The 143,808-nt window shown below is 33.5% G+C and overlaps 13 protein-coding genes, 1 long non-coding RNA gene, 1 other non-coding gene and 1 pseudogene across 19 annotated transcripts; 14 read left to right on the plus strand and 2 right to left on the minus strand.

The window, feature by feature from the left end:
* Window positions 1-3,088: 3,088 nt before the first annotated feature.
* On the plus strand, window positions 3,089-5,775 carry LOC123888138. Of its 4 annotated transcripts, none has more exons than XM_045937100.1 (2): window positions 3,089-3,422; window positions 4,826-5,775. In XM_045937100.1, the coding sequence occupies exon 2, from the start codon at window positions 5,182-5,184 to the stop codon at window positions 5,554-5,556; it is 375 nt and encodes a 124-aa protein (XP_045793056.1). In that variant the 5' UTR covers window positions 3,089-3,422; window positions 4,826-5,181; the 3' UTR covers window positions 5,557-5,775. The 4 variants fall into 4 exon arrangements, with proteins under 4 accessions (XP_045793056.1, XP_045793055.1, XP_045793057.1 ...); XM_045937099.1 differs by having other exon boundaries at window positions 3,092-3,422; window positions 5,171-5,775; XM_045937101.1 differs by lacking the exon at window positions 3,089-3,422 and having other exon boundaries at window positions 4,507-5,079; window positions 5,171-5,775.
* Window positions 3,225-3,358, plus strand: LOC123893348. Its single transcript, XR_006803453.1, has one exon. It is a non-coding gene; the product is annotated as a U6atac minor spliceosomal RNA (small nuclear RNA).
* A 13,236-nt stretch (window positions 5,776-19,011) lies between the features above and the next one.
* On the plus strand, window positions 19,012-23,274 carry LOC123888140 (protein NUCLEAR FUSION DEFECTIVE 4-like). Its single transcript, XM_045937103.1, has 3 exons — window positions 19,012-19,643; window positions 21,181-22,094; window positions 22,660-23,274. Exons 1-3 carry the CDS (start codon window positions 19,335-19,337, stop codon window positions 23,156-23,158), a joined length of 1,722 nt encoding a protein of 573 aa, XP_045793059.1. The 5' UTR covers window positions 19,012-19,334; the 3' UTR covers window positions 23,159-23,274.
* An 11,415-nt stretch (window positions 23,275-34,689) lies between these two features.
* LOC123888141 (B3 domain-containing transcription factor FUS3-like) lies at window positions 34,690-38,580 on the plus strand. The gene is made up of 6 exons (XM_045937104.1): window positions 34,690-35,512; window positions 36,942-37,031; window positions 37,153-37,253; window positions 37,656-37,702; window positions 37,794-37,870; window positions 38,001-38,580. The coding sequence occupies exons 1-6, from the start codon at window positions 35,123-35,125 to the stop codon at window positions 38,283-38,285; spliced, it is 990 nt and encodes a 329-aa protein (XP_045793060.1). The 5' UTR covers window positions 34,690-35,122; the 3' UTR covers window positions 38,286-38,580.
* Window positions 38,581-43,767: 5,187 nt separating this feature from the next.
* LOC123888142 (V-type proton ATPase subunit C) lies at window positions 43,768-49,768 on the plus strand. Its single transcript, XM_045937106.1, has 11 exons — window positions 43,768-43,973; window positions 44,088-44,156; window positions 44,260-44,387; window positions 44,486-44,585; window positions 46,894-46,961; window positions 47,044-47,185; window positions 47,387-47,503; window positions 47,679-47,804; window positions 48,146-48,229; window positions 48,353-48,432; window positions 49,179-49,768. Exons 1-11 carry the CDS (start codon window positions 43,854-43,856, stop codon window positions 49,279-49,281), a joined length of 1,137 nt encoding a protein of 378 aa, XP_045793062.1. The 5' UTR covers window positions 43,768-43,853; the 3' UTR covers window positions 49,282-49,768.
* A 2,545-nt stretch (window positions 49,769-52,313) lies between these two features.
* LOC123888143 (FBD-associated F-box protein At5g56370-like) lies at window positions 52,314-55,861 on the plus strand. The gene is made up of 3 exons (XM_045937107.1): window positions 52,314-53,247; window positions 53,491-53,628; window positions 53,712-55,861. The coding sequence occupies exons 1-3, from the start codon at window positions 52,426-52,428 to the stop codon at window positions 53,985-53,987; spliced, it is 1,236 nt and encodes a 411-aa protein (XP_045793063.1). The 5' UTR covers window positions 52,314-52,425; the 3' UTR covers window positions 53,988-55,861.
* Window positions 55,862-57,802: 1,941 nt separating this feature from the next.
* LOC123888144 (FBD-associated F-box protein At5g56370-like) lies at window positions 57,803-59,590 on the plus strand. Its single transcript, XM_045937108.1, has 3 exons — window positions 57,803-58,733; window positions 58,903-59,040; window positions 59,124-59,590. Exons 1-3 carry the CDS (start codon window positions 57,888-57,890, stop codon window positions 59,409-59,411), a joined length of 1,272 nt encoding a protein of 423 aa, XP_045793064.1. The 5' UTR covers window positions 57,803-57,887; the 3' UTR covers window positions 59,412-59,590.
* Window positions 59,591-63,471: 3,881 nt separating this feature from the next.
* Window positions 63,472-65,639, plus strand: LOC123888145 (FBD-associated F-box protein At5g56370-like). The gene is made up of 3 exons (XM_045937110.1): window positions 63,472-64,478; window positions 64,973-65,101; window positions 65,185-65,639. Exons 1-3 carry the CDS (start codon window positions 63,648-63,650, stop codon window positions 65,461-65,463), a joined length of 1,239 nt encoding a protein of 412 aa, XP_045793066.1. The 5' UTR covers window positions 63,472-63,647; the 3' UTR covers window positions 65,464-65,639.
* A 13,451-nt stretch (window positions 65,640-79,090) lies between these two features.
* On the plus strand, window positions 79,091-85,376 carry LOC123891682. Its single transcript, XM_045941591.1, has 5 exons — window positions 79,091-79,149; window positions 83,275-83,591; window positions 83,684-83,816; window positions 83,913-84,317; window positions 84,441-85,376. The coding sequence occupies exons 2-5, from the start codon at window positions 83,275-83,277 to the stop codon at window positions 85,374-85,376; spliced, it is 1,791 nt and encodes a 596-aa protein (XP_045797547.1). The 5' UTR covers window positions 79,091-79,149.
* Window positions 79,870-82,194, plus strand: LOC123891681. The gene is made up of 3 exons (XM_045941590.1): window positions 79,870-80,503; window positions 80,609-81,220; window positions 81,338-82,194. Exons 1-3 carry the CDS (start codon window positions 79,870-79,872, stop codon window positions 82,192-82,194), a joined length of 2,103 nt encoding a protein of 700 aa, XP_045797546.1.
* A 1,245-nt stretch (window positions 85,377-86,621) lies between the features above and the next one.
* On the plus strand, window positions 86,622-88,394 carry LOC123891683 (F-box/FBD/LRR-repeat protein At4g26340-like). The gene is made up of 3 exons (XM_045941592.1): window positions 86,622-87,521; window positions 87,820-87,957; window positions 88,046-88,394. The coding sequence occupies exons 1-3, from the start codon at window positions 86,622-86,624 to the stop codon at window positions 88,322-88,324; spliced, it is 1,317 nt and encodes a 438-aa protein (XP_045797548.1). The 3' UTR covers window positions 88,325-88,394.
* Window positions 88,395-91,679: 3,285 nt separating this feature from the next.
* On the plus strand, window positions 91,680-93,346 carry LOC123888146 (FBD-associated F-box protein At5g56370-like). 2 transcript variants are annotated; one of them, XM_045937111.1, is made up of 3 exons: window positions 91,680-92,543; window positions 92,815-92,952; window positions 93,038-93,346. In XM_045937111.1, the coding sequence occupies exons 1-3, from the start codon at window positions 91,686-91,688 to the stop codon at window positions 93,320-93,322; spliced, it is 1,281 nt and encodes a 426-aa protein (XP_045793067.1). In that variant the 5' UTR covers window positions 91,680-91,685; the 3' UTR covers window positions 93,323-93,346. The 2 variants fall into 2 exon arrangements, with proteins under 2 accessions (XP_045793067.1, XP_045793068.1); XM_045937112.1 differs by having other exon boundaries at window positions 93,069-93,277.
* Window positions 93,347-94,244: 898 nt separating this feature from the next.
* LOC123891684 lies at window positions 94,245-98,362 on the plus strand (annotated as a pseudogene).
* Window positions 98,363-118,766: 20,404 nt separating this feature from the next.
* LOC123888147 lies at window positions 118,767-119,405 on the plus strand. The gene is made up of 2 exons (XR_006801987.1): window positions 118,767-119,101; window positions 119,190-119,405. It is a non-coding gene; the product is annotated as an uncharacterized LOC123888147 (long non-coding RNA).
* A 1,628-nt stretch (window positions 119,406-121,033) lies between these two features.
* On the minus strand, window positions 121,034-131,484 carry LOC123888148. The gene is made up of 13 exons (XM_045937113.1): window positions 130,632-131,484; window positions 130,273-130,479; window positions 129,854-130,165; window positions 128,837-128,961; window positions 127,508-128,656; window positions 126,477-126,618; window positions 126,203-126,362; window positions 125,864-126,027; window positions 125,130-125,215; window positions 124,626-124,725; window positions 123,427-123,488; window positions 122,203-122,362; window positions 121,034-121,781 (listed from the first exon to the last, which is right to left on the minus strand). Exons 1-13 carry the CDS (start codon window positions 131,400-131,402, stop codon window positions 121,614-121,616), a joined length of 3,606 nt encoding a protein of 1,201 aa, XP_045793069.1. The 5' UTR covers window positions 131,403-131,484; the 3' UTR covers window positions 121,034-121,613.
* A 2,389-nt stretch (window positions 131,485-133,873) lies between these two features.
* Window positions 133,874-137,456, minus strand: LOC123888150 (mitochondrial phosphate carrier protein 3, mitochondrial-like). Its single transcript, XM_045937114.1, has 6 exons — window positions 136,954-137,456; window positions 135,763-136,124; window positions 135,631-135,674; window positions 134,611-134,825; window positions 134,396-134,520; window positions 133,874-134,303 (listed from the first exon to the last, which is right to left on the minus strand). The coding sequence occupies exons 1-6, from the start codon at window positions 137,275-137,277 to the stop codon at window positions 134,240-134,242; spliced, it is 1,134 nt and encodes a 377-aa protein (XP_045793070.1). The 5' UTR covers window positions 137,278-137,456; the 3' UTR covers window positions 133,874-134,239.
* Between the last annotated feature and the right edge of the window lie 6,352 nt (window positions 137,457-143,808).

The following is a 143,808-nucleotide window of genomic DNA, read 5'->3' on the forward strand; positions in this document are numbered from 1 at the left end:
TCTCTTTTAATTACGGGGAATGAATTTTTGACAACATCAACAAGAAGGTAATTCGAGCTTCCAAGGATGGATGGAAAACTACTTTCATGATTACATGTTGGCTACTTTTGACGTAGATAAATAAATCAATTTTTGAGGACCATTTTCATCGGCCTCACGACCCTATTCGCGTCATTCAGAAATACTCTGTGGACATTGATGAGTGTACATTTCGACGTCTTCTTCAGATCCCTCAACGAAAGGAGACAATATATATTGGTTGGAGGAAACCTCCTAAATGATGGATCAAACTTAATAGTGATGGTGCTTGCAAGAGAAATAATGACATTTTTGGGTGTGGAGGCCTCTTTCGCAATTCAGATGGGAGATGGATTAAAGGTTATGCAAAGAAGATCGGACCGTGCGATTCTTTTTACGCAGAAATGTGGGTCTATATCTAGGCTTGGATATGGCTTGGAGAGATCATATTTCTCATCTCATTGTTGAGAGTGACTCAAAACTCTTGATTGACATGATTACGGGAAACTACACTATTGGAGGGGTGACTGCCATTTTGATTAGGCGTATTCGCAATCTTTTGGCTTTGGATTGGCAGGTCCAAGTTCGTCATACATGGCGGGAGGAAAACATAAGTGCTGACTAGCTTGCTAATTATAGCATTTCAATGAGTTCTTTTAGTTGTTCGATAGTGGAGTCTCATCCTATTGAACTCCGTAATTTGCTTTTTGATGATTTATCTGGGCTTGCATGCCTAGAAATGTTAAATTAGCTCTTTAGCTTTGTTTTTTGTTGGGCTTAGGCCCTCTTTTATACAAAAAAAAATGTTATGAAGATATTATAAAGAAAAAGAATATCATAAAAATAGGAACATATACGATAAAAGATTTGTGTGTTTAATTGATGTGCTTGGTTGATGAGTTTTAATTGATTCTTTTCGTGATAAACTTACTCGGTGCTCGGGTCTCGAACTGAGTTCCTCTAGATGAGTTTTAATTAATTCTTTTCGTGATAAACTTTGTAATTAATTAGAAGATGTTTTGAATTAAAAAGAGATTAGTAACAATTAACTAAGTTGCTTTCAAATGAAGAGTTATGTCGAGGTTTGTTGACGATGTCTAATTGATGATTTCTTATAGAAGAGTTTTAAATGAGTTTAAATTATGAGTTATGATGTTGTACTTGTTGGAGAGAGGATTGACGACTCTCTACCCCGTTGATCAATTTTCAACATGAATCATAAACTCCCCTTACCTCTAGGTTGATGAAGAACTTATATGAAAATTATAAATTATAAAATTACCCTTATGATAAAATTATATATATATATATATATATATATATATATATATATATATATAAATTAATTATTTTATTTTTAATTTAATATCAAATTATTTTATTATTTATAATTTATTAATTTTTATTTTAATATCAAATTATTTTATTATTTATAATTTATGAATTTTTATTTTAAAATATATTTTCTAGAATAAATGAGTAAATTATTTTCTTATCCTAGTTCAAATTTTCATATCAAAAGCAATTTGTTCTTTTAATGACGTGTCAACGCACCATAGGTAGATTGCATGGCTGGTCATATGCATGTGCAGCAGCAAATCGTGCCCCTATGTGATCCTTGTAGCGGCGCGAGAAAAACAGGGGCGAGAATCAGCTCAAATTTTTGAAATTTTTTTGAGTTATTTTTCTCCTTTGGTCTTTATCTTCAACTCTTTTAAGGTGTCAATTTCTTCCAATATTCTTCTCTTTGACCATGTAAAACTCCTTAAAACTAACTAAAAAACATTAAAATTACAATTAAAAATAACAAATGACCGAATGTCATCACGCACCAAACTGATAAGGTTAAAATGGGACGATCAATCCGGATCCTCAGCAGCCAAAAGTCCTGCGGCAGTCTGTGCTTCAAATATATTAACTGTTGGATTAATCCAACGGCTTTGATTTTAGAATTCATTTTCTCTATCATTGGAAGCTATATTTCTTTGTCGGTTAAGGGTGTGTTTGGTAACACAAATAAGCTAGCTTATAGCTTATAATATGATCTTATAAACTTGTTTCAAAAAATTAAAGGTGTTTGGTAACCAGCTTTTTTTACTAGCTTATAGCTTTTTTTCAGATGCTATTTCAAGTAGCGTTTGAGCTTATAGCTTATAGCTTTTTACACTTGATTCCATTTTTACCCTTTAATTTAATAACTACCGACATTAAAAAAGAAATACCCACTATCAATTATGTCATTTTATATTTCAATTAGCTATCTTTTCAGCTAATTTTACCACTTTAAAAGCTAATTTTACCAAACACTTTAATTTCAATTAGCTATCTTTTCAGCTATCAACTATAAGCTAGCTTATGGCTTATTTTTATCAAACAGACCCAAAATATCTCTCCATTTCCCACCTTGCTCAATCAACACTCTACACCATAAGGTAGTTTCTTCAAATCGTTTTCATCATTCCCTACTTTTTCCCCCCAAACCAAACACATATATTAACAGTTTTTTTTATAATTGCCCGGTAATGCTTCGATTGTATCATATCATGAACGAGGTGAAATACTAGCAGTGAGCTCAACTAGCCGTAAAAACGCAGGCGGAGTTGGTCCTCGAAACTCCTCCAGATTTTGCTTCCCCTCCAGGTATTGTGCTTGTATATTTTCGAATTCTTCAACAAACCCTGGTTTTTATTTTCCTGCTATTGCCTTTGCACACCTTGTGTTTGATTTATTGTCTATATAATAATATTATTGCCTTACCTTGTGTTTGATTTAATGTCTATATAATATATAGTTCTGCATTTAAAAAAAAAAAAAAGGATTTCAATTACTAGTGAAATTAGTCTCTAATATTGTTGCATTGCATGTGAGAAGACCCTTTAAGTGAATATATTTTCGAATTGCATTGCATTGTAATCTCGTTCTTGTATTACATATATGTATGTTATATCACCGGTAGTATCAGTAGATACATGTGAATACAAGAACCAAACCAAGACATGGAGTAGTCCTAAACCAACACGTCACATAACATAACATAACATAACATACTAACCCTCCAGAATATACAAGTTAATTATTAATAAACAGAGAAGAAGGGTTTGAGTATGCAATGTAATGAGAGCATTTAAGAGAAAAAAAATAGTCCCACATCGATTATTTACGTAAAGAATAAAGTGTTTATAAGCTAAGTAAAACAATCACAAGTTGTGTTCGTGAAAAGGAGAGATGGTTGGCATCTCCCCTGACAGGGATGGGAACAGCTTTCGGGCTTTCCTGTTACACACCTCGGTTAAGGCTATCCTTCCTCTGTAGAGGTTGGATCTATAACCCAATTTTTTTTTCCTCACTGCTTCTCTCATGTTTGTTCGTGTCTTCTTCAAATCATCTACACCAACCCTAACCAGGTAAACAAGCTTATTGAATGATTCAATCAATTCTCTCTTTTGTTATTATTATTTACCTATTCATTGATTGTATAGTGATTTATATTATGTATTCAATCAACTATACAAATGAAATTATACAACAACCATTTATATCACATATTGAAAGTTTTGTTGCTGTGATGGCGCAATTAGTGGTCGCATCATCTAGGATAAGTATGTGACACTCTTTGTAGGACAAGGTCTGTTAATCTTAATCTTATATTTAGGTCATGTTTTTGATAAACAACTTATGTATAGCCTATGACCCTGTCTGGATTTATTTATTTGAGCTTATGTGCTGGCATAATGAAAAAACTTATGACAATTTTCATAAGTCTTTTTTTTTCAGCTTTATTTCACAAGTTCTTCAATATTAGCTTATGAACACAACTCATAGCATATATTAAAACAATTTATCTTTATTTTATCTTTTGCTATAAAAATATAGCTCATATCATGATAAACTCCCTATGCTATAAGCTGCAAATAAGCTATTTATCCAACTATATTCAAAATTAGTCTCTAATATAGTTGCATTGCATTGCATTGTATATTTTCGAATTCTTCAACAATCCCTGTTTTTCATTTTCCTGCTATTGCCTTTGCACACCGCACCTTGTGTTTGATTTATTTTCTATATCATATTATTGCCTCGCACACCTTGTGTTTGATTTATTGTCTATATCATATTATTGCCTTGCACACCTTGTGTTTGATTTATTGTCTATATAATATATAGTTCTGCATTTAAAAAAAAAAAAGGATTTCAATTACTAGTGAAATTAGTCTCTAATATAGTTGCATTGCATGTGAGAAGACCCTTTATGTGAATAAATTCGGTCATTGATCATCAACTTGCTATCAGGACTTTTTATTATAATACCCTCATCAAATCACCATCCTCTATATCACTAGCCATCATCTTCCTATAATTTTATATCGTTCATGTTATGTAGTTTCACGATGATCTACCATGTTTTCATATCTTCCGAGTACCTGCGATGGTCACAAAGAATTTTCTGCCATGTGCAATAGCTTTTTCTGCTGCAAGTATTTAGTAATGGTTCTAATTTTTGGATTTGATTGATAATTATCTTCCATGTATTTCCACATTCTTCCTTATACATTATGTTAGTTTATATCTAATTTAGATGGCATGCATCAGCAGCACGAGTGTGCTCGTATCGTATATTTGTTACATGTTGGTTACTCTTCGATTGCTTCTTTTTCTGAAACAGTATGTGTAATTGTAGTCTTGTATTTCTACTTCATTTAGCGCCTGTATCTTGAAATTCAGATTTTATTCAGACTTGAATGGAGCATCTGTTTTTAACCTTAATGATAGTTTTTCTGTTAATTATCAATGTGATTCTTTTCAATAGATTAAGAGTCTGCTTGGTTTGGCGCTTGGAGGCTCAAGCGCACGCCCAATTTTGGTTTTGCCGTGGTTTCCTAGAAGCTACAGAACAGAGCTTCTGCGTAGACATCGAAAACTACCTTGGTTTCAGGCTAATGCATGTCCAGTTGATGCATAACCAAACATGTACTAAAAAAGAAAGACAGAAATCTTGAATGGACATTTTTTTTTAAACAATTAACCTCTCTCATCCAGTACCTGAATTCCTTTCCTTTTAATGTGTGACATTACCTATTTGCTCATTTTTGTTACTTTTTTCCTTTCCTTTTTGTAACTGATTTATGTGCTTGATTTTCAACCTGCTTATCAGATGATTGAAGAATGACTTTAACAAAACGGTATGTGCTGAGATTGTTCATATCAATAAAGTACATCACTGCAAATGTGATAGATCGAAACAGTGGGCGAATAGTAGCAACATCATCCACCGTGGAACATGACATTAAGCAGTCCCTTGAGTGTGGCCGGTCCTGCAATGCAAAAGCAGCTGCTGTTGTTGGGGAGGTATTGGCAAGGCGGCTCAAAGTTGAGGGACTTAATGAAGGAGAAGGAAGAGGTATTCATGTAAATGTAACTAAGGAAGTAGAAAAGAAAGGGTTTAAGAGCCAAACCAAGATTTGGGCTGTGGTAAATGCTCTTAAGTACAATGGAGTTAAGCTTGTCCTTGATGATGAAGATGGTGGCAGTAATCCTTGACCTCATTCATAAGATAGGAATGGTATCTTGTGCTGAAATAATAAAAATACTTAGAAATATGGATTAGTATAATTTCTTAGAAGTATCTTGAGTCAGATGTAACCTGAAAGACCACTAATTTAATTATTTCACACCATGACCATTGTAATGTTATACAGTACATTGTTGATATTCTCAAATTGAGATAAATTTTTTGGTTGGAGAGTGGAGATGTTTTTACCTTTGGCTCTGTTTTTGGTCTCTTCTATTACTAGCAGCTATCAAGATAACTAATTGAGGGTTGTGACTTCTGATAACAACTTAATTTTATTTAAACTTTAACAAATCTATAGCATTACTATAATCATTTCGTCAAAAAAAAAAAGAAAAAGCATTACTATAATCAAATGAGTGGCTTGACTTGGTTATTATAAACCAATGGATCAAACTCTTGGATCCCATCACTTCATACCCCTTGTAACGACCCATTTTTCGTATTCGTATATTTTATTAAATGATATTTTATTTATTGATTGGCTTTTACTATTTTAGTGAGCGACGAATAATTATTTAGCCGAACGTAAGTTATTAGGCGCGAGAACCATTGTTTTGGGCTTGATGGGCGTGAGAGGCATTGGGCCTAAGCCAAGTGGGCTTGGTTCATGACAATAGAAGTAGTATAAGTAGCAAGTCAAACACATGAATAGTATCACAATTCATTTTCTTTGAGCTTTGAGTGAGTAAGAGCAAGAGCAAAGCTAAGCTAGGGTTTTGGCTAGGAGAATCACGAGCAAGAGAGGAGAGGAAAGGCTTGGATCATCATCTTTGCTTAAGGTAAGAGATTAGAATTCATGATTCTTGAGTGGCAAGGAGAGGGGAGATTGTCTATGTCTCCATTCCCGAACTCTCCCACTCAATTTCTTTTAGACTTTTGATTAAGCTTTTGTATGTGAGTGTGATGTTCTTCATCATCACTTTGTATGTGTTAATCACTAGCTTGATTCCATGAAGAATATGTATGTGTTTGGATCATGTTGAAAAAGTTTATGAAAGTTACTTAAAACCCAAGAAATTGGCATGATTTTGATTATTTGAGGTATTTGGATGCTTGGAAGAGATGATTAATGTTCCTTGATACCATATATGTTTGGAATGGCTGTTTATAAGAATTTATAACATGTTTGGATGAATTTTTGAGTTGATTCAATGTTAAACCGCCTTAGAAAACTCAAGAACAGATTTTCTTTCTGGTGTAGTTCGCTAAGCGACCAGGAGTTCGCTACAGCGAACCTGTTCGCCACAAGCTCGCTACCTGTTCGCCATGTACCTGTAATCCTCTGATGTAGTTCGCTACAGCGAACTGAGCTTCGCTTAGCGAATAAGTTCGCTACCTGTTCGCCACAAGCTCGCTACCTGTTCGCCATGTACCTGTAATCCTCTGATGTAGTTCGCTACAGCGAACTGAGCTTCGCTTAGCGAATAAGTTCGCTACCTGTTCGCTACGGCTTCGCTTAGCGAATAGTACTGAACCTGCAACTTTTGTTATTGGTTGTAAGTGTATTTAGGCACTTGTAACATGTTTAAGGGTATCCTTACATGATTGTTGATACATGTTGATACTGTTAATGCTTATTGTTAATCGTTATATGATTGATAAACGTGTATGCAATAAGTTGTAGCTTAAAGTGAGCAATGTGATGTTTTGACATTAATTTGTAATGTTAAGTGAATGTGTTAGGATTGTGTTCCCGCATTCATAAAAGAGTAGCTTCGAGCTAGAGAATATCATATGGTTGATATGTGTATGCATACATGCATTCATGATTGTATGTGAACATTGGAAACTTGGGTTCCAATAACGAAAATGGATTATGTGTCCATAATGAAGCCGAGGATCGGATTAGATGAATCCATGAGTCCAGAGCTGCTATCCAACAGGATATAAAACTGTGTTGGCTTATCCAAGGGAGATAAGATGGTTCGGTAAGTTCCGACATATCCAGCATGATATAAAACTGTTCTTGGTCCACCGTTGGTGAGACACCTTGGTACCACATGCATTTAGTTATGTCTAGGGATGGCATGACAGTGAATTAATTGGCATTAGATACCTTAGGGTAAATGCGCATATATTTGATAAATGGTATGTGACATTATTTGGTTGAATTGTGTTGAACTTTATTAATTGATAATCGTTTAGTGCGATGTTTTGGCGTGAGTTAGAATATGTATGATGTAGTTCGAAAGTGTAAGACCTTTCTTATACTCGTATGATATGCGATTATGTTTTCTAACTCTCTGCTTTGTGTTATTTGCTGGACCTTTGGGGGTTCAGATATTCAGGCTGAGGACTGTGCCGACGTTTAGACTGCTGTTTTAGCTTGGTGTTGAAGTACCTTTTGGTGAGGAGACTTAGCATAGATTACTCCTCTTAGTACTAGCTTTTGGTTAGAGTTTGTAAATAGTAAATGCTCTGGTAATGTAACATCGAGTCGGGGATTACGCTTGGATTTCATCGTATATCGGTGTTACCTTTTGATATGCTAGTTCTTGTATAAGTGACATCCTTAGGGATGAATATGGCTTATGTATATATATATGTATATATATGCATGCTTGGTTTGATTGAATCCGCTGTTGTTTTTCATGTTAAACTTCATGACGCTCTGTGTGTGTATGCTTGTGTTTTAATTACCGCGTGACACTCTGCCTTTACACTTGTTAAAAAGTTTTTAAAATTACGTTTTTAAGGGTAGTATGGGTTAGGGTGTTACAATAGTGGTATCAGAGCAGGTCGGTTCGTGTGAACCAATTAGGACTTTTCTTTTCCCCGTATGAGCATGTGTAGGGAACACTGTTAGTACTTTCTAACGTCTAGTTGTGATTCGTTCAGGAATCATGGCTGCTGCGAGAACGAATGCTCAGATTGCGGAGGCTTTGGCCGCACTCACCAACATAGTGGTTAGAGATCATCAACCTGGAATAGAGGTAGAGATGAGGTTGGAACGGTTCATGAAGCAGAAACCGCCAACATTTACCGGAGGGTACAACCCGGATGGAGCTCACAAGTGGCTAGAGGAACTTGAAATAATCTTTGAAGCAATGGATTGTTCCGAGGAAGGGAAGACAACCCTTGGGACGTATGTGTTGCGTGAGGAAGCGAACGTGTGGTGGAAGAACGCCAAGTTGAGGCTAGGACCCGGTGGTATGGCTATACCATGGGCAAGGTTTAAAAGAGAATTTTTGGTTAAGTATTTTCCTGTGGATGTGAGGAATAAGAAAGTGGTGGAATTCATGGAGTTGAAACAGGGAAATATGACGGTAGCTGACTATGCCGTCAAGTTCGAGACTTTGTGTGCGTTTAGCCCGCATTACAACACTTTGGAAGCGGAGAACGACAAGTGCGTGAAGTTTGAAAGTGGTCTACGTCCAGACATTAAGCATATGATTGGATTTTCACAGATAAGGGATTTTGCGACCCTTGTGAACAAGAGTAGGATCTGTGATGAAGATGGTAGGGCTAAGGTGAACTACTACAAAGCTGCGAATGACCGAAAAGGGAAAGGGCAAGAGCGCGGAAAACCTTATGATAACCGCGGTAGGGGTAATACAAGTGGTGGTAAGAAGCCGGTGAATGGGAATTGTTACAACTGTGGAGAAAGGGGTCATATGTCTTATGATTGCCCGAAGAAAGGGGATAGGTGTAAGAATTGTGGAAAGCTGGGCCACAAGACCGAAGTGTGTAGGACAAAAGTGGTGTGTTTCAATTGTGGTGAAGAAGGCCACAAGAGTCCGACTTGTAAGAAGCCCAAGAAGGTGATGGGCAAGGTGTTTGCTTTGAGTGGAGAGGATGCTAGCCTTGAGGACAATCTCATTAGAGGTACGTGTTTCATCTATGACACTCCTTTAATTGCGATTATAGATACGGGAGCGACGCATTCTTTTATTTCTTTGGATTGTGCGAAGCGTCTTAGTATTCCTTTAACGGATATGATGGGTAGGATGGAAATAGAAACTCCTACTAATGGTTCAGTGATTACCCGACAAGTATGTCGTAACTGCCCCGTAACCATTTTTGATAGGCACTTTGGTATGGATTTAGTGTGTATTCCACTTAGTGGTATGGATGTAATTTTTGGTATGAATTGGTTAATCTTCAACCGAATTCATATCAACTGTCGTGAGAAGGCCGTTGTTTTTCCGAAGCCGGAGGAGAACTTGCATTTGATGAGCGGGAAGGAAGTATCGGAAGCGTTGAAAGAACATGCCGAGATGTTCATGATGTTTGCATCATTGAAACTCGACGGAGGAGTTAAGATAGAAGAGTTACCGATCGTTTGTGAATTCCCAGATGTGTTTCCGGATGATATATCTGATGTGCCTCCAAAGCGAGAGGTAGAGTTTTCTATCGACCTAGTACCTGGAACTAGCCCGATATCGATGGCGCCGTATCGAATGTCAGCGTCAGAGTTGAATGAGTTGAAGAAGCAACTTGAAGAGCTGCTTGAGAAGAGGTTTGTTCGGCCGAGTGTTTCGCCATGGGGAGCGCCGGTATTGCTTGTAAAGAAGAAAGATGGAAGCATGAGATTATGTATAGACTATCGTCAGTTGAACAAAGTGACGATCAAGAATAAATATCCACTCCCGAGGATAGATGATTTGATGGATCAACTAGTTGGAGCTTGTGTGTTTAGTAAGATCGATTTGAGATCTGGATACCATCAGATTAGAGTGAAGACGGAAGACATACCTAAGACTGCATTTAGGACGAGGTATGGGCACTACGAGTATTCAGTTATGCCGTTTGGTGTGACCAATGCACCTGGAGTTTTCATGGAGTATATGAACCGAATTTTCCATTCATTTTTGGATAGATTCGTGGTGGTGTTCATTGACTACATTTTGATTTACTCAAAATCCGAGGAAGAGCACGAAGAGCACTTGAGAATTGTTTTGCAAGTCTTGAAGGAGAAGAAGTTGTATGCCAAGTTGTCAAAGTGTGAATTTTGGATGAAAGAGGTGAGTTTCCTGGGGCATATAATTTCAAGTGGAGGAATCGCGGTAGATCCTGCGAAGGTTGAAGCTGTGTCACAGTGGGGAACGCCGGAATCTGTTTCAGAGATTAGAAGTTTCCTTGGTTTAGCCGGTTATTATAGAAGGTTCATCGAAGGTTTTTCGAAGTTGGCTTTACCGTTAACCAAGTTGACGAGGAAAGATCAAGCGTTTGTTTGGGATGGTATTTGTGAGAAGAGTTTCCAAGAGCTCAAGAGAAGATTGACTACTGCACCCGTGTTGATTTTACCTGATGCCAAAGAGTCGTTCGTCGTGTATTGCGATGCTTCGAAGTTAGGACTTGGTGGAGTGCTTATGCAAGGGGGTAATGTGGTAGCATATGTTTCAAGACAACTGAAGGTTCACGAGAGGAACTATCCAACGCATGATTTGGAGTTAGCCGCAGTGGTGTTTGCTTTGAAAGTGTGGAGACACTACTTGTATGGATCGAGGTTTGAAGTGTTTAGTGATCACAAGAGTCTGAAATACTTATTCGACCAGAAGGAGTTGAATATGAGGCAACGAAGATGACTCGAATTCTTAAAGGACTACGATTTTGAATTGAGTTATCACCCCGGAAAAGCCAATGTAGTGGCCGATGCATTAAGTAGGAAAACTTTGCATATGTCATCATTGATGGTGAGAGAGTTAGAGTTGATTGAAGAATTCCGAGACTTGAGTCTTGTGTGTGAGGTTACTTCTTCAAGTGTGAAGCTTGGAATGTTAAAATTGACGAATCCTTTTCTTGAAGATATTAAAGAACGTCAGAAATCGGATAAGAAATTGATGGAGAAGATGGTACTCATCAATGAAGGCAAGGAGACCAATATCAAGATTGACGAAGGTGGAGTCATGAGATTTCACGGAAGAGTTTGTGTACCGGATGTACCCGAATTAAAGAGAATGATCATGGAAGAAGGTCACAGAAGTGGTTTGAGTATTCATCCTGGAGTAACCAAGATGTATCAGGATTTGAGGAAGTTATTTTGGTGGCCGGGAATGAAGAGGCAAATTTCTGAATTTGTTTATTCATGCTTAACTTGTCAGAAATCGAAGATTGAACATCAGAAGCCGTTTGGTTTGTTGCAACCGATGTTTATACCCGAATGGAAATGGGATAGCATTGCAATGGATTTTGTGGGAGGTTTACCGAAGACCAAGAAAAGTAACGAGGTGATTTGGGTAGTGGTAGATCGTCTGACGAAGTGTGCTCACTTCATTGCTATCAGGAAAGGTACTTTGGTGCCTAAGTTGGCCGAGATTTATGTGGAGCAGATTGTGAAGCTACATGGTATTCCAACAAGTATTATTTCGGATAGAGATCCGAGATTTACTTCTAGATTTTGGGAAAGCTTGCAAGAAGCTTTAGGAACGAAGTTGAGGTTGAGTTCAGCTTATCATCCTCAGACAGATGGTCAGTCGGAGAGGACGATACAATCCTTAGAGGATTTGTTGAGAGCTTGTGTTTTGGAGCAAAACGTAAATTGGGATTCTTGTTTGCCGTTGGTAGAGTTTACATACAACAACAGTTACCATTCTAGTATCGGAATGGCACCGTTTGAGGCTTTGTATGGGAGAAGGTGTAGGACACCTCTGTGTTGGTATGAAACTGGAGAAGGTGCAATTCTTGGACCAGAGATTGTACAAGAAACAACAGAGAAGATTCGGATGATTCGTGAGAAGATGAAAGCGTCTCAGAGTCGACAGAAGAGTTATCATGATAAGAGGAGGAAGGACATTGAATTCCAAGAGGGGGATCATGTATTCCTACGAGTTACATCAACTACTGGAGTAGGACGTGCGTTGAAGTCAAGGAAGTTGACGTCGAGGTTTATTGGGCCGTTTGAGATTTTGAAGCGAGTTGGGAAAGTTGCATATAGGATTGCATTACCGCCATCATTGGCGAATTTGCACGATGTTTTCCATGTATCACAGTTGCGCAAGTATGTGTCTGATCCGACACACGTGATTGAATCGGACGATGTTCAAGTGAGGGATGACTTGACCATCGAGACTGTGCCTTTGAGAATCGAAGGAAGAGAAGTGAAGAGGTTGAGAAACAAAGAGATTGCATCCGTGAAAGTCGTGTGGGGAGGACCGGCTGGTGAGAATGCAACGTGGGAGTTGGAAAGCAAGATGAGAGATTCTTATCCCGATCTGTTTCTAGGTAATTTCGAGGGCGAAATTCTTTTAAGGGGGGTAGGATTGTAACGACCCATTTTTCGTATTCGTATATTTTATTAAATGATATTTTATTTATTGATTGGCTTTTACTATTTTAGTGAGCGACGAATAATTATTTAGCCGAACGTAAGTTATTAGGCGCGAGAACCATTGTTTTGGGCTTGATGGGCGTGAGAGGCATTGGGCCTAAGCCAAGTGGGCTTGGTTCATGACAATAGAAGTAGTATAAGTAGCAAGTCAAACACATGAATAGTATCACAATTCATTTTCCTTGAGCTTTGAGTGAGTAAGAGCAAGAGCAAAGCTAAGCTAGGGTTTTGGCTAGGAGAATCACGAGCAAGAGAGGAGAGGAAAGGCTTGGATCATCATCTTTGCTTAAGGTAAGAGATTAGAATTCATGATTCTTGAGTGGCAAGGAGAGGGGAGATTGTCTATGTCTCCATTCCCGAACTCTCCCACTCAATTTCTTTTAGACTTTTGATTAAGCTTTTGTATGTGAGTGTGATGTTCTTCATCATCACTTTGTATGTGTTAATCACTAGCTTGATTCCATGAAGAATATGTATGTGTTTGGATCATGTTGAAAAAGTTTATGAAAGTTACTTAAAACCCAAGAAATTGGCATGATTTTGATTATTTGAGGTATTTGGATGCTTGGAAGAGATGATTAATGTTCCTTGATACCATATATGTTTGGAATGGCTGTTTATAAGAATTTATAACATGTTTGGATGAATTTTTGAGTTGATTCAATGTTAAACCGCCTTAGAAAACTCAAGAACAGATTTTCTTTCTGGTGTAGTTCGCTAAGCGACCAGGAGTTCGCTACAGCGAACCTGTTCGCCACAAGCTCGCTACCTGTTCGCCATGTACCTGTAATCCTCTGATGTAGTTCGCTACAGCGAACTGAGCTTCGCTTAGCGAATAAGTTCGCTACCTGTTCGCCACAAGCTCGCTACCTGTTCGCCATGTACCTGTAATCCTCTGATGTAGTTCGCTACAGCGAACTGAGCTTCGCTTAGCGAATAAGTTCGCTACCTGTTCGCTACGGCTTCGCTTAGCGAATAGTACTGAACCTGCAACTTTTGTTATTGGTTGTAAGTGTATTTAGGCACTTGTAACATGTTTAAGGGTATCCTTACATGATTGTTGATACATGTTGATACTGTTAATGCTTATTGTTAATCGTTATATGATTGATAAACGTGTATGCAATAAGTTGTAGCTTAAAGTGAGCAATGTGATGTTTTGACATTAATTTGTAATGTTAAGTGAATGTGTTAGGATTGTGTTCCCGCATTCATAAAAGAGTAGCTTCGAGCTAGAGAATATCATATGGTTGATATGTGTATGCATACATGCATTCATGATTGTATGTGAACATTGGAAACTTGGGTTCCAATAACGAAAATGGATTATGTGTCCATAATGAAGCCGAGGATCGGATTAGATGAATCCATGAGTCCAGAGCTGCTATCCAACAGGATATAAAACTGTGTTGGCTTATCCAAGGGAGATAAGATGGTTCGGTAAGTTCCGACATATCCAGCATGATATAAAACTGTTCTTGGTCCACCGTTGGTGAGACACCTTGGTACCACATGCATTTAGTTATGTCTAGGGATGGCATGACAGTGAATTAATTGGCATTAGATACCTTAGGGTAAATGCGCATATATTTGATAAATGGTATGTGACATTATTTGGTTGAATTGTGTTGAACTTTATTAATTGATAATCGTTTAGTGCGATGTTTTGGCGTGAGTTAGAATATGTATGATGTAGTTCGAAAGTGTAAGACCTTTATTATACTCGTATGATATGCGATTATGTTTTCTAACTCTCTGCTTTGTGTTATTTGCTGGACCTTTGGGGGTTCAGATATTCAGGCTGAGGACTGTGCCGACGTTTAGACTGCTGTTTTAGCTTGGTGTTGAAGTACCTTTTGGTGAGGAGACTTAGCATAGATTACTCCTCTTAGTACTAGCTTTTGGTTAGAGTTTGTAAATAGTAAATGCTCTGGTAATGTAACATCGAGTCGGGGATTACGCTTGGATTTCATCGTATATCGGTGTTACCTTTTGATATGCTAGTTCTTGTATAAGTGACATCCTTAGGGATGAATATGGCTTATGTATATATATATGTATATATATGCATGCTTGGTTTGATTGAATCCGCTGTTGTTTTTCATGTTAAACTTCATGACGCTCTGTGTGTGTATGCTTGTGTTTTAATTACCGCGTGGCACTCTGCCTTTACACTTGTTAAAAAGTTTTTAAAATTACGTTTTTAAGGGTAGTATGGGTTAGGGTGTTACACCCCTCAAAAACGAAATGTTCTCATCCCACCCACTCACTTTCTCCCATACCCCCTAGCAATTCGGAAAACGTTTTTCGAATTTTTTATAGTGTAAATTTTACACTAGAAAAACAGTTCGGAAAGTATTTTCCGAATTTTTTTGCACGCTAGGGGAGTAGGCGAAAAAGTGAGTGGGTGGGATGAGAAAATTTTATCAAAAACAAACCTTGTCCCCGAGGCCAGGGCCGGCCCAACATATCTCGGGGCCTAAAGCAAAATTTTACGGGAGGCCTTTTACAATTAATAATAATCTTTTAGAAAAGCCTTACCCACTATTTGTTATATATATATTTTAAAATAATACTTTTTAAATGTAATTCTTAAAAGTGATAATTTTTATGCTTAATATATAAAATGTTTTAGACTAATACTCTTTAGTTTAAATTTGTTTTGTTAATATTTTTCTTAGGTTTGGTTTATATTCTCCCATACTTCTATGATATTTTTTAATTTACAATCGGCTTATTTTAAAAGAAAAATGCCAACTAATGTCTTGGAGCACCGGTTAAGGAAAATCAATATCGTAAAACTATATTACAACATGTGTAGTTAATGTTGTAAAATATAAAATGTTTTTTTTTATAAATAAAATATGTTGTTTTTAATGTAAAATTTATACTTTTTTTTTTTTTGCTTTTACCATCAGTTTAAAATTAAAAAATTACACACATGACATCTTATTCAGCTGAGTGAGTTGCCACCTAAGCATTGAATTGGTCAAAATTGAGATTTTGCAAAGGAGGTTAAAGTTAGGGGGGCAAAACTGCTATTTTTAAAGTTAAGAGACTAAAATCGCAAGTTTGTGAAAGTTAAGGGACCAAAAATGCATTTTAGCCTAAAAGAAAATACACTTTGTTAGATTTTAAATAATTTATTTAATTATTAGATAAGTGACTAATATAAAAAAAATAAAATAAAAAAATAATAATTTATTTAATTGTTTAAAAAAAAACTAATTTATTTAATTGTATTTAGCAATAAACATATACGTAGTACAGTAAATCAGTAAAATATATTATTGTCGAGAAGGCATTTAATGTAATGCAATATGGTAGTGATTGGGATTTGGTAGTTCAAAACTTTAAAAATGAATGGCATTATCAATCTGCTTTTATTTTCATTCATTTATTTATGTCAACAAAATAAAATATATGAAAAACGAAACATGGGAATCCATCCCATGACCTCTGGTCTGGATACTATGCAGTTTAATACAACAACTACTAGACTACATGGCATACATGATGCATTTTTGCGGCCTTCAATATATAATATAAATAAAAATATGGGGCTTAAATTTAAGCCAAAATGGTCTTAAAAATTGGAGGCCTAAACCCAAGCTTTGTTAGCTTCAGGTTCAGGGTATGGCCGGCCCTACCCGAGACTGAATGGAGCAAATTAGCTCTTCAAGAAAGTTTGATTTCATATTAAAGATATAGCGTGTGTTTGGTTCTGTGGCGGAGAGAATTGATTTTGGCAGAATTGATTTTGTAAAATTGATTCTGGCTAAAATTGATTTTAAGCTGAAGTGGTTTATGTTTGGATATATTCATGAAAAAGTGAGTTGAACAAAAAATTTGAGTGTAAAAATCAATTCTAGAATCAGAAGCTACGATTTCTAGCTTCAAGTAGAATCAATTCTGGAGGCAGAATCAATTCTACTTTTGAGAAACCAAACAAGTCAGAATCAATTCTACACGTCCAGAATCAATTCTGGATGCTCCAGAATTGAAACCAAACATACACATAGTTTTTTTTTGACAAAATGTTAGAGATATAACGGCTAAACTCACGCATATTAAATACAAAGAAATGAGAAATTGTGTGTTTAAATATACACCCGAACATATCAAATCTTCATGTAGCTTTTTTACTATATGAGCATATTATTATTATTATTATTATTATTATTAATTATGATGATGATGATGATGATGATGATGATGATGATGATGACCATAGGAATGTTAGTATGCTGAAAATAAGTACCAGGCAGGTATTTATAATTGAAAAGCATGCACATGCCAATTCTCTTATCCAATTAAAATGATGTAGCTTTCACAATATGTGGCACAATGAGAACCGCAAATTTACACCAATCCAAGAAAGAGTATTTATATTTACAATACTTTCACCAATTCTATTATAAGAGAAAATTTATTTTTTAAATTTATTAAAAATTTAATATATTTGGACATAATAACCTTTAGATATATTAGATTCTTAATGAATTTAAAAAATAAATTCTCTCTTATATATAGGACCGGAGCGAGTAATACATAATAATTTTTTTTGACTAACAATACATAATAAATTTTATTGGCCTTATTTTTGCACATTTATTCCATGAAATATTACTACCACCCTCCGGTCATAGTCTATGACTGATAAACAAGAAGGACCTTCAACAAATTTATCCTTTCTCTTTTTTGTATATTTTGTCTTGCTTCTCAATTTTCCTTCCTCTAAGCAACCCAACCCAATAGGAAAATATAGGAAAAAAAATACATTAAAAAAGAAACATAATACTCTCTCATCTTTAATTATAAGCAAAAATCAAATTTTCAGATTCATTGAATAAATTGGGGTCCGTTTGGCCAAGCTTTTTTAAGAACTTATGCAAACAGTTTATACAATATAAATTAAGTTTTATGTTATTTTATAAGTTCACACTAGTGAAAATTGTAATTTTATAAACTATTTTATCATAAACTACCTTGACAAACTTATAATAATATATATAAATCGCATAAACTGTTTGCATAAAGCTCTAAAAAAGATGAGATAAACGAGCCATATGTATCTGGCCTATATTATAGACTAGATACATCATTTTTTTAAATGAATCTAAAAAGTACTCCCTCTATCCTTAATTATAACAAAAATCAAATTTTCATATTCATTGAATAATTAATGTATCTGACCTATATTATAGACCAGATACATCAGTTTTTGAATGAATCTAAAAAGTACTCCATCCATCCTTAATTATAAATAAAAGTCAATTTTTCAGATTTATTGAATAATTAATGTATCTGGCCTATATATAGACCAGATACAACAGTTTTTGAATGAATCTAAAAAGTATTGACTTCATCCTTAATTATAAGCAAAAGTCAATTTTTCAGATTCATTGAATAATTAATGTATCTGACCTATATTATAAATCAGATACATCAATTTTTGAAAACTCTCTCCATCCTTAATTATAAGCAAAAGTCAATTTTTCAGATTCATTGAATAATTAATATATCTGGTCTATATTGGTTTATATTATAGACCAGATACATCAGTTTTTGAATGAATCTAAAAAGTACTCCATCCATCCTTAATTATAAACAAAAGTCAATTTTTCAGATTCATTGAATAATTAATGCATCTGGCCTATATATAGACCAGATACAACAATTTTTGAATGAATCTAAAAAGTACTGACTCCATATTTAATTATAAGCAAAAGTCAATTTTTCAGATTCATTGAATAATTAATGTATCTGACTTTATAGATCAGATACATCAATTTTTGAAAACTCTCTCCATCCTTAATTATAAGCAAAGGTCAATTTTTCAGATTCATTGAATAATTAATATATCTAGTCTATATTATAGACCAGATACATTAGTTTTTGAATGAATCTAAAAAGTACTCCATCCATCCTTAATTATAAACAAAAGTCAATTTTTTAGATTTATTGAATAATTAATATATTTGATCTATTATAGACCATATACATCAGTTTTTGAATGAATCTAAAAAGTACTCCATCCAATCTTATTTATAAGCTAAAATACATTAATTTTTTAATGAATCTAAAAAATAACTTTTACCTATAAATAAGGCCACATGGAGTACATTTTTGCTTATAACCAAGGATGTCGTAGTATTTTGACAACTATTTTTGAATAATTTTTTTATTTGTCTTGATTTCCGTGTCAATAACCGCATTGCTCTCTACCGTCAAAAAAAAGAAAAGAAAACGGCATTGCTCTCTATAATTTAGTTGTCTCATAGGTTGTAAAAAAAAAATTAGATGTTAAAATAACACACCTCTTGAAAAAAAAAAAAAACAACCAACCAATCCCATTAAACAAGTCATCACCAAATTCAGCTTGAACAGGAGAGAAAAGAAAAGCTGATATTATACATCTCCTGTTTTCTTGGTGTTAAGGAAGGGAAAATCTTTCAAGAGGGAAGAAGAAAAATGGCTGGGGAATCAAGAAAATGGGTGGTGCTAATAGCAACAATTTGGATACAAGCATTCACTGGAACAAATTTTGATTTTTCATCATATTCATCTGAGCTGAAATCAGTTCTTGATATAACTCAACTTCAGCTGAATTATCTTTCAGTTGCATCAGATATGGGGAAGGCATTTGGTTGGTGTTGTGGTGTTTCACTCATGTATTTTCCATTATGGGTGGTTTTGTTCATGGCTGCTTTCATGGGGATTCTTGGTTATGGCCTCCAATGGCTTGTCATTCAAAGACTCATCACTTTGCCTTATTTTCTGGTCAGTTTTCATCACTCCTAACTATTCCCTCTTTAGTTGTTTGTTATTGGAAATTTTGCTTCTTTGATTTCTGAATTTGTGGTAGATTTTTGTTTTGTTGGTATTAATCCTCTGGTTCTCAGAGGAGGAATGGGTCCCAGTAATTAAGAGTTCGGTCACAAGATAAGAAAACCTGACTAAAAATTGTTCCCACCAGAAATCGAACTCATGTTCTCCTGAACTATCCGTTCTAGGGAGAGCTCATTAACCACTTGAGCCAAATGTTTTGGTTTTGTGGTAGAAATTTTGTTAACTGTGTTATGAATTTTGGGCAACTAGCAACAACTAATTTTGGGGTTTGTTAACATTGAAACAATTTCTTACAGCACAAAATATAAATGTTACATTTTTTTGGAGCCAGTTTTCTAGCTTGATGCAAAGAACATCGGCAAAGTACATAAATTCTGCCATAGAGAATCCAAAATTATTGTTGGCATAACTTTATAATAAAGGTTGCTAGAGTCCATATAACTTGCAAGTTGTTGTAACAACTCAACAACATAAAGAGTCATGTTGTGCTTCTATTTCCTCTCTTCACCTAACTTATACGTAATTTAGGAAAACATAATTTTTAACCAATATTTAAGGCTCTTGATTTTGGTAGCCATATCAGAAAAAGAGTAATTTGAAACTCAGGTCCACCAGGGTAATCAACAAAATGGTCTTCCTAACAAAATTCTTTGTCATCCTGTTCTTTAAATCCAACTTAATAACTATCACCTTAGTTAGTCTTAGCTCAATTGTCCAATGAGTAACATGTAAAAGGTTTAGGGATTCCATTTCAAACAATGAGAGTATATGAGAGTGACTACAAGATTTAGCTAGGCAAATAATTATCCACTACTTTATTTGATAGAATTAAAATTGTAAAAGAATGATTACAAAAACAAAGGTGGGGTGTTGCAAAACATCACATGTTAACCGTGGGGTATTGCATTTATATCAAAAGAAAATTGACAAGAATTTGTCCTTTTTATTATAAAATGATTACAAAAGAAAACATGAAAAACATGTCAACAAAAATTGTCTTTTTTCATCTTGTCTAAAATAAAATATGATACATGTCCCAATGAGCTTAACTTAGTTGGCAGAGACATAACATTTTGTATGCAAGAGCTGGAGTTGGAACCTCGGGACACTCCACTTATTCACCTTAAGTGTGGAATTCTAGTCACGATTAGACTACTTGACAAAAAAAAATGATATCTATGTCCCAACTTGTCACGTTGTGTGGAATTCAAGTACACAACTTGATTAGTCATGAGAGCCTCATATTCTCCCTAACCCAAGTTCAAACCTTGAAAGCAACAAAACTTATTTTTTTAATTTTATTTTTACAAACTGTGTTAATTTTTAAAAAGGTCTTACTATAAAATTTGCTTTAGACCTGTAAGCAATTAAAATACTGTGAATGTTCAAATTGATTTTACATGTTTATGATATTTTTAGGAAAAGATTAAAAATTGATTACAATATTGTTGACTACATTGAACTGCAGGTATTTTTTCTATGCTTGATTGCAGGCTGCAGCATCTGCTGGTTCAACACCATCTGCTATATATTATGTATAAAAAATTTCACATCTAACCGTTCACTTGCGTTATCTTTAAGCATTAGTTTCAATGGTGTAAGTGCAGCTTTATACACTCTCATTGCAAATGCAATAATCTCAAACAATGACACTCTCTATCTCTTCCTCAATGCCATTGTTCCTCTCCTCATTTCAGCATTAGTACTCATTCCAATTCTCCAACAACCACAACCTCAGCAACAACATTCCGCTGACACACTTCATCGTAGCGATCATGATTCCTTAATTTTTCTTTGCCTCAACATCCTTGCCCTTGTCACAGGTCTCTACCTTCTCTGCCTATATTCTCTTTCGTCGTCCCCAACTGTAGCTCGTGTTATCCTTGTCGGCGCAATTTTTCTCTTATCAATGCTTTTATTTTTGCCAAGCATTGTGTATTCAAAACAATGGTCTTGTTTTACTCTTCCGACAAGCTTTTCGTTATATGAATCAAGTTTCGCTGTTATTGAAAATAATGATGATAATCATGAGCTTGACAAGGAACTAATTAGTATAGAGGATCATGATGCAAGGGATAATGTAAGTGATCAAAGCATGACGATTGAGAAGAGTTTATGTTTTGTGAATGTGTTGGAGAAAGAGAAGATTATAATGCTTGGTGAAGAGCATACAACTAAGATGTTGATTCGTAGGTGGGATTTTTGGTTATATTTCATTGCTTATTTCTGTGGTGGAACAATTGGATTGGTTTATAGTAATAATTTGGGCCAAATATCTCAATCACTAGGACATAATTCTTTGACAAGTTCTCTTGTGACACTTTACTCCACATGTTCCTTTTTTGGTCGACTTCTTGCAGCTGCACCTGATTTACTCAGCAGGTATGTTCAAATTTTCAAGAATAATTTATATATGGATCAATGTTTATATCATAAGTGCTTATCATATAAGTTCTTATGTATAAGTTATTTCTATAATAAAAGGTAAAATAAAGTCAAACACTTTCATTTTAAAAAATTTAAGTCAAACAATTTTCATACAAACTTTAACTTGTTTTCATATCATAAGTATTTCCATAGCTACTCAAACAGTCTGACAAGTGCTTATACTAGTGGATCAGCTCAAATAAGCCAATCCATTCAGATATGTCAACCCACTTAAGGAGGCCAAGGCATCCCTAGACCCTTTGAAATAGTATTCTCATAATTAAATGAATGACATGTTTGCTTTTTTTTTTTTTTTTTTGGGTATTAACCCTCTGGTTCCCAGGGGAAGGGGGCGCCCTGGTAATCCAGAGTTCGGCCGCGAGGTTGTTAGATGCTTCTTTAATGGATGAATGGTCTCTATCATATTATCTTTTCTAACAGTTATGAATCTAGTTCAATGTTTATCGACTATTGTATGATTCTTGAAAAACTATAACAAAAAGTTTTTATTCATTTGCAGCAAGATACACTTTGCAAGAACTGGATGGTTTGCAGCAGCATTGATACCAACACCAATTGCATTCATTTTGCTAGCCATATCCGGCACCAAAACCGCATTGCAATTAGGCACAAGCTTAATTGGATTAAGTTCCGGCTTTGTATTTTCTGCAGCAGTATCTATAACATCAGAACTATTTGGTCCAAACAGTGTAGGGGTAAACCACAATATCCTCATCACAAACATTCCAATAGGGTCATGTCTTTATGGCCTTCTTGCTGCATTGGTTTATGACTCTAATGCCAAAAGCTCAAGACAATCAATATGGCTTCGCGAGATGTCGTTGTGTATGGGAAGGAAATGCTATATGCAGACATTTATATGGTGGAGTTGCATTTCAATTGTTGGATTAGTTTCAAGCTTCTTGCTTTTCTTAAGGACTAAGCAAGCTTATGATAGTTTTGAAAGAAATAAAAATCAAAATAGAAGCAAATTAGCTTTTGATACAGAACTGTTCTGATGAACATTGTACCATATGATGCAATGTATAAAATTATTATAAGGAATGAAATACAAATATTATTTTTTGTGCTCATTGAGCAGAAGATATCTAAAAGTGAGAATTGTTTTTTTATTTATTTTATTTATTTTTTATTTTATATTCATGAGGGTGTAAGCCCGAAACAAACAGAACTACACTGAAATTACAAGAGGGGTAGTTTTCCCCAATAAATCAAAAGCAACAAGTTACTTAAACTACTAGAGAAACATCAAAGTAAATAATTCCAGTATCCATCGAGCACCCATAGTTAGCTAAAGCATTTGCGCATTGATTTGCTTCACGGTAGGAGTGATGAATAACAACTTCCCAATCTAAAGCAAGTAAACTATGAATCTTCTCAACACAAGACCTCCCTTTCCAACTCTCATTCCCATGCAACTTGATAGCTTTCACAACAAGAGAATCAATATGCAACTCTATGTATCGAAATTGTAATCTTCTAGCATACATGAGTCCTTCCAACACTCCCCATAAATCCGTCAAATAAGCACTTCCTATGCCAATATACTTAGCAAAGCCTCCTAAACACTCACCATCACTTCCTCTTATGGTTTTTAAAGGGAAGAAATCAATAGCAATTGAATTCCATTATTTCCATAATCCCACACTAATGGAAGGTAACTCAAACATCAATTATTGATTGGTAAGAAAGGTGTTATTTGCAAGAATTGAGTTCACCTTTAGTGAGGTCACACAGTATATTATGTCTAAGAAGTGAATTGCTCTTAAATTTAGTGGACTTTGTGAGACCCTCACTGCAATAAAATATTTACATGATAATTAAAGTCTTTTAATAAATTTACCTTCGGTTACTCGTAGTGCCTTAAAAAAATTGCTTAGATCTTTTTAGAGAATGTGATATATTTATAGGGTGGTTCAAATGTAATTTGGATTTTGGACGAGGGTTTGTACAAGGAACCCAGGCCAGTATTACTTTATCTAGTTGTTGTCTGTCAATGGTGAGTTTGTGCTCAAACAAATTGGAGAATCGCAAAGATGTCTACTATTGAAGGTGAAGCGGTTGCATTACAATGTATATCATATAATCAATTTGACTTCGTATTTCAGAGATCAATTTATGCTGTGTCATCCTTGGTTCATAGAATAAATGGTACTATTTGGCTTGATCAAAAAAGAGAATGAATGATACTATTTCTAAATTAATTTTTTCAGCTTTAGAATTCATCCATATTTACTTGTATTATTTGGACTATATATAGTTTAAATATGTGTTTATAAAGTAGATCGAATATTCACCTTATAAGCCGATTTTGTAGTGTTGTGTTAGGTCAAATTCTCAATTCTAAGATGATATTAGAACCTCCACGATCAGCTAAGCTGCATGTTATTAATTTCTGATCGGTTTTATGAAGTATAATATTGATGGTTCGTTTTCTTCTCATATTAATAGAGTGGGAATTGGAAAATTCGTAAGAGATGAGTTCAATGTTTTTGTCTTGGCTAGATACTATCATTTTTCTCCTTATGTGTGATGTACATATAGGTGAAACTCTTGGTTTACTCTCGGCTCTTGATTGAGTTCATTAACTTAATTTGGATTCGATTGATTTTAAGCTTGATTTAAAGAAGGCGGTGAAACCGCCACTATAATCTCAATATTTTTTTAAAAAAAAATCAGTAAAAAAGAAAAATCATGAAATTCTTCGTAAAAACTGCGAAACCAACAACTCTATTAAAAAGTCGAATTATGCAAACTACCGTACCGGTTATTCCGGTGGTTACCAACCGCTGTGACTTTCCAGTTTTGTTGTAGTGACCTACTCATCTAAGGATGTTTTGCATGTGTTATTCTCTTAATACACATGAATACATCAATGATATTCTCCTAAGGATTCAACCACTAGATACAGAAAAAGGCAATCTTCATGATTCCTTTTAGGAATTAAAAAGCTGAGAACATATGATCTAAGAATCAATTTCATATCTTCTCAAATTGAGAGTTATTTAGATCACATCGATCAAGTTATCTTTGGTACACTTGAATTGATATACGATTATGGTAAATCTTCTCTTTGACGGTTAGAAGCCTAGAACCACAACTATATCCTAATGGTATTAATTATTAAAGTAACTCTAATATGGTATTTTGACCGCTTTAATTAATATGGTGTTAAGACCATTTTTAAATTGTAGGAACTACTGTATGATATTATAACCATTCTTAACTGACGAGATAATGTTATTATAATTATTTTTAAAATAAAGGGACAATGATATTATGACTACTCTTAAATCGAAGAGATATATGGTGCTATGATCACTCTTAAAGCAAAGAGGCAAAAAGAAAGAAAGAAAGAAGCTGCTCAAAAGTGCATCAGGCAAAAAAAAAGATAAGATAGAAAAAAAAAATTCATAAATACTTCGAGTTTTAGTTTATTTTTCTCAAATGACTTAGCTCTTTATATAGAGTTTAGATATGCTCCATTTAGCCTACCTCCATTTATCCCAGTCCAATTGCTAGATGTGTGACATGTGGAGAAAAAAATCCCAATGGCTGAGATTAAAAGTTGATATTAACTATTATATTTAATTAAAATATAAAAGAAAGAAACAACCGCTTCCGCTGCTTCTCCCTCTTCTCTCGCCACCGCCTCCACCGTTCGCTGCTTGTCTTCCCTAAACTCTTCTCCACACATGTTCTCCCTCGCCTTTCCAATGGCATCATGAATGAATCTCACCGTCCCGTCATCGCCGCTGTCATGAACCCAGTGATACAACAGATTACAGTTACAATAAGACTACAACTAGAGCTATCAATTTAGGGGGCCAAGTAAATTTGGGCTCGGCCCCAATATGATAAACATAAATAGGCCCCAAAAAGACTAAGCTCCCTCAGATAAAATATAGGCCCCAAGTATCAATTTATTTTTTTATTCAAAAAAATTTGAGAATTAAGTTCCGATATTTTTTCGGAAAAAAGGTTTCCGGAATTTTTATCGGAAAAAAGTTTCGATTTTAGATAAAAACAATTTCGAAGTTTTTTTCAGAAAAAAGATCCGATATTTTATCGGAAAAAAGTTTCAGATTTTTCCGGAAATTATTTTCGATTTTTTCTCCGAAAAAAGTTCTTGAATTTTTCGGGGAAATAATTTTACGATCTTTTTTCGGAAAAAGGTTTCTGATTTTTTCGGAAAAAAAGTTTCCGATCTTTTTTCGGGAAAAAGTTCCGATTTTTTCTCGGAAAAAAGTTTTTGATTTTTTCTCGGAAAAAAGTTTCTGATTTTTTTGGGGAAAAAAATTTCGATTTTAGATAAAAACAATTATGGAGTTTTTTTCAGAAAAAGTTCCGATATTTTTATCGGAAAAAAGGTTTCAGATTTTTCCGAAACAAAAGTTTCCGGTCTTTTTTCGGAAATTATTTTCGGGGAAAAAGTTTCCGATCTTTTTTCGGAAAAAAGTTTCTGATTTTTTCGGAAAAAAGTTCCGATTTTTTCTCGAAAAATAGTTTCTGATTTTTTCGGGGAAAAAATTTGATTTTAGATAAAAACAATTTCGATTTTTTTTTCGGAAAAAGTTCCGATATTTTATTGAGATAAAAGGTTTCCAATTTTTTTGGAAAAAAGTTTCTCGTTTTTTGAAAAAAAATTTGGAAATATTTTTTTGGGAAAAATTTTCGATTTTTTCTTTGAAAAAAGTTTCGATTTCAGATAAAAACAATTCCTAAATTTTTTCCGGAAAAAGTTTCCAATTTTTTTTCGGTAAAAAAATGTAGATTTTTTTTTTTCAACAAAAAAATTCCCGATTTTGTCGGGGAATAAAGTTTCGATTTTAGATAAAAGCAATTTCGAAGTTTTTTTCGAAAAAAAGTTTTCGATCTTTTTTCGGGAAAAAAGTTTCAGATTTTTCCTGGGAAAAAAGTTACGATATTTTTGTCGGTGACTTTGACGCCATCGGGAGAGGCAGTGATGAGGGAACAGCATCGTTGCCGGACAGACAGAGAGGAGGGCGGCGGTGGAGAGAGATGAAGGGAGCCATGACATGAATGAAGAAGATGGAACACTCAGTAGAAAAGCCAGAAAGGGACTTGTTTTTTTCCTTTTTATTTTAATTAATCACAGCCATTGAGATTTTTTTATCCACATGTCACACATCTAGCGATTGGACTGGGTTAAATGGAGGTAGGCTAGCTATGCAATGTGTGTACTGTAAACTAACCATTGTAAGACTCACGATTTTTTTCCAAATACATTAGTATGCTCTACTATCCATGTGAGACTATAGAGTTTTATTCAATGTGACGACTTAACTAGTATCATGCTCTATCACCTCTATGTTCAAATAATACTACATTCATCCATAAATATATACGTTAAAAAAAAAATCCATAAATATATGACCTTTTAAAAAAAAGAATTGTTCCATTTTTTTCTTTTTGGTTTAGAGTGAGCTAGGAATCAAACCCAGGACCTATTACATACTATCCAAACTTCTCACCACTAGACCAAACCTAGTAACTTAAAAATTGTCTTTTTTAATAAAGGCAAATGCTAACATGTGCCCCAAGGGCATATTTTAAGGTGCATTTAATTAACTAATATCCCATTTAATTTACTTCAAAAATAGTAATAATTAACTTTATTAATTAAAAGATATAGTCCACTATATTTATTATCTATTTAAGAGAATTGGAAAGACAAAATATGATATGCTGCCAAATTTGATTTATGATCACGTGATTGGTAATACGACCATAATTATATGCATCCAATTTTTTTTTTGATCTGTTAACAATCAGACTTATAGTACTCCTGGTAATACTTGATTTATGCCAACTTGTGATTTTTTTTTTCGGTGAACAAGACTGAGTATTATAGTATTATGTTGTAATGGTAACGATTGTTAGTACTATTTTAGCTTTTGAATTGCTAATATGTTTTAGAATTTTATAATACTTACTATAATTTAATTTTTTTTATCTTAAAAAAAAGTTTGAAAAAAAAGAAGCTTTGTAGCAAAAAAAATTTGACGAATCGCGTGATCATAGATCAAGTATTTGGCAAGTATCATATTTTTCCTATGCAATTTTTTTAAATTGATAATAAATATAGTGAACCATATCTTTTAATGAATTAAGTTGATTATTGCTATTTTTAAAGTAAATTAAATGAAATATTGATTAATTAAATGCAACTTAAAATGTGCCCTTAGGACACATGTTAGCAGAATCCTTTAATAAAACTATTTTTGAATTTTCAATCACATTAATTATTTTTTTACCAATATACCTTAATTATTATGCGTTTTTTTCCTACACTTTACAAATTACAATAAATCTCATGATAATAATAACATAAACAATCGCTTTTAGAGATGGCAACGGGCGCCCATGGGTGCGGGTTTGATAGGGATGGCAACGGACCAAACCCACACCCGAAATCATCACCCAAACGCAAACCCAAACCCAAAGGCTGTTCGGGTGGCAAAACAACACCCACGCCCACACCCATTGGGTTCGGGTTTTTTCCACCCAAACCCAAACCCGTAGCACATTTGAAAATAATTTGCAAATTTAAGAAATTAAATTCCAACATACACTTTGAATTAAATTATAACTAAAATTAAGGTCTTCCAAGGAAATTCAAACATAGACTTTCAAGAAATTACATCATAGACTTTCAAGAAATTAAATTACAACTAAAATTTAAGGTCTTCCAAGAAAATTGAGGGAGACTATGGGGGTAATTAGGTAATTATAAAACATTTCGGGTGGGTGTACGGGTTTCGGGTGTGAGTTTGACTGATACCAAACCCACACCCATATTATCGGGTGTCACCCGAACCCAAACCCAAACCCAGTCAAATCGGGTTTCGCCCGTTGACTTGGGTTTGGGTTCGGGTGGGTCTCTCGGGTTTGGGTATTTTTGCCATCCCTAGGGTTTGACACTTACCAAACCCACACCCGAAATCATCACCCAAACCCAAACCCAAACCCAAAAGATGTTCGGGTGACAAAATAACATCCACGCCCACACCCATTGGGTTCGGGGTTTTTTCACCCAAACCCAAACCCGTAGCACATTTGAAAATAATTTGCAAATTTAAGAAATTAAATTCCAACATAGATTTTAAATTAAATTAAAACTAAAATTAAGGTCTTCAAAGGAAATTCAAACATAGACTTTCAAGAAGAAATTACAACATAGACTTTCAAGAAATTAAATTATAACTAAATTTTAAGGTCTTCCAAGGAAATTGAGGGAGACTATGGGGGTAATTAGGTAATTATAAAATATTTCGGGTGGGTGTATGGGTTTCGGGTGTGGGTTTGACTGATACCAAACCCACACCCATATTATCGGGTGTCACCCGAACCCAAACCCAGTCAAATCGGGTTTCGCCCGTTGACTTGGGTTTGGGTTCGGGTGGGTCTCTCGGGTTTGAGTGTTTTTGTCATCCCTAATCGCTTTCTCATAAGTGATAAATTTATAAAAACAATATCCACTATTAATAAATGTATTTACTACTACCAATTTTGTTAATTTCGATTCAGTGATTTTTTTTGTCAAGTAGTCTGGTAGCTATAAATTCCACCTTAAAGATGAATAAGTGGAGTGTCCGGTATTCGAATCCCGGTTCCTGCACATAAATTGTGATGTCCCTACCAACTGAGCTAAGCTCACGGGGACTAATTCCAGTGATTTAGTCAACGATAATACTTACTCCCTCGGTCCCATTTTATCAGACCCCATTTGAATAAATGTCTAAATGCACTATTCATATGTCTTGTTTTGGCCGTATTTTTCTAAAAATATATAAATGTAAATATTATCATATAAGATCTTGTTTGATTTGTTTCGACGAGTATTTTCAAAATATCAAATTTCTATAATTTTTACTAATGAACAATTAAAAATATTCGTAATTAGAGTTATGTATTGGTGTACGTATAGTGATCAATTGATTCTTATATTTTGGGACGGAGGGAGTATATATTTAGGGACGAGTGTAGTTATAAATATCAAATTAAACTTCCATTGGGACTATGCCTCATTTTGAAAAAAAAAAAAAAAAAGACAATTAATGAAAGATATTTTTGGAACATTCATATTAAATAGAGTTGAATTCTATAACTTTATATTTATGGTCAAAATATTATGTTGACTTTTATTTATAGGAGTCGATTTGAATTTAGCTTATTTTTGAGTTTATCCAAATAAATAAACTTTTATGTTAATTCATAAGTTTTTATTAATAAAAATTACATCTTTAATAAGATGTATTTTCATAAATTATCTTGAAAAACCTATAATTATACATAAAAAAAACTTATTTATTTGCATAAACTCAAAAATAAGTCAATCTAAATTGGCCCTAAAGCACACAGAGTACTTTTATATGTGTAAAAAGTTAGGCTTAAATGCACTTTTGATCCCCCTATTTTCAAAAAAATGAAGTTTTGGTCCCTCTATTTTAAAAATCAGTTTTTTAGTCCCCCTATTTTCAATTTTTTTGAGTTTTGATCCCTCATCCCATTTTGTGGTTAATTTTGTTGATGTAGCCTTGTAACTAATGATGTGACAACATTCAAGCGGACAAATTTAATATCCATGTCATTATTATATATTTTTAAATTCAATAAAACTTTATTTATAAAATATTTTAATTATTAGAATTATATATTCAACTGAAATAATAATTGTTAAATCTTATAAAATATGAAATTTGAAACCCTAATTATCAAACCTTCAACTACTAGAATTTTATTCACCATCAGAGAGAATGCTTCCTTATGGATTTCACCAATCCTATGGTTTCCGTTCAAACTTAACAATTTCTGGATTTTTAAAAACGAAAAGAAATTAGAGATGATTTTGTGATTCAATAGAAATTATTCATACTCTTTAAACTATCTATGACTTTGGATAAGTTTGAATGAAAACCCAGAAATTGTTTTAAGTTTGAAGTTGAATTCTAGATATTAAATTTGTCCACGTGGACGCTGATATGCATTAATGGCAATGTCACATCAACAAAATTAGCCCTAAAATGGGATGGGGGATCAAAACTCAAAAAAAGTTAAAATTGGGGGACTAAAAAGTTGGTTTTTAAAATAGGGGGACCAAAACTTCATTTTTTTTGAAAATAGGGGGACCAAAAGTGCATTTAAGCCAAAAAGTTATTAAGAAAATAAAAGAAGAAAAAGGAATAGAGTGCTCCATAAGTTTCCACTCAATTGACAATACTAATATTAAATTTAACGCATTCATCCAAATTCAAACTCATAATCTCACGATTGTACTTCTCTCGTAACAAAAATATAAACAAAAATAAGTTAGAAAAAAATTAATATGTTTGTTCTAAATTTACACCAAACTCATCAAATTTTATTGACCAATTTAGCTCAATTGGAAGAGATATCTATATAATATAAAAAAGTTTATTGTTCTCGTAAACTCCAAATTGCCCTTACTTAAGATGCTGTCATGTGTCCAAAGTAAGAACAATTGATGTCCACAAATTTGGCAACTAAACTGAAAGTACACAAGTAACCGACACTACTAGAAATTCGCGAATTAGTGAGGGAATTTAGGGAGGGAAACAAATCCCTCACAAATTAGAAAATATTCCCTCATTAATCAGTGATGGAAATAAAATTGGTCTAAGATCCCTCATTAATCAGTGACGGAAAAATTGGTCTATGATTCCCTCATTAATCAGTGACGGAAATAAAATTGGTCATGTTTGTAATTTAGTGACGGAATTTAACTTTAGTAGCGGATATATTCCGTACCAGTTTGTGACGGAATTGAAATTCCCTCGCTAATAATTTGCGACGTTGAAATTGTTTACGGATTTAGGGCCGCAACAAATTCCGTCATTAAATTGCTTTGTGACGGAAATTTAGTGTTTAGTGATGGAATACTTCCCTCACTAATTAGAATTTTTCTAGTAGTGCAAGTAATCTAAGTCATATTCAATTTTATGAGTGCAAATGTTACTTTATTGAAAGACATGGTTGCATTTTAACTAAACCACAAGCCACTTAGTTACTTTTGAAAATAAATGCATGTGACAATGTCCTTTATTTTGCAAGTTGTCATGAGTTGTCATGAGTTATCTTTTGGAGGCAAACTATGATATTCAAATTTCAAATGAAACATATTTTTATATGAGTCTTGCTAATGTGTGTCATAAGGGCACATGTTAAGGAACCCAAAAATAGAATTGTTGTATTGGAAAATACAACACTTTAACTTTTGAAAAGTGAAAGATACAACTTTTATGAACAATCTTTCTATATTAAGTTTCTTATCATTTGCCCTTATGGCACATTTTAGCTTTTACCTTTTTATATTACTCAATCTCTCACCCAACATCATCGCTTACTTCTTATTTCCTCTTCTCTCCTCTTTTACACGGGGTAAATTCTAACTGATATATAAATTTTAACTATCATATACAGGATAAATTATCACCGATAAAAAATTCAAAATAATTATCATATGTGAGACAAATTCTTACTAATAAAAATTTCCAAAAAAACTATTTTACACGGGATAAATTCTAATAGATATATAAATTCTAACTATCATATATGAGATAAATTATCACTGATAAAAATTCAAAATAATTATCATATGTGAGACAAGTTCTAACTAATAAAAATTTCAAAAAAACTATTTTATCCCGGGTAAATTCTAACTGATATATAAATATGTTCTATATATAATTGTTTCTTTCAATTTAAATATTTATAATTGCAACAAATTTTGATTACCAAACTATAAATTAAAAAAATATCAACGTAACGTTACGACCCGTGCGATAGCACGAGTCTTGTACTAGTTGCATTATATATGTAGGAGTTGAGATCGAACATCGGTCATCCGACTTTGGTCCGTTTGGTTATATGGAAAGAAAGTGGGAAATTACACAAAACAATGCATGAACTTGGACTAATCCGAGTTAGTCTAACTTCATTCATTGTTTTGCGTAATTTTCTTTCCTCTCACTTTATTTTTATAGAATCAAACGGATCATGTAATTTCTAACAACTAAATTCCTTAAAAAGTACTATTTAATAGTGTTCGTCATTTGTTGAAAGAAAAAACAGAGGAGCAGCAATTAATTGGTTTAATTGACTTAGTATTTTAATTATTTCAATGATGTAATCTACCTCAAGACCAGATTTATTTTTATTTTTTGACTCAAGCAGACTTTGTGCATCTATTTGAAGTTACTCCATTAATTGACAAATAAAAGTACCTGTGCATGTTATCCAGGTGTAGTGGCAACAAAGTATAGGAATCCACATATGACTTCACAAATCTACCAACTGTATAAATCAATATCAACAAAAAAAAAACCAGCAATTATACTACCCTACTCCACTCCTCACAGAGGAACAAAACAATCACGTGGCTTATAGTCCATCCATCATATCAAAATCTCCCACGATTCCAATCAAATCACCATGTGCTCACTTAACACCACCTGACGTGGCAATCTCTCCTTAAACTAATATATATACCCACCATGCAAAAACAACAACACTCTCAACTCATATCAAAATCAATATCAATCACCCTCTAAAACCACTATCATTAGCTCTTTTACTTTAATTTTGTTTAGAATGCTCGTATTTTAGAAGATTACATGAATATATATTTGTAAAATAGAGATAACTTTTATCTTATAAATCAGTTTTATAAGGTTGAGTTAGATCAAACTCTCAACTTTAAGATAATATCCGAGTTTCCTTCACGATTGGTAGAACCGTCTACTTTTAGATTTTTGATCGGACTATCCACGACTATCCACCATTTATATTCGCATCCCAAATTCAATAGTGTGCTAACCACGATAGACCATGTTAAAAAACATGACATTAATTGCAAGATGACCTAAATATATACTTATAAAATAGTCTTCCATTATGCACACTAGTTTTCAAAACTCAATTTCAAACACAACAAAATAAAACACTCCTTCTTTTAATATGCTTAATAATTTTATACCCTCTTTCCTATCTATAACAGAAAAGTTTAGTCAAATAAAATTAATGTATTTAGTCTAAATTATAAACCAGATACAGTCAAATTTTTCTTATATATAAAATCGGAAGAGGAAATACTCTAATAATTTAAAAGGAAAGAAAGAGAGAGAAAGCATTAGTAGTTTGTTAGTGAGTGAAGTATAGTAGTAGTAGTAGTAGAAATGCAAATTAAAACAAGGCCATTGAATTCTGGTGCAAGTTACAGAACTTTAGCAACACCTGGATACAAAAATGAAGCAACAAGTTTCATCTATGTTCACAAACCATCCGTCAAACATTGTTTGGTCATACTCTAACCACCACCATCACCACCACACTAACCCCAATGCAAAACTCAACTCATTTCAACTTAACTCTGGTTTACTCACTCCCCATTCACATACAGCCACATTCATCATAATCATACACATCACTAACTCTACCCACATTATCATTAATTTCAAAACAAAAATCCAAAATTAAAGAGAACCAATGAATCAAGACATAACATTTGGTACATATACAACAAAATTCATACATATATAGCTTTAAGATCATATAAACCCATTACCCATAACCCATTTACAGCTAAGAACCTGTCAAGAAAAATGGAGTAGTAAAAGTAAAAGACAGCAAAGGGAGAGGATGAGATAGGAGTGAATGCAATTTGCACAAATGTCATAAAAATCTTTACACAAAAAACCTTGTTACATTGTTGCTAAAAATAGAACCCAAAAAAAAAAAAAATCTACTTTTTTTTCTTCACTATATACACTACCACTCAACTAGCTCCACCATTGATCTGTGTTCTGTTTTAACACCAAAATCAAAACCCATTTCGTGATTGCCGAGCGTCGTTCATTTTTCATATCTTCTGCACAAACACTCAGAAAACAGAGAGAGAGAGAGAGAAAGTATCTATAGTAATGATGATGGATGAGGGAGAAGGAAAGAAGAAAGTGGTGGTGAAAACCGAGGCGTGTGATATGATGGCAGGTGTTGAAGATGATGAAGTTGGATTTGTCAACGTGAAAGGAGACAATAACAACAACAACAACAACAACAAGAAGAACAAGAAGATGATGATGATTAATGGGTCGGGTCAACGGATCCGAAATGATTATGGTTTTGTTACTGCTGCATTTGGAACTGTTCAAAGGAAGAAAAGGATGGCTAGACAAAGAAGATCTTCATCTTCTACAATTACCATTCATCTCAAGAATCTTCCTTCTACTGCTTCTACTACTACTACTACTACTACCAGCTCGCACGTGCCAATTTCAACAATTCCTCCTCTTTTTCGCTATCTCCCTCCCGTACGTGTGAGTTTTTTATTTTTATTTTATTTATTTATTTTCATTTTTTAGTCTAATATTTTAGATCTGTATTTTGCATCACCTGTCCTACCTGGATTTGCAAACTTGTTATCTTTTTGTTTATTTTTTTATTTTTTAACTAATTAAATTCACAGACAACTGTGAGATCCTGTGTTTGAATATGAGGAAGACGTTCAATTAAAAATATTGATATTGTCAGTTGAGCTAAATTATATGGACGGTAAACTTGTTTTCTTTACAATTTAATACTCGATCTGTTTTAAATTATAAGTAAAAGTTCCCAAAAATAGATCAAAGAAAACTAATATAGTTGGTTCAAAATTTAAACAAAACACATCAACTTTCTTGACAAATTTTGTCTTATAATTTGGATCGGAGAGAGAGTATGTGTTTTTAAAAATCTTCGGAAGAAGAACAAGATTTTCATGGTCGCGTGACCGTATAGACACAATTGAATTTGTAACAATAATTAAAAAATGGGAGGTGAAGGTATTGGGATGGGGTATTATTTTTCTTTTGTAACATTTTTCTTTTGTTATTACTCAATTGTGTAGTAAACAAAGTTGTTGAACACAAGTCAAAACATTTTGATTTTCAAGCTTGTGTATGTCTTTGTATTGTACTTGTAATATAGTGGAGCTTTGTGTGTCAGATATTAAACATGTATAAAAATGGAAAAAAGTAGAGGCTTTTAACTCATTGCTAGATGGAGCAGAATCTATGTCGGTACGGAATTTACCTCGTGGATCCGTGGGCAATGACCAAAACAATGTTCCTTCATTCATAGTAACGTTTATTTTTGGTAACAGTACTAATATAATAATGTTAGTTAGTACTATTCATAGGTGTTTGTACGATGCATATGTAGAAGTAGTAATGTTTATAGACTTTCTTTGTAACCTTGTCTTTTTGGTTTGACTAGATCATGTTTCTGTTACTTGTTGAATTATAAAAGTCGATTTTATACATTTAACAATCACTACAAAATGTGATCTCGATCGTTGATATAGATCAGACAAATGTGATTTCGAATTCTCATTTTGTAAACAATCGAATGTGAGTTGTTTGATCTTTATCCGTTAACTTCGATCAAACAGACTGAGTGATCACAAGAGCTATTGACTATACTATTACATTTATGTTAGTCAATGTCTAGTCCTTGGAACATGAAAATTTCTACTTTTGGTTCCCTAAATCTTTGGTGGTAAATTGGGCTTTACATTTGGGAATTTGTGTATTTCAAGATAGCCATAACATAAGGCATGCTAGACAAAGCTTTGGACACTCTGCCTTCATAAGTCTTACTTACTGTATTAGTTAGACAAAAATTGTACTATGTTTGACATATTTTATATTAGTTTGTCCTAACTTTTTGAGGCACGGCCTTACAATTTTCATTCTGTTTTAGGAAATTGATCATAGGAGGTTGAGATTCCTTTTCCAAAAGGAGTTGAAGAACAGTGATGTTAGCTCCCTTAGGAGAATGGTATTGCCAAAGGTTTGTTTGGTCTTTGCTTAAAGACTTAATTCCTATGTAGCTTCATCTATAAAATATTGTCTCAATGATTAACTAGATTTATAAAACATCATAATCCAATAATAAATTTATTATAATGCAGAAAGCAGCAGAGGCTTTCCTTCCTGCCCTCGAGTCGAAGGAAGGAATTCTTATCAGCATGGATGATATAGATGGTCTTCATGTATGGAGTTTCAAGTACAGGTCTGCTATCTCTATACATTGTTGTTGGTTAATTGTCATGGCCAAAAAATAAAATCAAAATGAAATTGAATACGATTATGGTAGTTTGCAATTACATTCGGAACTATATTCCCTATACAGTCACACCCTTAGAATTCGCATATCTTACCCATGTAGATAAAGAATGATTGACTCATATTTGAAATTGTATTTAAAGTCAATTTGACAAATTACGAGTCATCTGATCTTTATCTAAATACTGAGATTCTGTGACACGTTTTTCTCCTTATTGCGTTACAATCTTTTAAGATGAGAAAGATTGATATTGGTTGAATATATTTTTCAAATTTTAGATTATTTTAAATTGACTTGTACTAACGATTCAAATTTATAGGTGATTACATTTTTATTTGAATAATGCAGGTTTTGGCCTAACAATAATAGTCGGATGTATGTACTTGAAAACACCGGTATGTTAAATTTACTTAAACTACTTATCTAATTTCCATTCTGAGAGTTAAATTTTGCTTAAAAAATATATTAGTTCGTTAAATATTTCAGGAGACTTTGTTAGCACACACGGTCTACGATTTGGAGATTCCATCATGGTTTACCAAGATAATCAAACTCACAATTATGTATGTGCATAACAAGTTAAATTTCTTTCGCGTCAAAAAAAAAAAAAGTTAAATTTCTTTCTCAATTCTAAAATCTCATTAAGCTGTTTTTTAACCATGTTTTTGTTTTATGCCCTATGCATTACTAAAGGTAATTCAAGCAAAGAAAGCTTGTGATCAAGATGAGTATATGGAAGGAACTAGTGATACAATGAATGACATCTTCATTGATGATTATGAGGTGAACCAGAGTTGCTTTGATGTAGCTTATCCTACAATGAATGATACAACAAGCATGTCATTTATATATGACACAACAATCTCAAATGACTCACCACTTGATTTTTTGGGTGGATCAATGACAAATTACTCAAGGATTGGATCAGTTGAAACCTTTGGCTCTGTTGAGAATTTGTCACTTGATGACTTCTATTGAGAGGTCATTGCTATATGTGAAGGGCACTAACATTGTACCAAAACTCTAGGAAGGTGGGTTTGTCCATTTTGGTACTAAAGAAACATCAAAGTGGTGTGTGTGTATGTCTGTTTTTTTTTTTTTTTTGTTCTTTTTGTGTTTGTCATGACAATGAGAGGATCTGTGTAAAATAAAAGAGTAGTCAGTGGACATGTTTTTGTGTTCCTCTCTCTTGAACAAAGTTGGGACTGCTCTACGATGTATTGTTTATAATTTTTGGTGGATAACATCTACATAAATTATTTTGAATGTTCCATTATAGATCGTTTAATTAATATCATATGCAAAGTAAATTGTGTATATAGAAAGGAATAACACTAAAATTATACTCCCTCCATCTTTTTATATTATTACATACGAAGAAAATGTAGATGAACAACAAGTTACGCTGCTAAATCTTTTTATATTTAAAGACAATTTTCTTTTGAAAAGGTTCCCATAATTAGGGACGGAGGGAGTATTCGATAAGAAAAATGATGTTTGGACAATAAAATTTTATCGTCAAATTTGTTTTTTGAGGTAAATTGAATTTTTTTTTTTGTGTGCGTAATTTTAAAATATGTATAAGTGTTAAAAAAAACAAAGTACGAAAGAGATAGAGACAAAAATATACATTGTCAAATATGTTAGTTTTTCCATATAAAAAAAAAATGTTAGTTTTTTTTTTTTTTTTATGTTCAAATTGTCTCGCCGTATCATACTTTTGCAAATGAGATTCATAAAATTCGGCAACTCATAGGCAGGGGTGTCTCCGGATTTTAGGAGGCTCTGTGCAAAATATAAAAGTGGTCCTTAGTATAAAAAAGTTTAATTTTAAAAAAAAACCGTCGATTTAAATTGCGTATAATATAAAAAAATCATTTTTATTCTTGTAAACATATAGATTATCAATATTAAACCAATTGCATTAAATCAAATGGGATAAGAAATACAAAATAATTATTTTTGTATATAATGTCAAAAAGGAACCTCCTAATCTAAGGTTTAATTTTATGTAAAGATTAAAATGGATTAAAACTATATTTACGAGTAAAGATAACTAATCCATTGATACTCATATGATATTACATGAACATTAACAATACATAACTATTAGTTTAGGGCCTAAAAATTAATCTATTAATATACATCTGATATTTTACAGGTAAAAATAATATATAAGTAATATTATAAGACCTCAAATTTTGAGTTGGGACCCTCAAAATTTTGAGGCCCGATGCCGTCGCACACCTCGCACATGTGTGCAAGCCGCCACTGCTCATAGGTAGTGCTTGGAATGTGTCGATTGATCACACTCTTCGGGAGGGAAATACATCTCCTAAGTTCTTGGTCAAGTTGGGAACTTCGTCAAAGTCTTCTCTCGTGATATTTGAAGCTCCACCTTCTGACATGTCTAGCTTACTCAATGTTGATGTTGGGGGCGTGATGTTTGTTAAGGACTAGTGTTTGTTTTGTTTTCTCCTCTTTTTGTTTTTTTCTTCTTCTTTTCTTTCTCTCTTGAAAATAATTTTGTATCTGCATTTATTTCAATACCTTAATTATCACCTTTATGGATATGATTCATTGATTTGTCTTTAAGATCTCTATTATTATGACAGTAGTTATCAATATAATTCACTAATGTAATGTATGTTTTATATCACAATGGATAGGTTAGAATCACGATGATCCCACTGTGGTTTTGACAAATCCACCATGATGCTAAACATAAGCGTAATCAAATTGCAACTTCATACAAATTATAATCGTCAATGGGGGACTAAGTTGTCCATATTTCTCAATTAGATCTCCCTACATCTTATCTAGAATTAAACGTTCAATCACAAATCTTTGTTTCCATCTCAGTCAAGTCGCAAAACTCATACACAAACTATTTTTCTTTCATATATCAAAGCTAATGGTAAAAAATGTCTCCTTTCTCTATATTTTGTGATTGTTACCAAGCATAGGTGTAATCAAGTTGCAACTTCGTACAGATTATAATCGTCAATAGGGGGACTAAGTTGTACCTAATTCTCAATTAGATCTTCCTACATCTTATTTATAATTAAACATTCAACCACAAATTTTTATTTCCAACTTCGTCAAGTGATTAAACTCTTTTTTTTTTTATAATATATATCAAACTTAATGGTCAAATGTCTCATTTCTTTATATTTTGTGATTAGGGTGCTTTTATCTTTGATCTTCTAAAATTTATGTCAAAAATTGTGTTGTTTTACTTACAATAAACACTTATTTTGTTTTAGTGAAAAAAATGAGTGTTTGTGAATTTAAATATCCCTCAAAGATTAATCATTGCTAACAGTACTGAAATTTTTTATATAAATATCATGATAACAAAAAAAAATCTTCAATTTTTATCTCTGAAATATAACTCGATTGATACGTAGTTACATATTATTGAAGGAGCGACTAAACTACTTGATACAAAAATATTCCTCAATTTTTTACCATCTCAACAACACTCATATCTAATCCCGTGATTTTTTTTATCATCTTAGCCACACACTACAAGAAAATCCCCATTTTCTGACCGCTTTTGGCCCCGCAAAGTAGGAAAAAGGCCACAAAGTTAAAAATGTGACGAATTTACCGACGGCCATGATCGGTCGCAAAAATGTTCGCTGGTAACACTTACCGGCGGCCTGGACCGCCACAAAGTAAAGACGTAGTCTGACACGCCTTTTGAACACTTACTGATGGTCATGGGCGCCGCAAAGTAAAGAGACAATCTGACACGCTTTTTGACGAAATGATACTATGGTATCGTTTGGCCCGACTTTATTTCCTCTTATTTAGAGCTTATGCACACAACTTATGCAATTTTTATATATTATTATAAGTTTGTCAAGGTAGTTTATGATAAAATAGCTTATAAAATTACAATTTTCACTAGTGTGAACTTATAAAATAATATAAAACTTAATTTATATTGCATAAGCTAAAAAAAAACTAGGCCAAACGAACCCTATGTTATTTTTCCCACAATGTTGGACTACTTTTTAATTGACTAGTCCGAAATTGAACTCGGTTCTTTTACATGGGTGGGGGGGTGGGGGGAGGGGTGGGGAGTAGTGTCACTTTGGTTTTCTTTTTTGTTATGACGAAAGTAGTGTCACTTTGGTGTAGTCTGACTATCCCATTTTTAAAAAATTATCTAATCTTTTTATTATGATAGTGTATTTTTATAGGAAATAATATTTAACTACTCTGATAAAGTAGATTTTGATGCCCCAGCCCAAACAAGTCAATTTGTGAAAAATTAGTAAAAATAAAAAAGACAAAAAATTATTACTTGATAAATAAATTTATTCTTCTTGTTTTGATGTTTTCAATTTCATTCTCTAGTAACTACTCAAATAACTTTGTCAACAACAAAAATTGTCAAGACAAAATTCATAAGAGTTTATTTTAATTTATTTTTTTAATATTTAGCCCTCTCATAAGATTTAGGCTATCTTTTTTTATATTTTGCTTTTATTGTGGATCACATCAATAACACGTTGGATGGTTGGAAGACTAATCTTCTCAATCGTGCAGAAAGGGTTACTTTGGCTCAATCAGTTGTATCTGCTCTTTTCAATATGTGGATCCTTCGAGGGATGTGCGATAAAATTGATGCTTCTATGACACAATTCATTTGGGGAAGGAAGCACTGTCATTGGGTGAATTGGAAGACCGTTGCTCAACCAAAGTCTAGAGGAGCCCTCGATATTCGAACTGCTCGAGCTTTAAACAGTTCTATTCTTGGAAAACATGTTTGGGAATTGCTCCACGATCCTAATAAATCTTTGGTCAATCTCTTATCCTTAAAGTACCTCAATGAGATTTCTATTTTGGAGGCTTCTTAATCTCCTGGTTTGTACATCTTGTGTTTGGAAGGCTATCACCAAGATGGTTGATGCTATAAAAGAGGATTATCTTTGTAATTTTGTTCCTTATGTCTACATTAGTGAATCTAATTTGCGGTTGAAGGATATTTATTCTCAAGGTTGTTAGTATTTTTCTCACTTTACAACTCAGATACCTCTCAATATTCAACTCCATATCCAAAGCATCTTCATTGACGAATCATGTTAGGATATCAAGAGTTAGCCTCTTTCATCCTCAAGTATTTATTCTACTAAAAGTGGGTGTCGATGGTTGACTTCATATAATTTTCATTTTGCGGGTACAACTAATCATGAGACTTGGCAATGAATGTAGAATATTAAACTTTAAGCACTTTATCTGGTTGTTTATGCATGATAGTCTTCCTACTAATGTTCTTCGGGTTTCTAGACATTTATCTTTAGACTCTTCTTGCAAAAGATGTGGAGCTAGTCACAAAACGTTGCTCCACACCTTTAGAGATTAACCCGGACTCTCTGGTGATTTGGGATATGCTTTAATGTTCAACAAGGATGCTACCTTCAATTGTCTTGATCTCCCTTTTTGGTTCAAATATCATGCTCTGACTCCTAATGGTATTATCTTCATTATAGCCTGATGGATCTTATGGAAGTCTCGAAATGATAAAGTTTTCAATGGTAATGATTGGTTGAATTGGAATTGCCTTTAGCAATATTTTCTCTTCACTATGATGTGTTGCATCTCCTCTATCCTTTCTAAGAAAAACATTTACAAACCTAGCAGACACGTAACTTAGCCTCCTTCTTTAGATAGTATCATCAAAGTCAATGTTGATGACAACTCTCTATCTAACCCAGGGAGATCATGTTTTGGTGGTCTTATGATGAATAATAATGGAGTGGTCATTGGGTTTTCTGGTTTCCGTGGTATCACTACTTGTTTGGTTGACAAAATTATATGTCATTCATCATGGCCTTCGTATGACTTACAATGTTGGTCACAAGAATATTATTATCGAGTCAGATTCTCTGGAGTTTCTTAATTTAATCATGTTAGAGGCTCAACCCACTTCATCCTTATGCTATGTTGATTAGTTGGATTTCTCAACTTCGTCGTCAAAATTGGTTGTTTCTCTCGTACAATGAATTCCTTATTGCCTAGCTAAGCACGATGTCTCATACGAGGATGCTCTCAAAGGTATGAACGGTGTGCCCCTCTCAACTACATCTTGTGTGACCTATTAACAAAGTGGCTAATCAATATGCGCCAAGTGTCTTGTGTGGACCCCTTCTAAGGCATTCCAAAACAATTGTCTAGTTTTATGATTGCTAGTTTATGCAAATAGCTGGTTTATGCAAATAATTGGCTGCATGTGTTGCTTCCAATGATATCATTCCATGTGTAACATGTGGATGCCAATTGAGTTGCTCGCTTAATTTATTTATTTTTCCTTTTTTCTCCTTGATTTTTTTTTTTGTATTTTTCAAAAAAATATAATATTATTTTTTTTTTGTAGAAAATGGATATTTGGTTGGAAAAAGAAAAAACGAAATAAAAAATGTGATGTGATACATGTTACATGTAAACTACTATTATCCGAAGTTGGGGCATTGAGGTGTATTATGTAGTGTGATAATAATCATCATTTCAGAGAGAAACAGAGAGAAAGGTAAAATGGCAAACAAGTACTGGGTGGTGTCTCTTCCCGTCCAGAACAACAACTCTTCTTCTTCGATATGGAATCAATTGCAGCAAAACATCTCCAAGCATTCCTTCGATACTCCTCTTTACAGAGTCAGTAACTAATTTTCTTTCTTTTTAACTAACCAACCATTTTTCACTCTCTATCATCATTCTAATTCAATTCAATTCAATTCATCGATCTTCTTCTTATTCTTCTCATCACAGTTCAACATTCCCAATCTCCGCGTCGGAACCCTAGATTCACTCCTCTCCCTCAGCGATGATCTCACCAAGGTTATTATTTTCCGTTTTCATTTTTACGATTTCATTAATCTCCGATTATCAATCAAAATCGTCTAATTCTCTTCCGATTTGATCGATCAATGTTTTTATGCAGTCTAATGCTTTCGTGGAAGGAGTTTCTCACAAGATCAGGCGCCAGATTGAAGAACTCGAGCGAGTTTCAGGCGTAAACACTGCTGGCCTTACCGTTGATGGAGTTCCTGTTGATTCCTACTTGACTAGGTTTTCTCTCGTTTTCACCTTCGATCTATTTATCTATCTATTAATCGATACTGTGTTTTTTGTTTTGGCTGAATTTTTGTTATTTGTATTGGATCTAGATTTGTTTGGGATGATGCCAAGTATCCGACTATGTCGCCTTTGAAGGAGATTGTTGATGGCATTCATGCTCAAGTGGCTAAGATTGAAGATGATCTCAAGGTTTTCATTTTCTTCCCACTCTTTAGTTTTTGTTCGATCTATCTGTTTGATTTTAGCTATGAAGCACATACACCGGACATGACACACGCACTTACACGTCTGACACCGATTATAGTTTGAGAAAACAACATAGTTCAATGTAATCATCTGAAGAGTGTATGTGCTTCATAGGATTTCAGAGATGTGATAGGTAGTAAGTAATAAAAAAATTATATGCATTTGTTATTCGTTCAGGAATTTATATTATTATAATTTTGGGCTGCTAATATATAATAATGAGAAAGATTGTAATCTTAGCTGGTGCTCCCAATATGATGGAAGATTGTAATTAAGTGCTATAGAGTTGATACCTCAGTTTGTGGAGCCTTGCTCTTTTTAATTTTGGGTTTGTAGTTAGTTTCAAGAGGAACAGACTTGGCTTCTCTAAAGCCAAGAGGATCACAGATTACTTATTCACTTTAGAGGAACAAATGGAGGATCTCAACATTGATATTAAATTTGGGTGTTGTTAGTTATTATGATAAACATATATCCACATTTGTCACAAACTATTGATTTCCATCGAATATTTCCTTCTAAAGTTAGCCTTATGCTTTAGATGATTAAAATCCAAGGGAGTGGAGTATTGAATTTGGATCAATGAACTCTTTATTTCTGGTTGATAAAAATATGCAAGTTTTTCTACTTTGATCCATGTGCTTTAGGCTCAATTGAAAGTAAATATCTCAATGTTCAGGTAACCTTTTCTGTGATGCCACTATTGTTTATTGCTCAACCAGTCCAGGGATAGTTTTTTAGTCATAAGCTTATCTCCCAAGGATGAGAAAAATAATAAGATAAGACTACCTGACAATCCACACCTTTCTCTCTCCACTTTACCTTCAGAGTCACAGATGGGTCGACATTATTCTCGTTCTAGTAACACGCTCTTTGGTGGCCTCTATTAGAGTTACAGACATTTCTATTTTGTGTAACTTATGGTTAGGAGACCTCAGTTTGTCCGAGATGGTCTAGAAGTCATTGAGAAAATAATGTAGAAGATACGGGCAATTTTCTTTTTGTCCCCAATGTCTGGGCTGATTTATCCTATGGATTTTACTCTCTGTTGTTGCGGTCCTCAATCCTCATCTGTGATATTGGTTTCAGCCCGTCTCTCATTTTTAAAACAATTTCATTTTACTTCCTGAAGTGACATAGGAATTTTCGGTCATCCACCTTAGCCATGAATGCGAGAGACTGCAGATGTAATAGTGATGTAGCATGCTGCTATCTTAAAACAATATCTTCAATGCCAATAAACTCGGGATATTGAAATTTGATAGTTACTCCCTCCGTACCACAATATATGTCGTTTTGACCATATTACACAAATTAATAAATGTAATTATTGTTGTATGGAAAAGAGAAATTCCGAGTTAGGGTATAAGAAAGAAATTTTGACCATATTACACAAATTATTGACCATATTACATTAATGGTATGAGAAAGATAAATTGAAGAATTGAAAAAAGAAAGAGTAATAAATAGTTAAGGGTATAAGAGGAAAAATAGCATTATATGCTTCATTGGTAATGTAAAGTGTCTTATAATTTGGTACAAATTTTTTTCTCAAAGTGACATAATTTGGTACGGAGGGAGTAATACCTAACAGACAGACTATCTTGGAATTGTTATGCAAAATGACACGTTTAGAAAGAGACGGGTGGAGTTGAAAATAAAAATGAAAATCCTAAGTATATGGATTAACTGGATTTAGAGGTGTTAAGAAATAAAATACATAATTCCACTATAAAAGTTGAAATTATAAGAATAAATGTACCCTTAATGATATAAAAACACACTTTATTGATTGAAGGGGAGTGCATCCTCTCATGAGTTGAGGAGTTGGGATTTATTTAGTTCTGTTACTGTTAACTAGATGCTTTTGCATTTTTCCAAAACTTGATCAGGAGGATACATTTGGTTGACCCTGAGTACTGGGAAATAAGGGTTATATAATACATGTCACATTATTTTTATTTATTCACCTAGGTTTCTTTTCCTCCTCCTCCTCCCTAATTATTCATAATGTCTTTCTTTTCTGCAAATGGTTGGGGAGAGGGAGGGGTTTTAAAATGTCTATTCACGTGGCAAGAAAAAATCATTTTGAACGGACATTTCAGAAAGGTCTTACAAGCTCAAATTGTTTTCCCTTCAGATAATTTTTTTTCTGACAAATATTACAACGAACATCCCTTGTCCCTACTTATTTTGCATTATGTGGATTGATATTTCTACTTGAGCCTTGAAAATTTGTCTTCTATGCCAGGTTCGTGTTTCTGAGTATAATAATATCCGAAGTCAGCTCAATGCTATAAACCGAAAGCAAACTGGAAGGTTTGGATGTTTTACAAATTATGTAGTTTTCAAATTTAGTGTGCTATTTTTCTTAGCTGACCGACCTGCTTTACTATTTCAGCTTAGCAGTTCGTGATCTTTCTAACTTGGTAAAACCCGAGGACATTGTAAGTTCAGAACATTTAACTACCCTCCTTGCTGTTGTTTCCAAGTATTCACAGAAGGATTGGCTCGCAAGCTACGAAACATTGACTAGCTATGTGGTAAGATATATCATATTCACTAGAAAATATGAATATTACTTCCTTGTGGTTTTTGTAAATGGGTTACTATTAAGAAACCTCTGTAATTCATTTAAACAGTCCAATACTGTTTTTTTTCACACATTTGAATAATTCTGAGTATGCTTTTGTTTTTCATTGCTTTATTCCTTATTCTTATTCTAATTAGGTTAAATATTTCAGGTCCCAAGGTCTTCTAAGAAGTTGTATGAGGATAACGAATATGCGCTTTATACTGTAACACTCTTCAATCGTGTGGCAGACAATTTTAGAACTAGTGCACGGGAAAAAGGTTTCCAAGTAAGTATTTCTTTTTATTAATTTTACATATATTATCTTCAATCTGTTAGTGTTGGCAATATCTATGATTCTATATAGTGGAATTTGTGAGACACAGTGCTGAGTGTTTCAGTATTGAATATAATTCATAAGTTGGTGCGAGGTGTTTAATGGAATTTTATGTCTTCGTATTCAGATTCGTGATTTTGAATACAGCGCAGAAACACATGAGGGCCGAAAGCAGGAGTTGGATAAATTGGTGCAAGATCAGGAAAGTTTGAGGGGTTCTCTGTTGCAATGGTGCTATACTAGTTATGGAGAGGTATTATTCACTTGCTCATTACTTCATTTGATTTTGTAGAAATATCCAAAGAATATATCATGGCTGAATTTGCAGATAGCATTAGAAAAACCAAAGTGGTTATGGGAAACGTATGCCAAGTTAAATGACTATTTTCAAGCTGGACTTCTTATACCTTGATGTGTTTGTTTTTGGACTAGCCTCTCAAGCTGAGGCTGACATTATGGAGTGACTTAGCTTCTCTGTTAAAATCTAGTAGTGTTTATTAACCATAAAATTTCTCCCACCTTCGCTTACTGCCTTGTTATCCTAAAATGCCACGATTCTTCTCGCTAACAACTTGTACTTTATACTTTCTGAAGGTTTTCAGCTCCTGGATGCACTTTTGTGCTGTGCGCTTATTTTCTGAAAGCATTCTGAGATATGGATTGCCGCCGTCTTTCTTGGTACTATACACTTCTAGAACAGAAGTTCAGCCTCATCACCCCCCCCCCCCACCCCCCCCCCCCCCCCCAAAAAAAACAATATTATTTATCCCTGACCATTATTGGGTCTTGCATTAATTGCAGGCATGCGTCTTAGCTCCATCTGTAAAAGCTGAAAAGAAAGTACGTTCAATCCTTGAAGGGTTGAGTGATAGCTCAAACAGGCAAGTAGCTGATTAATCTCTATGTTGTCTCATTTATAATATATGATTTTCATTGCTTTTAGACACCACCAAGCCTAATTAACATGCCGGACAACAACTGGTGAATTTAAGCTCCTACGTTACCTTTTTCTTTTCTGGGTGTGTGTGTGTTGTTGTTCACATGTTTTTGCAGTATATAGCCATATTTGATAATACTTCAACTGAGAATTTCACGAAACCTCTTCATGCAGTTCTTTAAAAGGCTGAAACTCCAAACTGGTGTTGACGAATACTCTAATTTAAATTCATATTAGATTTACATTACACTAAAGAGTAGTGAAAGTAAAAAAAAAATTGCATTTGTTTGCGTTTTGCTTGATGTATACATCTATTTTATTCAAATCACAAAACATGGCACTGGTCTCTTTGTTGTGACCAATATACAGAACTTCAGAAAATAAATTATGGTTAGTGGATAGTTATTTGAAAGTTTAAACTCCTCTTCTCTTGATTAATAATTTGATTGAGATGCTAGAAAAACAGTTGGGATTCACTCCCTGTTTGTGTAAATGTGATATTTTGCTGACTCTGCTCAAAAACTCAATTTGAGTACTCCATCCCCTATATCATGCTTCAGCAGATCTTGCTTCCCTCTAATGTTTTGATACATACAGACAATATTTCTGTGTCTTTGTTTTTATTATTTTTGTCTCTTAATTTGATAGACTTACATGATAACATTGTACCTTCAATAAATTTGTTTGCAGTGCATACTGGAAAACGGACGAAGATGTTGGTGCTGGAATGGCTGGCCTAGCAGGTGACGCCGATACTCACCCATATGTTTCCTTCACTATCAATCTTCTTTGAGTGCGACTGGAGACAAGTCCTATTTCTTAATTTAGATCTGCTAAGGGTTCTCTTGGAATGCCAATGCCAGGCAGGATTTGAAGATTTTGTACATTGCTATCATATTTCATTATTTGTTATTATTTATATATAATTGGAGCAGTTGAAGTTTCAACGGGGTCTAATGAATTTCAAGGGCAGAGTCCGTTGCCAGGATCACTGCCCACTTGTATTGTTTCATGTAAGTTTTCATGTTTGCGATATTGGGACTCAGGAGAATTGATGCTCAGTAGCTCATTTCTTCAGAAAATAAAACAACCATGCGTGGGAATACTTACGTCGTGCCATAAGTAAAATAATAAATCTCACTTGTACGCCATAAACTTGATATTGTTGTGGGGGATACTTATGTTACACCACTTCTTATATTGACATAGTCAAAACTTTAACCAATAGGTTTAAATTTATTTCTGCTATTCAATAAATTTATTGGTTAAAATTAGGAGCATATCTGCACCACATCTTTGTGTTGTACTTTGTGGATTTATCAAATATTTAAGATGGTTTGTTAACTCCAACGGTTTGGAGCATGATATAACTTGTGTCAGTCACGTTTGTTTAAATCTTCACTATTCTTTTTGGGACGTGGTAAATGTAATTTTCATTGCAACAAGACTTGTATCCAACTTGTTGCTTGTTTAAATACTCACTAATATCCGTAAGACTTGTATCCATATTGCAAGGAAGTGCCTAAGGTTCATCAGGTAACTGGTGTTGGTTGTAAATATGGGTTGATTAATTGTGAGGTGGTGTGAGGTTCTAGTAGGGATTCTACCTGGTGGAGGGATATTCATTCAACATTTGGATAATGGTTTTGGTGAGGTTGGGGGAAACTGGTTTCCTGAGAGGTTGTTCCAAAATGTGGATAATGGTAATGACACTGTTTTTCGTTATTATCCAATGTTTCTTTATAGGTTAATAGGTTAATACGGAAGATTATTTAAATTTGATTTTAATTTTGATCAATTGTTGGAAGCCGCCAAGTTATTTCTTTGGTTGTGGCTCAAATATAATGATGGAAGTTTTGGTTATGGAATAAATCATCTTTTGCTTCTTGAAATTGTACGTGTTCGTTTTCTTTCCAAAAATTTATAATGGTAAATAAAAAATCTCGGATTTTAAATCATGTCACGTTTATGATAATTTGTATATAGTTTAAACAACTGTGCATTCACACGGGTTCATCGACTTTAATTTCATGTTTATGTTTATCATTATATTAAGGGTTGAATATCTTTTTAGTCCATACATTTTGTTATATAGTCAAAAATAATACATACATTTTTTTTATAGTTAAAAAAAATCTTACACTTTTTTCAGTTATCAAAATTGATCCCTGCCGTTAATTTTTTTTTAACAGAATGCGGATGTGGTGCAACTGGCCAATAACATGGTGACACATATCTTTTTCCACGAGGTTATTGTGCACTCTTTTACACCAAATCTTTTTGGTGTATTTGCATTTATTCGTAAACACTTAGATTAGGAAATGCAAATACAAATAAAAGATGATTTCGTGGGAAAATGTGCACAATAACTCTTGTGGAAAAGACATGTATCATCATGTTATTGGCCAGTTGCGCCACATCTGCATGCTGTTAAAAAAAAAATTAACGGTAGGGACCAATTTTAATAACGGAAAAAAGTGTAGGATTGTTTTTAACCATAAAAAAAATGTAGGGACTATTCTTGACTATAGAGCAAAATGTAAGGACTAAAAACATATTTAACCCTTATATTAATCTAGAAAAATTATTTTTAGAATAAAATATTTAAATTTGTTAAAAAATATTGTTAAAAATAAGTAAAACTATTGTGTTATTTTTTATAAAACTTATTTATCCAACTTTTTTATGTTTTAGTGACAAATAATGGTGCCATATGTATTTTTTTAATCGAAAATTAGAATGTTTTTTAGAAATATCTAGGGTAATTTAGTAAATTTGATAGCAATTAAATTTATTTTATTATTATTAATAGTTAGTAGTAAACTTGTTAGTAATATTTTTTATTTTATTTTATTTTTTACATTAATATTTTTTATTCTTTCAAAATAACAGGAAATTAGATAAAATTTAACATAAGGACATTGATCAATGTATTTAATTTTTTTTTTATTTGCAAATTTCAATAGGTAAATGCCCAACATTTAAAGTTTTTTTTTTTTGAAGCATTTTTATTTTTGGTAGAACCAACATTTAAAGTTTTATTTGAAATTTTTGAATAGCAAAACTCAATCTTTGAAAAACTACGTTCATCGATCTAGACAACACAACATTATTATGTATGACCGTTTAAACTCTGTTTAAAAGATTTACCGCCTCTCGTGCTTGAAAGCCAAAAGTATTTGAATTAGGACAAAACTTATATGCATTTCTTTAGATGCTGTTTTTCCTGTTCCTCTCACAAAAAGATAGTTATTTATATTTTTTAATTAAAACAAGAAAAAAAATGTTTTTAGATAAAAAAAATTTCCCCATATATCTAGCACAGTAAAAACTGTATAGGCTTAACTATACATTTGGTCCCTTAGTTTATTTTAGGTTTCAATTTGGTCCCTTACGTTTAAAAAGTATCAATTTGGTCCCTTACGTTTATTTTAGGTTTCAAGTTAGTCTTTTCCGTCAATTTTGTCACATGTGGCAGTCAATTTGCATATGTGGACTGACACGTGGCACTTGGACACGCTGACACGTGTACTGTTCAAACGGTGTTAGTGACAAAACTAACGGAAAGGACTAACTTGAAACATAAAATAAATGTAAGGGACCAAATTGATACTTTTTAAACGTAAGGGACCAAATTGAAACCTAAAATAAACGTAAGGGACCAAATATGTCGTTAAGCCAAACTGTATATATAGAACTATACATAAGTTTGGTCTTTGAATTATTATAAAAAAAGTTTTTATTTTTTACTTTTTATTTTTTTATTTTTTTATAAGCATTGTTTTTACTCTTTGGTTACGAGTCTTACGACTTCAATCAGGAGTTAAGCCAAAAATTCATTTACCCATTTACCCTCTTCTGTTGACAGTATTATCGACCTTTGCGCATAGAACCCTAGTTGAAGGTTACATAACAGTCCAATTGTGCCGAAGAAGAAATGCAGCAACCGAGAAATTCCAAAGCAGCACTGGCAGTGGATAAAATCAGCAGTTTACCGGACGCTATTCTGAGTCGCATTCTATCTCTTCTCTCCATCAAAGATGCAGTTGCAACAAGTGTTCTGTCAAAGAGATGGATTCATCTATGGCACTATGTTGACAGTATCGACTTCTCCGACATCATCACAGTGAATAGCATTCTATCTAATAGCAATTTTAACAACTTTATGTACTCCGTTTTGCTCTCTCGATATGCCGCTGGCTCTCATTTCACCAACCGTTTCTGCCTCGTAATTGAATACGGTAACCCTAATCTTGCCTATAATTTAGGGTTTCCCAATGTCAACAAATGGGTTAACCTTATTGTTCAACCTGGACTCAAGTATCTTCGTCTCCATCTCTATGTGAATGACAATGCTGATGACCAAATACCCAAATTGCCGATAGGTATTCTCAACTGTAGAACACTTGTAAGTCTCGACCTTCGCCAATTCTGTGCGAAGGATTTTTCTTTTTCTTCCATTGGATTTGGATTTCCGTCGCTCAATGTGCTTCATTTGAGAGATATTTGCTTCCATGAAGTTCGAGATTTTATGTTGCTTCTAGCTGGATGTCCCATTCTCGAGGATCTACTAGCGATAGATATAAACTTCCATAACAAGGAAGATCCTCTTACTATTCAAGAGTTTAAAAGCTTAAGCTTACCCAAATTGATTAATGCACATATGGCTCAATGTTGGTGTTCATGTTTTCCGATGAAAGCTCTTTCTAATACGGAGTTTTTATGTGTTGAGACGTTCATGTTATGCACAAAAGAACAGGTCCGTTTTATTTCGAATACCACCCCTTGCTACATCAATCTATACAATACCATTTAATTACATCCAATAATTCTATTTTCTCAAATTATTACTTTCAGAGACATGTTGGGTCAATTGGATATCATACATTGATGGAGTTGGATGTAAAAGTACAAAGCAAAAATGTGATTCATCTGCATTTTTTTTTTTTTGTGTGTGGGAATGTTGCCCCAATTTGATAGTGTGTCTTTCTATATAATTCAGGTGAATCCGCCACAATGCCCTTACTATGATATTCCTATATTTCATAATTTAACCCAATTGGAGCTCCATGATAGGTTGGAATTGGTAGCACAAGTGCTCCAATACTTCCCTAAGCTTCAAAAACTCGAACTTAACCAGGTTTGTTAAGTCTAAGAACCTTATTCAATTTATCTTTAAACAAACCTGTATGTTTAGTTTTATTTTACATGTACTTTTAATAGGAGTCATATGAGACAGCGGGGAATGAAGAAGATGGTCAGCAAAATTGGGCGGAACCAGAAGTTGTCCCACAATGTCTTTCATCACACCTTAGAACTTGCAGTATTCATAACTTTTTAGGCTTACAAAGTGAGCTTATGTTAGCAAAATATATTTTGAAGAATGCAAGAAATTTACAAATCATGGAAATCGGGTACCTAAGATGTTATCCTGAAATGCAGATAAAATTGTCTGCGTGCCCAAAGGCCTCTGCAACATGTCAACTTTTATATTATTGATAACATATGGACTGTGTAAATTGTAGTTTCTCTATCCTGCTTTTTGTTTCATTGGCTTCTACTATGCAACTGTTGGATTTGGTGGTTTAAACTTTGAACTATGAGCTATTAATTATGAAGGTCGTGACTTTATCTCCCTGCATAAATGATGGGAAAATTATCTTTAAATGATTTAGTTAGTACTTATCTACCCTACCTATTTATTTATATATATTTGTTGAGCTGTTTAGGTTCAATTAGATAAAGTCTTATCCATTTTATGGGCAGTTGGGCACCTATATGTTAAAGTCAGATTTGATGCACATAAGTAGTTATCTTCTCACTGGCAAAAACACATTTATATAGAAATATGTCTTCTTATCTTCCCACTGATAACAAACCCATATATATATATAGAGAGAGAGAGAGAGAGTTCCCAATTTCATTATTTTCTAATGTTATGCTATATTTTGATCTTACTGGTTACATACATTTGATAACATGATTGGTGTCCTCGTAACTAAGAGGCTTTGAGATACTAAAAGCAATATATAGATCTTGAACTAATTCCCTTAGACTTGGCGAGAGATCTAATAACTCCAATTTTCACAACTTTAACAGTTAGGAATGCACAAATTTAGTGATGAAAAGTGCCAATTTAAATTCATTTTGGATTTCATATGTTGACATTACATTAAAGAGTAGTGAAACTAAAAACAAACTTGTTTGTGCTTTGCTTAATATCTGCTTCTGTACTACTATTCATATCACAAAACGTGTTACTGGTTTTTATGTTGTGAGTTGTGACCGATATACAGAACTTATTCTAGAAAATAAGAAGTTATGGTTAGTGGATAGTTTATTTACTTGAAAATTTAAAACTACTCTACTCTCTTGATTCTCTAAATAAAATAGTTGATTCATATGCTAGAAAAACAGTGAGGATTACTCCCTGTTTGTGTAAATGTGATGGTATTCTACTTTATGTTTGCTGACGTTGCTCAAAAACTCAATTTGAGAACTCCATCCACTATACCATGCTTCAGAACAACTTGCTTCTTTCATATTATGATACATACCGACAATATTATTTGTCTTTATTTTTGTAATTTTTGTTTGTTAATTTGATTGCCTTTTCTTAATTGTAATTTGTACCTTCAATAAATTTGTGGTCAATGGAATGTATACTGGAAAACCAAAGAAGAGGTAGGTGCTGGAATGGCTGGCCTAGCAGGTGATTCTGGTAGCAGGGTCTGCTGATTCTGCACTATGGAAAGCTATCTCCAGGCTCTGGCCAAAGTTTAAATATAATCATATTTGAGTTGTTGCCTTGTTGGTGATGGGAAGGATATTCGATTCTGGTATGATAAAAGGTGGGACAAGCTGATGCTGGATATTTGAGTGGATATGATTGAGATAATTCCAGAGTTGGGTGCAAGCTGGAAACTTAGTCATGTTGTGACAAAAAATGGTAGCTCCAATTTCAATAAGTTTTCTGAGTATGTACTGAATGAATTTTTACAAAGGATTTAAGCAATTCTTCCTCCACAAGCGTATCAAGGTACAAATGTACAGCTCTGGCCAGGGGGGAGAAGTGGCCAGTATAGTGGCTGGTGCTTACTCAAAGATTGGAGGTATTACTGAGACTGGGGTGGCTAGAAAATGGAAGCAGGTGTGGAAGATAGGCAACTGAGAGGGTGTGTATTGCATGTCACACGCTATATAATAATTTATTAACCAATATTAGAGATATAGTTAGTTGCTCTAGTTACGAGTTAGTTAGTCTAGTTAGTTAGCCTATAAATAAGCTTTACACTAGTCATTTGTACCTAACTTTCTTATCATTGTATTTCTACTCATTACCATCAATACAAGTCTTCTAATCTTTCTCTCTACTTTTCCATGGATGCTATGTTTCTTAACAACCAATGCCATGTTGACTAAATGGCACGTGGAAGAGTCGTTTTGTGATCATTGCGGACAAATGAAATGAAACTCTTCGTTATGTGTTACGAGATTGTCTGTTTGCATTGATAGTGTGGAGACATCTTATTGAATCAAAATTCTGGAGTCAATTCTTTCTTGCTACTAGAGATCAATGGTTTGAGCTTAATCTAAACATTCATATTGGACAACATAAAGAGTTTGGTTGGGATGCAACTTGTGCCACAACTTGTCATTATTTGTGGAATCAAAGAGTGCACAATCCAACTTACCAAAGTTTTTTCTATAAATAATTGTTTTTTTTTTTTTTACTCAAAATATTTTTCTTCTTCTTATCTTTATGTCTCAAACAATATTAAAAATTGGGTCTTAATTACAATTAATACAAAAATGCAGGAATTTGAACCTGCAAACACACATCATTTCACACAAATGACTCAACCATTAGGCAGGTTGTTGGCTACATTGTTTTATACTATTTCACAGTTTATCCTTGACAAAACTCTTCAATTCTTCTTGTTGCTGTTGCTAGTGTAATTAAGCACATCTACAAAAGCACTCAATAATGCCCCAAGTCTGCTTCTAAATTTTTTAACTAATCATCTTGGTGACTTGGTCATAATCTACTTTATTCACAATCATCGTCTCATCAGTCATCATCCTCTTCCAAATTTTTAACTTCTCATCTTTTAGTTTAGTAAAAAAAAAAACTCATCTTTTAGTTTTTTTGTCATAATCTACTTTATTCACAATGTCACTTAAAGAATTTGATTTAGAGGACCTAAACTTGTTTTCAAATTTAGGTCAACCAGGGATGTGCTCCCGATAAAAAAAGAAAATAGTCAATGTTTAAAGTTCTTCAAAGAAAAAAAAACTCTATCAACGAAATTTGGTTAACAAATAATTTAATAATTGGATTTAAGTGGTCAATGAATCTCTTTGTTCGATAGAACCTGAGTTAAATTTTTGACTAAACTCACGGTCGAACTCCAGATCATAGGGGTGTTCGCGGTGCGGTTTGGTTCGGTTTTGAGCATAAAAGTCATCCTAACCGCGAGATAAAAATGCATGCGGTTCGGTTTGGTTCGGTTGGTTTTTAAAAAGTCATCCAAACCAAACTAATGCGGTTAGAGTTGGTTCGGTTTATGCGGTTTGTCACGATATAAAAAATATGACGATATTTTCAACTTATTACAAAATAAACATACGAAATTTTAATTTAATTTATTGTTTAAGAAATTGCATATACATAATAACTTATTTTTAATACCAACAATATAGTTATGGATCGCGTGAAATGTTATGTTTTGACGGCCTATTGTTTTATGAACTCAATCTGGGTTGATTGAAATAGTTGATAGAACTAAGTTAAGTATTGTAGTTTGGTTTGGTTCGGTTTTCTGAAATTAAAACCGCAAACCAAACCAAACCGTGCGGTTTAGAAGAGAAATTATCCGTGCGGTTAAAATTAAATACAGTTTTTTGCGGTTTCGGTTTGGGTTGGTTCGATTTGCGATTTTACTTTTGGATTGGTTTGGATACGATCACCCCTATCAGATTATTACTCCCCTTTTTCAACCGTTGGATTGAAAGTTTATATCATATAGATCATCCATAGAAAAATTTAGAAAAATTGAATATCATTTGATATGTTATTGAGACACATCAAAATTAACGGTTTATTAAATAAAGTAAATCTTGATGAATCTCAATAACATATCAAATGATTTTCAAAAAAATTTAAAAATTTTATGGATGATTTATATGATATAAATTTTCAATCCAAAATTTCGTAAAATTCATATTCGGTAGATCATTTGTCCACGGTAGACCACTTTTAAAGGTGGTCCACCATAGCATTATAAAAGATACGTGCGCCCTAAAGAGAACGCATCTAATTCATTTACCCTCCTTATTTACAGCTTTAATTGTTGTTGAAGGGTTACGTAACAGTCCAAATTGTGCCAAGAAGAAGAAATGCAGCAACCGAGAAATTGTAAAGCAGCACCGGCGGTGGATACAATCAGTAGTTTACCGGATTCGATTCTGAGCCGCATACTCTCTCTTCTTCCCATCAAAGATGCAGTTGCCACAAGCATTCTGTCAAAGAGATGGATTCATATATGGCACTTTGTGGACAGTATCGACTTCGCTGACATCGTCATAGTGAATAGCATTGAATCTAATTTCAGTTTTAACCAGTTTATGTACTCCGTTTTGCTCTCTCGATACGCCGCTGACTCTCATTTCATCAAAAGTTTCAACCTCCAGATTGAATACAATAACCCTAATCTTGCCTATAATTTAGGGTTTCCCAATGTCAACAAATGGATTAACCTTATTGTTAAAGGTGGACTCAAGTATCTTCGTCTCCATCTCAATGTAGGTGACGTTGATGTTGGTGATAGTGATGATGACAAATTACCTAAATTGCCAATAGGTATTCTTACTTGCAGAACACTAGTAAGTCTCGACCTGCTTCGATTCCGTGTGAAGGATTTCTCATTTTCTTCTATTGGATTTGGATTTCCATCACTCAATGTCCTTCAATTGACGGATATAGTATTTCATCAAGTTCGAGATTTTATGTTGCTTCTGGCCGGATGTCCGATTCTTAAGTATCTACAAGCGGAAGCTATATGCTTCTATCGCGAGGAAGAGGAAGATTCTCTTACCATTCAAGAGTTTAAAAGCTTAAGCTTACCCAAATTGGTTAATGCAGATATCACTCAATGTTGGTTTTCATGTTTTCCTGTGAATGCTCTTTCTAATTCGGAGATTTTGTGTATAGACACTTACATGTTATGCACAAAAGACCACGGGGTATGCATTGCTACCTCAATCTATACAATACCATTTGATTACATTCAATAATTCTATTTTCTCAACTTACTACTTTTGGACACATAACAAAGCAAAAATGTGATTCATCTGCATTTTTTTTTTAATGGGAATTTTTCCCAATTTGATAGTGTTTTTCTACATAAATCAGGTGAATCAGCAGCTATGCCCTTGCAATGATATTCCTATCTTTCATAATTTGACCAAATTGGAGCTCCATGATAGGTTGGAATTGGTACTGCTAGTGCTCCAACACTGTCCTAAGCTTCAAAAACTTGAACTTAAACAGGTTTGTTAAGTCTAAGAACCTTATTTGATTTATCTTTTAACAAACCATTATGTTTAGTTTTATCTTATGTGTACTATTAATAGGAGATATATGATCTAGCGGGGAATGAAGATGGTCAGCAAAATTGGGTTGAACCAGAATTTGTCCCACAATGCCTTTCATCATACCTTAGAACTTGCAGTATTCATATCATTTTAAGCTTACCAAGTGTTGACTTACTACAAAGTGAGCTTATGTTAGCAAAATATATTTTGAAGAATGCAAGAAATTTACAAACCATGAAAATCTGGAACATTCATCCTGAAATAGAAAGAAAATTGTCCACATGCCCAAAGGCCTCTGCAACATGTCAACTTTTATTTTATCGATGATAATATATAGACTGTGTAAATTGTAGTTTCTCTATCCTGCTTGTTGTTTCATTAGCTTCTACTCTGCAACTGTTTGATTTGGTGATTTGAACTTTGAACGATGAGCTATTATGGAGGTCATGACTTTATCACTGGAGAAAATTATCTTTAAATGATTTAGTTAGTACTTATCTACCCTACCTGTTTATTTATATATATTTATTGAACCTGTTTATGTTCAATTAGATAATGTCTTATCCATTTTATGGGCACCTATATGCTAAATTCAGATTTGATGTATAGTCACAAGGAAGGAGGAGTGTACGAAGATTACATAAGTAGTTATCTTATAACTGACAAAACACATTTATATAGAAATATGTCCTGTTATCTACCCACTGATAACAAACACATGTGTATAGAATGCCCAATTTCATTATTTTCTAATGTTATGTTATACTTTGATCTTACTGGTTACATACATTTGTTAACATGATCGGTGTCCTCTTAACTAAGAGGCTTTGAGATACTAAAAGCAATATATAGATCTTGAACTAGTTCCCTTAGACTTGTTGAGAGATCTAATAACTCCAATTTTCACAACTTTGACAATTAGGAATGCACAAATTTGGTGTTGAAAAGTGCCAATTTAAATTCGTTTTGGATTTCATATGTTGACATTACATTAAAGAGTAATGAAACTAAAAACAAACTTGTTTGTGCTTTGCTTTATATCTGCTTCTGTACTACTATTCATATCACAAAACATGGTACTGGTTTCGCTGTTGTGACCGATATACAGAACTTACTCTAGAAAAATAAGAAGTTATGGTTAGTGGATAGTTTATTTATTTGGAAATTTATAACTACTCTACTCTATAGTTGATTGAGACTGTAGAAAAATAGTTAGGACTACTCCCTGTTTGTGTAAATGTGATGTTATTCTACTTTATGTTGGCTGACGCTGCTCAAAAACTCAACTTGAGAACTCCATCCACTATACCATGCTTAAGAAGAACTTGCCTCATATTTTTTTTTGGGTCAAGTAGCCTAGTGGATAGAAATTCCACCCTTAAGGTGGATAAGTGGGATGACTAGGGTTTGAACCCAAGCCCCCTCTCAAATTTTGATACATACTGACAATATTATTTGTCTATTTTTGTAATTTTTGTCTGTTAATTTGATTGCCTATTTTTTCTTAAAGGTAATTTGTACCTTCAATAAATTTGTGTGCAATGCATACTGGAAAACCAACAAAGATGTAGGTGCTGGAATAGCTGGTCTAGCAGATGACACCGATACTCACCCATATATGCAGGAACTTGAACCCACAAACACACATCAATTTCACACAAATGACTCAACCATTAGGCATGTTGTTGGCTACATTGTTTTATACTATTTTCACAATTTATCCTTGACAAAACTCTTCAATTGTTTTTGTTGGAAGTGTAATTAAGCACATCTACAAAAGCACTCAATGATGCCCCAAGTCTGCTTCCAAATTTTTTAACTTATCATCTTGGTCATAATCTACTTTATTAACAATCATCGTCGTCATCACCCTCTTCCAAATTTTTTAACTTCTCATCTTTTAGTTGTTTGTCATAATCTACTTTATTCACAATGTCATATAAAGAATTTGATTTACTTGAGGACCTAAAGTTGTTTTCAAATTTAGGTCTGCCAGGAATATGCTCCCAATTGAAAGGCGCAACAACAGGTTATGTTACCTGTTCTTGAGTCATGTCTGATTTGTAGTAGGGAAGTGCTTGTGCTGAATTCACTAGTAACATCTTTCTCTTTGATTTAGTTGAAAATGTTGACATACATAGAGCGCCTCACAGATATAAGAGGCACATTAATGTTCAATTTTCCGTCATTCATCATTATGTTCCGCCAAAATAGATGAGGTAAAAATCTTTCTATTGTATCAGGTATTTCTGAAAATTAACATGGAAGTATGCTATCATTAGACGTCACAACTTACAATATAAACAACATATTCTCCGTTTAGAATTCAAACCGACACTTCAAATCGAGTTCACGTCTAGTGTCCAATACAACCGGTGTCCGATCAGGCACTAACACATTGAATTATAATTAAATTACTTTTATTTTTAAAGTTATTATCGGTGTCAATGTGTCTGCGTCAAAAAATAATTCACGTGGAAGCTTATTTTCCCCTCTTCTAATGAGTCAACAAATACAAATCAAGCTAGTTATGTTGCTTCCAACCAAAAAAGAGGAGAGGAAAGTTACATTTGCCACTACTTATTATTAACGAAAACAGTTAGAACAGGAGCAGCTTCATGGATCATGCATGATCAACACAGAGAAATAAAAATAACAACAATACCAATTAAAGAGATATATTAAATGAATGCCAATGAAGAAAATGATATGGTTTTTTGTGTTTTTGTATTGCGGAATTTGGTGAGATATGAATTTAGGGAGAAAACTCTCCTCTAATATAGGGTTATATGAAGAATACTAAAATTCTTATTTGATTCATTATGCTTATGGCTCTATATATAGAGCTACATAAAAACAAATCATATATTTTAAAAAAAAGAAACTAATCCTATAATAAATTCTAAACAAATCTTAGATATTCTAACAGAAATATAAATCATAAACCCTAATATTATATTATTTCAAATATAAATCTAAACTATATTTAAATATAAAATCTTCCAAAAAAGATATTTAGGCATTATTCCCAACAGAAAAGACCACACCAATTTAATAAGAGCATGAATAATAAACATGGGAAATAGCTTCAGAAGCAGAATGTGATTCAATATCTAGCTTGTGTGTTTGTTTTTCTAACTATGGAATTGGCTACATAAAACTGCACTAAGGATATGAAGTAAGTAAAGTAACAAGTAAGGATAGTGTAGAGTCATCAAATCAGTACTAAATAAACAGAATAGGGACAAATATTCAACTCCAAATTAAAATGTTTTCCAATATTCAATACTCAATAGGCTTATTAATCTAAGAACATGCATTGTATGTTATATTAAGCAGCGTAAAATATGGATGGATCCAATAGTTATATAACTAGCTATTAAAATATGGATGTATCATTATCATGTATTCTTTCTTGAACTTATTGCTATGATAATATCTATTATGAGTAGCCAAGTCATTTATTGATTAGGTTCATTAGATGATCTTCCTTAGAACAAATTGGATCATGCAAACTTATGAGGATTTCAATATTCCAATTTTAATCTCAATATTATTCAGTTATATATGTGTTCAATGCTTTTTATGAATTACAACTTCATGAATTGTTCTTAGGAATCAATCGATTATTCACCCTAACCATTGAAACTTAAATCTGAGATAATTGTTCCGTTAATAATTACTTTAAACATATTAAATTATTGTACTGTGATAAAAAAGAATTAATGTGCTTTAAAACTTTCTATGATTTTGAATTCACCTAAGTCATAAAGTATTAGTAGAGGAATGATATTTTGACACAAATTTTCTTACACAATACATACAGGGGTAGTTTGGTAATATTTTCCCTCTTCATCTTCTTTTTTTTCCTTGTTTCTCTCCCGTGTGTGTGTATTGTGTAAGAAAATATGTGTCAAAATATCATTTCTTGTATTATTATTTTATAGAAATAGAAAAGGGTTTCAGTCTCTAACCAAAAAAAGAAAAAAAAAGAAAAGGGTTTCAGTCACTAACCATGGTTTGAACTACTATGTTAATTTATTGTTTGAGAAGCACAATAAGCTAGTTTATACTATCTTATAAGCTGAAAGCTCTGTTTGGTAACATTTTTTTAAAAAGAGCTTATAGCTTATTATACTACCTTATAGTTTATTTTTCAAATGTTATTTCAAATAGCTTATGAGTTTATAGCTTATAGCTTACCATTTTTTCTTCTAATATTACCCCTATCATCTTTATTGAAAAAAATTAAATATTAATTAAACATATCTTTTTATTTTATTTTATATTTTATAAAGTAGCTCAACAGTTGATTTTTGAATAGAGTCTAAGAGTGATATGATATGATAATGTGCTTATAAAAAAAATAAGAGTGATATTGTACTCTGAAACTGGGTTTACCAAATTGCGAAAAAGAAGGGTTTATTTGTTACCAAAAAAGGAAAAAAGAAATTGAAACAGAAATAAAATAAAATAATTGATATATGCTATATCAAGTTAATAAAGACCAGTTAAAACTTTACCTTGACCAAATTGCATTCAATCAATTTGTGCGAAGAAGAAATGCAGCGACGGAGAAAGTCTGATGCAGCACCAACGGTGGATCCAATCAGCAATCTACCGAACGTGATTTTGAGCGGCATTCTCTCTCTTCTCCCCACCAAAGAAGCAGTTGCCACAAGTATTTTGTCAAAGAGATGGATTCATCTATGCCACTCTATTGACAATATCGACTTCCCCAATATCATCAAATTGAATAGCATTCAATCTATCACCACTTTTACCAAGTTTATCGACTCCATCTTGGTCTCTCATTTCATCAACACTTTCCGCCTCAAAATTGAATACGGTAACTGTAATCTTGCCTCTAATTTAGGGTTTCCCAATGTCACCAAATGGGTTAACCTTGTTGTTCAATCTCGTGAGTTCAAGTATCTTCGTCTCCATCTCTATGTGGATGACAGTGATGATGATGATGATGTGATTGGTCAAACACCTATATTGCCCATAAGTATTTTCAGCTGCAAAACCCTTCTAAGTCTTGACCTTGCCCGATTCCGTGTGAAGGGTTTTACATTTTCTTCCATTGGATTTGGATTTCCATCACTCAAGGTACTTCATTTGGATTATATTGTCTTTCAAATGGTTCGAGATTTTATGTTGCTTCTAGCTGGATGTCCAAATCTTGAGGATCTACGAGCGACAAATATTTACTTCTATTATGGAAATTCGCTTACCATTCAAGAGTTTGAAAGTTTAAGCTTACCCAAATTGAATAGTGCAGTTATCACTCAATGCTGGTGTTTATGTTTTCCGATGAAAGCACTTTCTAATTCGGAGTATTTGTGCGTCGAGACATCCATGTTATGCACAAAAGAACATAAAGTATATGAGGTTTGTTTTATTTTTAATTTCATGCATTGAATGCATTGATACCTAAATTCAATCTATACAATACCATACCATGAACACACCAATAAATTTGATTACATTCAATAATTCTATTTTCTCAAATTATTACTAGTGTTGAAACGTTGGTCAATTGTATATCATACGATGATGGAATAAGATGTAAAACAAAGTAAAATTTGCTTCATCTGTGATAGAAACCAGATTTTTAGACACAATGTTGAGAATTATTTTTGAAATATTGGTGAATACAATGGAGGTAAAACAGAAAACGAACGAAATAACAAGAGTTCTATGAGCTCCGAGAACTTTACTCCTAACATATTCATAACAACTTTTTTTCCTCCTTTCGCTCACCCCTCTATCTTTTCTTTAATAACTAAAGGCTCACTAACTTAGTGTTTTATCAATCTGCAATCTGCATTGTGTGTGTGGAAATTTTGGCCCAATTTGATGGTGTGCCTTTCTACATGGATCAGCTGCCATGCCCTTGCTATGATATTCCTATCTTTCATAATTTGACCCACTTGGAGCTCCACGATAAATTGGAATTGGTACTACAAAAGCTCCAACACTGCCCCAAGCTTCAAAATCTCGAACTTCACCAGGTTTGTTAAGTCTAAGAACCATATTTGATTTATCTTTTAACACATCTTTATGTTCAGTTTCATTTTACGTGTCCTATTAACAGGCCTCATTTGAGATAGCGGGGCATGAAGAAGATTATCTGCAAAATAATTGGGTGGAACCAGAAGTTGTCCCACAATGCCTTTCATCATTCCTTAGGACTTGCACTATTCATAACTTTTTAGGCTTACAAAGTGAGCTTATGTTAATAAAATATATTTTGAAGAATGCAAGAAATTTACAATTCATGAGAATGCAGAACATATGGGATAATCCTGAAATAGAAACAGAACTGTCCACATGCCCAAAAGCCTCTGCAACATGTCGACTTTTATTTTATTGATTGATAATACATAGCCAGTGTAAATCGTAGTTTCTCTATCTTGCTTGTTTCATTAGTTTCTACTATTCAACTGTTGGATTTGGAGGTTTGAACTTTGAACTATGAGCTATTATGAAGGTCATGACTTTATCTTTAAGTGATTTTGTTAGTGCTTATCTACCCTACCTGTTTACTTATAGAATATGTCTTTGTTATCTTCCCAATTTCATTATTTCTAATATTATGCTATATTTTGATCTTATTGGCTACATTTGGTGGCATGATTGGTGTCCTCTTAAACTAAGGTTTTGAGATACTAAAAGCAATAAATTGAATTAGTATCATGATTCACAAATTTGTACCAAAATATGCCTGACTTTTGAGTTATCATAAAAGCAATACTCTTTAACAGATTCAATAAGATGTTGGAGTGCTTTACTAGCTAATTAAATAAAATGTTACTCTGATAGAGCAATAGTTTCAGGTTGTAGGGTTTTAAGGGATCATTTTGGCAAATTTTATTTCTGATTTTCCTCATTATGTAGGGAGTTTCTCAATAGTTGTTGCAAATTCAAATTGTGGCTTATATTCTAGTTGTTTAGATAGGATGTATGATATTACACCTCAGTTTAATACCTTTTCTTGGTTTACAGATTCTTGTGATGATGTTTCGTTTTGCACAAATAATTGTTAGGCTTTGCCAGCATTATTTTTTTAACCCAACACAAATTACTTTTCATTACATGTAGTCAAATTGTGGTTTTGTTTTGTCTAACGTGCACAAGTAAAATTGTCTTGCACTATGTATAAGTGTATTTTTTACCACTGAATCAATAAGTCACGTCATATCTCAGTTTATCTAATTCTGTGATTCATCGATTCAATGGTATAAATTAACTTATCCATGGTGCAAGATATGTCTCACCTATGCACCGTAGAATTAGCATATAACTAAATATACCAAAATCATGTTTGTTACGAGGAAAATAACTTTCCACACCTTCTAAAGTGAATCTTATCGGTTAATATGCAACGTACTTTGCAGAGCTTCTAAATATCATGATTTTGAAGGAACTTTATTTTAGATTTCAAATTCGTGTATACTAACATATTATGCATAAAATGAAAATTATATCAACAGTATAGTAATTTTCTATTCTTTTTCTTCCGATAATCTAGACTCATACATAATAAGTGTGGAGAATCCGGAATTCGGAACCGAACCCCTTAAATAGCATTTCTAATAGCTACTAGCTAAACTATTCGTACAACACAACAATTTTATGTTGCTATGAAACTACAATGTGCTAAGTTACACAGTAAATAGTAATTAACAAAGCTGACCAGTTAATAGTAATTAATAAAGTAGAGCTTACATTCACAGCAATGATTTCGTCAGACAACAAGAGTTTATTAGAAATTGAAGGTAAAAAACAAAATTTGACAACGAGTGAGAAAGGTATACTATCACATGCCATTTATTTAATAAACTATTGAATCAAGAAACAAGTGGAGTTTGACTCTTCTTTTTAGATAGTCTAATGGCTAGAAATTTCACCGAATAAGTGGAGTGTCCGGGGATCGAACCTTGGCTCCTGCATATAAAATGCGATGTCCCTATCAATGGAGCTAACCTCACGTAGACGGAGTTTGGCTCTCTATACGTGGTGTTTAAAATGTGAATCGGATCCTCTTATAACTTATTCCACCACTATACGTGGGATGCAATCAAAATGATAACTTACATAAATTTCAACCAATAAGAGGATGAACGTTTTGGACAACTGAAAAAAAGGTGAACGATTAAAATAGAGTGTCAAAAGGTGTTTTTCTTGTTGACCTAAGACTCTCGTCGCACACCCCTAAAAATCTAAAAATATTATACTCGAGTTTTAGGACTAGAAACTTGTTTCTGAGTTTTCGAATTTTAAAATTCAAATTGAGTCGGTGGCCGGTAGTGAAGGAGTCTTGCCCACAACCACAAAATAAGAAGGTACACATGTTTATTGGCAAAGCTAAATACATTTCAAATAAGAAGGTACACATGATGATCAATTCAGTCTTGCAAGCAATACTATCCTATATTATGAGTATCTAAGTTCTTCCGGATGCAATCGTAAATGATATTGAGAATGTTGAATGCCTTTTGGTGGGGAGGAGGTAATAACACCAAAGGAATTAAGTGGTTGGCATGGGAACGTATGGCGTGTTCCAAAGCAGAAGGTGGATGGGTTAGGCTTCCAAAATTTCCAAGCTTTCAATATGGGTATAGTAGCGAAACTATATTGGAATATCTCCTTCAAAGCTAGGAACTTTCCTCTCTCTTCCTTCTTTGAAGCTAGTTTGGGTAATAATCCGACTTTTGCATATCAGAGAATTTGGAAATCACGCCATGTCTTTGTGTAGATGGTGAATTGGAGATGGAAGTAAGGTACAAGTAATGACTGAATCATGGCTGAGAGCATCAGATGAGTTATGGGTGAGGGCGCCGCAAGTAAAAGGTGGGTATAGCCTAGCCTTTATGTGAAAAATTTAATGTTACACAGGGAGAAACAATGAGATGCTTATAAAATTTATAATTTGTTTCTTCCAGAAGGTGGCTGTCATGTATTGGATAATTTGGAAGAATAGAAACAATGACCTCTGAAACAATAACAAAATAAATGCACAGCAGCTAGGCACTCAAGCAAGGTTCATGTGGAATGACTGAAATGCAACACAATACTTGTGACAGTTAGGACAGTCTCAAGAGCTGCAGCAGTGATCTGTGATTTGGAATGCTCATAAATTAGCAAGAGCGGCTATATCTTGGACTAGTCGTTGTCTATTTGAGTCGCTTCTTCTTTGCATTGAGAACCATTTGAATAAAATGAGGCAAGTGTGCTTTGAAAAAAAATAAAATCTGATAGGAGATACTACTTTGATAATTTACTCCAAGGAAATGACATAATATAACTTGTAATATATTTTCCATGAGAAACAACAAAGAAACATGGCATAAGTTTTGTCCTCTTAAAGTTGTTTTTGGTAACTAGTGTTTCTGGTTAACAAAAAAGAAAAACTTTTATTAAAGGGGTAATTTTTTACACTTGTAGTCAAATTTTAAGATACTTTTATTATATTTAGGTATTTTAACTAATGTTTTAGGGACATAGATAACATTTTTTCTTGTTATAATTAATGAAAAGATAACACACGGATCAAATTTTACCTATCTTTCACTTCAGATTTCCTTCTCATAAAAATTGGAAGATTAAAATAAAAGGCACTGTTACTTTTATACCGGTCTCTGTTCGACTTGTGCAGAGACCTGGTTAATAATATATTTGTCGCAGGAATAGTAGTTAGCGTTTTCCAACTAAGGGTAGTTTGTTAATAGTGATTCTGATTTTGTGTTTGTTTATTATAATAAAATTCACTTTTTTTTTATTATTTTAAATAAAATAATAACTTTTTTTTTAATATATTTTTTTTCTACTCTAAAAAAAATTATTATTTTATACACTACTCATATAGTCAAGTCATGTACATATTCTCACTTACTGAAAATCTTTGTTTTACATTTAACTAACTTAGCAGTCAGAGCACCTGCAGGTACACAACCCTCTCCCATTCACTCGAACGGAAGAGGAGCAACACCAGATACGGTCGACATTCTAATAAGATAAGATCCTAAATTATTTTGCATAAGTTAAAAATATAAACCTATCGAAAATAAAAAATAAACCTATCCAAACTCACCTATCAATTATTTTGGTAACAATATTTAAGAGCCAAAGCAATTTTTTTTACCAAGAGCCAAAGTTTTTATTTACCCTCATATACACACCTTTATGAGGAAGAAGAAATGCGACGACGGGAAAATTCTAAAGCGGCACCGGCGGTGGATACGATCAGCAGTTTACCGGATGAAACTCTGAGCCGCATTCTCTCTCTTCTTCCCATCAAAGATACAGTTGCCACAAGTGTTCTGTCAAAGAGATGGATTCATCTATGGCACTCTCTTCTTGCATTGTTCTTTTTCTTTTGGGAATTTTTCCACAATTTGATAGTATATGTATATCTTTCTACATAATTCAGGTGAATCAGCCGCAGCCACAACGCCTTTCCGATGATATTCATATCTTTCATAATTTGACCCACTTAGAGCTCCACGATAATTGGAATATGGTAGCACAAGTGCTCCAAAACTGCCCTAAGCTTCAAAATCTCAAACTTTACAAGGTTTGTTAAGTCTAAGAATCATATTTGGTTTATCTTTTCTTAACTCGCCTTTATGTTTAGCTTTATTTTATGTGTTCTATTAATAGGGGTCATATCCTACAGCGGGGCGGGGAGTGAAGAAGATGATCAGGAAATTTCTGTGGAACCAGATGTTGTCCCACAATGCCTTTCATCATACCTTAGAACTTGCACTATCTGTAACTTTTCAGGAGTACAAAGTGAGCTTATGTTAGCAAAATATATTTTGAAGAATGCAAGAAATTTACAAATCATGGATATCTGGACCCAAAGGGATCAACCTGAAATAGAAAGGAAATTGTCTGTGTGCCCTAAGGCCTCTGCAACATGTCAACTTTTATTTCATTGATCGATAACATATAGACCGTATAAGTAGTATTTTTTGCTTCATTAGCTTCTACTAGTACTACTACTATCTAACTGTTGGATTTGGTTGTTTGAACTATGAGCTATTATGTAGGTCATGACTTTGTCTTGCTACACAAACAAATTAAATTATTTAGTTACTACTTATCAATCCTATCTGTTTATTTGTATTTATGTATTTATTGAACTTGTTTATGACTTCAATTAGATAAAGTCTTATCCATTTTATGGGTACTTGTATGCTAAATTTAGATTTGAAGATTACATAAGTAGTTGTCTTCTCAAAAGAATCCTTGTTTATCGTTTGATAGCTTATAATGTTTTTATTGCCCCATTAAAGAGGACTTAGATCTAAATGATCGTCTTAGAAGATTTAGTTTTGTTGAAATCGGTAACTAGGTAGTTAAATTGCACAGTCAGGGAGGAATAATCAGGGTAGTGTAGTGGGCAGGAAAAGCTGCTTAAAATATACTGTTCCACAAAATGCAGTAATCGCATGACTTGTGATAGGGGGAGAAGCTCGTGGTAAGGATATTAAGAACTGAGTTTCTAAATAAAGGGATTTAACTGCGATCTAGACCGCAACATAACCATTATTGTGGTTGCGCCAACCACATTTGACCGAGATTCTCCTCAATATCAAGAATTGTGACACAACCACGCCCAAAATTTAAAGCATTGTCATGAACCAATGAGGTTTATAGGTGGTTAAGAGAAGTATCTTCGTGAGGAGAATGGGTTGGAAACTCTTCCATCCTACAATATCTTATTGTGCTTTTTTCATTGTATTGCAAAATAAAAAAAATCGAGCTTGTGTTCTAACACCTTTTTAGCATTGTGTTTTGATCTATTACACAAGTCAAATTCTGAACTGAGCATTTATTTCTTGCTGCACACTATATTCATATTTGTATAGTACTAAGCATTGTGTTTTGATCTATTACACTAGTGTTATATGTGGCTTTTTCTTATATATTAATATTATAATATATATGATAATATAATATTATTTGCGGATGAGTTTCTTTGTTGTTGTAACCAACTACAGTTTTTTAGTTTTTGAACTTTTATTGTGAATTGAATAATTTAACTTTCTTTATTGTTGTAACCAAACATGGTCTGATGCTTATTTGGCACGTAACCATGTGGATTATCCGGTGAACCCTGAATGATTGTCTCTTCAATAATATTGTGTTATTGGTGGAAGAAATAGTGGACAAAGTTAAGATGCTATCTTGGCGGTGGTTCCTTGGAAGAGGGAATTCGAGTCTGTGCATGTATTATGAATAGGTGTGGGATCTTCATCCCTTAAATTGTATGGTGTGGTAATATCAGTTCATCAGTTGGCGTGGATTAGGTGCAGTTGAATGCGGCTTTCTTCTGCACTTTTTTGTCACGGTGTTTCTGTGTTTACTTTTTGTCTGGGATCTGTTATTGGTGTAGATTTAATGCAGAAACTATACTCATAGTTGCCTTATTTTAGTACTGTTGTATCCTGTACTCATATCCAATATCAGTACCATATTCGTACCTATACATCCTTGTGTGCGTATTTTTCTCTAGTATATTTTGATGGTATTAATGGTTGCATTTTAATTTTTGGCTGGTGCACTGATTGAACTGCAAACGATGGTTCCTGATTGAAAAATTAGAAAATGTGAGATATAAGGCAATGTCGGTCGTACTTACATGTCCCTAATTGTCAATGGCGTTGGATATTAGGCCAATGTTATACATCAACAGAGAATTTCATGAAACCTCTTGATGTAATTCTTTAAATGGTTGAAACTCCAAACTGGTGTTAATAATGCAAGAAATTTACAATTCATGAGAATTTCATGAAACCTCTTGATGTAATTCTTTAAGTCATATTTCTTAATTTAGATCTGGTAAGGGTTCTCTAGGAATGCCAATGCCAAACAAGCTTTGAAGATTTTGTACATTGCTATCATATTTCCTTATTTGTTAGTATTTATTTATATATAATTGGAGCAGTCGAAGTTTCAATGGGGTCTTATGAATTTCAAGGGCAGCAGAGTCTGTTGCCAGGATCACTGCCCACTTGTTACTTGTTTAAGTCCTCACTAATTTCCGCAAGAAATGTATCTATCCATAGTGATGAAAAATGGTTTAAGGGGTTATCTTGTAAATATGAGTTGCTTGATGGGGAGATGGTTTGAGGATCTAGTAGGGATTCTACTCGACGGAGGTTATATTCAATATTCTGATAATGTGCTGAGTGGGTGATGTTAATGACACTATTTTTCGCTGTTATCTAATGTTTTTTTGCAAGATCATAGATGTTCACAAAATCGAGCTTGACTAATAGAAATGTCAAAATTGTTAGGTTGGACACGACGATTGGAATTTGAACATCGGTCCTTCTATTTTATTTGTGTGAGTTTTTAATGACTTTTTATTTTGTCTATCTATCAATAAAAATAAAAAACTTATTAACTTTTGATGCAGAATTCTGATAGAATATTACCACTTCATAATATAATTTGGAACAAATTGGTTTATATGAAAATATCATTGTTTGGTGAACCGTGGTAATTGTCCTTCTTGATGAAATTTTGTGTTAAATGGTTTGTGTAGCGAAGGAAATCACTCAACATTTATTATTGAGTGAAATCCATTTTAGTTCTTGAGAAAAATTGCATGACTTAAAGTCTTTGAGAAAAAATAAAACTAACTTTTAATTATTGAAAAAAATAAACCAGGACAATTTAGTCCCTATTTTATTTTCATTTGTTTGGTTGATGAAAAAAAAAATAGGTTAATCACAAAGTCAAATTGCATGTCAGGTTGTTTCAATTCAAAGCTCGGTCTTGTGCGAAATGATGATTCAAGTTCATATTTGCAAACATCTCTTTCTCTACGACTGTGTTTTCAGTAATTGATTGTGGTCAATTTGTGGGTTTTCTTTGCTGCTTGGTTTGTTTCATTCTGTTTTGGGTTGTACTCTCATGGCTTCCACCTCCTTACAGTTGATGGTTACCAAAACTATTGCTCAAGTGTTGTCCAATTCGTGCAACATTCTTGCATCGGAGTTACCTTATTTGTGTTTGAAAGGTAAGCACATTTCAACCAAAATATCTGAAGATGAATATTGGACAGCTGTCTTATTTCTGTTGAAGTAGTTCCTGTTTATTTTCAAGATACTTTCATCTTGGAATGACATATTTTCGCCTATTATGAGAGATGTCACGAACCTTGAGAATGAAGTTCTTTGTGAAGAGAGATGCACGAGGAAGAAGTGGTAGCAGACTCAATTCCCTTGTAAAATCATGATAGGTTCATAGTGGTGTCAAAATCTGATTTGTCAAACTTTAGTACAAATGTTATTCATAACATGCATCTTTTAAGTGCGGCCCAATAAGCTATGAATTTCCTAAGTGATTCCTGGGCTAACATGATTCAGAATGAAGAGATTGTCGATTCAGTTGAAAACACAAATCAACTATTTCAGTCGGTGACTACTCCAAGAAAAAGGAAGAGCAAGTTCAAGCATCAAAAAGTTGAGGCTAGCAAAAGATTTAAGGTAATTGCTTTCAAGTATTCGCCTAACTAATTATATGGAGGGAAGTTGTTCGTTATGTTTTTAATCAGTTCTTTATGTTTTTATCTTTTCTTTACCACTTAGGGTTTTAGTTTATGTTCCCCCCCTCCCTTTTTTGTACTTTTTTTAAAAAAATTCTTTTAATATATGATGATGATATGATCAAGGTGTTGCAGCTTGCGATTCCTCTGCACGCTGTATTTTACTTCAAAAAGAAAATTCTTAAAAAAGAAATAAAACAATATTTTAAATACAAGCAAATTGTTTTTTTTACAAACTAACAAATTTGTTAAAAAGAATGCTATAGTGTGACTTTGCTCAATATAAAAAATCCTTGTTAAAAGTGGTGTATTTAACTTTTTCAAAATAAAAATTTGGTTTTTTTAGTCAATTACGTTTATTTTATATTTTAATTTGGTCCTCTAAATTTTTAAATTTTCAAGTTAGTTTATTGATGTCAATATAAGTTGTTCTTTTCGTTGAAATTTGAGGTAATATTATCTAACTTTTCATTAAATTTTAAAAGTTGTACACGACATCTTCTTAAGTTGTCCACGTATGAAATCTCTTGGTCACATGGACGGTTTAAACAAAAAATTGACTAAAAAGACTAACTTAAAACTTTTTAAACTTGAGTAACTAAATTGAAATTTAAAATAAACCTAAGAGATTGAATTTCTTAACATAGTCTATCCTGACACATCTTGTATTGAGGAGACAGTTTTTGTTAATATATATATCTCATTTTGGTTTGTTTAAAAAAAAAATAGAGCGCATGTTAATTAGCAAGAGAATGTTATTTTTTTTTGCATCCTATGAGTTTCTCACACGCCCTAAATGAATGAGTAAAAATAAGAAATTTGAAAAGAAAAAAAATACCGTCTAATAGTGCGCATCTATGGCTCTGTTTGGTAACACAAATAAGCTAGCTTATAGCTTATTATATGAGCTTATAAGCTTGTTTCAAAAAATTAGAGGTGTTTGGTAATAAGCTTTTTGTACTAGCTTATAGCTTTTTTTCAGATGCTATTTCAAGTAGCATTTGAGCTTATAGCTTATAGCTTTTTACACTTTATTCCATTTTTACCCTTTAATTTAATAACTACCCACTCTAAAAAATAAACTACCCACTATCAATTATGTAATTTTATATTTAATAATCACTTTAAAAGCTAATTTTACCAAACACTTTAATTTCAATAAGCTAGCTTTTTAGCTATCAGCTATAAGCTAGCTTTTCAGCTATCAGCTAGCTCATCAGCTATCAGCTAGCTTATAGCTTATTTTTACCAAACAGACCCTATTACTTAAATAGTGAATGATTTTTTACAAACTCATGGAACAACGCCAAAAGAAATTACTCAACAGAGCCATCCGTAAAAAAAACTTTATGAGAGCCTTCCATAAAAAAAAAAGCACGAGAGCCCAAATTTCTATATAGAAATCAAGAGCCACCTAGGCTCTATTTGGTAAAAATAAGCTATAAGCTAGCTGATAGCTGATAAGTTAGCTTATAGCTGAAAAGCTAGCTTATAGCTGATAGTTGATGACGGGTAGTTTATAGCTGAAAAGCTAGTAGAATAAAATTAAAGTGTTTGGCAAATTTAGCTGTTGTAAGTACAAAATGACATCAAAATACATGGTTAGTGGGCAGTTTTTTTTTTTTAAGTGTTAGTGGGTAGTTATTATAATTTTTAAAAAATAAATAAATAAAATTAATGAGGGTAAATATGGAATAAAATGAAAAAGCTATAAGCTCATACGCTTTTGTTTGGTAAAAATAAGCTATAAGCTAGCTGATAGCTGATAAGCTAGCTTATAGCTGAAAAGCTAGCTTATAGCTGATAGCTGAAAAGCTAGCTAATTGAAATTAAAGTGTTTGGTAAAATTAGCTTTTAAAGTGGTTAATAAATATAAAATGACAAATTTGTTAGTGGGTAGTTTCTTTTTTAAAGTGGGTAGTTATTAAATTAAAGGGTAAAAATGGAATAAAGTGTAAAAAGCTATAAGCTATAAACTATAAGCTCAAACGCTACTTGAAATAGGCACTGTTTGGTAAGTCCAATAAGCTAGCTTATAGCTTATTGAACTAGCTTATAAGATTGTTTGAAAAAAATGTGAAGTCACTAGTAGAAAAAAGCTATTTTACATCTGGCGAAAACCACTTTTTACATCTGAACAATTTCAGATGTAGACGCACGAGACTTAGTAAGTATACACGTTTTACATCTGGCGTAGTCAGATGTAAAAAAACACTTTTTACCTCTGACCTAGGCGAAATTCAAATATTATTTTTTTAAAATTAAATTGGACTTTTTACATCTGACCAAGTCTACCTGATGTGAAATCTTAACTTTTTTTTTTTTTTTTTGAAAAACCTGCGTTTTTTTTTTATATATATTTTAAATCTTTTTTTTTATTAAAAAAATCTAACCCACAATGCCAACAATATAACATAACTTGCATCAAGAACACAATACTAAAATTCAACATCCATAGCCAAATTCAACATTCAACATATATATAGTAATAATGTCATTAAAGTACAACCACATTGTAATCCAAAATACAAAACATCATAATAATTAATACTAATCCATCCAAAATACAAATTAAAACATCATCATAACTAGTCCATTGTAACTTCACACAAACCTAGCTAGCTCCTAATCTTTCTCGTCGGCATCATCATAATCTACCTCGGGATTATATAGTTGAAGAAAACAAGTTGCCCAGCGGTCTCGCAAATCATACAACTCCTCCTCTGTTAATGTCGTGGGATCATTGAACACCTACAATATGTAAATAACATAATTCATATGTAAACTACAACATGTTAATTAATGTATGGTAAATGAATCAGCATAGCCATTTTTAGTGAACCAGCATATAGCACAAAAATATTTGGTTCCAAAAATATTTTTTTTTTTTTACTCAACCTGACTTTTTACATCTGAGGATATATATGCCCAGATATATATTTATTTTAGATAATTTTCGCCATAATTACAGGATTGCCACCGCGTCCAGTTATGCTTCTGGTACATTGAAACCAGATGTAAAAAGTTTTGTCTATATATTTTTCACTTCTGTGGATATTGAAACCAGATGAAAAGACTCCTCCATATAGCTTTTCACATCTGACATATGTTCCGCAGATGTAAAATGCTTATGTAATATGTCATTTTTCTACTAGTGAGTGTTTGGTAACGAGCTTCTCTAACTTGCTTATAGTGTTTTTTGAGATGCTATTTCGGGTCCGTTTGGTAAAAATAAGCTATAAGCTAGCTGATAGCTGATAAGCTAGCTGATAGCTGATAGCTGAAAAGCTAGCTTATAGCTGATAGCTGAAAAGCTAGCTTATTGAAATTAAAGTGTTTGGTAAAATTAGCTTTTAAAGTTGTTATTAAATATAAAATTACATAATTGATAGTGGGTAGTTTATTTTTTAGAGTGAGTAGTTATTAAATTAAAGGGTAAAAATGGAATAAAGTGTAAAAAGCTATAAGCTATAAGCTCAAGGGTGTGTTTGGTAACACAAATAAGCTAGCGTATAGCTTATTATACGAGCTTATAAGCTTGTTTCAAAAAATTAGAGGTGTTTGGTAACAAGCTTTTTGTACTAGCTTATAGCTTTTTTCAGATGCTATTTCAAGTAGCATTTGAGCTTATAGCTTATAGCTTTTTACACTTTGGGTGTGTTTGGTAACACAAATAAGCTAGCTTATAGCTTATTATATGAGCTTATAAGCTTGTTTCAAAAAATTAGAGGTGTTTGGTAACAAGCTTTTTGTACTAGCTTATAGCTTTTTTTCAGATGTTATTTCAAGTAGCATTTGAGCTTATAGCTTATAGCTTTTTACACTTTATTCCATTTTTACCCTTTAATTTAATAACTACTCACTCTAAAAAATAAACTACCCACTATCAATTTTGTAATTTTATATTTAATAACCACTTTAAAAGCTAATTTTACCAAACACTTTAATTTTAATAAGCTAGCTTTTCAGCTATCAGCTATAAGCTAGCTTTTCAGCTATATAGCTTATTTTTACCAAACAGACCCTTTATTCCATTTTTACCCTTTAATTTAATAACTACCCACTCTAAAAAATAAACTACCCACTATCAATTATGTAATTTTATATTTAATAACCACATTAAAAGCTAATTTTACCAAACACTTTAATTTCAATAAGCTAGCTTATCAGCTATCAGCTAGCTTATAGCTTATTTTTACCAAACAGACCCCAAATGCTACTTGAAATAGCATCTGAAAAAAGCTATAAGCTAGTACAAAAAGTTTGTTACCAAACACCTCTAATTTTTTGAAACAAGCTTATAAGCTCATATAATAAGCTATAAGCTAGCTTATTTGTGTTACCAAACAGAGCCTTCAAGTAGCGTATGAGCTTATCACTACAAGAAAACATAATATTACTGACCAAACTTATTGAGGGCTAAAAGCCCTCAGTAATGCATTTGTGGGATATTGAAGGCTTATGGCCGTCAGTAAGTAGTCTTGAAGAACGGAAATAATTAAAAAATTAACTATTAAGCATTAGTGACGGTCCTGGGCCGTCAGTATTGCACTGCCCATTTCAGACGGTCCCAGGCCGTCAGTATCGCACTAGCCGTTAAGCAATTATGACGGTCCTGGGCCGTCAGTAACGCATGTGAGTTATGACGGTCCCAGGCCGTCAGTAACCACATTTCCGTTGGACAATTATGACGGCTTATGGCCGTCAGTAATTGCTTGATTTTGAATTTTAAATTGTAACGGTCAATTATGACTACTCCTATATATTACTACTCCTTCACTTCATTTTTTCATTTCCATTCTCTCTCTAAATTTTATCTAACTTCTCTCTTAAATTTTCTCTAATTTCATACTTTCAACTTAATCTCCATACAAAAAGTGGTAAGTGTTTGTGTTTTACTTTTACGAATTTAAAATTTTTGTTTTGTTATTTAAATGTATATGTTCTAATATTTGTGTTTTACCATTTTTAATAGCAAGTCTTATTCTCGTGAGGAGCGGAGTTCGTGGGCTAGGTGCGCGCCAAGTAAGAATCTACTCGGCACCCAAGTAAGTAACGTAATTTTAATTTATATAGTGATAGTTTTTTTTTATCGTATACTTAGTAATAGTTATTAATTAATACTTTGTAATTTATTACTAATATTTTCTTATCACTATGTATAAAAGTTATTGTTTTTGTAAAAAAAATTAAAAAAATATATTTAATTTTGTTTATTTCGAAAACAGAATTATTTTTTTTAAATAAGTATTTTTTTTTCAAAAAAACAGTATATTTATATTATTTTTTAAAAAAACGAAATTTTTTTAAAAAAAATTTATAAAAGAAATTTTTTAACAGTTTGTGTATTTACTTTGTTATTTAAATGTATATGTTCTAATAATTTGTTATTTACAATTTTTATTAGCAAATTCTCGTGGTCATCGGAGGTCGTGGGTTAGGAGCGGAGTTTGTGGTTAGGAGCGCGCGCCAAGTAAGACTCTACCCGGCACCCAAGTAAGTAATATATGTAATTTTAATTTATAATATTTAGTGATAGTTTTATTTTTACCGTACACTTAGAAATAGTTACTAGCATTTTATTATTACTATGTATTTAAAAAAAGAAAAACAATTATATTTTAAAAAATTATAATATATATGTTAAAAAGTCGGTAGTTTTGTCAACTAAAAAACTTAGTATTTTTTAGATTTAATAAACCATAAACTTTAAAAATAAAATGTTAAAAGTTTATGTGTTATTGTTGAGTAGACATATATATATGTCCAAAATACTTTTGAAAAATAAAGTAATAAATTTAATACATATATTGATCTAATTATATATTAATTAAACTATACGCAGATATGGATTTTACCAATCGTAATTGGATGTACGATAGACATAATCCTGGAAAGAGGGGCCGGGTTAAAGAGGAATTTAAAATAGGGGTCGAAATGTTTATCAATACAGTAAAATATAATGACATTGTGATACGTGAAGGGGGAATTAGATGTCCGTGTGTACTTTGTCGATGTACAAGAATACGGAGCGAAGATGAAATTAGGTCTCATTTATATAAAAAGGGATTCCAACCTAATTATTGGGTTTGGTCAAGTCATGGCGAGGGATGTTCCACGACTGTTCCCGTGAATCAAAATCGTGCTTCAAGCAGTGTTTTTCAGCCCGTTGTTGTTCCCGAATATTATCATCAGCATTATGATCCGTTTAATGAGATGGACAATATGATAACTAATGCCCTTGGGTTTAATACGCCGATTTATGTGCCAAATGATGTCGACGACCCTGCTGATGATGAATATGACGCTGATGTTAACGTCGAGAGACCAAATGAGGAAGCCCAGCGATTTTTTGATCTTTTGAAAGAGACAAATACACCGTTGTGTGAAGGCTCTCGAGACTCAAAGTTAACGGTGTGTATTAGACTTTTGGGTATCAAGTCTGAATGTCTTGTTTCAGAATACACCATGGACTTGATAACGAAACTGATGTTGGATATAACAATAGACCGTCCTCTTGATTTGCCAAAAAATTATTACGAAGCAAGACAATTGGTTGCAAAGTTAGGACTCGGAGCGAAGAGAATTGACTGTTGTGTTAACGGGTGTATGTTGTACTATAGCAACGAATTTGGTGTAGATGACGGTGCATTACTTGAATGTAAATTTTGTCAAGAACCAAGATATCGTGTAACAAGAAATTCACGGTCAGTCAGAAGGAAGCCAATCCCAAGAAAGACGATGTTCTATTTACCCATAATACCAAGGTTGCAAAGGTTGTATGCATCGATGCAAACTGCCAGTAAAATGACATGGCATCGTGAAAACTATGAAAGGAGAAAAATGTCAGGTGAGTTGCGACATCCTTCTGATGGAATGGCTTGGAAGCATTTTGATCAAGTTTATCCCGACTTTGCTTCGGAGCCACGGAATGTCCGACTTGGGTTATGCTCAGATGGATTTACACCATATACTCAAGTATCAGCCACTCCATATTCATGTTGGCCTGTTCTGATTACCCCGTACAATCTTCCTCCTGATATGTGCATGTCAAAACCTTACATGTTTTTAGCCGCTGTAATACCAGGCCCATCTAGTCCAACTGTTGGTATTGATATCTATTTACAACCTTTGATTGATGATTTGAAGAGATTGTGGAACGGTGTTGCGACGTATGATATCAACCAAAAACGAAATTTCAATATGAGAGGAGCTTTGATGTGGACCATTAATGATTTTCCTGCATATGGGATGTTGTCTGGATGGGGGACACATGGTAAACTAGGATGTCCTATTTGCATGATGGACACCAAAGCGTTTTGGTTACACAACGGTGGGAAGGCTACTTGGTTTGACTGTCATCGTCGGTTCTTGCCTACTGATCATCCGTTTAGAAGAAATAAAAATGCTTTTGTTCATGGTGAGACCGAGACTCGTGATCCACCAGATTATTTGACATCCCGACAAGTCTGGAACAAAGTGAAAGATATTCCAAAGGTTGAGGTTGTAGGTGGTGTTGCCTCTAAACCGCGTGGTTATGGACAAACACACAACTGGACAAAAAGAAGTATCTTTTGGGATTTGCCGTATTGGAAAGACAACCTTTTACGTCACAACCTTGATGTTATGCATATTGAGAAAAATGTGTTTGAAAATATATTTAACACTGTCATGAATGTCAAAGGAAAAACGAAAGATAATGACAACGCGAGGAGAGACATAGGGTTGTATTGCAAACGTAACGAACTGTTGTTGGTGGAGACATCTAACGGCAAACTTCTTAAACCTCGTGCAAACTATACTTTATCTCCTGACGAAGCAAAATCTGTTTGTCGATGGGTAAAAGAAGTGAAGATGCCAGACGGTTATTCGTCGAATTTGGCGAGATGCGCTGATGTTGACCACGGAAGGATGCGTGGGATGAAAAGTCATGATTGTCATGTTTTTTTCCAGACTTTACTTCCGATTGCATTTAGTTCTTTACCCCAACATGTATTGAATCCGCTTATTGAAATCAGTCAATTTTTCAAGAATTTGTGTTCGACAACGCTAAGAGAGGCTGATCTCATCAAGATGGAAAATGACATTCCACTGATCTTGTGTAAGTTGGAGAGAATATTTCCTCCTGCCTTGTTTGATTCTATGGAGCATGTTGTGGTGCATCTTGCATACGAGACTAGACTTGGTGGGCCGGTTCAATATAGATGGATGTACCCGTTTGAAAGGTTCATGGGTTATGCAAAACGTGCCGTGAAAAACAAAGCTAGGGTCGAAGGCTCAATTTGTGCAACATACTTACACCGCGAAACAATTTACTTTTGTTCGCATTACTTCAAAGACACGTTGTCATCAAGTCATATTCGCAATGAAACTGAAACATCTCGGCCTGTGAGAATTCACCCATTAAACATGTCAATATTCAGCTTGCCTGGTCGTAATGGTGGTGGTGAGAAAGTGTTGTATCCTGGTGACAAAGTTCTCTATTCGGCGCATGTTCACTTGCTGATTAATTGCAATGAAGTCGAGCCATATTTACAGTGAGTATTTTTAATTAGTTAATAAATAATTATTTATTCCAATTAAGTTCGCTTATAACTAACGATATTTAATAACTTAGGATGTTTTTAACACAACATACTTCTGCTCAAATCAATTCGGAATTTCCAGCATGGTTCAAAGAATACATGTACCAACAAACACCCGCAACTCGTGTCATACAACACTTGAGAAACTTATCTGATGGCCCAAAGTCAACCGTTAAACAATGGCACACCTACTTTGTCAATGGTTACAGATTTGAGACACACAGTTGGAGTGAAGGAAAAACAACAGTAAACAGTGGAGTGTGTATGAAAGGTGTGACTGAAAATGGTGAAGGAGATTTTTACGGTGTCATTGAGAACATATTTGAAATCGAATACAATTACCTTGATTACAAGAAAACAGTCGTGTTGTTTTACTGTAAATGGTTTGATCCTTCAAATAGAGGTACCAGATATGATTCAAAGACTAATACCGTGGACATAAAAATGAACAAACATTATCCATTGTATGATCCGTTTGCTATGGCTCATAACGTCAGACAAGTTCACTATGTCCCTTATCCATCGACTACAAGGGATAAGCGAGGTTGGTGTGCCGCAATAACATCAAAACCAAGGGGTCTGATTGAAAAAAATGAGATAGATGAACGTGAAGATGAACCATATCAGGAAGATGAGATGTCCAATGTTGATGATGTCATTGCAGTTGAAACTTTTAATCAACTTTGTGTACAAGAAGAAGCCGAAGAAGTACCTTCTGATGGTGATGTTGATGAAGAGGACGTCGAAGATAATGGTGATGATGAAGGCAGTGATGATGAAGATGTATCAGATTGGGATGACAATTAATTTTATAATATAGTTATCCGCGTTGTAATAATATTAATCGTTGTACTTGAATATTTGTTTTTGGTTGCATTTGTTTATCGTTTAATGATGATGAATTATAAAACAATATATGTCATGTATTTCTTAATTAATTATATATATATTTGTCATGTATTTCTTAATTATATATATATTTGTCATGTATTTCTTAATTATATAAATATATTTATCATATATTTTTTTATTATAGATGAATCCAGATGAAGAAAATTTTGATGATGACAATGTCGATGATGACATTGATGATATTCCACCAGCACCGGGTGTCGGACGCGGACGCGCTCCACGTAGACGTAGATTACCCCGCCGCGTTGTTCGGAATCGATGGTTGGAGGGTATGCCCAAGTCTCGAACCGTAGATGGTGTGGAAGAGGAGTACGACTCCTACGACGACGATGATGACCACGAGGACGAGGAAATTGCCGATATTGCACTTCTAGCTCCTCAAAATGAATTGTTGGTTGACCGGCATGGTAGACCCATCATCATGCCATATACCGCCACAGAGTAAGTTAATTATTATTAAGAATTTGTGTTTAATAAATTAATTGGATATATATGATAATTATTCTTAACTAATATATATATATATTGTGCAGTTTGCAACCCCAAAATCCGGCGAATAAGGCAATCAATAATGCATTGAAATCCAAATTCCAGGCTCCATATCTCAACTGGACGGAGGTTAGGGCAGATGAGCGTGGATATCAACAATTTTGGAATGGCTTCAGGGTACGTTTTTATTTATAATTACTTTTTTATCAAATCAATTTTGTTACTAAACATATATTTACTAATTTATTAACAATTTTTCTTTATTTTTCGTAGTCGCAAGTAACTTGGCTGAATCACCACACAGCGGCTATTGAGCGTATATTCAACAAAAAAGCCACCAAGCGTCTGTCGACCTTACTTTTTGAAGCGCGGAAAAAGATTAAAAAGGATCCTTCAAAACCACCACTTTGGCTCGCTGGCAATTCATACCCTATGTTGTGCCGCAGATGGGAAGAGGAAGAGTATATTGCAAAGTGTATAAAGAACAAAGCCAACAGAAATACTGATGAAGCCAATCGTGCGTGCGTACACTCTGGAGGGTCTAAATCTGCCGGAACGCTTCGTCTTGAGTTCATCCAACAATTTGGTCGTCCACCCACCTTTATGGAGATGAATGACATGATGCACCGGTATGCAGATTCCGGTCAGTGGACGGGGGCAAGGGCGCAAGAAGTGTCGGTAAGTATTTAATTATATATATTATTTATTATTTATTTCGTATAACATTATTTTTTAAACATTATATAATTATATCTAAACATTATAATTAATTAATTATAAATTTTTTTTAATTTATTGTAGAGGTTGACGCAAATTTGGGTTGAAGAATATAATGCAAGCCAACTACGACTACCACCTCATAGGCGAGATAATGAGGATGTTCGTCGAAACAAGATGTCGTTGGCTTTTGTTAAGAATGCTGGTGGTCCGACTCGAGGTCGCAAATTCGCTGCTGGGTGTACATCTTCTCTATATGCAAGTGACCCAACTGGTTTGAGAGATGTCACTTACACATCTTCATCTTCATCGAGTACAGGACGCTCTCGTCCAACTCAAAGAGAGGAAACCGATGATGAGTATGAAGCGCGAATGAGGGCCACGTATAGAGAAGAATTCCGCGATGAGTTCGAAGCATCATTTGATGACCGGGTGGACCTACGGGTCCAACATATATTGCAGGAATTCTTTGCGCAGCAGAGGGCGCCGGCGGGGGGGGGGGGGGTTGGATCATCATCTCAGGCTTCGGCACGACAAAATCAAAATGCCGGTGAACAAGAATATCGACCGGATTTGAGTAGCATGGTTAATTTGAATCAGCTGCCGGAGTACCGAGAGGGTGATCCAGTACTGAGTATGAGCATAGAGGATATGAGTCAGATGCTTAATGAACCAGTTCATTTACAATTTTTTGATCCTACTGGGCAAACAAGTGGAAGCAGTAGTGACGGAAGCGGTAGAAATAATCAACAAACTGCTTTCACCGAATACCAGAGATCATTAAATCCACAACAAGACTTCATAATCCCACATCCAAATCAACCCCAAGGCAACTTCTTCCCAAATCAAGCCCCAATTAACTTCGTTCATAGGCCTGTGGCACGACCTCCTTCGCGAACGTCACTCCCCGGAGTCGTAATACACGAGGGAGGTAGAGGCCGAGGCCGAGGAAGGTCGCGTCAGCCAACAGACAGTGGCAAGGGGAAGCGACCACTATATCAGCCGCCTGACCAACGTTGATGTGTAATTTTAATAATCTGTTGTTGATTATTATTTGTTTAATTGTTTTCTTTTTGTAATGACAATATTATCATTATATTTAATTATGCTTATGTTAAGTATTTTTATTATGCTTTTTATTAAATTTTAATTTTAATATTTTTTTAATTATTTATTATGCAGTATATTTTTTGTTTTAAAAAATTAATATTAATTTTTTAAAAAAAAAATTAATAATTTAATTATTTAAAAATCAAATACTGATTTTTAAATAATTAAATTATTAATTTTTTTTTTAATCGTTCACCATTACTGACGGCTCTAGGCCGTCACAATGTGCGAAAAGAACAAAGCATACTGACGGCTCCAGGCCGTCACAAATGCGTGGCCTTTTGAATTGACCGGTGTGTATTATTGACGGCTCCAGGCCGTCAGTAACGTTATTGACGGTCCTGGGCCGTCAGTAACCATTACTGGCGAGCTAATTACAGAGGGCCCAAGGCCGTCAGTAATGCATGCATTTTAGACGAAATTTGTGCATTACTGAGGGCCAAAGGCCCTCAGTAAATGCATGTTTTCTTGTAGTGTATAGCTTATAGCTTTTTCATTTTATTCCATATTTACCCTCGTTAATTTTATTTATTTATTTTTTAAAAAATTATAATAACTACCCACTAACACTTAAAAAAAAAAACTACCCACTAACCATGTATTTTTATGTCATTTTGTACTTACAACAACTAAATTTACTAAACACTTTAATTTTACAACAACTAAATTTGCCAAACACTTTAATTTTATTCTACTAGCTTTTTAGTTATAAGCTACTAGCCATCAGCTATTAGCTATAAGCTAACTTTTCAGCTATAAACTAGCTTATCAGCTATCGGCTAACTTATAGCTTATTTTTACCAAACAGAGCCATAGCATCTGAAAAAAAGCTATAAGCTAGTAAAAAAAGTTTGTTACCAAACACCTCTAATTTTTTGAAACAAGCTTATAAGCTCATATAATAAGCTATAAGCTAGCTTATTTGTGTTACCAAACACACCCGAAATAGCATCTCAAAAAATGATATAAGCTAATTAGAGAAGCTCGTTACCAAACACTTCACATTTTTTTCAAACAAGCTTATAAGCTATAAGCTAGCTTATTGGACTTATCAAACAGTGCCTTGTTCATTACACTCCTCATTCATTGCACCTTTATTTATCCATAGAACCCTAATCTTGTGCGCAGCATTCGGCCAATTTGTGTGAAGAAGAAATGCAGCGACATGGAAAGTCTAATGCACCACCGACTGTAGATCTGATCAGCAGTTTACCGAACGTCATTCTGAGTCGCATTATCTCTCTTCTCTCCATCAAAGAGGCAGTTGCTACTAGCATTTTGTCAAAGAGATGGATTCATCTATGGCACTTTGTTGATAATATCAACATCCCCGACACCATCACATTGAATAGCATTGAATCTACTTACAGTTTTAACCAGTTTATGTACTCCGTTTTGGTCTCTCGTGATGCTGTTGGTTCTCATTTCATCAACAGTTTCCGCCTCAAAATTGAATACAGTGACAATAATCTTGCCTGTCATTTAGGGTTTCCCAATGTCACCAAATGGATCGACTTTATTGTTCAACGTGGACTTAAGTATCTTTGTCTCCATCTCGTTGTGGATGACTATGGTGTTGATAGTGATAGTGAATATGATGTGGATGTGGATGGTTTAAAACCCAAATTGCCCATAAGTGTTCTCACCTGCAAAACCCTTGTAAGTCTCGACCTTAGTCGATTCCGTGTGAAGGATTTTACATGTTCTTCCATTGGATTTGGATTACCATCGCTCAAGGTACTTCATTTGGATTATATTGTCTTTCAAACAGTTCTAGATTTTATGTTGTTTCTAGCTGGATGTCCAAATCTTGAACTTCTACGAGCGGAACAAATATACTTTCATTATGAGGGCGGTTCAAAACAATACTTCTATTGTGAGGGAGATTCTCCTATCATTCAAGTGTTTCAAAGCTTAAGCTTACCCAAATTGATTAGTGCAGTTATCACTCAATGTTGGTGTTCATGTTTTCCGATGAAAGCACTTTCTAATTCGAAGTATTTGTGCGTAGAGACGTACATGTTATGCACAAAAGACCACAATATTGTCCACGAGGTTTGTTTTCTTTTATGCATTGATATATACCTCAAATTCAATTCAATTTATACCATACCATGAACAGTAGAACACGAGTGTTGGTGTCCAACTCCAACATAACACCAACATTTTGATTACATTCAACAATTCTATTTTCTCAAATTATTACTGGTGTCGACATGTCGGTCAGTTGAATATCATAACATTGATGAAATATAATGTAAAACAAAGCAAAAATGTGATTCATCTGCATTTTGTGTCTGTGTGTGTGGGAATTTTGCCTCAATTTGATAGTTTGTCTTTCTACATAATTCAGATAGATCCGCGGCAATGCCCTTGCTATGACATTCCTATCTTTCATAATTTGATCCACTTGGAGCTCCACGGTAGATTGGAATTGGTACTACAAAAGATCCACCACTGCCCCAAGCTTCAAAAACTCGAACTTCACCAGGTTTGTTAAGTCTAAGAACCATATTTGATTTATCTTTTAACTCACCTATATGTTTAGTTTTTATTTTATGTGTACGATTAATATATAGGCCTCATTTGACATACGGGAAAATCAAGAAGATGTTCTGCAAAATTTGGTTGAACCAGAAGTTGTGCCACAATGCCTTTCATCACATCTTAGAAGTTGCACTATTCATAACTTTTTAGGCATACAAAGTAAGCTCATGTTAATAAAATATGTGTTGAAGAATGCAAGAAATTTACAATTCATGAGAATACAGAACATAAGGGATCATCCTGATGAAATAGAAACAGAATTGTCCACATGCCCAAAGGCCTCCACAACATGTCAACTTGTATTTTATTGATAACATATAGACAGTGTAAATTGTAGTTTCTCTATATTGCTTGTTTCATTAGTTTCTACTATTCAACTGTTGGATTTGGTTTTAAACTTTGAACTATCAACTATGAGACTTTATCTCCCTGCACAAATGAAGATCATGACTTTGAACTTTGGATTTAGTTTCTCTATATTGCTTATCTACCCTACATCTTTATCTATATATATATATATATATACTTATTGAACCTGTTTATGTTCAATTAGATAAAGTCTTATTCATTTTATGTTCAAATTTGATGCACAAACACTAGGAGGGAGGCGTGTGCAAAGATTACATAAGTAGTTATTTTCTCACATTTTCATGCTAACAGACACATTTATATATATAGAAATATCTGTTGTTTGTTATCTTCCCACTGATAACAAACACACATATTTACAGAATGCCCAATTTCATAATGTTATGCTATATTTTGATCTTGCTGGCTACATTTGATGACATGATTGGTGTCCTCTTAACTAAGGCTTTGAGATACTCCACTAAAAGCAATAAATATAGCTTGAACTAATTCCGTTACATGTAGTCAAATTGTGGTTTGTGAGGTAAAATATATAATGATACAATATAAGTAAGAATTTGTCTGACGTGCACAAGTAAAATTGTCTTGCGCAAGTATAAATTGGATCGATAAGTCACATCATATCTCATTTTATCTAACTGTGTAATTTATTGATCAAACGGTAGAAATCAACTTATGCATGGTGCAAGATAAGTCTCACTTATGGACGATAGAATTAGCATATAACTAAATATACCAAAATCATGTTTGTTATGAGGAAAATAACTTTCCATATCTTCTAAAGTGAATTTTAACCGTTAATATGCAATGTACTTGCAGATTGATTTTGAAGGAACTTTGTTTTAGATTTTAACAAGTATGGTACATGTGCTTTAGCATTAGACAATATTATTTTTGAGTAAATAGGTCAGTTTGTTCTTGAATTTGTGACCACCTATCAAATTTGTTTTTGAATTTTTTAAAGGAATTTAATTTATATGCACTGTCAGTGTAAAATTATTTTATACATGTATCCAATAATATATTAACATATCATGTATGGTATTTAAAAACACATGATGTGTCATGTTCATTCAATGATGTGACAACACATCATTGAATGCATGTGTAAATAATCTTTATACGTGCACAACAATTAAACTCTTTTTAAAATAGCTAAATCCTTTCTCGATTTTCTTTGTGTCTATCAAATAAGTCTCTTCGTCAAGTTCAGATGTTAGACATGTTGACGTGGACTGTTAAAACTGACGTGTTCATTCGCCTTAATCATCATACTCAAACAACTCAATTCAAACCCTTTTTAAACCAAAAAAATTGTCACTCTCTATGTAGGGTAAGTCACTACCTAGATGACGAGGGAGGTATTTTGGTCATTTTAGAGGGCGCGTGACAAACCTTAAGGGGCGCGAAAAGAAGATCTGCTCAATTAAATGTTGTAACTCCAAATCAAAACCATTTGATATCCTAACAATAATCCAATATTCATTTGTGAAAACTTACGACATTTGCAAACGGAAGAATCGAATTCACACGAGCTAAGTGTATAACGATACTTACTAAAATTCATTTGCCAAAAAAATGTTGAATTAAAGAAATACCAAAACTATTGCTCAAGCATTGTCCAATTTGTGACACATTCTTGCATCGCAATTATCTAAACTATGTTTGAAATGTAAGCAAATTTCAACCAAAATATCGAAAGATGAATATTTGGCAGATGTCTTGGACTGTCATAATGTCTTTCACGAGAGGTTCACTCTCCCAAAGGGTTCCTCCCTAGTTTTTATGGTAGACTTGAAAGCAAGAATTTTGAAGTTCTGAAAAACCAATGCCCCATGGTCTGTGGTTTCATTAGGTAAGGGCTAATTTGAATTCATTTTTTCATCCATGTATGATCTCAGTACAGTCAGATCCATTGGTTCTTAAAATCTTTCAACCCTTACACTATGCTGCACACCATTGCTCAATAAATATGGATACACATTCATGGTCTTGCTTGTAAATATTGGCGACCCAAAATATATATTGGAGGGGCTTTAGGCATTCCTTTGGCACTTGATGAGACAACTATATATGAAAATAACTTTCATAAATTTTGCTAGAGTTTTTTTTATCTAAATTCTGATCTACGCGAAATAATTCTTGTTGAAATGAATGATTTTGACTTTTATGTGGATGTTGAGTATGAGAAATTTCCCATTTTATGTAACTGATGTCAGATTAGACATCTATTATGAATTGCAAGTATCAGTCTCCTCCTAAGCTACTGCAAGTTTAACAATTGTGAACAAAATCCAAAGTGCGTCCTATCGTTAAGCATATTGCTTCAAATGTTGAGAAGCTGCATGAAGGTTGAATTTTAAGTATTGTTGCAGATTGTAGTAAATTTTTGTATAAACAGACTCTTTTATTGATGATATAATAAGGTCTAAAGAGGCTGCATCTTCTATGTTTGTGGGAGATGTCTTAAATACTGAGGAAGATATTCCTTTTATTTTTGTTGAAGTAATTCCTGATTATATTCAAAATACCTCATCATAGAGTGGCATGATGTCCCCTATTGTGGAGATGTCATGAACCTTGAGAATGAATTCTTAGCAAAAAGCTGCACGAGAAAGATGAAGTGGTAGTAGACTCAATATTCCTTTGGAAAATAAAGATATATAGGTCCATAGTGGTGCCAAAATTTGATTTGTCAAACTTTAGTACAAATGTTATTCGTGACATCCATGTTTTAGGGCTTCTAAGTAACTACTACATGACGAGTTATGGATTTCCTGAGTAATTCATGGACTAACATGGCTCAAAAAGAAGAGATTATCGATTTGGTTAGAAACACAAATCTACAGTTTCAGTTGGTAGTTCCAAGAAAAAGGAAGAACAAGTTCAAGCACCAAAAAGTTACACTAGCAATAGCAAAGGGTTTATGGTTGAGGCTTTCAACATTTGCTTAACTAGCTATTTGTCCAACCGTTCCCCAGACTAGTGATCTGAGGGAAGTTGTTTGTTCTACTTTTAGCCAATTCTTTCCATTTTATCTTTTCTTTTCCGCTTTTATTTTTCTTTTAATATATGATATGATAAAAACTTGACCCCCGAAATTGCGATCGGAGGAAGTTGAAATCACTTGATGCCAGAACTGACCCCCGAATCAGATTAAACTGATGGTGAAAAAAAATTAGTAGTAATTACCGTACGATAGCCAAAACTTGGTTTACCCTCCTCATTTATTACACCTTTGTTTATGCATAGAACCCTAATTGATGCACTGTGCGTTCCGTCCAATTGCGAGCAAAACAAGAAATGCAGCGGCGGAGATATTCTAAAGTAGCACCGGTGGTGGATACAATCAGTAGTTTACCAGATTCGATTCTGAGCCGCATTCTCTCTCTTCTCCCCATCAAAGATGCAGTTGCCACAAGTGTTCTGTCAAAGAGATGGATTCATCTATGGCATTTTGTTGACAACATCGACTTCCCCGATACCATCACATTGAATAACATTCAATCTACTCACATTTTTAACAACTTTATGGACTCCGTTTTAATCTCTCGTGACGCTGCCGGTTCTCAATTCATCAACAATTTCAGCCTCAAAATTGAATACAATAACAGTAATCTTGCATGTAATTTAGGGTTTCCCAATGTCACCAAATGGGTCGACCTTGTTGTTCAACGTGGACTCAAGTATCTTTGTCTCCATCTCGAGGTATATGCCGACGATGATAGTGATAGTGATGATGATGTGATTGGTCACAAACCCACATTGCCCATAAGTATTCTCAGCTGCAAAACCCTTTTAAGTCTCGACCTTGCTCGATTCCGTGTGGAAGGTCTTACATTGTCTTCCCTTGGATTTGGATTTCCATCACTCAATGTACTTCATTTGAATGGTATTGTCTTTCAAACAGTTCATGATTTTAAGTTGCTTCTAGCCGGTTGTCCACATCTTGAGTATCTACGAGCCGAAGATATAGACTTCTATTATCGGGGAGATTATCTTACCATTCAAGAGTTTGAAAGCTTAAGCTTACCCAAATTGATTAGTGTAGTTATCACTCAATGTTGGTGTTCATGTTTTCCGGTGAAAGCACTTTCTAATTCGGAGTATTTGTGCGCAGAGACTTCGATGTTATGCACAAAAGACCACAAAGTCCACAAGGTTTGCTTTATTTTAAACATCATGCATTGATACCTCAATTCAATCTATACAATACCATACCATGAACAGGAGTGTTAGTGTCCAACATAACACCAATACATTTGGCTACATTCAATAATTCTATTTCTCAAATTATTATTAGTCTCGAAATGTCGGTCAGTTGAATATCATACATTTATGGAATAAGATGTAAAACAAAGAAATATGTGATTCATATATGCATTTTGTGTGTGTGATTTTTGCCCCAATTTAATAGTGTGTCTTTCTACAGTATCAGCTGCTGCAATGTCCTCGCTATGATATTCCTATCTTTCATAATTTGACCCACTTAGAGCTCCACGATAGGTTGGAATTGGTACCACAAATGCTCCAACACTGCCCCAAGCTTCAAAAACTCGAACTTCACCAGGTTTGTTAAGTCTAAGAACACTATTTGATTTATTTTTTAACACACCTGTATGTTTTGGTTTTTATTTTACGTGTACTATTAATAGGCCTCATTTGAGATGCGGGGGAATCAAGAAGATGTTCTGCAAAATTGGGTGGAACCAGAAGTTGTCCCACAATGCCTTTCATCACACCTTAGAAGTTGCACTCTTCATAAATTTTTAGGCTTACAAAGTGAGCTTATGTTAATAAATTATATTTTGAAGAATGCAAGAAATTTACAAATCATGAAAATGCAGAACATAAGAGATCATCCTGAAATAGAAACAGAATTGTCCACATGCCCAAAGGCCTCTGCAACATGTCAATTTATATTTGTTGATAACATATAGACAATGTAAATTGTAGTTTCTCTATACTGCTTGTTTCATTAGTTTCTACTATTCAACTGTTAGATTTGAAGGTTTGAACTTTGAACTATAGCTATTATGAAGATCATGACTTTATCTCCCTTCACAAATGAAGGGAAGTTATCTTTAAATGATTTTGTTAGTGCTTATCTACCCTACCTGTTTATTATACATATTTATTGAAAGTGTTTATGTTCAATTAGATAGTCTTATCCATCTGACTATCATTTTGACAACCCATTGGTGGAACCCTTCTGTCTATCATTTTTTTACAAATATGTGTTGTTTCCAAAGAAATTACATGGAAGGAGCATAGAAAAACAAGTGTTGTTACTTAAATATTATCATAACAAAAATGTTATCATTACACTTAAGATGAGTAATTAATGAGAAGGAGGTTTTATGCACTTCACTTACCATTATTATAATTAGTTGAAGAATTTGTCTCTCTGAGCTTAACTCAGTTGGTAGAAATATTGCATGATTTATGCAGCGACCGGAGTTCTAACTCCGACACTCCATTTTTTCACCTAAAAGGTGGAATTTCTAGCCAAATATCAAATTAGTTTATGATATTATATGGTACAAATTATTAAAAGTATTAGAAATTAATTTGGCTATTATTTTTGTCGGACCAAAATTGGCTTAGAAAAAGTGTGAAAGAGAATAAATTGAAATATATATATATATATATATATATATATATATATATATATATATATATATATATATATATATATATATATATATATATATATATATATATATATATATATATATATATATTGCCGTCCATGAAAAAGATAAGGAAATGGAAAGGAAGTTTCAATTTTGCTAAATGAATAATACTCATAAGTCATACATAATATATATATTTTATATTTTGAGGAAATATATAAATACACTCTTGCAGGGTTGCCAATTTTATGTAACACAACACTCCAACACTCTAGTACGTACCATTTCTTCCAATGGCTATACAATCACCTTCTTCTTCCTCCTTCTCCAATGATTTCACCTATGGCTATGATGTGTTCATTAGTTTCAGGGGTACCGACACTCGTTTTGGTTTCACCGGCAATCTCTATAAAACTCTTTGTGACAACGGAATCCGAACTTTCATTGATGACAAGGAGCTTCAAGGAGGTGGAGAAATCATACCTTCGCTCCTCAAGAACATTGAAGACTCGAGGATTGCTATTGTCGTGTTCTCTGAGAACTACGCTTCTTCTTCATTTTGTTTGGACGAACTTATACACATCATTCACTACTTTAAGGAAAAGAGTCGCCTTGTTCTGCCAATTTTTTATGGCATCGAACCTTCTGATGTGCGACATCAGAACAACAAGTATGGTGAAGCACTTGCTAAGTTTAAAGAAAGGTTCAAAAATAACAAGGGAAATATGGAGCGATTGCAGCAATGGAAGATGGCTCTCAACCAAGCTGCCAACTTGTCTGGGTACAATCGTAGGTACCCCCACTTCATTCCACTCTTATTTTGCCTTCTGATGTATATTGTCTTTCTTCAATTTAAATTGACAAATACTTTCATCCTTAAATGTTAAATGGGAAATATATGATTTTATATTTTTCATTCATGTTTAGAAAGTTATAGTTCATTATTTGTTGAAACAATTTCAGTTGTAATATCATCATCATCATCAATACATGAGTGTGATTCTGAATTCGTTTACTCAAAGTTTTATGATTGGATGCAGGAATGAAGAATATGAATATGTGTTTATTGAGAAGATAGTTACAGATATTTCCAACAAGATCAATCGTGTTCTTTTACATGTTGCCGATCACCCTGTTGGGCTGGAATCTCGACTGTTGCAAGTAAAGTTGCTTCTAGATGGTGACTGTGATAATAGAGTCTGTGTGATTGGGATATGTGGAATTGGAGGACTGGGTAAAACAACACTTACTCGTGCAGTTTATAATTTGATTGCTGATCAATTTGAAGGTTCGTGTTTTCTACACAATGTGAGAGAAAACTCAATTAAATATGGCTTAGAGTATCTCCAAGAGCAGCTCCTCTCCAAATCAATTGGATTGAAAATTCAGGTAGGACATGTTAATGAAGGAATTCCAATCATAAAACAAAGGCTACATCGAAAGAAAGTTTTGTTGATTCTCGATGATGTTGACAAACTAAAGCAGTTGCAGGTTTTGGTCGGAGAGCCTAGTTGGCTAGGTCCTGGAAGCAAAGTCATCATTACCACTCGAGACAAACATTTGCTATCATGTCACGGGATTAAAAGAATATATGAAGTAAAAGGCTTTGATAAAGAAGAAGCTCTTGAATTATTTAGATGGGTTACTTTTAAAAGTAACAAAATTGATTCAAGTTATGATTATATTTTAAACCGTGCAATTAAATATGCTTCTGGACTTCCATTAGCTTTAGAAGTAGTGGGTTCCAACTTGTTAGGAAAGAGTATAGAAGAATGGGAATCTACATTTGATAAGTATGAAAGGATTCCACATGAAGATATCCAGAAGATACTTAAAGTAAGTTTTGATGCTTTGGACGAAGAACAAAAGAGTGTCTTTTTGGATATTGCTTGTTGCTTCAAAGGGTGTGGATATAAAAAAGTCGAAGAGATACTTCATGGTCATTATGGTCATTGCATAAAAAGCCACATTAGAGTGTTGGTTGATAAATCTCTCATATGGATTATTGAGTCCAAGCAAAATTGTAGAACCGAAGTGACATTACATGACTTGATAGAGGATATGGGTAAAGAAATTGTCCGACAAGAATCACCTAAGGAGCCTGGAAAACGCAGTAGGTTGTGGTTTCGTGATGATATAGTTCATGTTTTCAAAGAAAATACAGTGAGTAAAACTAATATCTATGAACAGTTTTTTTTTTTTAATCATTAACCATGATTTTTCTCTTTTGAACTTATATTCGACCATCTCATACTATTTCTTTTAATCTGGATTACATGTAAGTTTCTTGATATATGTATTGTGGTTGATTTGTGATTTTTGTGTGAAAAGGGAACTAGGAAAATTGAAATCATACATTTGAGTTCTCCTGCAACCGAAGCAATAGTAGATTGTAATGGAAAGGCATTCAAAAAGATGAAAAACCTTAAAACACTTATCATTGAAAATGGTCATTTTTCTAAAGGTGCAAGATATCTTCCAAGTAGTTTGCGACAATTGGAATGGGAAAAATGTCATTCGAAGTCTCTATCTTCTAGTTTTTCGAACAAGGCAGGTGGCATAAGTTCATTTTATAATTGTGCATATTTATAAGTTCACTACGAAATTACAGCGTCTAATTTTTATTTATATGTGTTTTTCTTTTTGTTTATGCAGAAGTTCGAGAATATGACAGTTTTGACCCTTAACCATTGTCAATATTTAACAAACATACCCAATGTCTCAGGTTTTCCAAATCTAGAAAAGTTCTCGTTTGAAAATTGTCATAATTTACTTACAATTCACGATTCAATTGGGCATCTAGATAAACTTGAAATCTTAAATGCAAAGCGTTGCTACAAGCTCGAGAGTTTTCCACCATTACGGTTGACATCTCTTAAGAAATTGGAACTCTCTTATTGTAAGAGTCTCAAGAGTTTTCCAGAGTTATTAGTCAACATGACAAGTATAGAAGTGCTTTTGTTGTCTGAAATTTTCATAGGAGAATTTCCATTGTCATTTCAAAATCTCAGTGAACTCCGCGTCCTAAATATATTGGGATGTGTAAAGCTCAGGCTTTCAAGTAACATTTCTATGATGCAAAAGTTGTCAAGTATTCATGTTAAACATTGTGGTGGTCTATTATTGCCAAAACAAAATAATAAATTGAATTTCACAGTGTCTTCAAATGTGAAGGATCTTAATCTCGAACGGAGCAACCTCTCAGATGAATGTCTCCCAATAATTCTCAAGTGGTTTGCTAATGTGAAATATCTAAACTTATCAGATAACAATTTCAAAATTCTTCCCAAGTGCCTTAATGAATGTCACCTTATTAGCAGCCTTGTTTTGGATGGTTGCAAGTCTCTTGAAGAAATTAGAGGGATTCCACCAAATCTAGTTGATTTTTCTGCAATACAATGTGAATCATTGACTTCCCAGTGTAGAAGAATGTTATTGAGTCAGGTTTGTTGTTTTTTCTTGCACTAGTATTTGATATAGTACTATTTCATAATCAATCTTGTAATATTAATGTATCTTATGTTAAACTAATAGAAACTGCATGAGGTTGGATGCATCGAGATGTGTTTGCCAACCGGAACTGAGGGGATTCCAGATTGGTTCGAGCATGAAATCAAAGGGCGGAAAATTTCCTTCTGGTTTCGTAAAGAAATCCCTTCTATTGTTCTATTCTATTATCCCGAAACATATTTTCTTCTTCGGCTTCGTTATAAGCCTGAATATATGACTATGAGCGTCAACTTGTTTGTCAATGGCTATGAATATAAACTTTCTGACAACGTCTGGCTTTTTTCTTACTTTCGTAAGATGGGATTGAATCGTACATATTTGTTTGATCTGAAATTGGAAGAAATGATTAATCACCAGACTTTCAGAAAACACAAGTCTAAACTAGACAAAGCACTTTCAAAAAATGATTGGATCCAAGTAGAAGTTAAGTGGGGGGAGAGTTATCCGAAGTTCAATTATAGTGAGGATGAAAAAATGAAATTATTATGCAGTACAAAAATCGGAATCCACATGCTCAATGAAAAAAGACGCATGGAGGGGGACGTCGTGTTCACCAGTCGTTATGGAAAGAGAAAATCAGATGAAGATCTCAATACTTCACTATCACAACTTCTCCCTATGTTGAAAAAGCAAAGATTGGTGGACATAGAAGTTTCTGAGACAGAACTTGTGCAGACAGTTTCATCATTGATTCCAATTGGATCCGAGCGAATGGCTTCTTTATTGGCTCGCTTACAGACAGTTTCTTTTGTTCCATTTTATTTCTCTTTTTGTTTGATTGTTTTCTCTTTTGTTATTTTGTTTTGGAGAATTCCTTTTTCCTTTTTATCGTAGCAACAATGTGTATCATCATATATATATGATTAGATTGCTATTAAAAATTAATACAAGAGTGTGTAGATATTTTAATACCTAAACAGCAAGGTTCATTACATTACCATCTCTATATGTATTCCTTTCTTCATGTACACTTCTCTTTCTTAACTTTATGCATTGTGTTTTGATCTATTACACAAGCGAGTGCTCGTACTGTGTACGTAACCGGTACCGATACATGTACGGTACTCATCATACTCCACTTTTCCTCATTATTTTGTTGCGAGTGTTATTTGTGGCTTTTTCTTATATATTAATATTATGATATATGATAATATAATATTATTTGCGTATGAATTTCTTTGTTGTTGTAACCAACTACAATTTTTTACTTTTTGAACTTTTATTGTGAATTGAACAATTTAGCTTTCTTAATTGTTGTTACCAAACATGGTTTGATACTTATTTGGCACGTAACATTTTCGATTATCCAGTGAACCCAATGACTGTCACGTGTTAAGATGCTAGCTTGCCGGTGGTTCCTTGGAAGAGGGAATTCGAGTCTGTTCATGTATTATGAATAGGTGTGAGATCTTCATCACTTGAATTGTATGGTGTGGTAATATCAGTTCATCAGGTGGTGTGTATTAGGTGCAGTTGAATCCAGCTTTCTTCTGCACTTTTTTGTGTCAGTGTTTCTGTGTTTACTTTCTGTCTGGGATCTGTTATTGATGCAGAAAACGGTGCTTTTGGTCCGGTTTCTGTTTCTGTGCGTGCAGTTGTTCTGGTTCTGTAGTCTCGCAAGCTATTGTTGATTTATAGGTGCGTTTTGCTGATTTGTTGGGGCTGTGCAGAGGTTTTGGCAGATTTGGGTGCGGCGTTTCCAAGTATTACTGTTTGGTGTTGACCCTGTTTTTTTGCTTACTGTTTTTTTTCCGCTTTAATTTTTTCCTTGTGTGCGTATTTGTGTCTAATATATTTTGATGGTATTAATAATGTGGCCGCATGTTAATTTTTGGCTGATGCACTGATTGAACTGCAAACGATGGTTCCTGATTGAAAAATTAGAAAATGTGAGATATAAGGCAATGTCGTACTTACATGTCCCTAATTGTCAATGGCGTTGGATATTAGGCCAATGTTATACATCAACAGAGAATTTCATGAAACCTCTTTAAATGGCTGAAACTCCAAACTGGTGTTGCGGGTGTTAATAATTTAAAGTCGTTTTAGATTTTATATGTTGACATTACATTAAAAAGCAGTGAAAGTAAAAAAAAAAATGAATTTGTTTGCACGTTGCTTTACATATGCATCTGTATTCAAATCACAAAACATGGCACTGGTCTCTTTGTTGTGAGTTGTGACCAGTATACATAACTTTAGAAAATAAGAAGTTATGGTTAGTTGATAGTTATTTGAAAGTTTAAACTCCTCTATTCTACTCTCTTGATTGATAATTTGATTGAGATGCTAAAAAAACAGTTGGGATTCACTCCCTGTTTGTGTAAATGTGATATTATTGTTTGCCGACTCTGCTAAAAAACTCAATTTGAGAACTCCATCCACTATATCATGTTTCATGTAAGTCCTATATGTTGCCCGGGTGCGGGTACGGTACCGGTATCCGTTACCGGTACCGGTACGGGGTACGTTATTTTTAGAAAAACTAAGGTACGGTACGTCCCTATAATTTTTTTTTTTAAATATAATTATATATATCAAATAATATAGTTATGTTGTTAAAACAAATAATTAAACATAAAAAAGATCACACCACACTATAAATGTAATTTAAATTGTTCGAAACATCAAAATATGAAATTAAAAACCAATTAGCTCAAAAAAAGTCAATAATTTCCCTCTTCATCATCACTAAAAAGAGTGACTTCTAGTTAGGTTCACCGCGAGAAAGACTAGCGATTTCAAGAATATCAACTATATATTAAATAAATCTCATTTATCTCTACGAATATCCCACATTTTTGTTGCACTTTCATTATAAGTATTAATATTTCTCTTTCTTGAGAGGAGACGAAGTTAGGTTCACAATGAATGAGTGAATAATTTCGGCGGCTACTTTATTATTGTTTTTTAGCAATAGTTGCTACTTTATATTATAAACAAATAAAAAACATAAATCTTCCTATAAAAAAAAACTAATAATAAAAGAAAAAGTAGAAAAAAAAAACCATATTTTTTTGGATTGGTGTACCACGCGCGTACCACAGGTGTACCACACGTGTACCCATTGCAAAAAAAATAAAAAAAATTAGGTACGGCGTCGGTGCGTACCGGGGGAGTACCATACGCGTACCGGTACCCGGTACGTACCCGGTACCGGTACTCGATCTAAAATGGAGTACCCATGCAACATAGGTCCTATTTCTCAATTTAGATTTGGTAAGGGTTCTCTAGGAATGCCAATGCCAAACAAGATTTGAAGATTTTGTACATTGCTATCATATTTCCTTATTTTTTATTTATTTATATATAATTGGAGCAGTCGAAGTTTCAACGGGGTCTAATGAATTTCAAGGGCAGAGTCAGTTGCCAGGATCACTGCCCACTTGTATTGTTTCATGTAACTTTTCATGTTTGCGATATTGGGATTCAGGAGAACTGATGCTCAACAATCATGTGTGAGAATACTTACGGGGCGTGCCATTATACTTAGGAAAATTATATGGTGCATTCTTTATTTAGATTGTTTTGATACATTCTTAATCTGACTAATGAGGATGCAGTGTTGACTAACTTTAAATTATATGGTACAAACTACTTATATAGTACCTACCATGTATCTTTATAACTATTAATATTTCAACTAAGCCCTTACTATATTAAAAGTAACAAAATTACCCCAATTTTTATTTTTAATTTTAATTGTGATTGTAAATCAATTAAAACAATATCACCTAGCAACTAAAAAAAAATCACAACATTCATGGTTCTTCATCTCTTCATCAACATAGCAGTATAAATCCAAACTCAAAACTTGAGAGAAACCCTGATCTAAAACCCATAATCTTCTTCTCCAGTTTTTTTTTTTTTTTTAACATTCAAACTTTTATGATTTCCCCTCTTTGTCTTCACCCCTTCATATCTTTTTTTTCAATCAACAGTTTTCAAATTTTACCGTTGTTCTTTTCATGTGAATTTTGCAATGGAGTTGAAGGTTCTACATCCCTTTTGATTTCTTTCATTCATTTAAATAAATAAAAACACACAGATTTGACACAAATGCAAACACAAACTCATCCAAACATGTTGAGAATTTTAATTTTAGGTCTTTTGTTTTAGACTATTTGAATTAAATTTTTTTTTTTTTTGTGATGTTTCTGGATAATTAATTATTATTTTTTAGTTTAAATCGACCTGAAACTGTCGGGTTTCGCGCTGGTATTACGAGCCTGAAACCGGGTCGAAGTGACCCGGCTAAAGGTTGAAGATGATGAAATTGATTTAATATATTTTTATCAACTTCGATTCCAGTCTGTCACGTTTTGTACTTCTTCTTTTTTTAATTAAACAACCTTTTTTTTTACAAGAATCAGCCACTTTTAAAGCATGGGTGATTTTGGCAAAACCTTCTTGATTCGAAGCACGGACCTGTAAAACATAACCATGCCAATTAACCAATTAGCTATGCCAATTTTATGTTAAATATTGCACTCCGTACGTACATATATATTCATGTGTATCTTACTGTAACGATTAATACATGATGTGTCATTTTAATTATGTAATTATATAGATTAAAATTGGTTTAAATATGAAAAAGTTCCTACAATTACGACTTGTTTTGATTTTAGTCCCTGCAAAATACCAAAATTTTTTAAAAAAATCTTGAGATGAATTTTTGGCTGACATGTCAAGTAATTGATGATTTGGCAAATGCTGACTATAATTTTTGACGATGTGAAATTAACATGTCATTTTCATTTAAAAATAAAAAAACAGAAAATAACATGTCAGATTTTAAAAAAAAAATTGAAAAATAAATATAGAAACTTAATATACTTACAAAAAAAATAATATATTAGATTTAAAAATATATTAGATATAAAAAAAATTATCAAATATTGTAGAAAGAAAGAAAACACGCAAATTAAGTGAAACTTTGTGATGTTAATTAATTAAAAATTAAAAAAATTAAGTAAAACTTAAAAATTAAGCATAATTTGACTTAAGATTATATTGCGGTTCAACAAAAGTATTACCAACCCTAGACTTTGACTGAAGGTTATACTCTAATTCAACAGAATCGCTATTAACCCTAATCTTTGGCCGAGGGTAATGCTCCGGTTGAAGTTAATGAATTAAAAAGGCAATAGTTAATATCGCTTCAATTGAACCAGAGTATAATTTTATGTCGAATTATACTTCATTTTAAATTATAATCCTCAATCGAAGACTACAGCTAAGGGGAGTACAAATTATATAAATAGAGTAAAATTTAAATATAAAGTATAATTTGATTTAATATTATACTCTGCTCAATTGAAGCACGATTAACCATGTTTTTTGATTGAATGTTATACTCTGTTTTAAGTTATACTCTGGTTTTGATTATACTATGGTTCCACTGAAGTACTACTAATCCTAGACTTTGACTGAGGGTTATATACCCCGGTTCATCTAAAACAATATTAACCCTAATTTTTGACGGATGGTTATAGTTCGCTCGCCGTTAATGACTTAAAAATTATAAAAATAAAGTATAAATAAAAAATAAAGTATAATTTTACTATCAATTGAAACACTATTAACCCTGGACTTTTATCGATGATTATATTCTTGTTGAAGTTAATGACTTAAAAATTATATAAATAAAGTAAAATTTAAAAATAAAGTATAATATACTATTAATATATTAAAATCGACTACCATCAAAGTTACTAATTTATCCTTATTGATTTTAGCCACGTTGGCACGTTGCAAGTTTTATATCCTTCATTTTAATTTCACTAAAAAAAAATAAAAACTATTAACTATTAAAAATAATAATAATAATAATATAATAATAATACAATAAAGTTAATTACTATCAAATTTTCTAAATTATCCTAAGTAATCAAATTTCGAATTTTTTATTAAAAAATATACACGGGATTATCATTTGTGACGGATACATAAAAAATTGGATAATTTATCATTGATAACTATAATCAAATTTATTCATTTAATAAGTTTTACAAAAAATAGTACAATAGTTTCACTTATATTTTAACAATATTATATAACAATTTTTTAAATATTTTATTCTAAATAAATTTTCTACCAAAATATGATGACAAACTTAAATATCGAATAAAAGTCAATGATCCGTGCGAATGCACGAGTCTTTAAACTAGTTTGATTTAAGATTATACTCCGATTTAACTGAAGCACTATTAATCCTAGACTTTGACCGAGAGATATATTCGTATTCAACTGAAAAACTATTAACCCCAGTATTTAACTAATAGTTATACTTCAGTTGAAGTTAATGACTTAAAAATTTATATAGATAAAGTAAAATTGAAAAATAAAATATATTTTGACATAAGATTATATTAAACCAAATCCACTTGGGTTGGTCTGGTGATATTGGTTTGCGGCCTAGGAGTGTGCTCCTCCTTAAAGTCTCAAGTTGGATTCTCTCTAATGTCAATTTGGATGGGCTAATTTAGCTTTTCAAAAAAATATTATATTAAACCAACCATAGTTTTTAATTGAGGGTAAAATTTAATAAAATTAGATTTTCGACTATTAAACTTTTTGTTAACTCACTTTTTATTTTACTTTTTTAAAATTATTAAGTTATTAGGATTGTAATTTGTAAGTATATATCATTCAAAATATAATTTAATAGTCCACCATGGTTCAAAAAAAAAAAAAAAAAATTAATAGTCCACCATATATTTTTATCAAAATTTATCTCGTTGACTATTTAGTATTGCAAATTTAGGTTGAAAAGAAAATTAATTGGTGTCCTACTGTCCAAGACCTCAGCAATAATGTTGAATTTGATTCGGGAGTCAGTAGACCTCAACAATAATAGGTAGCTTATATATAAAAAAAGTAACAATTTATATTTATAGTACGTGTTATTTACTTCCATATTTACTCTCTAAATTTATCTCGTTTTATTTTTATTTATTCTCTAATTTTTTATCTTAAAAGGTAAAAAAAAAAGTTAAGAATGAGAATACAAATAGTCTCCCGTAAAAAGTAAAATAAAAAGATATTAAAAGTTTGATTTTTACTTGGTAAAGTTCCACAAATTATGGCATTTATCCTTACTAGCGGGCCAGGCAGGCGCGTTCGCGCCTGCCTGTGTCTAACTTATGTACCCAAAAAAAAAAGATACGTCTTATGTTATGGTGAGTTTGTTAATAAAAGATTTTTGTTGCTACTAAAAAAAAGCAAGGATAATGTTGGTATTATGAAAATTCTACCCCAAAACTCATGTATTCTTTTTATATATTATAGTATAGAATAGATATAGATGAAAAAACCATAAAAAAAAAAAAAGAAAGGAAGTTAAGGGCAATTATGGAATAATTAAAAAACCATAAAGGAAGTTAAGGGCAAAATGGACCAAAAAAAATCCAGCCCAAACTCCCTTATCCCCTTTATATATTGTTATAGAATAGATAATCAAATTTATTCATTTAATAAGTTTTACAAAAAATAGTACAATAGTTTCACTTATATTTTAACAATATTATATAACAATTTTTTAAATATTTTATTCTAAATAAATTTTCTACCAAAATATGATGACAAACTTAAATATCGAATAAAAGTTAATGATCCGTGCGAATGCACGAGTCTTTAAACTAGTTTGATTTAAGATTATACTCCGATTTAACTGAAGCACTATTAATCCTAGACTTTGACCGAGAGATATATTCGGATTCAACTGAAAAACTATTAACCCCAGTATTTAACTAATAGTTATACTTCAGTTGAAGTTAATGACTTAAAAATTTATATAGATAAAGTAAAATTGAAATATAAAATATATTTTGACATAAGATTATATTAAACCAAATCCACTTGGGTTGGTCTGGTGATATTGGTTTGCGGCCTAGGAGTGTGCTCCTCCTTAAAGTCTCAAGTTGGATTCTCTCTAATGTCAATTTGGATGGGCTAATTTAGCTTTTCAAAAAAATATTATATTAAACCAACCATAGTTTTTAATTGAGGGTAAAATTTAATAAAATTAGATTTTCGAGTGCTGGCTGGTCGTTACGGGGTGGAGAGAGGCAGGTTGTGTGTGGGAGGGACGAGAGGGTCTACGTGGTGGAGGGAGTTGGCGAGTATATGAGATGGTGGTGGTGCGTTAGACGGAGGCTGGTTTGGAGGGCATATTTCAAGAAAGGTGGGAGATGGGTCTGACACTTTTTTTTGGACTGACCCTTGGGTGGATGGGACCACGTTGAGGGAGAGGTTTGGGCGGTTGTTTGACCTGGCAGAAAACAAATCGGCTTCTGTGGCTGAGATGTTTATGCGGGGGTGGGGGGCTGGAGGGGAGGCGTGGGTATGGCGGCGTCAGTTGAGGGCGTGGGAGGAGGAGCTGGTGGGGGAGTGTCAGTCGTTTCTTATGACTATTTCCTTGCAGGATTATGTTTCAGATAGGTGGCAGTGGCAGCCTGACCCGGACGATGGTTATACAGTGCGTGGTGCATATCAGTTGTTGACAGCACATGATACAGTTACTTTGGATACAGCGGCAGGGCTTATTTGGCATCCTCAGGTTCCATTGAAGGTTTCTATCTTTGCATGGCGACTCTTGCGAGACAGGTTACCTACCAAAGCAAACCTGGTTTCTCGAGCTATTTTATCTTCGGAGGATAATCTTTGTGTTTCTGGTTGCGAGGAGGTTGAGTCAGCTCAGCACTTGTTTCTCTCCTGCAGTACTTTTGGCGCTCTTTGGTCTCTTGTTAGCTCTTGGATTGGCTCGTCTTTGGTGACTGCTCAGACGCTTTCAGATCATTTCGTTCAATTTACTGGTTCAGCGGGTGTTCTTCAAGCACGACATTCTTTTATGCAACTCATATGGCTTGCTTGTGTGTGGATTGTGTGGACCGAAAGAAACCATCGATTGTTTAGAGGCTCGGCGAATTCTTTACTTTATATGTTGGACAAGATCAAGACTTTTTCATTTAGGTGGTTGAAAGCAACGAGTAGTACTTTAGCTTTAAACTGCCATAGTTGGTGGTCTAGTCCTATGCTTTGTTTGGGCCTTGTATAATTTCTTTTGGTTTTCTTTTGATTTTGGTTGTAACTTACTTTAGTCTTTCTTGGTACGTCTTGTGCTGAGAAGACTTTTTGGTATATATATATCTCATTTTGGTCTTTTCAAAAAAAATAAAATTAGATTTTCGACTATTAAACTTTTTGATAACTCACTTTTTATTTTAATTTTTTAAAATTATTAAGTTATTAGGATTGTAATTTGTAAGTATATATCATTCAAAATAAAATTTAATAGTCCACCATATATTTTTATCAAAATTTATCTCGTTGACTATTTAGTATTGCAAATTTAGGTTGAAAATAAAATTAATTGGTGTCCTACTGTCCAAGACCTCAGCAATAATGTTGAATTTGATTCGGGAGTCAGTAGACCTCAACAATAATAGGTAGCTTATATATAAAAAAGGTAACAATTTATATTTATAGTACGTGTTATTTACTTCCATATTTATTCTCTAAATTTATCTCGTTTTATTTTTATTTATTCTCTAATTTTTTATCTTAAAAGGTAAAAAAAAAAAAAAAAAAAAAAAGTTAAGAATGAGAATACAAATAGTCTCCCGTAAAAAGTAAAATAAAAAGATATTAAAAGTTTGATTTTTACTTGGTAAAGTTCCACAAATTATGGCATTTATCCTTACTAGCGGGCCAGGCAGGCGCGTTCGCGCCTGCCTGTGTCTAACTTATGTACCCAAAAAAAAAAGATACGCCTTATGTTATGGTGAGTTTGTTAATAAAAGATTTTTGTTGCTACTAAAAAAAAGCAAGGATAATGTTGGTATTATGAAAATTCTACCCCAAAACTCATGTATTCTTTTTATATATTATAGTATAGAATAGATATAGATGAAAAAACCATAAAAAAAAAAAAAAGGAAGTTAAGGGCAATTATGGAATAATTAAAAAACCATAAAGGAAGTTAAGGGCAAAATGGACCAAAAAAAATCCAGCCCAAACTCCCTTATCCCCTTTATATATTGTTATAGAATAGATAATCAAATTTATTCATTTAATAAGTTTTACAAAAAATAGTACAATAGTTTCACTTATATTTTAACAATATTATATAACAATTTTTTAAATATTTTATTCTAAATAAATTTTCTACCAAAATATGATGACAAACTTAAATATCGAATAAAAGTCAATGATCCGTGCGAATGCACGAGTCTTTAAACTAGTTTGATTTAAGATTATACTCCGATTTAACTGAAGCACTATTAATCCTAGACTTTGACCGAGAGATATATTCGGATTCAACTGAAAAACTATTAACCCCAGTATTTAACTAATAGTTATACTTCAGTTGAAGTTAATGACTTAAAAATTTATATAGATAAAGTAAAATTGAAATATAAAATATATTTTGACATAAGATTATATTAAACCAAATCCACTTGGGTTGGTCTGGTGATATTGGTTTGCGGCCTAGGAGTGTGCTCCTCCTTAAAGTCTCAAGTTGGATTCTCTCTAATGTCAATTTGGATGGGCTAATTTAGCTTTTAAAAAAATATTATATTAAACCAACCATAGTTTTTAATTGAGGGTAAAATTTAATAAAATTAGATTTTCGACTATTAAACTTTTTGTTAACTCACTTTTTATTTTAATTTTTTAAAATTATTAAGTTATTAGGATTGTAATTTGTAAGTATATATCATTCAAAATATAATTTAATAGTCCACCATATATTTTTATCAAAATTTATCTCGTTGACTATTTAGTATTGCAAATTTAGGTTGAAAAGAAAATTAATTGGTGTCCTACTGTCCAAGACCTCAGCAATAATGTTGAATTTGATTCGGGAGTCAGTAGACCTCAACAATAATAGGTAGCTTATATATAAAAAAGGTAACAATTTATATTTATAGTACGTGTTATTTACTTCCATATTTATTCTCTAAATTTATCTCGTTTTATTTTTATTTATTCTCTAATTTTTTATCTTAAAAGGTAAAAAAAAAAAAAAAAAAGGTTAAGAATGAGAATACAAATAGTCTCCCGTAAAAAGTAAAATAAAAAAAGTTTGATTTTTACTTGGTAAAGTTCCACAAATTATGGCATTTATCCTTACTAGCGGGCCAGGCAGGCGCGTTCCGCGCCTGCCTGTGTCTAACTTATGTACCAAAAAAAAGATACGCCTTATGTTATGGTGAGTTTGTTAATAAAAGATTTTTGTTGCTACTAAAAAAAGCAAGGGTAATGTTGGTATTATGAAAATTCTACCCCAAAACTCATGTATTCTTTTTATATATCTATTACATTTATATATCTACTAGCGGCCAAACAGGCGCGTTCCGCGCCTGTTTGTGTGATCCGTGTTTTTTATTCTATTAACGTAAATAAATTATAAACAATGGTTTATTATAAGTTTGATTTTTATTTTAACTAATTTGTGTATTTCTATATTCCCGTTTGTATGATCTGCATTTTTTATTATACTAACGTATATAAATTGTAAAGTTGTTTATTATAAATTTGATTTTTATTTAACTAATCTGGGCATTTTCAGTTTCCCTCAAAATAAAAATTGTAATATAAGTGCATTGGTTCCCACCATAGATAAAGTAACACACTTGTAACACAAATTTATAACACTATTTACCCTTCCACATCGGAGTTAAATAACATATACACACTTGAATAAAAATTTCCAGATTTGGATTCTCTCCAATTTTCCTTATTTTTTCTTAATCTAAGGGTTGGTTTTTTCTCCTTTTTATTCTTCTTTTTTTGTTGATAAGCAATGTTAGTTGTTAGTATTACAATGTTATGTTATTTAGAACTCTTTAATCAAGCCTTGTTGAGTAAATGGAAGTGGCGATGTATTGTTGATGCCGAAGCCATTTGGTTTGATTTAGTGCGGTTCCGGTATAAGGAGAGTGTTGGTAACTTGTTAAGTTGGGACGATGGTGCTGCAAGATCCAAGGATTCCATTTGGTGGCGTGACATCTTGAAGGTAGGGGGGAAGGAAAATGATCTATGGTTTCCCAAAAGTGTTAGTAGTGTGTTGGGCGATGGTAATTTGATTGGATTTTGGAAAGAGAAGTGGCTAGGTGAGACTCCATTCCGAGAACTTTTTCCAAAATTGTTCAATAAAGAAGTGGATCATAATGTGGTGGTAGCTGAGAGGTTAATTGGACAAAGAGCTAACAGAATTTGGGGTTGGCAGTGGAGAAGCGCTTTAAATTCAGAGGAACAGGGTGAATTATTATACTTACAGCAGCTGTTGCTGGATGTGGATGTGATGCAGGATAAGTCAGATCAGTGGAGATGGACGCCGGACAATACGGGGATGTTTTCAGTTAAATCCGTCTACTCTTTACTACAAAATGGTAGAACTGCGCGGGAATTGAACATAAATGTATTAACATCTTTGCAGGGGATGTGGAATAACGATATCCCATCAAAAGTTGGTGTTTTTGGTTGGCGATTACTTATTGAAAAATTACCTACAAGAGCAGCTCTTGCTTATCGAGGTATTTTATCTAATTCTCATGATTTATCTTGTGTATTTTGTTTCAAGGAATTAGAGGACTGCAAACATCTCTTTTTCAATTGTAACTTGATGCAACAAGTGTGGAAAAGTATCTATCAATGGGTAGGCTGTGCGTATCATCATTATGAGGAAGGATGGAAGCATTTTAATTTCTTTGGTGATATTGTTAAATCGAAAAAGGGATCGAAAGTGAAACATTTGATATGGCTAGCAACCACTTGGTGTACTTGGAGGGTACGGAATAACATCATTTTTAGGGGTACTATATTTGATTGTAATCAGTTGGTAGATCAAATTAAGTTCATTTCGTGGTTTTGGTTTATTGGTCGGTCGGGTAGAGATTGCTCCTATTCGTACTATGACTGGTGTGTTAACCCTTTAGAATGTATTCTTAGCATTTGAGGAATTTCATTGTATTGTAAGGATTTGAGTACTTCTTGTACTCCTTATTAATACAATTTTTTGCTTATCAAAAAAAAAAAAAAAATTCTCCTTTTTATTCTTTGTAATTTACCAACCCTTTAATTAAGAAAAATGAGACAAAACATGAAGAAAAATTGGAGTGGATCCAAATCCAAAATTTACACACTCTTTACCCTTCCACGTGCAATAACTCACATAAAGGGTAGGTGTTTGGATTAACTGCACATATAAATACCACATGAACCAATCCTGTTTGTTTCCATAAAAAAAATTTCAATTCTAACCGACTGTAGGCATAGATAAAATGCAGGCATTACAACACGGATGACAGTTGAAACCTAAACATAACATATTAACAAAATAAGACCAAATAATAAAAAAAAAACATTAATGAATACTACATCTCAAGAGTTTGCATCCAAAAAGGTCATGAAAATTGGGATAATCCGTAGAGCAGTTACATTCGTTTTTCTAGTAAACAAACAATTTCAACCGATGCATAGAAGACTGCTTCTTTTACCTCCTAGTTCTCTCACAGATTTTCATGATGGGCTTATCCCGGTTCGCCCTGTCTATATCTTGGCAATGCAACAGTTTTGACCAAAGAATAGCTAAATCATTTCATCAAGAAAAAAAAAATATATCAATGAAAACTCAATATAAAAAATAAAAATAAAAACTTACCTGACAACATGCAAAGTAAATTTCATAGTGCTTTGCACTACATATGTTCAAAGTCATGGTCAGACTTGAAATTTAGCAAAAATAAATTTATTCACCGAAAAACAATTTAAAAGAAAATAAAAAATCCCAAACATAATTGGCTTGGCCTTGGCATAGTGACTCTTTTTCTCGCTTATGAGTTTTCTATCTCTCTCTATCCCCCTGTATCTATTCCTATATTGTAAGTGACTGTGAAACTCATTTCTTCGTGCGGTTAGTTTTTTTTTTTTCTTTCTGTTATTAAGGACCGGTTAGGTTGCATGTATATCAGGTTACGAAATTTTTTCGATTACCCGTAGTTGTGAATTGGGTAAAGTCTTAATGGAAAAAGCCAACCCAAAATTTGACGATCAATCGTTTCTAACAAAAAGACATGATAAAATCAATTTGACACGCAACAAAAATATATTGTAGAATGAATTGATATCTATGCTAGTATTCTTCGTTTAACCTCAAACCACACCACATTTGCTTAATTATAACAACATGATTAGGTTAATAACTGATTGCAAAACGGAAAGGTGTACAATAAGAATGATCAATCAATCATAGAATTAATAGGAAGTCAATTAAAAAAACATTTTAATGAACAAACAATAAGTAATTGTGGTGAATTACATAAACATAAAACCAGTCGCACTTCCGAAAGGCTTTGATCACATTTATTTCATATATGTATTGTGTTCTCTATATCAGCCAAGTACCAACATAACAGAAAAGGTATCAGTATGACAATGAAATCTTCATTACCTTGTGTTTATCAAAGTCAAAGCATTCTTGAAATTCATCACACCTTCTACTTTTCTAAGACTGCAATGTTGAGAACAACGTGAGTAGTCCAGGTTTTGGGTTCTGAAATTGAGAACAAAGCCAAACAAAAAAATGCAAAAAATGTGATTTTACAACACACCTATTTTGATTTAAGAGACATGCATTGCAAATTCCAACCCTACCACAATGCCATCATGTTGTTATTGATAAAGGAAACTGCTTTTGGGGGGAATGAAAACTAAGGATGGTTAGTAGATATTACATCAATTTTCAACATTAAAAGAGGAAAATTAGATCAATCTCACTGTAATATGTAGTATCTGAAATCACCTCTTTCAAATTCAAGTCACTATCTCCCAATCCCTCTCTTCCTCTCACAATTGTTTAATTGTTCTTGCGGTTCATCTTTCCCAATTTTCAGCAACCGACTTCCGAAAACAAACTTTTTTATTGTGGCTAAACTTCGCAAAAACAAACTTAGTGTGTTGTGGATTGTGGAATCAGGAATGGCTACACAAATTTTCTTTTTATGATGGTAGCAGTTGCAAAAATAAAGGGAATGGAACCGCTTCATAGATGTTAGTTTTTTACGTGAACAATGATAATAGAAAAGAGAGAAGGAAATATGTGGAGTTTTGTGTTGTGGCATACGTAGGAATTGCTTTGAAGGGTAAAATAGGTATTAAGAAAAATCCAGCCCAAACTCATCTATCCCCTTTATATTATGTTATAGATTATCTATTACATATATAAAAAGGATGCAAGAGTTTGGGCTGGATTTTTTTTAATACCTATTTTACCCTCACTTACTTGGTTGGTTATCAAACTACACCCATCAAATATGGTAACTGCATACCACTGTTGTGTTATTCAAGTTTAATAAAATTGCACTTAACTAAACAAACTAACTTTACACTGATAATTGAAAGCAGAACCGCATACAAATTATGCTTCTTCTTAACCAAATAACAAGGTATTCATTGTGCCATACAATTTCTTTGTGGAAGTAAAAGAAGATCAAATCAACCAATTTTCTCTGCTCTCTATTATACAATACAGGTGCATACTATTTGTTTAATATACTAAAAAATACAATCTTCCTACTTTGAAGGAAATCACGTCTGTGTAGGAATGAAAATCAACACCCATCATTAATCGTGTGTTTCGTGTTTCTCTATCCCCTACTAAACCAGGTACTGGTTTAGTCATTGCTGTCAAGAGGCTTAACCAAGAAAGCAGTCAGGGGCATATTGAATGGTTGGTGAGTATCATTTTAGGCTCAATAGTTTAGAATTTTGTGCAATGACTTCCCAATTCTTTAATGTAGTATTTAACCATTTCTTCTTCAATTAGTTTTTCCTATTTTACCAAATTCAACATGTGTGTTTTATTTTTTTTCTACTGCTGCTTCAAAAAATAAAATACCTGAACATGTGCGTGTTTTAATTTAAACTTGCATTGCATTTGTATTTATAATTAAAGAGATATGTAATAAGTGATTTCTCCAGGATTCTTTGGATTCCAATGTGAGGGTGTAATCCACAAGCATCCAAAATCCGCTTTACATAATCTTCCCTTTCCCCTTTAAAGAAACATGCAATGTGCAGAAATATTTCCTTCTCCTCATGTTGTAGTCCATCAACACTCATCTGAAGGACATCCATAATTTTATTGTCTGGATTATTCCTCAATCTATCCAAAGCATCTCTCCACTGAGTAGCATCTCGGGTACATAAGAAAGAACCCACTACTCTAATTGCCAATGGAAGATGCTGAGCATAATTAATGAGAAATGTCCATGCTAATATTGTATTTTTAAGACGGCGACACGACACCGACACTTATAATTACTTAAACTGTAAAGTAACATTTTATCCATTGTGCGATACTCAATTCATAGTAAACATACACTGCTCCTCAATTCATTGTGCGATACTCTTTGCAAATAAATTGTGCCGTACTCAATTCACACCAAAACTACTACTACTTTTTATTGCGGGTGACAATGATGATAATCATAAACTATTTGTCGTATGATGTGAATCCCAACATATAGTTTTCCATCTTATTCTTAACTTGAACCACCATCTATGACCATATAGTAAACAGATTAGTAGTATATATATCATCAATAAGGGAATATAGCTTGAATAATGCGGATCACCAAAAATTTGTTCAGGATGAAATCTTTTGGATACCGTTTAGATTCATTAGAAATCGCAATACAGTGTCTCGACTATGTGTACATTAGCTTAAGCAATACTAAAACATACTTGAGAAGGATTCTTTTTGTGACGGATTTATTACAAAACATTTCCTCAAATCCAAAAAAAAAAAAACTCTAGGATACATGTAGAAAATGAAAATCAACAATGGACCTGATTATTATGTACATGGTTTGGTCCACCTGGTGAGAGCCTATCTCCTCCTCCTGCCCTATCTTCAAGAGCAACACGATACCGTCTTTGCTTTATTCGATCAAACATTAAATCATGCATGAGACGTTGGCTATTTATATGTCCACCTTCAAGTCTTCGAGCATGATGAGGAGTACTCATGAAAATGGTGGAGACTATCATCAACATGATTATTGCTATACGTTATACTTACAGTTTATGCTTCTAATTTTATGGAGTTTTTAGAATCCCTGGAAACCTATATATATGAAGCATTGACAGCTATAGGAGGGCACCGCGAGGATAGACATTAAAACCTATTGGCACGTTAAAACCTATAGATATACATATTTCATCTCTTATCCATCACTTTCAGGTGATTTTTGTTTACTTATACATCTATAACATAATATAAAGGGGATAGATGAGTTTGGGCTGGATTTTTCTTAATACCTATTTTACCCTTCAAAGCAATTCCTACGTATGCCACAACACAAAACTCCACATATTTCCTTCTCTCTTTTCTATTATCATTGTTCACGTAAAAAACTAACATCTATGAAGCGGTTCCATTCCCTTTATTTTTGCAACTGCTACCATCATAAAAAGAAAATTTGTGTAGCCATTCCTGATTCCACAATCCACAACACACTAAGTTTGTTTTTGCGAAGTTTAGCCACAATAAAAAAGTTTGTTTTCGGAAGTCGGTTGCTGAAAATTGGGAAAGATGAACCGCAAGAACAATTAAACAATTGTGAGAGGAAGAGAGGGATTGGGAGATAGTGACTTGAATTTGAAAGAGGTGATTTCAGATACTACATATTACAGTGAGATTGATCTAATTTTCCTCTTTTAATGTTGAAAATTGATGTAATATCTACTAACCATCCTTAGTTTTCATTCCCCCCAAAAGCAGTTTCCTTTATCAATAACAACATGATGGCATTGTGGTAGGGTTGGAATTTGCAATGCATGTCTCTTAAATCAAAATAGGTGTGTTGTAAAATCACATTTTTTGCATTTTTTTGTTTGGCTTTGTTCTCAATTTCAGAACCCAAAACCTGGACTACTCACGTTGTTCTCAACATTGCAGTCTTAGAAAAGTAGAAGGTGTGATGAATTTCAAGAATGCTTTGACTTTGATAAACACAAGGTAATGAAGATTTCATTGTCATACTGATACCTTTTCTGTTATGTTGGTACTTGGCTGATATAGAGAACACAATACATATATGAAATAAATGTGATCAAAGCCTTTCGGAAGTGCGACTGGTTTTATGTTTATGTAATTCACCACAATTACTTATTGTTTGTTCATTAAAATGTTTTTTTAATTGACTTCCTATTAATTCTATGATTGATTGATCATTCTTATTGTACACCTTTCCGTTTTGCAATCAGTTATTAACCTAATCATGTTGTTATAATTAAGCAAATGTGGTGTGGTTTGAGGTTAAACGAAGAATACTAGCATAGATATCAATTCATTCTACAATATATTTTTGTTGCGTGTCAAATTGATTTTATCATGTCTTTTTGTTAGAAACGATTGATCGTCAAATTTTGGGTTGGCTTTTTCCATTAAGACTTTACCCAATTCACAACTACGGGTAATCGAAAAAATTTCGTAACCTGATATACATGTAACCTAACCGGTCCTTAATAACAGAAAGAAAAAAAAAAAAACTAACCGCACGAAGAAATGAGTTTCACAGTCACTTACAATATAGGAATAGATACAGGGGGATAGAGAGAGATAGAAAACTCATAAGCGAGAAAAAGAGTCACTATGCCAAGGCCAAGCCAATTATGTTTGGGATTTTTTATTTTCTTTTAAATTGTTTTTCGGTGAATAAATTTATTGTTGCTAAATTTCAAGTCTGACCATGACTTTGAACATATGTAGTGCAAAGCACTATGAAATTTACTTTGCATGTTGTCAGGTAAGTTTTTATTTTTATTTTTTATATTGAGTTTTCATTGATATATATTTTTTTTTCTTGATGAAATGATTTAGCTATTCTTTGGTCAAAACTGTTGCATTGCCAAGATATAGACAGGGCGAACCGGGATAAGCCCATCATGAAAATCTGTGAGAGAACTAGGAGGTAAAAGAAGCAGTCTTCTATGCATCGGTTGAAATTGTTTATTTACTAGAAAAACGAATGTAACTGCTCTACGGATTATCCCAATTTTCATGACCTTTTTGGATGCAAACTCTTGAGATGTAGTATTCATTAATGTTTTTTTTTTATTATTTGGTCTTATTTTGTTAATATGTTATGTTTAGGTTTCAACTGTCATCCGTGTTGTAATGCCTGCATTTTATCTATGCCTACAGTCGGTTAGAATTGAAATTTTTTTTATGGAAACAAACAGGATTGGTTCATGTGGTATTTATATGTGCAGTTAATCCAAACACCTACCCTTTATGTGAGTTACTGCACGTGGAAGGGTAAAGAGTGTGTAAATTTTGGATTTGGATCCACTCCAATTTTTCTTCATGTTTTCTCTCATTTTTCTTAATTAAAGGGTTGGTAAATTACAAAGAATAAAAAGGAGAATTTTTTTTTTTTTTTGATAAGCAAAAAATTGTATTAATAAGGAGTACAAGAAGTACTCAAATCCTTACAATACAATGAAATTCCTCAAATGCTAAGAATACATTCTAAAGGGTTAACACACCAGTCATAGTACGAATAGGAGCAATCTCTACCCGACCGACCAATAAACCAAAACCACGAAATGAACTTAATTTGATCTACCAACTGATTACAATCAAATATAGTACCCCTAAAAATGATGTTATTCCGTACCCTCCAAGTACACCAAGTGGTTGCTAGCCATATCAAATGTTTCACTTTCGATCCCTTTTTCGATTTAACAATATCACCAAAGAAATTAAAATGCTTCCATCCTTCCTCATAATGATGATACGCACAGCCTACCCATTGATAGATACTTTTCCACACTTGTTGCATCAAGTTACAATTGAAAAAGAGATGTTTGCAGTCCTCTAATTCCTTGAAACAAAATACACAAGATAAATCATGAGAATTAGATAAAATACCTCGATAAGCAAGAGCTGCTCTTGTAGGTAATTTTTCAATAAGTAATCGCCAACCAAAAACACCAACTTTTGATGGGATATCGTTATTCCACATCCCCTGCAAAGATGTTAATACATTTATGTTCAATTCCCGCGCAGTTCTACCATTTTGTAGTAAAGAGTAGACGGATTTAACTGAAAACATCCCCGTATTGTCCGGCGTCCATCTCCACTGATCTGACTTATCCTGCATCACATCCACATCCAGCAACAGCTGCTGTAAGTATAATAATTCACCCTGTTCCTCTGAATTTAAAGCGCTTCTCCACTGCCAACCCCAAATTCTGTTAGCTCTTTGTCCAATTAACCTCTCAGCTACCACCACATTATGATCCACTTCTTTATTGAACAATTTTGGAAAAAGTTCTCGGAATGGAGTCTCACCTAGCCACTTCTCTTTCCAAAATCCAATCAAATTACCATCGCCCAACACACTACTAACACTTTTGGGAAACCATAGATCATTTTCCTTCCCCCCCTACCTTCAAGATGTCACGCCACCAAATGGAATCCTTGGATCTTGCAGCACCATCGTCCCAACTTAACAAGTTACCAACACTCTCCTTATACCGGAACCGCACTAAATCAAACCAAATGGCTTCGGCATCAACAATACATCGCCACTTCCATTTACTCAACAAGGCTTGATTAAAGAGTTCTAAATAACATAACATTGTAATACTAACAACTAACATTGCTTATCAACAAAAAAAGAAGAATAAAAAGGAGAAAAAACCAACCCTTAGATTAAGAAAAAATAAGGAAAATTGGAGAGAATCCAAATCTGTAAATTTTTATTCAAGTGTGTATATGTTATTTAACTCCGATGTGGAAGGGTAAATAGTGTTATAAATTTGTGTTACAAGTGTGTTACTTTATCTATGGTGGGAACCAATGCACTTATATTACAATTTTTATTTTGAGGGAAACTGAAAATGCCCAGATTAGTTAAATAAAAATCAAATTTATAATAAACAACTTTACAATTTATATACGTTAGTATAATAAAAAATGCAGATCATACAAACGGGAATATAGAAATACACAAATTAGTTTAAATAAAAATCAAACTTATAATAAACCATTGTTTATAATTTATTTACGTTAATAGAATAAAAAACACGGATCACACAAACAGGCGCGGCCGCTAGTGTATGTATAGTAGTAGTAATTGGAAATTGGAAATCATTCTCAGTTTGTTTGATTTGGGATATTATGATAATATATTGCAGATATCAGGCTCAAGCCATACTCCCTATATGTCAACAACACCAACAGTCCCATTATATTATATTCTGCTCCTTCCTACTACCCACAACAATCACACTCTAATTCATCTACTTATTACCATCCACCACCCCCTGCCGCTTACCAACAACCACCCTACCCTGCTGCTTCCCATTCATCTCCCTATCCACCACCCTCATCATATGCATACCCTCCATCACTATCATCTCCCTATCCTATCCGCCACCCTCCTCATCACCATCACCATACCCTCCTCCCCACTCCTATCCGCCCGCCATCATCAGCTTATCCACCACCTTCATACCCTCCACGGGCAGGTTATCCTCCAAACTCTCCTGGTAAGTAAGTATTTCTTGCTTCTCACCCAACCATTTCAATTTCCATCTCCTGCTTAATTTTCTCCTTTCTTATCATATCTTTTTTCAGGAACATACCCTCCACCGCCATACTGACACAAATCTGCTACTTTCTCAACCAAGGGACCACCGTGCTTTTGTAGATGATTAATTTGTACAATCTTGCCCAGATTTTCAGTTTCTCATTTCTACATTAGGACCATTTAGTCTTAAGTTTTTATTTTGTAGGCATGACTATCTATCTGTCATTCTATTAATACTAAGATGTGGACTTGTAGTGGCACCATATCAACTGTTTATTGCTTACAAAACTCATTATATGCTCTCAATTACTACAGTAAACAAACCAAATGTTTAGGCAACAATAAATTTGTTCCCTTAAGGGTTCGATTCCTGATTTTTTAGTATTAAAAAATTTGGTTGAGAGGATGGGAAGAATCCATCTTATATGCCCCACAAGTTGGTTCACCGGCGGAAATTAGTCACCGCTAAACATGTTAACGAAAAAAAACTACAATAACTTTTCACTACAAACAATATCGTAAAATTTCTTAGGGGGTTATTGTGGAATAGACATTCCTCTTTATGCCATCAAATTTTTTGAATTGTAGGATTGGTCTTGTCCCCTTCCGATATCTTAGTCTACCGGTGAAAGTTTTCACCTTTAGCCTATGTTGGAAGTATTTTTCTAAAAGCTTGGGATATATGGAGTAACAAACATGTTAGTGTTGGGGCAGAATTGTTCTTTTAAATTCAGTCCTAAGTAGCTTTCATATCTTTTACCCCTACTTCCCAAAAATGTCGATGAAGGTATGAAAACTTGTAGTTTAGATCCATAGGACTTTATTGCTGGGAGGGTTTGTCGCGGGAAGAAAATTACATGTACTAGGTTGTCGAAAGTTTGTAAACCAAAGTATGTAGAGGGTTAAGCGTGAAGGATCTTTTTTTTTTTTTGAAACAGTAGGCGTGAAGGATCTTAATATGATGTACCTAAGTTTATTAGCTAAATGGATATGGTGACTACTAGTTAAAGAGATTTTAGTTGCAAGGTATGGGACGTCACTATTAAAATGTCCGATTTTTGGTAGCAAATAGCCGATCTCGCTTCTCTTTGTGGTGGAAGAATTTATGTATTCTAGGTGTATCTTGGGACTCATCCTCAAACTTGTTTTTGGGAGCAATGATGAAAAAGACTGGGGATAAAACTACAAGTCTACAATTCGCTTTAGACATGATATTTAGTTGTTCTGTGAGTTGTTTCATAGATTATATCATGTCTCATAACCAAAGCAGGGTTTTGTTGGTTCTCTTGGGAAGGTGCACCCATGAAGATAATGAATTTCTTTTCGTGCCTCCATATCTTCTTTTTCCCCCATAGTTCACACTTTAACTAGCGAACCTTATAAAAATCTAATTGTTTTGCCCCGTTCACCCCATGAAGGGTGCGAAAAGAAATTTTCTCATTTGTTTGCAAGGTGTAATTCTCCTTTTCTATATTATATAGTATTCCATTTTCACCGGTTAGAAATTGTTAGTATGCCCCAATCACTCTCAACCATTCTCTCTGATTTGTGCTAATAGCTCGTCATACAAGGTTCGAAAGGGATTGTCATCGACATAACATTCAGTTTTGTGGGCGATGATACAAGGAATGAGTGCATCTTTTTTAACAAAGTGAGTGATTATGGGGTGATGGTGGAAATATCAAAGTGCAAACATGCCATAAAACTTCAATATTTGATAGTGTATTATAATAAATAATGTTAATAAATAAAAATTGCTAATTAATGAAACGGAAATGCTACAAATAGGTGAAATAATATTTGTATACTTTTCTCAAATGAGAATAAGGAGGAAAAAAAAAGGAAAGTATGCAAGTAAAAGATGACTTTGATGATCCATGTACAAAAATCATTGAGAATAACAATCATAAGAATATCATTGCATAAAACTTCGATGCACCACAGTATATGACTCGTCACTCGTCAGTATTACATGGTGGATATCACCAAGGCAAAATCAAGACTGTGTCCTATACCATGATCCGGACAAAATATGATGCATTTGATACCAACATTTTTTCTTTGTTCCTTTTCTTTTTACAAAGTAAATTGTAACGTCGTTCATCGAGAATGTAACCCAGACATTCTCCTATCATGTACATAATCTCAACTAGCATTAGTTAGCAACTCCATGGGACAGAGACATGGTCACAGATGCAATGTGTATTTATGTTTTTGTATTTTTCTATTTTGTTCCTTCTTCAAAGATACAATTTTTTACTTCAAGTCATTCCTAACAGTAACATCCATGACTCGGCAAACCAACCCAGGGACACTACCTCAACATGATTTATTGTAATTCCAAAACCTGAGAGGGTGTAAGCGAGAGAATTCCGAGTCACAAATCAATGTTGACCTGTTAAAGCAGGCTTCCTAATCCTAAGCCACAGCTGATGCAATGTGCCATCATTCTTCGTCACAGCTAGCAAAATTCAGACGGCACAGTACCCCATCCCATTGTTAACATGTGAATAATATCCATTATAGTTGAGGTATTCCCAGAAACGAGTAAGCCCAAAATTCAAATGCTTGGGTTCCTTGACATAGCAGATGTGCAATTCATTTAGACTTCTATCAAACTTCTGCTTTATGGAAAGCACCTGCAAACACAGTGAAACAGCTGGTCAGTACATTTACTTGGAGTACATGATCAATTATTTGAGGACATAACTAACATGTTCAAGATAAGATGTTCCATTTCCTTTCGTGTTCTTATCTAATGCATGGATGTTTTCAAGAGGAATTTTTGGCAAATATTAGGTTATTTCGAGGGCATCAGACCCTACAAATAATGAGAAGTGGGAACATTCATTGAGAAGTTTTTCAGAATAAAGGGACACATACATATTGCCATACACAGCAATACCGGTTAAGAATAATGACTTGCAAAGTCTAAATAAGATGCCAAAATGTCAGAAAACGTTACTATTTTCAAAGAACAACATAGTAGTATTTTAATTAAAATCTAGTTATAAAGTATAAGTGTATCAGACATGAGACGCATATGATGCATGGTTTTACCTGGGATATATTGATTGTAGAAAGTTTTCCTAACAAGTCTCCCCGATCATTTCCAATATCCCAAGCACCTAATGAAATACAAGACCGGAAGTCGAGTGCACATTGCAAAATGCTCTCAATAATGCTGCCCACTGCCTTTGTTTCATCAGACAGGAAACATCTGCAATAACATACATAAAAACTCTTACCCTATGAGCTTAAGGACAATATTTTTAGTCCTGTAGTGTGTACATCTTTTCCTCTTGCTATATATTTTTTTGGGAGTTGTAGAAGAAAACTTCCAATTGGAAATTTTTTTTGTGTGCAAGTGGGTACAAGTTCAAAAACTTTACACATCAAAACTTGAACAACAGTTTTACACTATTGAACAAGTATGTAAATAACTACTTAGTATTACTCTCTCCGTCCCTAACTTTGGTCCTTTTAGCTTTTTATTTTTGTCCCAAAACTTTGGTTCTTTTATGAAATCAAGATACAATTAATGATATATTTCCTTTTTTACCCTTACAAAAGCATGCATTAAATAAATTTTATTTTCATTAAATGGATTATGGGTAAAAGGGTCTAAACTTATCTAACTTCATTATTTGTTAATATGCGTGCCCAAACCTTAAAGGATCAAAAATTAGAGACGAAGGGAGTGCAATATTAATTGATTGCAAATTGATCAGTGAGCAAATACCTAATCAACTAGTTATCAGTGTTATAGTATTAATCAATTCTTACAAATCACCTATGTTTGGACCCTTGTTTGAAGTAGAAGAAGAGGAGCAAAACCCGTGGATACCCACCAAAGCCCACCCGGTATAAATGAGAAACAACCACTTTGACTAGGACTGAGTTTAGGTTTTCTCTATTGTCAATGTTGGGGCAGGGGGTGGGTTTGGGATGCTGAAAAATGATTTTAGAAATCATCCATGTTAATCAATTTGTGAAGGAGTAACCACACAGGAAATGGAGCTGGGTCGGGGATAATGTAAGAGAGTTGGGGAAGTGGAGATGGACGGGAGAATTCCCCCTACCCCGACAGCTATAATTGCCAAGCAAGCCTAGAAAGGGTGGCTTGCAGATGTTGGTGAAGACCTTGACTAGGAAAACCAGATTAGACAAATCCATGACTCAATTTGTTAGCTGAGTAAACATAATTGCCAAAATACTTTCTCAAAATTGACTATCTAGTAACTGTCTCTATAACTGATAAGCAGCGATTAAATGTAAACTTACATGCTTAATGAATCAGCAAGATATTCCATGTGCACAGACTCAAGATCCATCATATCTTTCACCTGCATGAATGACAAGAATATCCAAAACATTGATATAGTGATTGATATTTCGAAGCCATACAGATCATCATATCTATCCGGGTAGAGTATTTTACAAAAATGTTTGGTGCTTTTTTGTTTTGTTTCCAATTATAAGAAAAAGTCACAAATTTTAAGATGCGTTAATTGTTAAAATTACTCAAATATCCTCTTTACTAGAAATACATCTTTCTCCATGTAAGTGGGTGAAAAAAACATTTAATGGCAAGATTATATTTGGAATAAACTTTTAAAATTATGACATTAAATTAAATAAACCTCCTTTTTCTTGATATTTTCTTCTTATATTTATATATAGGACCAAAGGTAGTATTTCATAATAAAATAAAGAAGTAAACAGGCACAGCTCAAAAACATGTGGCAGATTGGAACAGTTGAAGAAGATAACCCAAAATCAGATATTTATGCTGTAACCCCCGTTGCCGGAAAAGTAAGGTATTTGGTCGCCAGAAACAAAGCAGAAAGGTGAGGCAATGGGTCACCAGAGAGGCCGAAGAAGCGAAGACGCCTTATCCAATAAAATTAAAAGATTAAAAGCAATGAGATACCCTTTAAGAAAGCAAGCATTCTTTTCAAACCAAAGGATAGTATAAATTGCACAACACCCAAAACGCTCTTGCTAATACATCTAAATCTAACCAGCAGAAACTGTTCCAATTCCAAAGCAGAGGAAGCTTAAAGCTTAGATCCTCACAGGATTATATTATGAATGAGATGTGAGTTAAATGCAACCTAAAGAATTATGTGCAGGATCGGGATGTCTATCTTTTTTTTTTTTCTCTTGTTGCCATGTCTTATACCAAAAGTTCTCCTACAATGAAATAAAAAATACAGTCTCCCAAAAAGGGCACATCCCATGTACATGTATGCACTGAACTTTGCCCAAAATATGGAAAGTAAAAGTTAGATCTAAATTTCAACAAAGCGGCCACAGTTAATAATACACAATATATAAGCAATTATGGAAAAGGGATTTTGTGTGGAAAATAGCTACGTATAAAGCAGCACCATAATGCGTCAACTTATACTTAAGAAGAAAATGATACAAAGAAATGAAACTAAATAAATAAACTACTAAATAGAAGCATTGGCTTAAACCTTATGCTGAAGAGAATGAAGAAACCTGCACCATGACACATGTGATAATTGTGACTCCACATACTGCTGCAAAGTAGATACAAAATGGCTGATCTGGTGCCTGTCAATGAAAGTGGAGTAACGGATGCTTAGAAATGCCAATATGCATATAAAAGAACCTCATCTACGGTATTCAAATTTTATAAGAGGAACTATTTGAATCAATGCCATTGCATTTCCCTTTACTATTAATGGAAAATATTTTGCAAACTTCTGTACATTTGTATCTCTAAGATTTCCTGGACTTCATAGACAGTGTCCCTACCTAGACCACATGGTCCAAACCTCCAAAGCCCTTGTTAGAATATTATAAGGTATTTTATAATATTATAAAATATCTTATATCTTTTATATTAATATAACACTTCATATACATTTAAAATGATAACATGACCCCTGAAGAAGGCCTATCATATCAAATATACATCATGGTCCTAGACTTCTCAAAAAATATCCAGTACATACCTCATCTTCATCAATATATTAAGATGTCCTGCCCCACGCTGGTGCAGTTCAGCATTTAGATCCTTATTGGTTATATGTGCTGTATCCTGTTCACCAAAATTGAAAGAAAATAAGCACTTTCAATAAAATCAAAATCCCTTAGATTCCCTTGAAAAATCAGAATATAAGTGCATCTCTGAACAAATAGAAGCAAGTTGGGATATCACATATTATATACTTCAGAATGTAGATTAAGACTTATGAAATTGCAGGCTCTCAAACATTGTAACAAAAGTTATTTGTAATGAAGTACAGTTCCTGCCAATATTCCTTTATGTGACACCCCCAATTTTTTTATCAAATTCACACACATATAAAGTTGTTTCAGAAATAGAAACAAAACGGAATAAACGCACATAACACACTCACTCACCCAGAACACGACACACATAGACAAGTAGTTGTTTATCTCACAGTTAAAAGTTGTAAAAATTACAGAAAGCTCAATTCCAGAAATGGCATTGTTGTACCATACTATGTTTTATTGATTAATTCAATTCATCAACGATAACTTTGGTATGTGTTATTTCTAAGTTCTGCTTTAATCCATACTATGTTAGCGTCAGCCCATTCATTATGTATTTCATTTCATAGACAAAAATTCACACTTTTTTGGAGGATATAAGAAAAATAAATGCAGATACACAATAATAACAACTGGAAAAGAAATAGGGAACGACTGCAAGAAATCACACCTTTAATGAGCACCACACATCAGTCAGTGAAAATAACGCAAGCTTCACTTGTATCAAAAAGCTGAATATATCAGCATATATTTTTAACGCAGCAGGAGTCAAAATAATACAGAGTGGCCAATCTACATGGTAACCCAGTCCTAAGAAATCGAAGGAACGGACCCCTGCCATTATTTACAAATTTCCTTATCAGAAACATAATTTTACCTTCCACTGAGGGGTAGGGTAAGCTTATCAAAATTGAAATGAAAATATTAATGACAGCAATCACGACAATAATAAAAACAAATAGCTAATCAAAATTGTTGTGTAGTTATTAGAGTAGCAGTATGGATGTACCAATAGCAGATGCTGAAAGAGGTAATTTCCCATGTCCTTTCATGTACACAAACAACCTATCCTTATTAGTGTCTTGCTCACAAGATGACTTCTGAATTGACAATTCAAGTAGGCCTTGAATTTCTGGAAGCCTCTCATTAGCTTCTGTAACAGACCACTTCTGTGATTTGAAGTAAAACAAAGAATGAGTAAACATGCAGTATTGTAGACTAGAGTCAGAACACAAAGTTACGAAATATTAAGCAAGTCATTGTCAATTAGAATTTAGGATTACATGTCGCCAAAGTGACAAGATGAACAAATCTGCCCAATCTGCTAATTCCATAAAATGATACCGCCGCAGTGCTAAAAGATGCTCTTGCAACTTAAACGCCTCCTCAAGCACGTTGATGATTAGTTTGCTGACATAATTGTATCTGGCATCTTTAAGGACATGCAAAGATATTACATAATGATTTCCAAAAGAAATATATTGAGCAAATAAACCCGTTTGAATATGAGAAATTGTTGATAACATTCGGGTGATAACGTATTGTATAATACTTATTCTATATTGTTTCATCTGTTAACTTCCACACATAAGATCTAAACATGGCCAATAAGTTAGCATTGTCCGTCTCAACATATTACATTTTATTCAGGCTTACTGCATAACTTGCACCTTGGTTAGTATAATAATACTAAGAGCACAACATTATTATTGAGCATAAATTCTAAATGGCATCAATTAATTTATGTAGCTTGTCCCACCTGATGAGGTAAGGTCTGATTATTATTTTTGAAAAAACATTTAAGCACCACTAAAGCATTCTATCATTTCAAAATATCAAAATAATTAGCAATATTTGCATTTCCTTTGAGTATTTAAGTGGTTTGGTTCTTCCCCCCCTGATAGCTAGCTTTTAGGGGAGGCTTTTGCTTTTGCAAGTGCTTGGATACCTATCAATTAGTATTAGAGTTGGTTGTCGGTAGCTCGAAGAGGGCTACCTACAGAAGGGCTGACCGAAAAGGATAAGTAAAGCATTGTAAAGTGTAGCTGTCAGGACGTCGGCTATCACGCTCTAGGGTGGTACTACGACAAGGACTTGGGCATTATGGAGTGCCCAAATCCCAGACCGAATAGTATGAGATGTTTGGCGGAGTATTTAAGTGGCTAGGTTCTTCCTCCAAGGAAGGATTCCCCAAGTGCTTGGTTACCTATATAGTATCATGCTGAGAAAAAGAAGCTATAGTGGAATGAAATATAAAACAGCATAACTAAACCATTCAATTACGTTACCAGTATAAATATAAAGATAAGGATACTGAACCATGATTTCCTGTATTAAGCACTTGTCAATTACAATATCAAGTGGCATCTCAAATGTTGACAACAAATTCTGCTTTTGAGTAGCATCACAAACAGCAGTTTTCCTAAATTTTCCCAGGAGTCTTTCCCAACTGCTTCCACCAGATGCATCTGTTAAAACACATCGCTTATGTTCTACCACATCAAGTGCAGCATCAAAACAGTATTTGGGATCATCAACCAACTCATCTTCATTCCTATGGCCAACATCTCCATATTCATTATTGTGATTACCATGAGCAGATGCACAACTATCCAATGGAAACGAAGATGCACTTATAGAGATTGAATTGGTGGGTAATTTGTCCATATAAACCTTACAAGGGTCCTCTACAGTAGAAAAGTTGAAGTAAGGCAAAGTTTGTACATGATCTGCTTTGCCTTTTTCCCCTCTCATTCCCGTCTGTTGAAGCAAAACATTTCTAGTCAACATTAGGTTCTTACTAAAGGGATTAATGCTAGGAAGATTACACAGATGCCCAATTTTTAATGGTTGAAAAGCACACAAATATGAAGCTAGTGTATCATTAACATGTTGATCCTCGCTCAAGGTTTCCCCACTCAAAGTATCACTAATGGCAATGTGGCATAACTGGGAATATTTCAGGGATTGCAGGTGCTTTTCGGTCATCTTTTGCTCAACAGTTCCCTCATCATCAAATGATTTATTCAGTAAGGGGAGCATTGATGAATAACTGTCAATGCAGCTACCTCTCTGTTGAATACTGAATTTACTTGAGTGCCCTGAATTCTCAGGATTTAGAGTATCAAACATGTGACTTGATATCAGTCCCTCATTGGAGGACTTCACCAAATGATCGATGGCACCCATTTTATCACATATTCCATGTGAACCACTGTCTGATTTTTCATGATGACAAGAATTTTGTATTGAACTATTTAAGGTAGTACTCTTCAAGAATTTTAAAGCAGATAGATGACTTTGTTGCTCTGCTATTGGGAAAGGCCAGCCACTAAACTGATCAGACTCCAATTGCTCCTCAGTGCTGTTTAAGGATGAACTTTCAGATGAACCATACACATCTTCCAGCAAAGAGAACCCATCTTCTGTACTTGACACATCCGAGTCCAAATTATCAAATCCCCTGAGAATTTCTACAGAACATCAATAAAGAAGTAACAAAGGGAAATAAAGTCGTAAGGAGTAAGGACAAATGACTAATATGCCAAGCAGAGAATGAGAAACATGTTAATTAGTGCATGCATTTTCATGCTCACACATATTTCCCGGGGGTGGGAGTAGGGGGATGAAAGTAAGAGATTACATATTTGAAGAACTTTTATCTGTTGTTGGACAGACAATAGGTTCGTCTTCGGACATGAGCTGGCCTAGCTTGTCTAAAGTCCCCCCACCATTATCAAAAGAAGGAACTGGAGCATGCATAGGTACCTGCAAAAGGAAATTCTTCATGCATGAGAACGAAAAAACAGAAGTATCTACCTAGTATACGCACAATTAGAAAAGCAATTTTTTTTCTGCTCCATCTCATTTTTTTGGTCCCTAATGGACCCAATTTTATACTTCCTATGCTCCTCCTTTTTCGTTTAGTGTTGCTTCCAAAAATTAATTGTTGATCATAATAAAGATAAAACAAGATCATTGATTGGAACGACAATTTTATTCCATATAAGATCATTGCATCATTAACTTTATCTTAAATAATGGTGATGTATTCTTAAACATAGAGCAGTAACATGACGAACTGCACACAAATGTTATTACTAGAAAACCAACGCATGAATCCGAGAAGCATCGCACTTCCAAGTAACAAGCAATATATAACAATTAGAAGAAAACAACACCTATTTCAGCTCTAGACTACACAACATTCAGATGGCAAGAATCAAGGTTTCACCAAGGTTAAAGAAATACAGTACACAATAATAAAAAGTAAAAATATAAATAAAATTTAAGCTACATGCATCTGCTGTGCAGAAACATTTTGCTTGATGTTAAAAAAAAAAAAAACATATTATTCCCCATATCATAGCATTAAAAAAGAATAAAACCACGTCTAAGGTGAAGGATTACCTGAGCCTTATAAGGACGGTTTTGGTTATATCTCTAGTCGATGTGGGATCTCAACAAATACTAATACTTATTCTAATCAAATAGGAAACAAACCATGAAAATAACTAAGAAATATGAAAAGAAAACATAAGACGTAATCCCTTTCTTTTCTCTTGGAAATAAATTATTTATTGCTATCGCAAAATAACTGAAAGTAAATGGAAGTAAAAAGTGCACTGTACAAACAATCAAAACTATGAAGTATGATTACCTGCTGATATCTAACTTGTAAGCTGCTCAAAAGGCTTTCGATTTTTCCATTCATCCTTTTATAGTAGCTTTCTCTTGCAAGCACCGTATTTTCTATAATATCTTTGCTGAAAGTGAGTGGAGAAAAATAAGACAGACTATTGCTTGAGAAGCCACTCGAGCAGGGTAGAAAGTCATCGGAACTATGTTCTCCAGCAGCAACATGAATGCACAGCTCAAGTAATTTCAACAGTACTTGAAGCTGCTGACCAGCTCTAACAAGTGGAACCAGTAAGTCCTTGAGAAATCCAGGAATGGGAACTCCATCTCGCAACTGACATTACAAAGTCTCCACTGTGTCAATCAATCTAACAAGGCAATAGTACTACATTATTATACATATGAAAAAACAGGTTGCAGATCAGTGCATGAAAGAATTACCCTGATACTTGTCGATGGGAAGTCAACAGAATTACCAGCTTGATCATGCGACTTAGGAGAAAAACAGTCCATATTTTCAACAATAAATTCATTATAGGGATCATGGATTTCAGCTTTGAAAATCCAAGATCTAATGAACCCACAATACGGTTCACAGGATTGAAGAAAAAGAAACTTGAGCAAAGCACAGTGAGCAGAATCAGCAACCTAAATTTCAGAATATGAATAATAAATTAAGTTGAGACAGTAATTTATGTTTATGATTGTATACAAATAAGAATCACAAAATAAAAGCAGCAGTAGATATACAAATAAATAAATAAATAAATAAAAGACATTGAATAAATAAGGTGATTGACCTGTAATTGTGCATACAAATAAGTTAATAAGTTCCCCCCTCTGTAGAAGTTACAAAATTGAGAAGTAGCTTTAGTAATGAGATTCTCAAAATCAGTATCTGAAACGCAAAGAGCCAAGTTTTGTAGGTTACATATATTTGCAAGGGCTTGAATCTGAACTGTGAGTTGTTTTGTGTGGAGAAATAACTCAAGCAGTGTAATTTCAGAATGTGAAACACTGTTCAAACAACCAGGGTGTTTGGATTTGGAGGAGGAACGTCTGAAAATTAGAGATGAGTGGATTGTGTTAAGTCCAGAAATGTATCCTTGTAAGACATTTCCGACGGCAACGGCGAAGGCTTGATTGACAAGAGTATAGGGAGGAAGGTGTTGATTTTGGGAAATTGAATTGTCTGTAAAATGATCTACAAAATGACGGAGAAGGAAAACGAGAGAGCCGGTGGAAGCAATAGATAGAAGTATATTTGAGAGAGAGTGAGTGGTGGAAGCACGATGGAGGAGGAAGGTGTTATTGGGGGGATGGGGATTGGAAGAAAGGAAAGGGTTTGATATGTTATGGATAGTGATAAGGGATGATTTAAGACCTAACAAAGCATTGGTAGCCAATCTCACCAAACATGGTTCAGAGAGAGTGGAGAGGGTTTGATTCGATGATGAATTTGATTCGCGTAGTGTTCTTCTTCCTCCTCCTTCCCAAGTGTTTCGAGGAAGCCATGGATCTTGTTGTATTTTCAAATTCTTCAACAAAGACTCACTCATAGACCATTCCATCTCTCGATTCAGTTCACTATTTCTTCCATTGTTGGTTGGAGGGTTCTTTACCACTTCTTGTCAAACCATTTATAATGTGTTCGAGAGTTTTTAAAAAGGTTAATTTAAAATTTAAATTTAAATTTTTGAAATCTTTTTAAAGATTGTGTCCCTTCCAGTGGCGGATTAAGGACCCCGAGTCAGGGGGTGCAGACTTTTTATTTTTATTAATAATCGTTATAATATATAAATAAAATAGTAAAGAAGAAATTGGTGAAAAAATAAGTTATTGATGTAACATTAAAAAAGCAAAATATAATACTTATTTTCATACATTTTTATAGGCTAAATCAACAAGTGTCCTCATGAGCATAACTTAGTTGGTAGGGACATCACATATATATTATGTAGAGTCTAGTTCGAACCCTGAACACACAACTTATTCACCTTTAAGGTGGAATTTTCAGCCACTAAATTACTAGATCAAAAACAAAAAAGTAGTGAGTGTCCGAATCAAAACAAAAGGAAAATGTTAACTACTTAACTGTGTTCTTGCGACATCAGTTAAAGAATTAAATATGATAAATAAGTCTTGAAATTTGATATTTTTATTTTTAAAAAATATAAATAATATTTGTTTTAATGTAAAAATTATCTTTTAGTTTCCTTAACTAATATATTTGGGACACTGATTAACATGATGAAAAACAAAAGATGAGTTATATTGAGTAGGTATACTCCTATATAATTAAAAAAATAAAATAGTAGTAGTGTAGTAAAAGACAGGAGGAAAAGTTGGCCTCCTATATGTTATACTGTATCATGAAAAAATGAGGTGCAAAGTCAATAATTCAGGGTGTGCAAATGCAATAAACATCATGATATTGGTGCAAAAGTTGAAATCTCAGAGGGTGCAGCTGCACACCGTGGAGTGCATGTAGCTCCGCCTCTGGTCCCTTCATCATTTGCCATAAGTTTTTCTATAAATAGAGACACTTAGGAGGCAGAAAACATACAACAGAAATTATGTGTTTCCATGAGTAAGGATTCTGTCTGAAATTTTTCTAAATCATTTCTTCATTTCTCTAGTGCATAAGGGTCATTGAAGAAACTTTATTCTGTAAACTATCGTTGATCGATATGTTTGATATGTATGTGCAATTCATGTCAAGGTTTCCAAAGTATCCTGAAGGGGATTCGCCGGTTAACCCTTTTGCATCCGGTTTGCATAAACTGGTGGGGGCGAATAGAACCTAAAGTTTAGTGTGATACACACGCTTTGGAATTTATGTGCACTATCATCATGTGTTCTTCTTCATCATCTTCTTGTTCGAGTATTTGCAGCAGTCCCCCAACAAAATGTTCTAACATAATGTTCCTCATCCCTGTCCTCATTCATTCTCCGCTTCCGGAAATATTCTTCCTTCATCCCCATCCATGCGGATAATGCCATAATGGTATAGTCCTCTCGGCCGGGAAAAAAAAAACTCAAGGGTCAAAATCCGTTGACTTTTGAATACCAGTAGACATTTAAAAAAAAATGAAAAATTTCAATTGAATATCAACATATGATTTTGTTGCCCTGAACAAAAAAAATCTTAATCCAATATATATAACCCTCTTCATTTAGGAGCCTTTAGGAGCCTAGTTTTGAATGGTTGCAACTTGCAAGTTTCTTGAAGACGAAATATATAGTGCAAGTTTCATGGTCGCTGCAACATATATAACCCTCTTCATTCTCATGTTTTCACTCATTCGTTTAAGCGGCGGCATATATTAAGTTACATTACATCCCACTGCATTCTTATTTGTAATTGTTATCTATTTATATTAAGTTTTTTGCTTTACTGAATAAATCCTTATTTATATGGAATTTAATTTATAAATGTTTTACAGTATAATAGATTTTCATGTTTAAAAAATTGATGTCAGTCGATGATTAGATTTATGTTGAAGAGCTATAGCTCCTCAACTCGTGTGATTGTTATGTTATTCAGATGTCTCATTAACAAATTTAGTTTAGTCAAAAACAAAAAATTAACAAATTTAGTAGGTATGCGTTCTAAGAGAGAAAACTGTGTTCAAAATATAATCTATAAACATCAAGAGACTTGTTGTAAGGGTATATGGAAAGAAAAGCAAATTAGTTTAAAAATCTCTATGCTCCCAGATTTGGATCTCTCCAATTTTTACTCATGTTTTCTCTCCTTTTACTTAATCCAATGGTTGATTTTCCCTCCTTTTTATTCTTTATAATTTACAAACCTTAGATTAAGAAAAAGGAGAGGAAACCTAAGGAAAAATTGGAGAGGATCCTCCCTTCCCTCCACTCACCCTGATTGAACCAAACAGATCCTTTAAGGTTTATTTTGCACTATGAAAGAATAGTTGGTTCCTATCTAATGAATTGCAAGAAACTGACAGTGAAAACATGTGATAGCAACATAAGAAACGTAACAAAAAAAACCCAGATGAAAATCAATCAGGTAAACTAGAAGAAAAATTGATCTCAACCTAGGCATTGCATATGCATCCATGCTTATGCATAGACAGACAATAAAACAAATGTGTGTATTCCCGTTTGACAGAGGCGTGTAGTGACCCTAACACGCAAAATTATATCATTCCTAGCTACAAAGGTTTCAGCAACTGGAAGGATTCGAGCAAAACCATCCTACCAAAAATCAAAATAACCAAATGCAAGAAGAATGGAAACAATGTCTGAACTTCAAAAGAATATTATCCGGCCATGCTTGAGAACTGAAGCAACCTCAGCACTCCTCTGTTTATTTATGGTCCCTATTTGCTGGTTTCCTAAGTTTCTTAAACAAACTATAAATTGTGTCGCCATCGTCACTTTATGCACTTTCAATCTCGGCAGGAACAGCAACAGGAGCAGGAGCAGCACCACCAGTGGTTGGCCTAACAAAGAGAAAAAATAATTAATACACACATCTTAATGAAGAGCATGAGATGTATGAAACGATATCCCAGACAAAGTTGTATAAACTTACAGCCCCACAAAGACTTTGAAAGCATCATATATTCCCCACTGGGCTCCGGTAAGTGTTCCAATCATAACAATACGGAGGGGGAGACCACGGGTGAAAAGACCAACAACACCAAACTTCTTAACAGCCTGCATCAAATAGTAGATAAATCTCAGATACTTGTCGAAAACAGATAAGATGCAAAACAATTACATAAATATGATCTAGATGAAACTCACATCACCAACTGTTGCACCTTTGGCGTTGTTCAGAAAAGAGACAAGATTATCAGCAGGATGAGACACAATTGCACAAAGTACACCAGCAATGTATCCACCAGCAAAACTGACACCAAGTTGCAGGCCTTTGCTGCACTCATTCTTTGGTGTGGGGATGGCATGCTTATAGATCTGCTCAACAATGGTCTCAAAAGAGGCAAATTTCATCATTGTGTCTGCAAGAAATAATATTCTTTAGTTCTACAGATCTCATAATAAGGTATCATGCCATTTGGTAAACTTAAATTGCAAAACAGCAAACTTCACCAGTATTCATATTAGAGTTTCATCATTTCTAAGCAAACAATAATTACAATTATTTTATACATTTGAACAGAGGATACATAAGCAGGGGTACAAAAACTGTCCATATAATGACAAAAAAGTCAAGTTTTACTACATCCGGTCCTAAACATAAGAAAAAGTTGATGTATCTGATTTGAACAAGATAAATCAACTTTTGTTGACCCAGGAGGGAGTATTATCAATTTTAAATATAATACCAATAAGCATTCTATTGTATCTAAAATCTACAATAAATAACTATATCCCTTCATAACAAGTACAAAACTAATCAGTAATTTCCTACCAGGATTTATAAAAAAATACCCGCAAGATCATTGACTTTTTGTACAGAGACAATTAAAAGAATGTAGCATGTATCCTTGACAAACTTATGACTTAGTATACAATGAATTTCTATAATCCTAAGAATAGAATCAGGTCACTAATCCTAAATGATAAATTCAAACAACAAAATATCAATTCGATAATTGACTATAACTCCAACAAGGTAGTGCTACATGGCCAACAAGCATCACATGAGAAGCAACATGATATATTGGGAAAATAATGTACAAACTAAAATGCCTCAGTTGGTAACCTAAATAGTAGATATTGAACAGCATACAAACAGCCAATTCAGCAAGAGAGGAATTTAAAGTATAATACAAATTATAATCTTTAAGATGGCGAACATACATGGAATTTGACGTCCCCATAGAGGCACTAATCCCTTGTACAGCCTGAAATAATGAGAGTTAATTAGATCACGTCCTAATTTCTAGCATAAATCATGAGCATACCCCAAAGCTAACGAGTTTATAAGCATACCCCAAAGCTCCTTCAGACTTGACAAATTTTGGGAGCCCATCACCCAAACCTCTTGCGAAACCAGGCTGAGTTTGGACACGGACCTTAACAGCCTCAAATGGGCAAAGTGCAATGTCAGCAATAACCTCAGCAGATGCTGAACCAGCAAGGTAGATCAAGGTCTTGTACTTTGCTGCATACTCTGGGCCAGCAATATCAGAATAGTACTTCTTAAAGAACTCATAGAATCCAAATTTGCAAGCACCCTGTGCACTGTAACCAAGCAAGGTTGGCACCCATCCACGGAAAAAGCCCTTAACTCCCTGCTCCTTGAGCAAAACTCCAAAACCTGATGAGATACTCTTGTACTTTGCAGGGTCAATCTGAAATCAATAATCAACCCACAGATTACAACACAATACGATAGAGAACTACAACCAACTAAACAATTCCAATTTTAACTCCAACAAAAAAAACTAAGTCAGCAACACTGGTAATTAACATTGACAACAGAACATACATATCAAGATTTAAGACTAACAAACTCTGAAGTCATCGAGATAGTCAACAACGCTGGTAATTAACATTGACAACAGAATACACGCATCAAGACTAACAAACTCTGAAGTCATCGAGATAGTCAACAACGCTGGTAATTAACATTGACAATAGAACATACGCATAAAGACTAACAAACTCTGAAGCCATCGAGATAGTCAACAACGCTGGTAATTAACATTGACAATATAATACAGGCATCAAAGATTCAAGACTAACAAACTCCGAAAGTCATCGAGATAGTCAATTAACAAATTATGATCATTCTCCTCAGCACAATCCTACACAATCTCAGCAGAGTAAGACACTGCTATAACAACGAAATTCAAAGAACATTTATCCAAGAAACCGCAAAATTATAATACACTAATAAACACAAACATAATCGCAAAGCTTCATAATAACAAAATGAAATCAAAAGTGAAATTTAACAAAGCACAAATCAAACAATCCTCCAATTCAACAAACAGCCAGCCAGCACCAACAAACCTTCACAGATCTAACTAACCAAAACAACAGTATCATAGATTCATAATCAAAATTCCTAAAATAACATTCAGCAAAACCTAAAACCAAATCACAGATCTAAACAATCACAAATCAAAATCAAGCAAGAAAATAATCAAGATCTGAGCACAAAAAGAGAAAGATAACCTGCATATTACACTTGACTAAGTCAAGAGGAGTAACACTCATATGAGTAAGACCACAGCTAAGAATTCCACCAGCAGTACAAGCAGCATAGAAAGCCGGCGAATACATCTCGATCTTACCGAACGGTTCCTTAGGAGAAGGAATCATGAAACCGGCGGATCCAGTTGAACGCATGGAAGGTGACGGCGGAGTACTGGGAACAGGAGCGGAAGCGGAACCGGAATTGATGATCTGGTGAATAACAGGTAGGGTTTTGGGGGAAGAACCGTAGAGAAATGAAGGGATCATTGTTCTACGAGAAGAAGATTCTGATGAGTTAGTCATTTTCAAGAGAGAAATGCGAGAGAAGATTTGTGAGAAATGGGTTTGATTGATTTCTCTCCCAATTCTTCGCTGCGTTTGCACTCTCTCTGTTTGCTTTTTTGCACCAATGACTGCGTTTCGACTCTTCACTTTATATCGCTATGGAAAATTATGTAAGGACTGAAATGCCCTTGCATTTTGTCGAAATTATCGCGTTGACACTGCCATTAAATTACAGTCTTTTATGCGCATTCAACAAAATTGATTAAAAAAAAAAGAACTGTCTTCAACAAAATAAAATGAGAAATTAGTAAAGAAATGAAAAATGTAAAAGTATTTTTTTTTTAAATTATATATTCAATGTATTAAAGTTTAAAAAGGCATTTTTACCCCGATAATCTGGTTTGATTCAGTGTATCCAACAAAATTCTAAGATACTAAGAATATACTTTTATTTTTTTAATACAGTTTTTTAATTTCTTTATTTAACTTTTTTTTTATACTTCTTTATTTAACTTCTAAACTTATACTTAATGGGCACAAGTTAGTATGACTTTTTACGAATTTTTTTGTGCTAATCAGTAATTCTTCTAGGAAGGAGACATATAATAGGACAATTATTTTTAAATATTGAACAATTTTTTGTTTTTTACAATATTTTTTATAATAAAAACTGAATACATTGCTTATTTAATGAATTTAAAAAGTGATGGAGTAAGAAAAAATGGAAATAATAGTTAAGAAATTAAAAATATAAAAGGATTTTTTTTTGAAAATATGCCTTAAAAATATAAAAGTATTTTGACTAAACTTTGTTCTGAGTTAACCTCTCCAAAAGCGCATTGAAGATATTGGATCAAGAATGGAGAACAATAGCGGAGATAAAACGTTTCGAATCATAATATGTGACAGATCAGAAATTTGTGTGATTCGTGCAATTTGGTAGAGAAGCTAGGAGATCATTAGAAGTGCGAAGCTTTTTGATTCACGATAGAGCGATTAGAGAATAACAAAGAGCTAGGAGGGGTATTTAGATTTTGAAAACTTGATATTTGGATTTTGAGATTCACGGTGATTTTTGTTTTCTAATATTTTTTATTTATATTTTGAAAAATAAGTTTGCAATTTTTTTTTTGAAAATTTTTAATCATAATTTTTAAATTAAAATAAGATAAAAAAAAATTTTAAATAAACTTAAAGGTTGCCTGCAAAATATTGAATTAGCAAATATTTTCGCTTTAAAAAAAATTAGCAATTGATTTTGAGACAGAATTTACAGTCGCTAATTTTCGGTTACTAAATTTCACCAACGACCGATTTAGCGACCAAAATAATTTTGATTTTAGAACTTAGCATATTGATCTCTAATTCAATCTCTAAAGTGACCTCGGTCACTAAATCGGTCTTTAAATGCGAGATTTCTAGTAGTGAAGACTTCTAACCCTAAACTTTGTTGGGAAATGTTGGAATCGCAAGAAAAATGAGCTTTGTGTCTTAGACACAAGGTTATTAAGAAGAATACAATGATTGGATGTTGGAATGCGCGGATTATTTTTTATAATTCTTGTTGGGAAATTAGTAAAGGCGATACCATCAAATTCTGAAAACAAGATTGAAGTGGCACCATTTTGCATCATATGTTGAATATTCAACCTGGATTATTCCAATCGACATTAAACTTGGGTTTCTTACTCTTTTACTTTATTGTCAAGATATTTCAATTCCCTTAGAGGATAAGGAAATTTATCTCATCTGGAAGTCTGCTTCTTCTGCCACTTTATCTCTCAGAGATGCATATTGTTTTCAAAAATCTTCTGTAATGGTTTGTAGCTAGACCAAGACCATATGGAACTCTAATGTGCTCCTCTGAGGTCTCTCTTGGTTCAGAGATTTTTTATATAACAAGCTTTCAATAATACATAAGAATTTATTTATTTGCATAAACACTGTTTGAATAAGCTTAAAAATAAGCTAATTCAAACGAACTCATAGTTTATTTTGACAAACTAATTCAATTAGTTTGGAACTTATTAATTCTTATTCCAATTTACCCTTATTAACTTGAGAGCAGCTATGCTCCTTTTCTTAATGCTCTATTTCTTCCTTTTCTTTTCATAGGTTAAAGACATGTGGCAAAATTAAATCTAATGGCCGAGAATAAAAAAGGTACAATACACATCTTTCTCTGATACCACAAATGTACAAGTTCCATGAACCATCTTTGATACTGTACACACCTCACTCCACTCTCATCACTGGCGCCTCTTCGTTGCCTCGTCGCCACCGCTGTCATCAAACATTCTCCGTTTTCTTGCCACCACCGCCGTTATGTTGTTAGAATTTGAGTTGTTTGATTTCTAGATCTGGTTTGTATAGTTCTTCCTTCACATCCTCTCTTTATGTTTCGTGAGTTTTCTGGGCTTGTTGAACCATTGTTCTACCTATGAGGTGAAATGGTGAATATTAAAGGTGTTAAACCATGAGGATGAAGGTTGATTTTCTAGGTTAATTTAGAATTGTGTTGTTACTGTGCTGCCATGGAGTTTTCACTCATTTGCTTCATTTGAATTCATGAAATTTTCACAACTACATTTGAATTAAAACAGTGGCGGCGGTGGCAGAGGTGGCTGTGGCAAGGGTGATGAAGAAGATGGAAAGAAGAAGTAACGCACGCATTTTGATTCTTTTGTTTTGTTCTATTTTTAATTTTTTATTATTTAATTATAGTCATTAAATTCGAATCATCAGATCTATTGTTGCCACATGTCTTCAATCTATAAAAAGAAAAGGAGAAAAAGGAACCTTAGGAAAAGGAGCAAAGTTGCTCTCAATTAAGTTACTCTTTTTTTTTACGCAATTAAACATAATTTTACCCAAAATTCAATTGGTTCTCTACTAGTATAAACAAACAAAGTAAAAGTTTATTATTATAAAATGAAATAAAACTTAAAATAATACTATACGTGCAATGAAACACTTGAAATAATCAATAACAGACATTAAGCTAGTATTTGCACTAATATTTAAACTAATATGTGTACAAGAGACTAACAGTCATGAATAATTTTTTGAACAAGAACAGTCATCAATAATAAATACCAAACTAATATTTATATTAATATTTGTACGAATATCTATATAGAATGACTTGAAATTATCTATTTTTTTTTCTAAGAAAATATTGTGATGAGCTGATGTGGCTATAGTCACACTGAGCCTTAAAGGATCCGCCCTTGGGCCCACTCCAATCTTCTTTTTTTTTTTTTTTTTCAATTATGCAATTGTTTACACATTAGTATATACAATAGGGTAAATTCTAATATGGACATCAAGTGGTCCATGGTGGACCAGTCATGAATAACATTATAACGAATACGAATTTTACAAAATTCACCGTTGGATTGAAAGTTTATATCATATAGATTATCCATATAAAAATTTAGAAAAATTGAAAATCATTTGATATGTTATTGAGACACATCAAGATTAACAGTTTATTAAATAACGTAAATCTTGATGGATCTCAATAACATATCAAATGATTTTCAAAAAATTTTAAAAAATTTATGGATGATCATATTCGGTAGATCACTTGTCCACGGTGGACCACTTGTGAAGGTGGTCCACCGTAGCATTAGCCAATAGAATATTAGTCCCTCATTTATTTTACGAGAAATCTTTTATATTTATTAGTCGATCTTTAATAATATGTATTTATTTATCAGGTAATTTATTTATCAGTTTAGTGACTAGAAATTAATCTTTTGAAATGAATAATGAAAAATTTTAAATTCAAATTTCGACTTCGGCACATATAATGAAGTTCTTACAAACCGAGATATGCTTATAAGAACAATATTATTTTTAATATTGATTAAGTTATTCGTATTTTCATGTTTTTATATAGATAGTTTTGTTTTTCAATTGAAAGTATATCATCATTTCTTTCTATGAAACCATTTCATCGATTTTATTATGGGGTGGTTTTTTTTTTTTGTTGGTTACAGTGAGCTGGGAATCGAACTCAGGACCTATTACATACTACTCAAACCCCTCACCATTAGACTAAACTTAGTGACTTTTAGTTTGGACTCATAGAAAGTTTTTTTTTTTTACTAAAAAATATGGATTCATTCATTCAAATTGAAAGTACATCTGATCATTACAAAATCAAGATTGCTAAAAACTGAAAAAATGTGAATCTACAAGCAGCACCTAGGTTAATAGCATACAACAGCATCATGAAAGTGCCTACAAATATGACAAAATAAAAGTAACCGAAATCTTGATACTCTCAGATCTGCAACGTTGACGTCCAAGTTTTCATCAGATTTGTAATGAGTTGAGGTAGATATGTCAATTTGAATCAACGAAATACCGTACTAAAATGAACCACCAACAAACGCCGCACAAGACGACGTCAAACACAACGCCGCACAAGACGACGTCAAACACAACGCCGCACAAGATGACGCCAAACACAATGCCGCACAAGACGACGACAAACTTAAAAAACAAAAAACAAGAAGCAAATATGTGTGGATAATCACTTATTTGAATGAAAAGAAAAGAAAAAATAATTCAGATGGGTGATTTAGGATCAAAATTGATCCTAAAACCACCCCTCCTTGGTGGATGAACAAAAGAGAAAACAAGGGGTGAGGGGGGAGGGGTGGCGACTCTATTAAGTGTGGGTCGGAGTCGGACCCATAGAAAGATTGGTCTTCGTAAAAAAAAAATGGTCTAACTTGGACCAATTTTTTCTGCCCTTAGATTAAATCTCCCCATCAAATCTCACTCTCCCTCCCTCCCTCTCTCCAAGGCTCCAACTCTTTTCTCTTCACACAAGTGACACAACAACACCCTTTATCTTCAACCACTCTCCTTTCGCTTTAATCCCTTCAATTTATGCTATTGTCTCATACCATAATCTGCGGTGTGAGTACGATACTGGTACCTGATACGAGTATCGGTATGGGGTACGAGATTTTTAGAAAAACTAATATATGTGCATGGGTATAAATTAAGGTACGATTATGTTCCCAGTACTGGTACGAATATATACCCGATATTGATATTCTCCCTCAAATGGAATGTCCGTGCATGATAGACCATAATGCAAGTGAAATCTTCTACTAATACTTCAATGTCAAAATCAACTTTAAAATAAATGCAGGTTGTTTTTTCTAATGTCTTCATTATCTATTTTCACTAATTTTATTTTGTTTCCTAATGTCTTCATTATCTATTTTCACTAAGGGCAGAAAAAATTGGTCCAAACTAAAATTACCCTTTATTTTGGGAGTAATGCTCAGGATTTCAGTTTGTATTTCATGATGATGATGAATGATAATGAAAGAAAATGGCCACTTAAGCATTAGAAATATACAGTATTTGCAAATGTGGTGCGTCCTTAAGTAATAAGATAGGAGATGAATGGCAATTGTTGCACAATGTTGTGGACATGGAATATTCTTTCGTCACAACAATTGATAGTAGTAATTAATTATTGGAAGAATCGTTGATCAAAATTCAACGCCACCTAACCTTTCGTTGCCTCTCCATCCTCCAATTGCGTTGGCACAACTTTTGTTGATTTGGGAAAACTCAAATCCAACTTGCCAATTTGGCGCGCAACTATACTAATTAGAATTAATTCTGAAATTTTTTATACTAATTAGAATTTTACTGAAATTTTTTAGTGTATGTATAGAATTAATTCTTGTAGGAATCGATTCTAATTCGAAGTTAGGAATGGATTATAGCTTTTAAATTTACATTTAAATTTATTATTCAACTTTTTTTTATATAAATATTTTCAAACATAAATCTCTTTACCTTCAATTCTTTTTAAATAAAATCAATTTTATAAAATTAATTCAACAAAATCACTTTTTTTTTTTTAATCATAGAACTAAACATGCACTTACAACATCTGTTTATTACTCGGACAATTTTTTTTAATACTCACGTTTTTAAAAGGAGGTTTTTATATTTAGGGGTAAAGTGAGTAATGTTTTCAAATGCTTCTCACTAATTAATTTTATTTTTTTTTGTCAAGTTTTCACTAATAACTCTACATTAATACATTTCCAACAACATTACTCCTTTCGTCAATTATTATACGCAAGTATTCGATTTTCATATTCACTCCCTTTAGCCTTATATATAAGTAACAATTCACTTTTTATGTTCATTTAATAATTGATATGTTTAATCTATATTATTGATTAGATATATCAGTTATTCAATGAATCTAAAAAAATAAATTTATAAAATATATAAAAGATCATAGTATTAAATAACTAATGTATTAGAAATTGTAGGGAGTACTAGTTATGTGAGCCTTATAATTAGAATAAGATACCTAGGGGGCCTTAAGAGAACATCTAATATGTATTAAACCTAATTCCTTTAAAGTTTGTTCGATCTGCTAAAATATAAGAGGATAGACATGACAACTTTAATTGTACTTGGTTGATTTTAAAATTATTTCTAGGACTGGATAAATTAGGGGCCAAAAGACTTGACAGAAACTAAAATTTTAGTCCC

This window comes from Trifolium pratense, linkage group LG6 (genome assembly GCF_020283565.1).
Source record: "Trifolium pratense cultivar HEN17-A07 linkage group LG6, ARS_RC_1.1, whole genome shotgun sequence".
Taxonomy (NCBI): domain Eukaryota; kingdom Viridiplantae; phylum Streptophyta; class Magnoliopsida; order Fabales; family Fabaceae; genus Trifolium; species Trifolium pratense.

Excerpts from the sequence above, each read along its gene's own strand:
- LOC123888138 (XM_045937100.1), top strand. The coding sequence starts at position 5,182 with ATGACTTTAACAAAACGGTATGTGCTGAGATTGTTCATATCAATAAAG.
- LOC123888140 (XM_045937103.1), top strand. The coding sequence starts at position 19,335 with ATGGCTGGGGAATCAAGAAAATGGGTGGTGCTAATAGCAACAATTTGG. Across the intron at positions 19,644-21,180 it reads TCACTTTGCCTTATTTTCTG|GTATTTTTTCTATGCTTGAT; the intron begins GTCAGTTTTCAT and ends ATTGAACTGCAG. Across the intron at positions 22,095-22,659 it reads GCACCTGATTTACTCAGCAG|CAAGATACACTTTGCAAGAA; the intron begins GTATGTTCAAAT and ends ATTCATTTGCAG.
- LOC123888141 (XM_045937104.1), top strand. The coding sequence starts at position 35,123 with ATGATGATGGATGAGGGAGAAGGAAAGAAGAAAGTGGTGGTGAAAACC. Across the intron at positions 37,032-37,152 it reads GGAGAATGGTATTGCCAAAG|AAAGCAGCAGAGGCTTTCCT; the intron begins GTTTGTTTGGTC and ends ATTATAATGCAG. Across the intron at positions 37,703-37,793 it reads GTATGTACTTGAAAACACCG|GAGACTTTGTTAGCACACAC; the intron begins GTATGTTAAATT and ends TAAATATTTCAG.
- LOC123888142 (XM_045937106.1), top strand. The coding sequence starts at position 43,854 with ATGGCAAACAAGTACTGGGTGGTGTCTCTTCCCGTCCAGAACAACAAC. Across the intron at positions 44,157-44,259 it reads TCAGCGATGATCTCACCAAG|TCTAATGCTTTCGTGGAAGG; the intron begins GTTATTATTTTC and ends GTTTTTATGCAG. Across the intron at positions 47,805-48,145 it reads GCTATACTAGTTATGGAGAG|GTTTTCAGCTCCTGGATGCA; the intron begins GTATTATTCACT and ends TACTTTCTGAAG.
- LOC123888143 (XM_045937107.1), top strand. The coding sequence starts at position 52,426 with ATGCAGCAACCGAGAAATTCCAAAGCAGCACTGGCAGTGGATAAAATC. Across the intron at positions 53,248-53,490 it reads TGTTATGCACAAAAGAACAG|GTGAATCCGCCACAATGCCC; the intron begins GTCCGTTTTATT and ends TATATAATTCAG. Across the intron at positions 53,629-53,711 it reads AAAAACTCGAACTTAACCAG|GAGTCATATGAGACAGCGGG; the intron begins GTTTGTTAAGTC and ends TACTTTTAATAG.
- LOC123888144 (XM_045937108.1), top strand. The coding sequence starts at position 57,888 with ATGCAGCAACCGAGAAATTGTAAAGCAGCACCGGCGGTGGATACAATC. Across the intron at positions 58,734-58,902 it reads TATGCACAAAAGACCACGGG|GTGAATCAGCAGCTATGCCC; the intron begins GTATGCATTGCT and ends TACATAAATCAG. Across the intron at positions 59,041-59,123 it reads AAAAACTTGAACTTAAACAG|GAGATATATGATCTAGCGGG; the intron begins GTTTGTTAAGTC and ends TACTATTAATAG.
- LOC123888145 (XM_045937110.1), top strand. The coding sequence starts at position 63,648 with ATGCAGCGACGGAGAAAGTCTGATGCAGCACCAACGGTGGATCCAATC. Across the intron at positions 64,479-64,972 it reads AAGAACATAAAGTATATGAG|CTGCCATGCCCTTGCTATGA; the intron begins GTTTGTTTTATT and ends TACATGGATCAG. Across the intron at positions 65,102-65,184 it reads AAAATCTCGAACTTCACCAG|GCCTCATTTGAGATAGCGGG; the intron begins GTTTGTTAAGTC and ends TCCTATTAACAG.
- LOC123891681 (XM_045941590.1), top strand. The coding sequence starts at position 79,870 with ATGGACAATATGATAACTAATGCCCTTGGGTTTAATACGCCGATTTAT. Across the intron at positions 80,504-80,608 it reads TGAAAGGAGAAAAATGTCAG|ATGGATTTACACCATATACT; the intron begins GTGAGTTGCGAC and ends GGTTATGCTCAG. Across the intron at positions 81,221-81,337 it reads ACACAACTGGACAAAAAGAA|GAAAAACGAAAGATAATGAC; the intron begins GTATCTTTTGGG and ends TGAATGTCAAAG.
- LOC123891682 (XM_045941591.1), top strand. The coding sequence starts at position 83,275 with ATGAATCCAGATGAAGAAAATTTTGATGATGACAATGTCGATGATGAC. Across the intron at positions 83,817-83,912 it reads AATTTTGGAATGGCTTCAGG|TCGCAAGTAACTTGGCTGAA; the intron begins GTACGTTTTTAT and ends TATTTTTCGTAG. Across the intron at positions 84,318-84,440 it reads CAAGGGCGCAAGAAGTGTCG|AGGTTGACGCAAATTTGGGT; the intron begins GTAAGTATTTAA and ends AATTTATTGTAG.
- LOC123891683 (XM_045941592.1), top strand. The coding sequence starts at position 86,622 with ATGCAGCGACATGGAAAGTCTAATGCACCACCGACTGTAGATCTGATC. Across the intron at positions 87,522-87,819 it reads ACCACAATATTGTCCACGAG|ATAGATCCGCGGCAATGCCC; the intron begins GTTTGTTTTCTT and ends TACATAATTCAG. Across the intron at positions 87,958-88,045 it reads AAAAACTCGAACTTCACCAG|GCCTCATTTGACATACGGGA; the intron begins GTTTGTTAAGTC and ends ATTAATATATAG.
- LOC123888146 (XM_045937111.1), top strand. The coding sequence starts at position 91,686 with ATGCAGCGGCGGAGATATTCTAAAGTAGCACCGGTGGTGGATACAATC. Across the intron at positions 92,544-92,814 it reads AAGACCACAAAGTCCACAAG|TATCAGCTGCTGCAATGTCC; the intron begins GTTTGCTTTATT and ends GTCTTTCTACAG. Across the intron at positions 92,953-93,037 it reads AAAAACTCGAACTTCACCAG|GCCTCATTTGAGATGCGGGG; the intron begins GTTTGTTAAGTC and ends TACTATTAATAG.
- LOC123888148 (XM_045937113.1), bottom strand. The coding sequence starts at position 131,402 with ATGGAATGGTCTATGAGTGAGTCTTTGTTGAAGAATTTGAAAATACAA. Across the intron at positions 125,216-125,863 it reads ATGTGTGGTGCTCATTAAAG|GATACAGCACATATAACCAA; the intron begins GTGTGATTTCTT and ends TTTGGTGAACAG. Across the intron at positions 123,489-124,625 it reads TTCATTCTCTTCAGCATAAG|GTGAAAGATATGATGGATCT; the intron begins GTTTAAGCCAAT and ends TCATTCATGCAG.
- LOC123888150 (XM_045937114.1), bottom strand. The coding sequence starts at position 137,277 with ATGACTAACTCATCAGAATCTTCTTCTCGTAGAACAATGATCCCTTCA. Across the intron at positions 136,125-136,953 it reads TAGTCAAGTGTAATATGCAG|ATTGACCCTGCAAAGTACAA; the intron begins GTTATCTTTCTC and ends TATTGATTTCAG. Across the intron at positions 134,521-134,610 it reads AAGGTGCAACAGTTGGTGAT|GCTGTTAAGAAGTTTGGTGT; the intron begins GTGAGTTTCATC and ends TATTTGATGCAG.